We start from the raw sequence: 142,324 nt of genomic DNA, 5'->3' as shown, positions 1-142,324 counted from the left end.
ACTATTATCTCTCATTTCTGCTCCACGTAATTTGCCACCTTACCTGGGGTGGCCATCAAGGCCATTAGAAAAACAGCAAACACAACATAGATGATCCTCATGACTGGATATCCACCTGGATCACAGCAGGTCTGGGATGCAGCCTTGCAGAGAGATCTTGAATCAGTTGCTAGGAAAAAGGCTGGAGATCCTGATATTTATAGACATTTCTTGACAGAGAGGACAGTGTTAAGGAGGAGCGTGACTTCACTGTTGTCCAAGGACGCATTGTTTGCTACTTAGCGGGATATTATGTCACTCCAACCCAGTGGCCATCTGACAATGAGACGTCCACTCTGTGCCCATTTGTCACTGGCACTTTGAAGGCATCTCATGTGGCCTGTGCAGGCGTCTCTCCCTTGGGAGCTGGACTCCTCTCAATCTGGCTGCCAAAGCTTTTAGCACAGACAATTGGGACTATCGGTCTCTGGTCAGGGGACTTGGTGTTGACTTGTCGGAATGGTTGTGGTGGACGGTGTTACAGCAACAAGTTTGAGACCCCTTCTTCTTCCCTTCCAAAACAGAGACCTCAGAGGACTGGTACTACACTGGCCAATGCCACTGTATGCATTCCCAACTGTATGTCAAGACCTAGACCCTCTACTAGAATCTGAAGTGCTGTGGCAATGGACATGCAAGTTGTTATAAAGTTGAAATGTCTTTCCCGCAAAAAACCTCTGGCTATCTGAAGGTGAGGTCTAAGCTAATCATCTGGGGCTCAATTCAGTTGCCTGAACACAGACAACGACATTTGAGACCTCCTAAAATTTCCCAAGTTTCTCCTACTGTCCTACATCAACCATGTCCAAGAGATTTGGAAGCCCCTTTCTGCAGACAGGATAAATAGCAACTCAGTTCTAGTCTCTGAGTGTTGGACTTTGTAAACATAAATGAATAGAATATAGCAAAGCACTAAGTGCAGAGGTGACCAAAGAAGAGTGGCAAGTAGCTTATGCCTCTATTGCCCACCTAAAGTCTCCTTCACCACAAGCTAGGAAGAAGCCCTAGCATTTACATCAGCTTGTGACTGATGTGTTTCTTCCCTCATTTCCTTCTCCCTTGAGGAGAAGCAAAGACATAGCTACCACAGCACCTCCAGTCCAAGAAGAAACTGAACCCAAGCAGAGATACTGTAGGTTGTGTGCCCTGGCAATGAGTGAACGTTTCAGACTGAACAATATTGGCACTGCGTTACACCATTCCCTCCAGAACTGCCTGAGAACAGGCTGGGGCTATCTGCCCTGGAGAGCAAAAATTGCAGCAGCACTCGCTCCAAGTCTATTCACTCTGAGTGGGATTAATTCAGAGATGACTACACCTATCTTTTGATTTCTCATGTGGGTGTCTCCTTTTGTTCTGGATGTCTACACTCCTTTGATAGTCCATGGAGATCTAGTCAATATAATCCATGGAACTGGGAGAGTCACTCGGCTTACTGGCCTGGAAGTTTTTATTTAGGGTGAGTTGAACCATGCTCTAAACAAGCTCAACGCTGTTGACTGGACTGACGGTTCCCAGTGACTCAGACATCATAGGTGCATATCTGAGATGTCCCGCCTGGTCTCCAGCTGTGTCTCTAGAGGGTAATGGTCTCCCATAGCTCCCATATCATACCTGCCAGCCACATATAAATGTCCCAGGCACTCACTGGTGCCTCAGATGGCACTAGACATCTTCATTTAGGCAACTCAATCAGCCACTAGCATGGCTGTAGGTCCTTCTATGTAAACACCTCGTCTAGCTCTCCCTAATTTCCATTTCAGTCTCACCCAGAGAGTGCCAAGTGGACAAAGGCATGAAAGGACTGGGACCAAGGAGGATACTCTGACCTCTCCACTCTCTCCTCCACATCCAACTTGGGCGGCACAGCTCTAAGATGCTGAGCAGATCCCAGTCACTCTGGTCCACTTGCAGTTGTTCTCCTTTCTGCACCGAGTATGTCCATTGCCTTGCAAGGCAAGAAAGCAGAAGAGAAGCAGAGGAGAAGATAAGGCAGAAGAAGGATTAAACTGCCCCAAATTTTCCCAGTGCATCCCTCTAGCTGGCCTCTCTCTCAAAGGGAAATGATCACTACAGCTCTTCTGGTCCTTGAGTCCTCTACTAATAACAACCACCACTGTATCCATTAGATAGTTCAGTGATGCCTACCATTCACTCAGAACAATCTCCTCCGGGAAAAATACCATCCGGCAAACCCCCAAACGACCACTGCTGGTGGGTAATGTCATATAGACCCCTCCTCAGACAACGGAGAGCAGAGCTGGCGGTAACAGCTTTTCCTGGCAGAAGCTGTTTACCTGTTGGAGTCTGTATTGGGTTTGCATGGCAAGGTTTTGGTAGCAGGGGGGCTACCGGGGTGGCTTCTGTGAGAAGATGCCGGAAGCTTCCCCCATGTCTGATAGAGCCAATGCCAGCCGGCTCCAAGACGGACCCGCCGCTGGCCAAGGCCGAGCCCATCAGCGACGGTGGTAGCGCCTCTGGGATAACAGATTTAAGACGGGGGGAAAACACTGCACAAGGGCAACTGCAGCTGGAGAGAGGAGTGAGAATGTGTGAGAGGAACAACTCTGCGGACACCAAGGTCAGGGAAGAAGGAGGGGAGGAGGTGCTCCAGGCGCCGGAGCAGAGATTCCCCTGCAGCCCGTGGGGAAGACCATGGTGAGGCAGGCTGTCCCCCGGCAGCCCAGGGAGGTCCACGGTGGAGCAGATCTCCACCTGCAGCCCGTGGAGGACCCCACGCCGGAGCAGGGGGATGCCCAAAGGAGGCTGGGACCCCGTGGGAAGCCCGCGCTGGAGCAGGCTCCTGGCAGGAGCTGTGGCCCCGTGGAGAGAGGAGCCCAGGCTGGAGCAGGTTTGCTGGCAGGGCTTGTGACCCCACGGGGGACCCACGCTGGAGCAGTCTGCTCCTGAGGGACTGCACCCCGTGGAAGGGACCCACGCTGGAGCAGTTCGTGAAGAACTGCAGCCCATGGGAAGGACTCACGCTGGAGAAGTTTGTGGAGGACTGTCTCCTGTGGGAGGGACCCCACGCTGGAGCAGGGGAAGAGTGTGAGGAGTCCTCCCCCTGAGGGGGAAGGAGCGGCAGAGACAGCGTGTGATGAACTGACCGCAACCCCCATTCCCCGTCCCCCTGCGCCGCTGAGGGGGAGGAGGTGGAGAATTCAGGAGTGAAGTTAATCCTGGGAAGAAGGGAGGGGTGGGGGAAGGTGTTTTTAAGATTTAGTTTTATTTCTCATTATCCTACTCTGATTTGATTGGTAATAAATTAAATTAATTTCCCCAAGTTGAGTTTGTTTTGCCCATGATGGTAATTGCTGAGTGATCTCCCTGTCCTTATGTCAACCCACGAGCCTTTCATCATATTTTCTCCCCTGTCCAGCTGAGGAGGGGGAGTGATGGAGCGGCTTTGGTGGGCACCTGGCCTCCAGCCAGGGTCAGCCCACCACAGTTTCTTATTCCCTGCTTACATCCATAATATAGCTGTACCTTCACACCTAAAGCTGTGTTGTAGAAAAAATTAGATTTCTTACTGAGAAGCCTAAAAATCGTGTTGTCTCTCCCAGACTGGTGTAAAAGTAGAAGACTGCCAATCCAGTGGTGAGAGTTTCTAAACAGCTTGTCTATGCAGAGGTGCATGACTGCTCCTGCTACAGAGGTTTCACACACCTTTGATCACTTTCTTGGCTCTTCTCCGTACCTTTTTCTGCCCCAATACACCCAGTTCAAGCTAGGGAGAGCAGAAACCGAACCCTAAGTACGGTATTGATCTGCAAATAAGAGAGAAGCACTGACTGAGCAGTCTTGGGACTTCGGCACAAAGAGGACATCAAATCCATTGCACAAGGTCTGTGAAGGGCTTATTTGCTTCTCTGTTGCCTACCTCTCTGGATTTGCTGAAATTTTCATGGAAAGAGGGCTGTGCTATGCTTAGAGGAGACATTGCTGAACTACCCACATTTTTTAAGACATCTGCAGATAACCTGTAGCCTGAAAAAGCAGTAAGGAATTGAAAGATTTCCTCTTGTCTCCAGAGGGTTGTGTTCAGGGCCATAGAGAAGGCAGGAGGGCAAATGATGCCCTTTCTTCCTAAATCACTACCCCATAAGACCACTGGCAGCTCTGCAGCTCGTTGTCACTGGAAGTTCAGGCTTTTTTGGTGCTGATGAGCCTTTTGGGCTGGGATTGGAGAGTCGGTTTTAACGTGGGATCATGGGGACACAAGTAACCACACCGCACGCACCGGAGTTACAGCTCCTTTTTTTCTCTTTTTAATTATTGAGAGGAGGGGGACGACGATTGGGTTAGACAGTGAAGAAGCTGCTCCCAAAGCCACCGCGGTGCCTCCTCTTCCCCAGGTGCTTCCTCTTCGGCTCCTATTTCCCCTTCCAGCCGGGCGGGATGCAGCAGTAGTACTTGCAGTCGGAGGAGAAGGACCACACGTCCGCCTTGGCGCACTTGCTGGAGCAGTACCCCACCTTGGGGCAGTGCTTCCTTATCTGCCCGTAGCCTGCAAGGGGGGGACAGAAGGGAGAGTGGCTGGGTCAGGATAGGTGCCCCTGTGCCCCACGGCCGTGCCCTCCCATCACCTCCAGCTATAAGTGTGGCAGTGGTCAGAAGGATGAGACCCTGCCCCTAGGGAGGTCCTGCTCCATTCTCCCACAGGTCCGCGCTCCTGCCCAAGCCCAGCCCCAAAGCAGGAAGGGACCTTGAAGAGCACAAGCCTGAGAAGCTCCTTGTGCGTCCCTATCCCCGCAGCTGATGACAACAGGACCAGCAGATGACACAGGTGCAGTTTAGGAAAGAGATGCTCCCAAGAAGAGCAGATTCCTTGCCCGCATTGAGAGACAGCCCAAAAGCAAAGTTCATGAAGATGCTCATCTGTGCGCATGTGCATTTCCTTGTCTTGTACCTCTCCTTAAGGGATAGGATCAGTGTTCTCAGAGCAACACAGCAAAAGCCACATCAAGCTTATTTCAAAAACTTAGCTGTCCACTCAGGTCCCTGTACTTATATCATGCTTTTAAAAATTGCCCCCTTACCCAGAAAAGGCTGAAAGGATGCTGCAAAGGTCTTGAAATTGGCTCCACAGCAGCCTTGCACCAAATATTCACTGTGGTGGTTAGATGTGGGCCAACTGAAAGACTTGGCCCAGGTGAATGAGAATTGATACCTGAAGGGAGTTTCTAATGCCTGTCTGGGAGATCTCAGCCCAGAATCCCCTTTCAACTCTTGTAAAGGGACCAGAAAGCCTCGAAGTCTCAGAAACAGACATTAGCAGCAATAGCTGTGTCACATCAGTAAATCAAATGGGCCCAGGACTGTTCCTTGACACAGAAATCAAGTTGCACAGAAGAGTCCCCTCTGGTACTATGAAACTCTCTGAGTCCCCAAGAGAAGTGGCCACATCCAGACTCTTGTTTGGCAATTGTCTGGCCTGGGCTCACTCCCAAACTGGATACTGAAGTTTTATCCTCAGTTATTCCTACACATATCTCTCTGAGGTAGTCCTTATTTCCTTGTCCCTTGAAAGAGGTCATTAAAGTACCTGGCCAGGTTATAGCAGTCACCTCAGATGGTAATAACTATATTTTCAAGAGCTAAAGTTACTTTAAAAGAATTCCAGCTAGTATCAGCTCATCTCGCCCTATTTGCCATCTTACCTGGAGCAGCCAGGGAGACCAGTAGGAAGACAGCGAAGACAAGGTAGAGGAACCTCATGGCTGGAGTTGAGCTGGGATCTCAGCAAGGCTGGAGAGAGGAGTCTCGGAGAGAGCTTGAAGGGAGGAGGTGGTATACAGGGAGGCCACATCTGCCGGTTTTTATAGAGCGTTTCCCTGCAGAGCGGAGGATGCTGGGGAGACACGGGAATTCATCCAAGTCGTGCTTTTGTGGCTGGTCATGGCGGTCGTGGCACGAGCACCAGAATTTCCTGCGTGCACCCAAGTGCGCTGGCAGCCACCTCCTTCCCCCAGACCTGGTTACCCAATATCAGATACGATTTCAGCACGCTGGCTTTGATGGGAGCACAAACGAATAGGGGCTGTCAACAGCAGAGTTGTTAGGACTGGGCTGATGGGTCAGAGGGACCTGATGGAGATCTGCAGGTATAATGGTGAGGGGAGAACAAGATCAGTATCACAGGGTTTCAGGCCTTTCTCAACCTCTGGCAGAGATGCAACTGCATGCAATAGGGCCGAGTTGTGGCCACGATGCACTGATAAGTCTCCCTCCATTGTCCAGACTGGTCACCATGTGGGGCTGTTGGCTTGGAAAGGACCCATGTTCCCATCTCCACTTGTGAAGGGAACCGTGTCTGCAAAATCTCTCTGATAAATTTAGCAAACATCACGTTCAATGCAGTCTCTTTTGTCGTCCCCTCTCACCCCTGTGACGGATGGGCAGGAGCGCTGGGGCTGAGAGCTCCCAGGAGCCTGGATGAGCCGACCACTTGCAGACACTTTGATCATCACCTCTTCCTCACAAACCCTCCAGACAGATCTGGGGTTTCAAACATGAGCAGAGCTCTGCAAAGGAGCTTTTCCAACCCCAGTTCACTGGGCTGTTTAATAGCTTTATAAACAGCCAGAAAAAAGAGGCGACTAGTGAAAGGACAGAAGTTGCTGCTGATGCAAAATTGCTGAATACCATCAAACCTAAATCTGCAAAGGGCAGCAGACAGATCTTTTACAACACTGAGTAACAGGGCAGCAAAATGTCAAATGCTGAATCAGTGTCAGTCAGTTTAAGGTTGTAAATTTGGAAAAATATATAATCTTTGTCCAAATGATGGGTCTGAATTACCTAAAGCCAGTTAGGAAGGAGGTTTAGGATCCTTGAAGAGAGTGCTCTGAAAATAGCAGATAAGAACTAAATAATGGAAAATTGTATATTAAGAAATCTTAAGAAAGTTACTAAGCCAAAAGAAAACATTGCATCACTGCATGAATCTGTGGGGTGTCACACCGTATTGTGTGCACTACTTGTCTCCCCATCCCTGATGGCCTACAGTAGGGCAAGAAGAGGTTAGAAGAAAGGTGGCAGAGCCAGGGGCTGATTTTCATAAAATTAAATATACTGGCACTCGTCAGCCCAGGGAAGAAACACATTGGAGGTGTATCACAAGGCTGTAAAAATTTGAGAGGCCTAAGGAAGAGACAACTATGGTTGTCGAATTTTCATAACCCAAGAAATAGGTGAGATGCAATGGTAAATCAGGCATTTATCAAAAAAAGTAACCAAAAAAAAGTCCTCTCACACTGAGCATAGCTGAAACATGGAACTTGTTCAAGAAGTTCAAGAAGTCAAAATGTATTGAAAGGACAAATGTATTGAAAAAGCAGTTTATAAATTAACGAAGCAGGTACAAATTAAAAAATCAGATATAAAACCTTCTTGAGGAAGTCGCCAGACTTCATGTCACTGGAGGGTGGGGAGTTTTACAGAGTGAAAACACATGTGCTTGGACTCCTTCCCAGGCACTCGATTCTGCCCGAACCAGGCTCTGCCCTCTGACTTGGCTCAGCCTTACGTTCCTCTCTGTGATCTTATTTGAGTACGGAAAGCGAGTAAAAATAAGGGTGAGGGGACTGTGCGCTTTGTCTGCTTTATCACCACTATTTCTAACTGTCGTTCGCAGGAGTTTGTCCATTTTTTCTTTAAGACCTTCCGCCATGGTGTTTCCACACTCCCCTTACTCAATCCTTTCTGCAGCTGTACAGCCCTGTCATTACAAAGGTTCTCCTATATCTGAAGTGAGGACCTCTTGCTGTGAGTCACTGACTTCTCATCCTGGCCACCAAGAAGAGACCATACCTTTCCAATGTATTGCCTTTTGTGGATTTCAGGACTTTCATGTTTTCCATGTCTTCTCTTTCCTGATCATCATTATTCCACTTGCTTCAGTCTTTTCTTACAGGTCACGTCTTCTTGACCTCCTGTCATTTTCTGAGCTCCCTTCAGCCCTTTCACTGCTTTCTTGAAGCACGATGTACAAAACTGGATGGATGCACTTTTAAGGGGTGCACCGTGCAGTGGGTACGTCCTGTGTTTTACGAACTCAGCTTTTGTTTATACGTGTAGGACAATTAGTGCTGGTTTCCCAACACCATGGCATTGCTCATTTATGCCTACCTATGATCCATTGCAACCCAAATTTTCCCTGCAGAACTGCCATATAGCCAGAAACTCCTTGTTCTGTATTCTCCAGCTAATTTTTCTTGTCTGTATAGACAAGGTAGCTTTCCCTATTACTTAATTATATTTTTTTCATTATCTCTTTAGCATGAGAAGATCCACTGGAATGCTAATCCTGTCCTCTAATGCTTTGCAGTCCCTTTCAACTTCTTATTTGTGATCAGAGGGCTGGAGCACCTCTCCTGTGAAGACAGGCTGAGAGAGTTGGGGTTGTTCAGCCCGGAGAAGAGAAGGCTCCGGGGAGACCTTATAGCAGCCTGCCAGTACCTAAAGGGGCCTACAAGAAAGCCGGAGAGGGACTTTTTACAAGGGCATGTGGTGATAGGACAAGGGGTAATGGCTTTGAACTGAAAGAGGGGAGATTTAGATGAGATATTAGGAAGAAGTTCTTTATTATGAGGGTGGTGAGGCACTGGCACAGGTTGCCCAGAGAGGCTGTGGATGCCCCATCCCTGGAAGTGTTCAAGGCCGGGTTGGATGGGGCTTTGAGCAAGCTGGTCCAGTGGAAGGTGTCCCTGCCCATGGCAGGGGGGTTGGAACTAGATGATCTTTAAGTTCCCTTCCAACCCAAACTGTTCTATGATTCTATGATTCCATGAATTTAGTAAGCACACTCCCTAGACAACCATGAAAATTATTAGGCAGGATAGTATTGGACTCACAACAGATCAGATGTTGTGTGGCAATTCATTACCTTAGCTTCATTTACATATGTGCCTACATCCCCTTTACTTAGCATCACAGTCCTTTTTGAAAGATTTCAGGCAAAATACCCAAATACATCTCAGGCCAAATGAATGTGATGAAAATCAGGCCAAGTGCAAGGTCCTGCACCCAGGTTGGGGTGACTCCCGGTATCAATACAGGCTGGAGGATGAAGGGATGGAGAGCAGCACTGAGGAGAAAGACTTGGGGGCACTGGTGGATTAAAAACTGGACATGAGCTGACAATGTGCGCTCGCAGCCCAGAAAGCCAACCTTATCCTGGGCCACATCAAAAGCAGTGTGGCCAGCAGGTCGAGGGAGGTGATTCTCCCCCTCTGCTCTGCTCTGGTGAGACCCCACCTGCAGTACTGCGTCCAGCTGTGGGGCCCCCAACATAAGAAGAACATGGACCTGTTGGAGCGGGTCCAGAGGAGGGCCATGAAGATGATCAGAGGGCTGGAGCACCTCTCCTATGAGGAAAGGCTGAGAGAGTTGGGGTTGTTCAGCCTGGAGAAGAGAAGGCTCCGGGGAGACCTTATAGCAGCCTGCCAGTACCTAAAGGGGGCTTATAAGAAAGATGAGGACAGACTTTTTAGTAGGGCCTGTAGCGATACGACAAGGGGTAATGGTTTTAAACTAAAGGAGGGGAGATTCAGACTAGATATAAGGAAGACATTGTTTATGATGAGAGTGGTGAAACACTGGCACAGGTTGCCCAGAAAGGTGGGAGATGCCCCATCCCTGGAAACATTCCAGGTCAGTTTGGACGGGGCTCTGAGCAACCTGATCTTGTTGAAGATGTCCCTGCTCATGGTAGGGGGGTTGGACTAGAAGACCTTCAGAAGTCCCTTCCAACCCAAACCATTCTATGATCCTATGATTCTATGAAAATGTTGCAGAGCATCACATTTGGGGAGACCCTTGAGGAACCTCACTGCCAGTGCACCGGTTGGTGATGAATGCACCCCGAAAACTATTCCCCATAATGGATCTGATGCCCCGGTATTGTCCATTGTGTCTGTGTCTTGCAGACAGTGTCCAGAGCTTATCAGAAGGGTGCCCAGACTTAATTCACGCACCTCCGGGGAGCAGCTCTGCTGTCGGCAGCCCCGGCTGGCGCTGGGTTGAGCAGAGCTGTGCCCGGCGGCTCCACGCGTGCTGGCGGCGGAGTCCCGGCAGCCGGATCTGGAGGAGGGGGAATTGCCCCGGCGTGTCCGGGTTGGTGAAAGCGGCCGGCGAGCGGCGAGGAGAAGCCCACTGGAGCATGGACCTGGCTGCCAGGTGCCTTTGTGAGTGGGACCAGCGGGTCGGGGTGACATTGCACACGCCGGCAAGCAAACAACGCCTCTTTGGAGATGGGTTTGCTCAAGTTTCTCCTCCCGCCGCTCTGCTCGTGGCAGGAGTCCCTCTATAAAACCCAGGGCCTCCAAGGTCCCCCACCATGGCCATCGCAGACCTACTTTGCTCCCGGTACACCGAGATCTCCGCTGGCCTCCAAGCATGAGGGTGCTCTGCGCAGTCTTTGCTGTGCTCCTGCTTTTCTCCTTGGCCACCCCAGGTAAGATGGCAACACACGGGGTGGAGAAAGTGGGGCTGACCCTGGATGCTGGGGGTACGGGTGCCTGTCCCCTCTCCAGCCTTTGTGTCTTGGGGCAGAGGGAGATGGTTCACCTCACCCAGCTTTGGCAGTGGAGATCAGCTACCTGCAGCTGGCTCTGGCTGATGATTTACCCAGCCTAGCTCGCAGAACCGATTTGGGATGAGATGAATGCCACACTGCAAATGCCTCTCTCTCATGCTCATGCAAAGGGATCTTGCCAGCAGGCTGCAGTACTGACATGTGTAGAGAGATGACTTTTAAGAGTCCAGTGGTCCCCCAGCTCAATGGGGACAGAAAGCATGGGTCCTATCCCTATGTGGGTGTAAACCCAAAGGTACCCTGTGCATCAGTACCACCCTGGAGCCAGCAAGGAGATAACTTTTGGGGCTCTGCCCTCCTACAGTGTCTGACATTTTCTCTTATAACCCATCTCTCTCTCCCTCCCATCACAGGGTACGGGCAGTCTAAGGGCACTTGTGGTGGGTACTGTTCCTACATGTGTGCCAAAAGGGACGAGTGGACTTTCAGCCAGCCCTGCGGGAAGATGTACTGCTGCATCCCCCCACCCAAAAAGGGAAAATGATTGCGAAAGAGTTCAGCCGCGGAGGAAGAGCAGCACTCGCGGTGGGGCTCCCAGCGCTGTATTCACGGTGTGACCGAGCCGGTGTTCACTGCTTTGAAGTAAAGATGGGCAGATATGATTTCCGTGTGCTGTGTGGTTCATTCACCTCCCGGGAGGGGAGCGCCAGGAGAGGTTGTGCAGCCGCACCTCCCTGGACCGTGATCAGGACACACCTCTGACAGCCCCGGACATTTCTGACAGCCCCAGACCCGTGACACAAAAATGACACACTGGAAGAGAAAAGGCTTTGGGATTTTCCCATTGCTTCAAAGCAGGGTGGTGGCAAAGGCTGGGAGAGGACTGGTTGCCTTATATTGTGTCTCCTTCCTCCACAAGTTGAATCCCAGTTTAGTTTTAGGGGACACAACAGCCCCCAGTGCCCCATCAGTTGCATTCAGCCTCTGCACTGGGGACCTCAGTCCCATTGGGGGGTAGAGACTGGAGGCAGTCACCGCCTTCTGCTTGCACCCCCAAAATCCCACTCCGAGGGTGCCTGTAGAGCATCCTCATCCCAGTGCCGCCACTCAGGTTTCATGGTCCCATGGCTGTCCTGGACACCCTCGCGTAAAGCAAGTGACTTCTTAACATAGCCTGTGAGCAGATTATTCCATTGAGGGTCACCGAAAATGGAAGAACAGACAAGGTGGATTTCTTCAGTGTCCCCTTCCCTACCCCCTCCACTGCGTGATAAACCATTCCCTCCAGGCTCTCTGCAGGGGGACAGGGAGCGATCTGGTGTTGGGTGGCTCGGAGCATCCTGGCAAAGGGCAGCCAGACAAGCCTCAGGAGCATTATTAGAGGGTGAGATGTTTGTGTCAAAAAGGGTCAACTCCCTGACTGGCTCATGGGACAGAAAACAGCCCTGTTTCTCCAGGAAATAGAATAAGTTTTCAGCCACGCAGCCTTTCAAACCCAGAAAAAGGCTACTGCACTGGTATTCGTTGGACTGAAGGATGCTGCAAGAGGAGATACAGACCTCTCCCTCTTGCAGGAAGATTGCTTCATTTCTGCAGGGAGAAGGTCTGTGTCTCCTCTCTTCTGCAGCATCCTCTGTGGTCAGCGGAGATCTTGGCACTACAGCCAGTATGCGGAGTTGGGGGGAAAAGTCATTTCTTCCTAAGGCTAATTTCTGTATTTGTTCAAAACTCAGAGTTTGAACACACAGTGCCTGCAGGCATGTCTGCTGCCAACCGGAGAGGTGAATCGACCCTTTGTTTCTGTACGTGCAACATAAGGTCCTCCAAGACGCTCGCTACCAACCACCGTGGTCCAAATGACTGTGTACCAGGCAATTTTGGGGCAAACATATAGATAACCTAGTGAGCAGCCTTATGATCCTTTATTTTATCCTTAGGACACAGGATAAATGTGAAACCTGGTAACTTTAAAAGCTTATTCAGTTTAAAGACTAACCAAGGATACAGGAATCCTGATAAAGCTGCGGCAACGGTGGGATTTCTTATGATATTTTTTGTAATAAGAGGAATAAGTCTCTTTCCAAACTAGATGCGTACTGTAAGATACTGAGTGTGAGGGGGTTAACATCTAGTCCATGGGGGCTGAGATCAGGCAGGGATAGGCAGCAGGTAAATGTTGCGCTCAATACAGGATGGCCCATCAAGAGCCACAGACTGTCTTCTTCAAAGCAGTAATTTGTCAAGCTTCACCTGGCCCCAGACAACAGGATATGAAAGAAGGGAAATTCACCTAAAACAACCATGTGTGTCACAGACACCTGACGTTGGAAGTTTGATAAAATAATAAAAATTGCACAAGGAAACACTGAACAACAAAAAAAACCCCTTTTGCTGTTTTTTTCCCATTTTTCCCCAAGAAAAAAAAAGAGAATTGTGTGAGGAGAGTGAAAAGAAAAGCCATGTGAAAGTGAATGAACTGCAAAATGGGTTTTTGAAGTGGTGTCTCTCGCTCTGCTGCATCTCCAGCCTTCAAAATGTTTCTGCAGCTAAAGAAAGTTTCCGACACCAGTAGTTTATTTCGAATTTCTGTTGTTAGGAGGATGACTGTTGCCCCCTGTTACTGCCCCTATCATCTGCAGCTCTGTGACCTCCCGGGGCACCTTGTTGCAGCCTCTTGGGGAGCAGAGGGACCCTCCAACTACAATAAACAACAGGAGGGAAGGCATGGCTCCTGTTTTGGGGGTTTCAGCCTGGAATTTGACATGGGTGTAATGCAAGGAGAGAGGGAGACAGGCTTCCTTCATCTTCAGATCCCACCTCTTCTGTCAGCAGCAGATTGGACCTGGGATGCCCCATAGGAACCCAGTACTCCCTGCAGTAGAGAAGCTCTCAAAGACAGGGCATGTGTTTTTGCTCCAAAAAAAAAAAAGGCAGAGGGAAATTGCCTGGCTTCTTCTACCCAGGTGCCCTGAACGCTAACCCTGCATTTCCCAGCCACGGGAGTTGCACATGTCTCAGTTGGAGGGTTCATCCCCTGCAACTGGCTCTTACCTCCACTGCCCGCAGAAGCAGGGAAGGCAGGCGGGATGCAGCTCTGCGGCACAAAACAGTTAACATTTCATATACGTGCACTTTGTGCTAACGTTAAACATGTTTTTTGCTTTTTCACCTCTTTCAGAACAGCAGTGCAGCCATCTAACATTTCCACGGTGAAAGGCACTTGAAGGCAAAAAGAAGCTGTGTTTGCCCCGTCCTGACAGCCAGGAAATGTATGTCCAAAACCTCGCTGGGCCACTCATCTCTTCTTGCAATGGTCGAGCATCCTGCAGACGCTATGCATTCGTCTTCAGAAGAAGCGAGTGAGGAGCAGGGAACGAGGGACACTGGCTGCTTACGGCAAATGTTTCGGCTGCAAAAGTGTGGACGTGCTGTTTGTCCAAGCTGTCTCCACCAAAAGAAAGCAAAAGGCCGCTCTGTGAATGGCATCCAAGAGATTTTCAATGGCTGCCTTTGGAGGCAAGACAGGAGCTGATGAGAACAAAAATTTGACTGGTCTCTTGTAAGGATGGTCAGTAATGGTAGGAGACTTTTTGATCACAAAGGCTGTTATTCCAGGACTACATAGGAATCATAAGCTTGCAGAGAGCACTTCAACCAGTCTTATTTACACACACACTGAAAGCAGGGAGGAGAGACGTACTGGTGATGACATGTACGAAAGAAAAAAGTAAAAATGGCAGGGATTGTGCTCTGGTGTCTCAGAAATCAATGATAACAGACTGGCATTATGAGAGAGAAATATTCAGCTATTACACCAACAAGAAGTGCTTTCCAGGGCTAAACCTTCCTCTTGGCATCATGAAGCCGAGCATCCAAAAAAGACACGCAATCAAATGATATTGCATACGTGGAAGGTGCTTTGTGGCAGTTTCGAGCTTTCAGAAGAAGAATGAGCAAAAGCAGAGTCTGAAACAGTAACCCCCAACATCACATATTTTACAGCATCACACTGAAAGTGTGCTACTTGTTGCATGTTGGATGGTGCTTTGGGTATGACGGTGCAAGATAGGGTTGGAAGACACAGCCCTGTCTTCCCAGAGTAGAGCTCTGGTACAGAGGATCTCAGAAACTGTGCCCAGACCTCGTCTTGGAGCGGATTAGTTGCCCAGAAGTGAATTTCTTGAACAAAGGTATCCAGGTGTGCACAGATATCGAAGCAAAAGAGAAAACATTCCTTCCCTGGCGTGGTCAGTCACCATTACTGCTAAAAATATGGTCTCTCTCTAATTTCAATCTGTTCACATTATAAATTCTAGCTATGCCAAGAAGCAGATTTATGTCCTGGAAAGCACCTTTTATAGGAGAAATAGTCGAATATTTATACCTTACGAAGCCAGTACTGATAAATTACTGGATTACAGGGTTTTCGTATGTTTACAGGGAGAAAACACCAGCTACAAGCTCACTGACCTAGCAGTAGGAGACAAAGACACAACAAGTGATTTCTCAGCACTGCCTTTGGTATGCTAAATAACAGAGAAACAACACTCGGTTCTGACTAACATGCTGGGCTTGGTTCAAAGTTTTAGCGTGGGAGAGCTGCTCTGCAGCGCAGATCATACCGTACTTACTCTCCACATCTTTGCAGGAGCAACAAGGGATGAAAAGGCCACTACTTTTGTGCTTAATTTCAATAAGGAAGCTACATAAAAATGGGGAAACTGTTAAAAAGAAGACAAAAGGGACAGCTAAAAGAGTTAAATTCTTGCAAATAGGTTCTTTGCAAGCACTGTGGGAGCTATTTAAGGCCCCTATATTGGAGACTCAGAGAAAATGTATGGCACCTATTAAAAAAAGCCTTGAGAAAGAGCAAAAGGAAAAGGTCATAGCAGAACAGTGGGATGAGGGAAGTAGTTAGAAAGAAGCTGAAATTGTGTCCAAACACAGAAAGCAGAAAAGATAATAAACTGTGCCTGACAAAGTGTAAAACACAATAAGGCAACTCAGCAGAGAATTGCAGGAAGAACTTGCAAAAGGCAAAAAAACTTCTTAAAAGAAGTCTTTTTTTCCCCAACACATCAGGAACAGGAAGCCTGATGAAGAGCGTGTAAGGCAGGAGATGGTCAGAGCAGTAAAGCTAATAAAAGCTAAGGCCACTGCATGGGAGCTAAATGAAATATTTGCAGCTGCGTTCACCTTGCAAGAAAGAAGGGAGGTCTTCATGCTGAACTCTCCTTTGTGGGGACTCATCAAAGGACTTGTCTTAAATGTAAAGGAGGTGGAAGAGAGGAAATAAGCAGCAACAAATCACCAGCACCCAGATCTTTTTTTCCCCCCAAAGTCCTAAGGAATTCAAGGATGAAACAGCTGCCCTCTTGACTGCAGCATGTGATCTATTGCTTAACAAAGATTTACTGTGCAAAGACGGGGAGATGCTAATATTATGGAAAAAAACCCCAAACTACTTAAAAGGTCCTACAGGATTGCAAGCCAGGATTGCACCAGTTATAAATATAATAACATGGGAAAAAACAGAGGAAAATCCTGTCCTAAAAACCTGCTAGAGCTCCTGGAAGGAGGCAGCAGACTTGAGGACTAGAGAGATCGGGATGCAAGAGGCAGAGACCAGCACTATGGGACCGAATTGCAGGAGAGGGAGGTCATGGGGAGCACTGGGGGGGGGTCACTGTTGGGGCTACAGTAGTAAATTTGATCATAAAAGAGCTGGAAAAGGGGTTGGATGGAAAGGTGACAAAATTTGCTACTGGTGCTGCGTTGTTCAGGGTAATGAAGGTGATGGCTGTGGAAAGATCTCGCTGTTTTGAGTGGCTGGCTCGTAAACTGGCTGATGAAATTCAGTGCAGATCGATGTAGAGTGATGCACATAGGAAAAATCAAACTAATTTTATATGTCAAATGGATGGTTATTTCATTGCCAAGTAGAGACTGGGAATGCAAATAATTAGGAGAGGAAGAGAGAACAGTGAACAGCATCATTACACTGTATTGCTTGATAGATCTTGGGAATTTCAGCCAGACATTTTGGGACCCTTTATTTGCTCTTTTTTGATTTTCCCGTTTCAGGGAGAAAGTGTTTACCTCCTTTTAATGACAGCTAATATCCCTGTGCAAGAAAAGGGAAGAGTTAGAGGCAGCGAGACTCGTATGTGCCATTCGGAGAGTGAAATCTGAGATCTGGTGAGCCTTCAGCCTCCCTCTTATCGGGGAAGCATCAACTAGAAAAAGCCCTGACGAGTCCTCGCTTTGCTATTTATACAAACTGCCCTCAACCAGAAAGGTCCACGTCCTGATGCAAAAAAGCCAGTGCAGACTCTGCCCCGATTGCTGTCTGCGATTATACGTAGGTACGAGTGACAGAGAGGCAGATGGGCATATTACCACGAATCGTTGGACCAGACGTTTTCATTATGCCTGGCATTCCTCTTTCTTCCAGGGCAGATGTACTGACTGTCACTACAAGAAAAGACAGATCTTTAAAATGTATAGCACCAGACAATATGGTAGCTCCAGATTTGTGTGGAAAGTGTTTTTTGCTGCTGTATGCAGCTTGTTTCCTTTAAAATGTTTCTGCAGAAGTCATTATATTTCACTGAAAATAAGACACAAAGGAAAGCAGTGGGGAAAAAAAAAAGAATCTTACAACCAGGATTCAATCTATTATCACCCTGCAGCTTCCAGAAGCAGGGCTCAGAAAAACACCCTTTCTTTTGGAGCTGCAATTTATAGTGCTGTTTTAATTGGTACTTAGCATAATTTCTCGAGTTACTCTAGCTGCCAGATAGGAAAGACAAAGAGTTTTTTCCCCGAATACCTGTCCTTTCAAGATGTGGAACACCATGAAGGCTTCATGTGAGAGGGGTGAATAAATGACTGCATTAAAGTGACGTGGTTTTAGATGAAAACCAACAGCAATTCATGATCACTTCATTATTCCACTCCTGCACATGCTCTATAGCACTCTACAAATATGAGGGCATCTCTGCTTTGTCATTGAAAAATACGGTTTCTTTTCCAGATTTGTCTGGACCCCTGTGGACTCCAAGTCTTAAGGCCCCTTATCTTTTTTGCTTTTCTTACTAAACTCACTGGTCAAAGAAAATGTATTAGAAGGGAAATACAGATGATGACTGAGGAAGGATCCTCTGTTGAAATAGTGAGAATTTCCGCAATGACTTCAGGATACCAAGACACATGGGTGATTCAAGACTTGTAAAATACTTGGGCTCACGTACACCAAAGCAAGTCCTGGATCAGTGGCACAGAGAACATCCTACAAGAGATTATTAACAGTGGCCTATTTTACAACACAGAGAACTACCGTTTCTCCAGAGTTGGTGAGAAGGCATTTTGACAACCCCAAAGTTCACTGGGAGGTCAGAGCTGATGCTGTCAGAGATGTGTTAGGTTCCCCAAATTGTTCCTCTTCTAGGAACGACCAAGTGGGAAAACAAAACAGGCAGTTTGCAGCCCCTTTTCTAACCTGCGGCAGAGATTTGGGTTATCTGTTTCTCTTCACCTTTCCGTTTATCCATTCCCCATCCAAGGTCCACAGAGGTCATCAGAAACGGTATTGGCTTATTCAAGCTGGCTATGTATTTACTGGAAGAGGAGGAGGTGGAAGCTTGCCATGGACCGATGTGGGTTTATCATGGTTGCAGGTAGCTCCTTGAACACCTTCAGCAACTGCTGGTCATTACTGGGTGATCTCTCAGTGCTCCCTTGTAGGTCCCTCTATCTACATTTTTCACTTTCAGCAATCCCTGTTTTGTTTCATTGTGTTCCCTTACAATTCTTGGGTTTCTCCAACTCTGTGGCTTTTTCTCCCCACAACCTTCCAATGCTACAAGACTTCACTACACCTGATCATTACCAGCGCTCACAAAACCATAGCTAGGACACAGGAACATGAAACAGGACATAATTTAAAAGATGATGACCCAGTTTTCTATATGGAAGGTACCTGCGGTGACTCCACAGGCTGGGACAGATGAGGATGAACATAATCATCATAGCAGAAAAGGCTGCTGCAAATAGCCCCTTTACAGACCCTGCTAGGGCTGCTGTATGCCCACAGCAGGCACCTGTGAATGACTCCGATAGATGATCTCGTAGGTGGTCTCAGCAGAGAAGCCTTTGGGAACTAGAGAGCAGGAACGACGCTCTCCCAAAGATCCTTCTAGAGAAGGTCTCTGGAAGATGCTGAAGGGAGTGTGAAATACTGCACCCATCCATTCCTGCTGGTTATCCAGTCATGGTAACAACAGTCTTGCCAGGATCTCAGAGGGATACCGATTTTTTGAACCCCAGGACTGAACCAGGCTTCCTCTCACACGAGACCCATGGGTTTTGTTATGAGGCTCAGTGGGGAAAGGGACACCCAGGAGGGTGTTATTCCAACCAGACCTTTTTCACCCACCATTGACTGAATTCACTGTGGGAAAGAGAGAGGAAAACTCCATACGTTTAGCACTTTTGTTATGAATCTTGAGCAAAAAGAACAACGAGACGTGCTGCTAATGGGCCTTCTGGGCTGGGCTTGGAGAACCTGTCCTAATGCTTTGTGTGGGATCATGGGGACACAAGTAACCACACCGCACGCACCGGAGTTACAGCTCCTTTTTTTCTCTTTTTAATTATTGAGGGAATGACGATTGGGTTAGACAGTGGAGAAGCTGCTCCCAAAGCCACCGCGGTGCCTCCTCTTCCCCAGGTGCTTCCTCTTCGGCTCCTATTTCCCCTTCCAGCCGGGCGGGATGCAGCAGTAGTACTTGCAGTCGGAGGAGAAGGACCACACGTCCGCCTTGGCGCACTTGCTGGAGCAGTACCCCACCTTGGGGCAGTGCTTCCTTATCTGCCCGTAGCCTGCAAGGGGGGGACAGAAGGGAGAGTGGCTGGGTCAGGGTAGGTGCCCCTGTGCCCCACGGCCGTGCCCTCCCATCACCTCCAGCTATAAGTGTGGCAGTGGTCAGAAGGATGAGACCCTGCCCCTAGGGAGGTCCTGCTCCATTCTCCCACAGGTCCGCGCTCCCGCCCAAGCCCAGCCCCAAAGCAGGACGGGACCTTGAAGAGCACAAGCCTGAGAAGCTCCTTGTGCATCCCTGTCCCCCCAGCTGATGACAACAGGACCAGCTGATGACAGAGGTGCAGTTTAGGAAAGAGATGCTCCCAAGGAGAGCAGATTCCTTGCCCGCATTGAGAGACAACCCGAAAGCAAAGTTCATAAAGATGCTCATCTGTGCAGTCTCGTACCTCTCTTTAAGAGAGAGGATCAGTGTTCTCAGAGCGAAACAGCACAAGCAACACCAAAGTAGTTCCAAAAAATTGGGTTGGTGTTCCAAAAAAATATGGAGGTGGCACACAGGTGGCAGTTCCTGTGGTAACCAGAAATCTGACCTGCATGTGTTAAAAGAGATTCAAGTGCCAAACACTAGGCACCAGGGTGGGAGACTGTTGGCCTAAAATAGCTGGGAAATGATGTCCAGAGTGAATGGATATTGGACGGGGACCCCTTTTGAGCCCCAAATCTCCCTTTCATTCACTGAAGAGGGAGGCGAGAACCAGAACTGGAGGGATATGTGTCAGCGCTGCACATTAAAAATGCGAGGGGACTGGACCCTGAAGATATATTCAGAACTGGTTTGACACAAAAGGTGGCATCATCTGAGCAGGAAACATCCAGGAGGCTGGTGTCTCTGAAAAAGACATCCAGCACTCACTTGGTACTCCATGGCTAAAATAATTACACCAGGGCCCAGCTCACCTTGACCTAGAAGGTGTCAAAAATGTCTAAAACATCCTAAATGTGCATCTTTCACAGTACTTTAAAGTGAGTTTTTCTTTAAAGACTCATTTGTCTGCAAATGAACATAGAGCCCCATTTTAAGACAACCTGGGGTAACCAAGTCACCTGTGCATTTGCAGGAGACCAGCACGCATCTGCGTACCCAACGGACTGGACACCTTTATGCGGGCAACAAAATCACAGCCTTTAAAGCCAATAGAGACCACATTTGCTCAAGCTGCCTATCAAGCACGGTCCACTCTGACCCTCATCACTCTGGTTCTCCCACCGTTGTCCAGCTCACCTTCCAAACCAATTCACCCTCTTACCTGGGACAGCCAAGGAGACCAGCAGGAAGACAGCGAAGACAAGGTAGAGGAACCTCATGGCTGGGGCTCAGCGAGGATCTCAGCAAGGCTGGAGAGAGGAGGGTTGGAGAGAGCCTGAGCTGGACGCTGCTGAGTGGCAAGGCTGGGGATCCTCATATTTATAGTGCGTTTCTGAGCAGAGAGGAGGGTTCTGGGGGAGGTCCTGTCGCTCACGGGACCTCTCATGGTTCACCGCACAGCACAACCGCCAGCCCCTCCACCCTGCACCTGGGTGTGTTGGCAAAACTCTGCTCTCCCCAGATCTGGTATCAATATCCAGTTCAAATGAAAACCATTGGGTGTGACAGGAGCGAACGGTGAGTAGATAGAAGAGATCTGCTGGAGCAGAGGGACCTGATAAGAAACAAGATCAATATCAATGGGCTTCAGGCCTTTCCCAACCTTTGGCAGGGATGCAACTGCATGCAATAGGGCTGAGCTGTGGCTATGATGCACCGATAACTCTCCTTCCATTGTCTAGACGGGCTGGACACCATGTGGGGCTGGACAAGCTGAGAGGGGCCCTGGTGTGAGCAGCCCTGGCTTGGGAAGGACCCAATGTCCATGTATCACCGTTTTGGGAACCAAGACTGCAAAATCCCTCTGATATTGCTAAATTTAGGAAACACCATGTTCAATGTAGCCTGTTTGTTGTCCTCTCTCACCCCACTGATGGGCAGGAGCACTGGAGCTGAGAGCCTTTTCCCAGGAGCCTGGATGAGCCGACCACTTGCAGACACTTTGATCATCACCTCTTCCTCACAAACCCCCCAGGCAGCTCCGGGGTCTCAAGTGTGCTTAATTTCTGGGATGGAGATAGCCTGATCCCTGCTGTCGGAGGAGCTCTGATGACGACAGAAGGGTATTCAGTGAAACGAAAGCTGACTGCAAGGAGCCTGCAAGGCAGAAGGATCTCAGCACTGACTGGCAGCGTAAGCAGATGGCAAATGAGAGTCCATGATGGCAAACCTACTTTCACCTTCCAGGAAAGGGGTGCTTCCAAAGAGCACTTCAGAAAAAAAGTCACCTCAGTGTCCAGAGGCAGTCAGAAATGAAAACTGAGTGTTAGGATTTACTAGAATGGGCACTGATAAAAATCAGTGTGTCACTAACAGTTTCGAGGGTACTTCATGCTGCATACTGTGCACACTGCTGGTGTCTCTGCAAACCTAGAGTAGGACAAGAAGAGGTACAAAGGATGGTAGCAAGGATGGTGAAAGCTGGGGACTTATTTTCAGACAGTGAGATAGTAATTATACCAGGACTCTTCCACTCCAGGAGGAGACAAATAGGTGGGGATATGTGACAGCAGTGTAAAAACTGTACGTGTCCTAACAAGGAGAGAACTATGGTTTTCCATTTCTCATAACCAAAGAAAGTCTTCTTTCACACTGCACACAACGGCATGGTGCGCCTCATTGCCGTGGATGTTGTAGAGGAAGAAACTGTAAATGTCTTCAGAAAGCAAGTAGGGCAGTCAATCTAACTCTGAAGTTTGCTCTGCTCTGAGCAGCTGGCTGGACCAGATGACCTCCAGAGCTCCCTTCCACCCTGCATTATTCCATACTTCCATGAAATCCGTAAAATCCATTGAGGGGCATTCAGCACAATGATATGGATTTACATCCAATTCAACAACCCCCCCAAACCTCAGACTGCTGGAATCGGAGGGGTTTCCAAACACATGCTACTGTATGTTTGCCATGTTCTTCCACTCTTCTAAGCATCAGCTATTTGCCCCCGTCAGACTGAAGACACTTGGCTAGACGGGTCCCTGCTATAGCCTGGTTTGCTCTTTTGCAGCTGACTTTCCCAAATACATTTCTCACCACACTTCACGGTTGGACTTGATCATCTTAAAGGTCTTTTCCAACCTAAACGATTCTATGATTCATGAGTCTGCATGGGACAGGTATGATTTCCAACACAGCTGGGATGTGGTCATCCTGCTTTGAGTGGAATTGAGTTTAATACGATGGATGTGGGGAGGGTATGCCCACTGGCCTCAGGACCATAGGGTGGGCCCTGGCACTGTTCCGTTTACCAACAAAGACGCAACCATAATGATTTCATGTGTTTTGTTACTGAAAATGCATGGAACCGTAGATGTCCTCAGAGTCACTGCTCCACATCCCCCAGGCAGAGTTCCTTACAATGCTAAATCATCCCTAGCTGTCAAGCCTCTTTGGGAATACCACCAATAACTGGCCTCCCCCACATCATTTCCCCTCCTTCAGGACACCATTCTCCATCCCACTAGAAATGCTATCCTATATACAACACTGAACTGTCATCGCCGCAGTTTCAGCCCACTGTTTCTCATCTGGACCACCCTAGTCACGGGGAACATATTATTCCCGTCCTATGTACTCTTTATTCCAGATTTGTGCGGCATCATGGCTCCTACATTTTTTCCCCCCATCATCATGATCTCAGTTCTTCCAGATTTTTGCTATAGACTGCATTTTCTTGGTCCCTTAACCATCTCAGCTCTAGGCTCTCTCCAACTATTCCACCTCATCTTGAAGTATGATGCTCTAAGCAGTAAACAGCACACTACCTGGAAGTCTAGCAGTTTGGAGTAATAAATGGATTAATTTAAGAGCCTGACAAGTGATAACCCTGTTGTTTTTTTGTAGAAAGAATGATTTCTGCCTTTTCCATAACAGGATGACATTGTACCATTATGTGCACCTTGTTGCCCACTGCAGCCCCACACCTCTCCTGCAGAATGGCTGCATTGCCAGATATCGCTCATTCCACCTTCTCCACCAATCGTTCCTGCCTTTTGCAAAAAAAAGTCAATCTCCAGTGTCCTCCAACATGCTGCAGTCCCTTTCAGCCTGCTATTTGCAAATTCAGTAAGCACAATCTTTATTCCATTATGCAATTTGTTAATGAAGACCCTGGATAGTTCAGGACTCAGAACAGCCTTCTGAGACATCCTTCTACCATCACCATGGTAACTGGAAATTTATTAACTCCTGTTCATAAACCATTTTTCCTTCATTTCCTTTAGGCCATGATCAATACTGAAAAAAAACCCAAAACTGAGCCAAAATATCCAGCCAAATGATTATGATGAAAATGTTGCAGAGCATCACGTTTGGGGGAAGACCCTTGAGGAACCTCACTGCCAGTGCACTGGGTGGGGATGAACGCACCCCGAAAACTATTCCCCATAATGGATCTGATGCCCTGGTATTGTCCATTGTGTCCATGCCTTGCAGACAGTGTCCAGAGCTTATCAGAAAGGTGCCCAGACTTAATTCACGCACCTCCGGGGAGCAGCTCTGCTGTCGGCAGCCCCGGCTGGCGCTGGGTCGAGCAGAGCTGTGCCCGGCGGCTCCACGCGTGCTGGCGGCGGAGTCCCGGCAGCCGGATCTGGAGGAGGGGGAATTGCCCAGGCGTGTCCGGGTTGGTGAAAGCGGCCGGCGAGCGGCGAGGAGAAGCCCACTGGAGCATGGACCTGGCTGCCAGGTGCCTTTGTGAGTGGGACCAGCGGGTCGGGGTGACATTGCACACGCCGGCAAGCAAACAACGCCTCTTTGGAGATGGGTTTGCTCAAGTTTCTCCTTCTGCCGCGCCGCTCGTGGCAGGAGTCCATCTCTAAGCACCAATATCTCTGTCTTTGTTTTTGATGAGTATTGTTCTTTGCTCCCGGCACACCAAGATCTCCCCTGGCCTCCAGGCGTGAGCGTTTTCTACCCTGTTTTGCTTTTCTCTTGTTTTTCTCCATGCCCACCCAGGTAACGCAGCAGCTAGGAAGCTAGAGAGGACAGAGAGAGCTGGAAGGTCAAAATTAGGAATTACCTCCTTCAGAGTCTTCTTGTCCGGGCAACCTGCAGTGGGACAATTTTGAATACAGTCTCCAATGGCCATAAATTTTGTATGTTCAGATTGCTGAAGAGTAAACTGGAGAAAGACTCTTCCCAGTCTCTCATTTGTCAGTTGTTTATCCCCTTTCCAGGTTTCTCCATTCCTTCTCTCTTTTTTATGCCTCCTCCCAACTATTTGCCACTACATGTTCATACCCTCCTCGCCCCCTCCTTCATTCTTTGCTTTTTCCCTTTGCTCTTCACTCTTTTTTTTGTTTCCTGTGACCACTACAGGGCAATAACTCTGCTCATTTCTGCAACTGACGATTCATAACCTTTTAAAATGAATAATTCCATTTACTGGAATTTTGAAGGAAAAGAAATCATTACTTTTCTACTAAGCAGCTTCTTTTTTTCTTGACAAGCAGCTGGGTTTTTTTCAGATGCAGAGTTTATTTTATAGATGTGGAATGTGTATGTTCCTATAAATGTTCAACAGGGAATCCCTCATTCAAGCTATTCACATTTGAATTCAAACAAACACCACCACTCATTGCTAATGTTGGCTCAGCACGAAGAGCTGCAGTGTTTGTGTGGATTCATCGCTTCTGGATGCAAAACCAACAGCTATAATTTCCTCCTTTGAGTTAAGGCACAAGGACCAGAAAGGATGAGTCTGGATGAGTCTACAGACACATGAAAGAAACCACTGCTGGGAGATGCTGAAGCACTCTGCACCACAGGAGAAACAGCAGAGCTGGAGAAAAGCCAGCAGAGGAGAGGAAGGATCCTTTATGTGTCTTCACAAAACATATTTTTCACTGTATTTTTGAATTGGATATGATCTAGCCTTGATGTAATTAATTTTTTTTCCCAGAAATTCGAGAACTATTTGTCCCCAGGCAGATCTGTCACCTTGCACTGATGTTTTCGTGGGTCTTATTTCTTTCCAGGTTTTTCCTGGTAAGCGTAGTGACCTCTGTGATCCTTGCATTGTTTACACAGGCTGCCTCTGTACCGGTAAATTAAATATTTTCAAGAGTGGTAATAAGAAATGTATAGTCCCTAGTCATGATATAAATCTGGGCTTATTTTCCCTTGTTCGTTACCCTGCAATTACCAGTTTTTGCAAATCTTTCCCAAAATGCTTAGCAGTGAACATAGACTTGGTCTAGCCTACTTCAGAGTATTAAGTATGGAGGATTTCTACTGTGCAGCAATGGTAATTGCCAGATTAATTAGACTCATATGATACTGTTAATGAGGTGCTCCAGGAAAGGCAGATGCAATGGATGCAGTTGTAGAAAGCGGGTACCTTGACAGCTCTTTAAAACTAGAGATAAATTATCCAGCAAATTAAATAATTACGGTCTTTGCTGGTTTTAAGCTAGACCCCTTGTTTTTCTCCTGTATTAAATTACGTTGGGCACATTTTCAAGGGGGAAGGAGGGCAGTAAGAAAACTGTCCTGCCCTGTCCCTTCCCACCCCATCGTATCCTATCGCCTTTCAAGGGTATCAAATACCTACGAGCTATCTGTGAAACCCTTCCCTTGTAAATTTTCATACAAGCAGATAAAAGTCCTCACCTAGCGCTTCCAACAAGATGTGATTTGTTTCTGTGGCTCGTGGTGCCCAGAGGACCTCCCTTTGCCACTGCTCTTGGTTCATTTAATCCAGAAGAGGGAAAGACAAGGGGGTGAATGGCTCAGTGAGACAGCAAAGGGAACTGGGATCTCTTGACTCCTCTCCTCTGGCTCTTTGCAGTGGAAAATTTGAAGCCAAGTCCTTGGCATGTCTAAGTCAGCTGAACCTTATGCTGTGCAGCAAGGAGATGTCAAAAGGATAACTTAGCTCAGCTGCAGAGGCAAGGGTGTTTGCAGCCTTGGTTCATCTTGCTGTCCGCTTTTCTGCTGAGCTGCTCAAACGTTTTCATTTCCTACGAACTAAACAGCATCAGGGCCCATCTCCTGGTCCATAGACCAGCTGGCCTGGTTTGGCCATCACCATGATGCTAAACTCTGTCAGCTTCCAAAACAGCGTGGTTCTATCCAAAATGCCTATTGGGCATGGTCCTTGGTCCATGGTAACTCCTGAACTTGCACTTGGGATTTGGTGAAACTGGGGCTAGTTGTCCTGGGACACATCAGCTCCTGAGACTGTGCCAACTATTTCAGAGTACAGCACTGCTTAAATTAGAGTATGGGGCACCCTAGGGTAGCTCAAGATCACAACGTCTCTAGGTATTAAAGAAAGAAAGAGGAGTAAATATAATCAGATCTTCTGGACTTCACAAGCCATGGAGTTGCACTCTTGGTGAAAATTTTCCCTGGTGAAGAGTATCCAGTCATCAGTTGAAGATCTCCAGGAAATGAAGACATCACCACTTCTATTATTAATTACTCTCACTCTTAAGAACTAAGCTTTCTTTCTAAGTTTAGTCTGTTTAAATAAGAAGAAGCATCAGGAGGTTATGCCTTCCTCTGTTCAGTTAAACAGCTGTATTTATTTTTTGGTATATTCTCCCTGTGAAGATACTTGTACCCTGAACTGAATCACTCCCCAGCGCAAAGCTTTGATAAGCCACACTGCTTTGGCTCCTTATCTTCCCTCAAGGTGACATTTCCTCCATTTCACTACATAAATCCACATTGTTTTTCCAAAACATGTTCTTTCCAGTAGCATCACCAACCACAAACATTCAGGTCAATGTGAGTCAGCAGGGTATCATTGCGGCAGTGAAGGCCAACTGTGGACTGGACTGTGTCAGTAAAAGCATGGACAGCAGGTCAAGGGAAGTGATTATTTCCCTCTACTTGGCACTTATGGGACTGCATCTGGAGTCCTGTGTCCAGTTTTGGGCTCCTGAGTACAAGAAAGATATCAGTAAAGGCATGAATGGGTTCTGCTCTGTTTCTATCCAGGGTTTGGTGCCTCTGTTGCATCTGCCTTCTCCACAGCTACATCAAATTATCGGCCCAGATCTCTGCTGTGATCAGACTAATACAGCTCTTCTTTTTACCTGTGACAAGGTATTTGCAAGAGCAGCATCTTGGTTTTAGTCTTCCGGCACATGAGCAACAATTTCACCCCGTGAACAACTTTACACTGTGAATCTCATGATTTTTTACACTATGAATCTCATTTCTATAACTCCAGTCCTTATGACGACCCAGGTCTTTCTGTGTGTTACCTTAATCTTTTCCTGTATCAATGGCACATGCTAGCTTAGGGTGCAGTGTGTCACTTTTTCACACTTGAATTTTTGTTCTAAGAACAAAATTTCTTGACAAAATTTCTCAGTAACCTCCCTCCTGCCTGACACTTTCCCTTTCAAGGTTATGCTTCAGCCAATTTACAGTGCCTTTATTAATCCCCTCCACTTCATCTAAAGTAGTTTTTCGTGAACATTTTACTAATGCTCTTCACTAAAGTGCATTTGATGAGATCTGATGCCTTCTCTTTACTAAGAGACCCTATTTCATCAGGTCAGTCTGTTGAAATCTATTCAGCAGAGAACTCATGATGCATTTTCTTTTGTATTCTTGCTCGCCTGTTTGTTCTCAAAGCCTTGCATAATACTGAGATCAGATCATACTCACCTGGATGATTTTTTTTTTTCCCCTTCTCGCTCTGAACTGTAATACTGTGCTTGCTGTTCTCAAATTTTCCAGTGGAGTGGCAGACTGAAAAGACTCCTGAGAAGTTCTTGTTATTTCACCCCGGTTTTACGTGCCACTTCTCTGAATTTGGGGAAGGATGGTATTGAATAAGGCTCTCCCCTTCTGTGGGACTGGCTTCCACTGAGGCCATTCCCAGTTATTTTCCATTTTCTGACCCTACTTCTTCCTGAACACCACAGCAAAATATTCGTCTGTCGGCTGTGCCGATGCTCTCCGCAAAACCATCGTACTACAATAGCAGCTCTGCTTTGTCTCTGATCTTACGGCTAAAGAGACTTTTACTCCGCTTCAGCACTGTTGGCGAGTTATAGCACAGCTTGACTGTTTTCCCGTGCTCACTTTCGCTGTGTCCTCTTTGATTTCCGAAATGACAAGTCATTGCTCTAAATTTATCCCACTCCCTACAACAGCGAGTGGAACAAAACGCATTTCAGCTTGTCGGAGCATGTCTGACCCTACTGGGCTACCCTATCTCTAATCTCTTTGTCACATATAAGCATGGGTACTCTGGCCATTTGTTCTTTATTAACTGGAGCCATTAATTGGGTTCTGAAGGAAAAGATTTTCACTTCTGAACATCCAACAGAGAGAACATTTACTCCCACACTGAGCACCCTTTTTTCCCTGACAAGCAATGCTTCAGACATAGCCTCAAGCTACTCTAGACACTCAGCCTAGCAAACCCTAATTCAGCCTATGCATAGCTGATCTTAAATACTCAGCACAACCGAAGCAGTCACTGCTGAACTGACAGCACCGGCATGCGGTTCCAGCTCCTGACATTTAAAACCATTTCCCCTGGTTGTGAAGCTCATAGGACCTGCAGACACACGGTGAAATGTGCAGAGGTGCCTACTGTGACCCAATGTGCACAATTCTAAGGATATTTGTGGGGAAATGCACCTGTGGGAAGTATGGCTGATGCACAGAGATGTTGCCTCAGGCTGACTTGGTGGCCAAGGAGGGTCCATAGAGGAAGAAGGCGGTCGGCTGCTGCTGCCGCTCCTCTCCTGTTTTCCAAAACAGGTTGTTCACTGCTTTTTCTGAATTAGTCATGAGCTGGCTTTGCTGTCTCTGTCCCCTCTCTTTGGGGAGGCTCATACTGGGTCTATGAAACCTGTAGCTCCTCAAGTCCCCCTGCCTACTCAAGCAAAACTTTCTAAGCCTTTGTCAGACTTCCACGCTGGTGGGTTGGAGCATCAAAAGGGCATCCTGGAGTTGATTAAATGGTTCCTCAGGTCCTGTTGGTGTTGCCTGTTTAACCCACTGTGAAATGTGGTCTTCAGTTGAAGACTTTCCTCCCTGTCCGTCAGGGCTGGGATGAAGGACCACAGCTATATCAGATGTATTTGCGGCATAACCACGGCGTATGGATACACAGAGAATATAAAGGGGGAAGAAATGAATTCTTAAGTCCCTTAACATAACCGTGACAAGCCTGTTCACTTCGTAGGGATGAACTAATAGTTAAACAGGCTGCAATGTCTTATGGGGCAACTTGCCATGTTTCACCAGTTCTGATCTTCCTGCATAAAACCTCTTGCTTTTTTTAAGCAGAAGGCCTCATCAAGTCTCCATCAAGTCCAGGAGGGTTTGGTTTTGAAGATATATTAATTTATACTCCTCAAGAGGCAATTAACGATGCAGCTTTCTCAGGAATGATCTGGTAATTTCCTAAATTCAGTCAGACCCCAAGAACCCAGCTTTGAAGTAACGAAGAATTACCCCAACATATGCACCTCCTAGGACACAGAGACCCTGACCCATATCCTACGGAAAAGCACCCAGAACTATGTTTTCAAAGCACCACAGCTTTTAAATAGTAATAATAAAGAATCAGTTCATAAACAATTTGTTTTATCACCTCACGTTATCCTCATTTGCCCTTTCAGAAACAGATGGAAGAAGAGCCCTGTTCACTTGAATAACGTAATGCTTTCCAGAGAAATCTTAGTTGTCTGTGTTGCAAACTGTAGTCACTGTATAAATATCTGTTTAATTATCTTTCCATTTAAAACCATGTGCAGGTCAAGATCATTTCATTAATGCCCCTTTTTTCACGCTGCTGTCTAATGGAAAGCCTTTATAACAGCAGGGGTTTCTCTTCTCTGCCACCAAATTCGCTTTCGCTCTATTTTTCTCCCTCCACACGGAGAGATCTTGCGGCCCCCCCCAAATGTTAAATCGCATCCAGAACTAAACTCTCAAAAACATCCACCTAATAAATCAGGTCATGGCACATCAACACATGAAATATTTACCAGACCCCTGTGCAGTGGCCTAAGTTGATGTTTTCTTCAGAATTCAATATTTTTTGAGTCTATGAAAAAGGTTGGGGTTTTCCCCCTAACAATTTCTGAAAAAGCCAAATGCAGATGATATCAGATATCCTACCCTTCCCACACGGGTAGTCATGGGTGCTGGGGAAAGTTTTGGGGACAATTTGTACCCAAGCAATTGTTCTCACTCACTCAGAACAATTGCATACAACTTTGGCATCAAGCTGTCCGTGTGTTTCGGATGGCCAGGCCTAAAGATACTCCGAGAGCGCAGAGACCTGCAGGTTTGTCCTTGGTGAGTGCCTGGCTAATTCCACGACAAGAAAGGATTTTCCCAAAGTGAGGAGAAAACAAACCCAGAGCTCCCTTTTCATTGCTCAGACATTTCCCAGGTTGACAAACGATAACCAAAAAAACCTTGAGATAGAAAAGACAAAAAGCTTTGCAAAAAATTTCTGGATGTTATGCAGTGTCCCATGATTCTTTATGACAAAATGGAAAAGCTTCACCAGTAACTAGCTATTTCCTGGGAAAAAAAAAAAAAAAAAAATATATATTCTGCTAAAAATGATTTATTATGGAAACGTAGACCCGAGGAACACTTGCGTCTGCGGTGCCGGGTACATATGTCTGCTCTATCACATCCTGCCAGCCTCCTTCCTCCTGCGGTCTGACTTCAGACTTGCCCACTCACTCTCCGGTTGCCAAATCCCCAGTTTGACGTTGCTGTGGTTTCAGGAGAGCTAACTGGGAAGCTCTCCCACACCTGCAGGCTCCGTCCTCCCAGCTGTCAAGAGGATGAAGCCGGTTTGTGGGAAACCATATCTTTCAGATAGGGTTTAGTGAAGAAGTGTGGATGGTAGCACTTAGGAAGTGCTGTGTGCTCAGACATCCTGACGGATATTAAGTGGAAAACAACATATAAATCAGCTTCAGCCGACTCTCCCACTATTGTAGCAAATTTTGTATAAATAGAATAATTTATCTGCTTCTTTATGGGAGGGTTTTGCTCTCCACCTCTTTCTTTTCCAGACCCCCTGGCTACATCCACACCAGTAAATGAAGCAGTGCCAGGACCAGGCTAAGACATAAAATTCAGCGCAGCCCCTAGCACACTTTTGGTCTGCGCGAACTGCCTCCAAAGCAGAGCTCAAGAGTTAGCACAGGGACTAACACCCAGCAAGCTGCCCACTGTGGATCCCTTTTTGGGAAGCAAGGAGACCTTAATAGCCTGTACATGGCTTGGCCATGCCAGCTGGCCTCATGGCTGCCTTGGATTTGCCACTACGGATGTGGTCACTGCAATCACAGATGATTTTCAGCCACAAAACATCCTTTACCTTGCGCTTGCTGCTCTTTCACTCCCCTTCCTAGGAAAATATCAGAGGGTAAAGCGGCTGGGTGTTTGGATAATAAGATCACAACCCATTTCAGGAATGAAAACAAGCAAATAGAGAGCCCTAAAAAATACAGTGCTCATCCAAGAGGCAAATGGTCACGGGACTGCAGCATATGGAGGGTGATTCTCCGCTATTCTGCAGCCAATTACTTCTTGGATTTCACAGGCAAAACCCTGCTGGTGTGAGTGCACGTAGTGGAGGAGAGCTTGCTCGCTGAAAAGCCTAAAATCATGATAATCGCTTCTGATTTGGGCAATGTGGTCTCACCGGCGAATCCAAACCAACTACGTGCAACCAAGGAGAGGAACCTCTGCTCCCCAGGGTCTGCCCCGTGCCCTGGCATCCTTCGGGGAGATGCGGGAAGAGTGGCCAGAGACCCGGACGGTTCCTGATCCTGCTCTCCAGCCGGGAAAGGAAGACGTGGGAAGAGCCCCTTCTCCTGCCAAGGCCAGACAAGCCTCTTGGCGAACCTCTTCAGGACATGTTATGGGGCAGAGGGAAGCAGATGGCCAGGCATTTAGGGGTCTGGCAGGAGGAATCTCTGGGCATTTGGCAAAGAGTCCTGATTTAGCTGCATTTCCTTCTGCTTGGACACTTTCTAGATGTGCACGCTACTCCTCCTTGATAGGGATGTTGTTTCTTAAGAGACTTTATCAGAGCAAGTAAGCGCTTATGGTGCATGGCAGCTGGTGAGCCCTGATTAACCCATTATTTGTTATTATGAACCAAATGCATCCTCGTAAATACCTGTACAACTTTCCTCCCTCATGCAGGGAAGTCTGTACCCCCTCGCCGTGAGGTTATATTAAAAATGTTGGTGTGGACAGCCCAGCCTGTGGGTTGGGCTCTTTCTCCTCGAGCGGGGAGCGGCAGCGGTGTGTTTGGGAATGCAGGACAGGATGATTTGTGCAGGACCAATAGAAAAAGTTGTCAGGCCACTGGGGTTTTATTGCACAAGAGACATGTTGTACTCCTCATGATGTCTTGTACATCTTCTGTTCTTCAGAAGATTGTAGTAACGTTTACTGACTGATATCAGGGCTGTATTGCGCCAGGCAGTGTTGAAATACAGGAAGGGAAGGAGCCTGCTTCAAATGTTAGTGATGCTTATTTTACAGGAGGAAAAATGAGTCCAAAAGAGCAGGATGACTCTCCCTGCAATATTCAGAGGTTCCTCTGGAAGCGATGAGATTTGAGCCAAATCTTTTTGAGTACAAGTCTTTCGGCTTTGCCACACAGCAGTTCATTTCCCCTAAAGCACATGGCAAAAGGACAGAAAAAGGCAGACAGTGAAACCCATCTGAGTGCCAGTCGCTCCTCGTCTTAGGCACATTTCTAAAGCACCTCTTACTCCTTTTTCTCAGTGCAATATCTGATATGTCCTCGATTTGAGGACTGTATCTAATGCTTTTTTTTTTCCTCTGAGCTGGGAGAGAGACGATCTACTTCCACACATCGCCTGGGGACTGCAGAGTCGTCAGGACTGACATGGGGGAAGCACTGTGTTTATAATTAGTCCCGCGGTGCGCAGCCACTGCCCAAATTTTCCTTTTCCCTCCTTCGCGGAGGCAACAGTGCTGTTTCCCCACTGCCCGTGGGGCTGAAGCTTTTGCTTTCCTTTGTGGCCACTCTTCAGCTGAGCGTGCCCCATCCCTGGAAACATTCCAGGCCAGGTTGGACGGGGCTCTGAGCAACCTGATCGAGTTGAAGATGTCCCTGCTCATGGCAGGGGGGTTGGACTAGATGGCCTTTAAAGGTCCCTTCCAACCCAAACCATTCTATGATTCTATGATTCTGTTGAGGATGCTCTTCATAAATATAACTCCCCACAGCACCTTCAGCGAGATGGAGGCCACCCCACCGAGAAAGCAGCTGTCACTCAGTCTGTGGGGTCTGGTGGTGCTTCGTGAGGATGGGGGCTGCAGAGGCCATGGGGACGGATGGGGTGTACATGTGAGAGCCCAGGCAGTGTCTCTGAGGATGGTTAATACCCATAAGTTGATTGCAAGGCAGAGGGAGATGCATGGAGACCCCAGGCTCCTCTCCTGAAGCTGAGGATACCCCCAGAGCACTGGCCCTCCCTATGCAATCGCAGAGGGATCTCCAGCACCACCGTGCATAGTGGAGGACAGTGAAACGGCTTTTCTTCTTGAGCCAGGATAAACTGCACAGGTCAGCAGCACTTTAACAGTCCTGCTCATGTCCTGAAGACAGGAGTTTGTGTTTAGCTCTGGATTCATACCAAAGGCTTCCAGTAAAATGCAGAGGTTTAGTCCTGTGCTGCTTCCAGGTCATCTCAGCACTGGAGTGAAAGCAGCAGTGTAGACATGTTTTTGTTTTAAGTTACATGTGGGACTCCCATGCCTTGGTAGCTCCAGACCTAGGAGAGACCCCTCTTCTCTTTTGGAGGGGTTGATGATGTGGATCAGTGCAAACCACTGTAAGGGGAGAATTAATCTTCCTTAATACCTTTGCATACATCTATGAGAAGAAAATGTCATTCATTAGACTTTCAAATCATTCTCAGATACTGAAATCACCTAAACTGCCAGCATCAATGAGACATGCAAGTAACAGCCTGGACAAACTCAGAACGAATTCACCACCAGAGGTGAGTATAAAAATTCAGGTCACTGTATCTAAACACCCATGCAATCCTTCTCGTGTGCAATTGCCTAGAACAGGCTGTCATCAAAAGCTGCCTGTTTGCATCTGCACAGATAGTTCCAGGCTGTTTCCATCAAGCAGGGACTGAACAACCTTGAACTTGTACCACCAAAGTAATCACGGGCAGGACGGTACCAACCAGCTATTCATCTCCTGCAAAGAGAGCCCTACAAATGTCTGATGACCTGATTTTCACGCTTTGTTCTTCTTCAGAGATAACGCAGATGGAGGCCAAGGAATCGGGGTTTCTCCCGGTGAGCGAGACCTGTGGTTCTGCATCAGAGCCCGCATCCACCCACCCGGTCCAGAGTCCCCTTTTGGGGAGCGGCCGTGGCCAATGCAGCCAGCAGAGCCCCTCTTCAGGAGATGTCTGGTACTTGCTGTCAGCGTGAAGAGTCCTTCATCTTCTTACCACGGCTTAGAAGTTCGCTTTTGCTTGGAAGCACAGGGGTTTGTAGACAGCCCGTCTCAGTCTGACAAATACTCTCAGGGTAAATGCTGGATTTCAGCGTTACCAACCTTGAATTCGGTTTTTAATCTTGCTAACTTACTGGTTTTGGTGAAACCCCCCTGCTAGTGAACCACTCCGTGCCAGGACCTCTCCTCTGGACCTCAGGCTTAGTCTGGCCACGTCAATGTTAAGACCTTCTTGGCTTCCAAAATGGAGTTTGCTCGACCCCTGAGCTGGCATTGCCTGGGTCAGCGCTAGCTGCTGCAGACCACATCCCTGCCCTCACCTCTGCCAACAAATTCAGTGTGGACGTTTGAGTTTCAGCTGTGCCCAAGCTCTCTGAATTTCCTAACAGGGATGTACTTCACAGTAATAACCCAGGGAAAAGCACTTGAGCTTCTACACACGTGACTCTCTGCATCCTCACCACCAGCTGTAGGATGCTGGCAGTGTCACAGGATGTACCGTGCTATAAAGGAGCAGCTACAGACCACAGCTGTCCCCCTTGACAAGGGAAAAGTGTCGGGTGATGCACAGGATGGTATAACCGGAGGGGTCCGCCCTGTCCGAAGAGTGTAGGCATAAGGACACGAGCCAGCAATGTGCTTTCGCAGCCCAGAAAGCCAACCCTATCCTGGGCCGCATCAAAAGCAACGTGGCCAGCAGGTCGAGGGAGGTGATTCTCCCCCTCTACTCCGCTCTGGTGAGACCCCAGCTGGACTACTGCATTCAGCTCTGGGGCCTCCAACATAAGAAGGACATGGACCTGTTGGAGCGGGTCCAGAGGAGGGCCATGAAGACGATCAGAGGGCTGGAGCACCTCTCCTATGAGGAAAGGCTGAGAGAGTTGGGGTTGTTCAGCCTGGAGAAGAGAAGGCTCCGGGGAGACCTTATAGCAGCCTGCCAGTACCTAAGGGGGCTTATAAGAAAGATGAGGACAGACTTTTTAGTAGGGCTTGTTGCGATAGGACAAGGGGTAATGGTTTTAAACTAAAAGAGGGGAGATTCAGACTAGATATAAGGAAGACATTGTTTATGATGAGAGTGGTGAGACACTGGCACAGGTTGCCCAGAGAGGTGGGAGATGCCCCATCCCTGGAAACATTCCAGGTCAGGTTGGACGGGGCTCTGAGCAACCTGATCTTGTTGAAGATGTCCTTGCTCATTGCAGGGCGGTTGGACTAGATGGCCTTTGGAGGTCCCTTCCCACCCAAACCATTCTATGATCCTAAGGAAAGCTCAGATCGCAGCACAGGTTGGGATTCATGCTTGGAAGAAAAAATGGATATAGCCCAGAAGAGGGGGGTGCATTGGCATGTTTGCTTCTGCCTTGTCCTCCGTTCAGGCAGTAGAGCCTGGAAATCAGGAGCCCTAATTATCACAGAGGTGCAGCCAAAGCACTGGGGGACCGGAGAGCGGGAATAATAAAGCAGGAGATGAAAGACGATGAGTCAGCTCTGCGGGGGCTGTCGAAGGGCCAGAGGGGGCTACGAAAGCTCCTTCCCGGGCTGCGTAACAGGGATGTGCAGGAAACATCCAAACCCGGCACAGAACGGTGTATAACATAGCCAAACATTGATGCCACTAGAGATGGGGATTTGAGCATGTGGGGGCGAAGGGGTTGAAGTGTTTCTGAGAGGTGTGTGGGGAAGATGCTGACCTCAAGACCGGACCTTACGCAATGCACATGGAGCTGCTCCGGTGGAGAGAAAGAGAAATGGTAACTTGGGTCCTTGGCGTGCCGCTGAGCCTCCTCCGGGGAGCGGAGCTGCCTCCCTTCACCCGCTGCTCTACCCAAAACCAAAAATACTGGGCGATGACCCAGCATGGAGGGGGGCTTTGCTGGGGGGGGCGGTCCCTGCAGAGCGGGGAGCGGGCAGCTCGGGGGGAACCGTGCTGCCTGGCGGTACCTCTGCCGGGGCCGGGTGGCCTTGGAGAAGAGCTGCGTGAGCGTCCGAGGGGTATTTCAGAAAATGCAAGCGTGGGGGGGGGGGGTAGGTCTGAATTTTTGGCCTTTTCTGCGAGCAAGAGCGGGGCTGCGCGGGGCTGAGGCCTGAAGGGAGCCCCGCAAAGTCAGTGCTTTATCCCAGGCAGCTTCTGCACCCGAGCTGCGGCTGCTGGCTGCCTTCACGGGCAGCAACTGCTACCAAATGGCTTCAGCAAGGAAAACACCTTAGCTCTGCCCCCTGCCTGCTCCCTGCCCGCCCCAGGGCTCTACCCTGCTGCCCGCTTCAGCCTGGGGCTCTGAGCTCCTGCCTGCTCCCTGCCCGCCCCGGAGCTCCGCCCCCCCTGCCTGCTCCCTGCCCGCCCCAGGGCTCTACCCTGCTGCCTGCTTCACCCTGGGGCTCTGAGCTCCTGCCTGCTCCCTGCCCGCCCCGGACCTCCGCCCCCCTGCCCGCTCCCTGCCCGCCCCAGGGCTCCGCCCCCCTGCCCGCTCCACGCCCGCCCCTGGGGCTCCCCCATCGCCCCGCCCCTTCCCCAAGCTCCGCCCTCCCCGCCCCCGCGCCGTTTCCCTTCCCCGTTGGCTCCCCTCCGGCGAGGCCCCGCCCCTTTCGGCCCAGCCCCCTCTTCCGACCCCGCCCGCCTCCCTTAAATTCCCCGTCAGGCTGCGGAACGGTTGTCGTGGGGCCGTTGGGGGCGCGCCGGGCCCCTTTGCGGCAGTACCATTTCCGGTAAGGGCGGGCGCGGGCGGGGATTGGGCCTGGCGGGTCACGTGAGCGCCCCACATCCGGGGAAGGCCCCGCGAGCTTCCGGCCGGTACCGCTCCGCCGGGCGCCTCCTGGGAGCGGCGGGGCCCGGGGGTCCTGGGGCGGCTCGGCGCCGCCGCTGCCCCCCCCCCCCCTCCTCCGCCGCCCGGGGCTCCCCTCCCGCCTCATCCGGTGCTCGCCCCCCCCCCCCCCCGGGCCCTCTCCGCCGGGCCTCCGCGCTACCCGGCCTCTCCCTTTGTCAAGCACCGAGGGTCTTCCCGCGCCGCCTTCCCCCCCCATCATCCGCTGAGCCGCCCCCGGGACCCCCCTCGGTCAGGCACTGGGCGTCCCCCTGGGCAAAGGGGCCCTGGGAGGGCGTCGGCCTTCTCAGAGCGGGGGTTGTGGTGTCCCCCCGCTCCTCCCTTCCTTCTCCCCGCATCATCCTTCCACCCCCCCACCCCTCCCCGGGATCGGGCCCGCTTTCTCCAGCGTGCCAGGAGACAGGATCGCCCCTCGGGTTATGCCCCTGCCTGCGTGCCTTCGGTGGCACCGTAGAGAGCTGCCTGCCAGTTGTATACCATCCCCAGGTTCTCCGTCCCATCCCTGCTGGTGTTGCTGAGGTTTCCTCAGCAAGTTTTTTGTGGTGAAGGCCTCCCCTGGCTCGTTCCCTTCACTAACGAGCATGGAGTTTGCGGAGCTGATCAAGACCCCTCGAGCGGACAACGTCATCCTGCACCGCCCTTTCTACCTGGCTGTGGAGGGGACTCTCTGTTTGACTGGCCATCATCTCATTTTTTCTTCGCGGCGTCAAGATAACGCTGAGGAGCTGTGGCTGCTGCACTCCAACATTGATTCTATTGAAAAAAGGTATGCCTCCTAATTTCCCTGCCTACCCATGCCTAAGTGTTCGTGTCTCATTATGGGTTGAAAAGTGGTTTTTCAAGACTGGCTCGCACCTCGGCTGTCTCAAATCCAGGTCTGGAGAGGAGAAAGGACAGTCAGTCAGAGCACAGGGCGGAATGTTGGCACGGGCAGGTTGATTCTCATTCAGTTTGGATGTTGATACTTGACTGGTACATCTTAAAGGGTTTTTTTTGTCATATATAGAGCTGGAATTTTTATGTTTAAACGCCTTTGTCAACAGTACTCTGTGTTAATTGTTCAGTGGATTTCAGCAGTAGCTCTTGAAGCACTTTATAAAGGGTGCATCTTTACCACCGTTCAATGGAGATGGAAGCCAAGGCGCTGATGAAGTGATTTGCCTTGGGTCACCCAGCGAAACTGATGGCAGAAGTGGACTCCGGACTTTCTCAGCCTCAGATCAGTCTCCTACTGCTCGACAGCATCATCCCCTTACTCCTCCAACCGCTTACAGAAATCAATAACACTTTAACAGCATACTCCTTGTGGGAGCGACGTGGTAAAGCTGAGTTGTAGCTGCAGCGCTCCCATGTTTTTTCTTGCCCATCTGCTTTTGTTACAGGGACTTCAGAGATTAATCTTCTCGCCGTCATTTCTGTCTGCTTTACATGTACTGTTGCCCCATCACGCTTCCCTCGTTGAGTGGCAGTCCCGTCTCACCTGGGCATCGTCTTCTGCTTCCTCACCTTGGTCCTTTTTTCAGTTTGCTCATAATATTTTATTTTTTTGTTAATTGCAAAGTCTTTAATTAAACAGACCCTGTTTTCCTTGCCTTTTAAGGAAATCTGGAAGAACAGATTTCCTTTCTGCCAGCAAGACTGGAAAAAAATCAAGCAGCAGCAATTAAAAACACCAGGTTACCTCAGAATCTGAGAATGGCTGAAGTAGAGGGCACCGATTAAGTTTTGTTCCCGTGTTCCTGATTTCTCTGAGTGTTTTCTGAGAAATGCTGAATCTTGGCCTGAGGGCGGAGAGGAACAGAGTGGTGGAAACCTCAGGAAATCTGTTCCCATCTAGTACTGCTCAGTCATCAGGGTGGTTTGGCCTCATCCTCCTTACTGCTTGTACTAAACCAGCCGTAGCTCCATTTTGAAAATTATTGTGGGCAAGCTTTTCTTTCTTTTTTTTTATTTTTTTTATGAGCTTAGTTGCAGTTACAACATAAGTTAAATCATTCCTTGCTTATTTGGTATTAAGTTATGGCGAGGGAGTAGTGCGTTGCTAGCTCAGTACATGATTTATAACAGAGTTAGCTACGTCTGCAGATACTCGCAGCCCTTATTGCCAGCCCTAGTTTCTAGAAGGTCTCTGGAGTAGACATCTCCCTCCCTGAGGATCCCTGTGTGAATGTAACTGCAATGAAACTCTGCCATATAAAAGGATAAGAGTATATTCTTCTCAGTGCTGGAGAGAATGCAGTAACAAGGCTCTTAAACCAGTAAAGGTTGTAGAAAGGCCCGGTTTGGCACGCCTTCAGGTTATTAGTGCATGACAACTGTGACATTGTGCCAGGTTCATGAAATCTGTTCTCCCACTTTCATGACATGAACGTCTTTTGTACAAAGCAGTGTTTTCCCTAATTATCAAAGCGTCGTCAAACTGCTTCTTAAGTTTTTGTAGCTTTTTAAGCCATTTAAATATGAGCTGTGGGGTTTGCTGAGAAGTGGAACAGTCTCTAGTGATCTCCTATGGTCTTTTTGCTTAAAGAAAACACAGCCCTGGTGATGTGTTGTAGCTGCACTATGTTAATACCTTGGAGATCTGTGAAATAGCGCTGCAACGAGGGCAAACGAGGCACAGGCTGGCTCTGCTGGAGTTGCAGAACTTTTCTGTCAAAATGCCTGTAGTCCTTCCTTCAGCACTGCCCAAATTGTAATTGCTTCTGCATGCGAACCTTTGTCTGCGCAGAAGAAATAGATAATGACCTTTCAGCTGTAATAATAATCCTAAAAATAAATTATAGGCACCTTTTGTAGCACAGTTGAAGCAACCTAAAGCTTAGCAACAGGTCTCTTGGAGCGTGTACAGCTCTGCCCTTCCTCGTGCATGCATGGTCTGAGGGTTAGGCCACAGGGGGCTGAAACTTGCTCCTTCAGGTCTTGCCTGCTTCTGCTCCTTGCATCGCCCTTGGCTGCTGCAGGCACTGCTGTGGGGTGTGAGGAGGCTCAGCTGCTTTTCCTTAGTTCGCTGCTTTGTGAACCAAAACCTACATCATTCCTGTGAACACTGGTGGCTAGTTAACGTAAAGAAAACACTCGGTTTCTGTTCAGGCAGCATCTTTCAGGTACGTAAGGAAGGCTGGAGAGGGCGTCTGTGAGCTGTGTTTGTTTTCTAACGTAGAGCTTTTTCTGGGTTGACTTGCATTGTAAGCAGCGGTGATGAGACCTTAACTTCTCTGAGGTCTGCAGAGCAAATAGCTCTGTGGCGCTGCAGGTATCAGAAACCAAACTTTCTTGTTAAAGACAAGGGAGTGTCATGTAGCCAGACTGAAATGTTATTTTAAAAATGAAATTAAACTCAAACGCTTTTAGCAATCCTCAAAGTTTCAATGCATTACTTTAATGAAACTGGAAACTTCCAGCTGAAGCTTCCAGTACTCTCAGAAAATACCTGAACACACCTTTTTCTCTTTCATGTTTTAAAGAAAAGCTGAGAGGAAAACCTTCTCTTTATCTCGTAATACTTATACTTCCACTCACTGCTGTATCATAAGGCTGGAATTAAAAAAAAAAAAGAAAAAGCAGACCACAACTTGCAAATACCAAATAAAGAGGTGGTTTTGTTTGTTTATTTTTTAAAGGTGATATTGCAGACAAATTACTAGTAATGGAATTTTGTCTTGTAGGCATGTGTTGTGGGAAGAGCTATAATACTTCATCATACCTTAGAAGATCCTGTTCTTAAAAGACTCTTTCTTCATGTCTTGCTGTAGGTTTGTGGGCTCATTGGGTACCATCATTATAAAATGCAAGGATCTGCGAATTATTCAGCTGGATATACCTGGAATGGAGGAGTGTTTGAACATTGCTAGTTCTATTGAGGTAAGAATTCATAATGGTAAATAATACCTATGTTCTCAGATCTTGATCTGACCTCAACCTTAACAGCTTTTTTTTCCAGTTAGGAAGGTTTTCATTGATGTTCTGGAAGGCAAATGAGAATTGTGGGATATTTCCTTTCAATTGTTAAAATACTGTTTGTTGCTTGTAGGTGTTTTTTAAAAAAAAAACAAAAAACACAACCCTGCTTTTCTTGATCAAATATCTTGCCATAGCATTTGGGAAAACGAAGCTCGGCTTCATTATGCTGGCGCATGAGGAGGTAAAACCAAATCAGACTGGTTGATTTTTCACGTGTCTCAAACAACATTAAGTGACTTCTTGAGTTTAAGCTCTGTTGTTAGTAATCAAGTAGATGCCATGTAGGATGTATCCTGTTAGTTATACCTGTTCGGTGTGCATCTTTCTCATCCTTTGGTGTGCTGTTACATAGTGTAGCCTGCAGAAATGATACTCTGTGTACAAACCCCCAGTTGCAGTTAAAAGCAGATGATAACAGACAATCTTTGTGCTACTGTTTTTTTATGTATGTTAAACTACCCTGCAGGTAACTTAGTATTTCAAGCTTAACGGCTGTATACTTTTGGGTGGCTTAAGTTTGCATCACCAATATTAGAGGGAAAACACTATTTGCTGTATGTTTTTTGGAATAAAATAGCAGTTTGAATTAATTAAGTAGCTGTTTTTCTCGCTCACACAGGCGCTTTCCACCCTGGATTCTGTCACTCTCATGTATCCCTTCTTCTACCGGCCCATGTTTGAAATCGTTGAAGATGGCTGGCGCTCTTTTCTGCCTGACCAAGAATTTGAGCTCCTCACTTCAGTGGTAAGTTGGATCTTAAGGATTTGCCCAGGCACTCAGATATGCTTGTGCAAGTCGTTTGTGAAGTATTTCACCCAGTAGTGTCTGGACTGGAAATCCTGGATGGTAAAAATAGCTCTCCGGTGCCTGGGTGAAAAGTGAGTGTTGTTCAAATGTTCACTCTGTAAACGTCAGGCACTTCTGTTTCTGTGCTAAATACTCCTATTTAGTGCTTGTGTTTCACCTTGTACAAATGGAATTTTGGAGCCCATTTAAAAGTTACCTGGGAGGACGTGAAGGTAGGAAATGTTTTTGTCCTTTGGGGATGGCCCTCCTTATTGTAAGAACAAATTTAAGACCTTTGGCCTGGGTTTGTTGTACTTAACTTTGCATCTGAAGTGGAGCGGGATGGATCTTTGTCAACCCCGTAATTGAAACAAAGCTGTTTTTTAAAAATTGCCAAGGATTTCTTAGCTCTCTAGGAAGATGCCAGTAGATAAAAATGCCTGATTGAAACACTCTTAGCTCTAGTTCATGCTGGGGAAATATTGGGAGGGTTTAGAGAGCAGGAAATTTCCAGTCCTATTCTTCCAGGTGCTGTGAGCACATGTTGATGTTATTTTGGTACCTATAGCGTAGGAATTGTTCTTATGGCATTGCCTGTTGTATCTGTTCTTCAAACTTCATTTTAGGATGCTGAATTTGATATAGTGGGAACTGGCTCAGTTGCAGGAGCCTACCTGTTTTAATAGTGCCTTAGGTTAGCATCTCTGTGTTCCAAGTCTTTGTTTCACATTAAATATGTGCACTTGCTGCATCATCTTAGGTTTCTGAGACCGAATCCATTAGTACAGCATCAAAGAACATTGATTTTTTTTTCTTTCATCTGCAACCCAGCTTGTCTGCAGCATTTATCACTTCTTGTTTATGACTAATAGCTGAATAATATGATTAGCTTGATCAGATTCATATGATGAAATCACTAGAAAATTAAAGGAGTTCAGAGTTCTTTCTATTTTTGTCTCATAATTACTCTCACATGTCCTATCTTCATCTGCTGTCAAAAGACATACAAACTGACCTGTTCTAATAACTAGCACCACAGTTTGGGTCTGAATTTCAGCTGGGGAAGTCAAACAAGTCATCAGAGTGTTCTGCTGTTTGGAGGCGAAGCAGCAGATGCTTTCCCAGCTCAGCAGAGGAAGCTTGCAGGCATTTCAATGAGAATCAAAAGGCCAGAAGCTGAAGTACTATCTGGTGAGAAGGGAGGAGTGCGAGAACAGGATTGAAGGCAGCAGAAGGAAACACTTCTGAGCTCAATGAAAGATTGCAGGAGATGGTTCTGCTTCTGTTCATGTTTTGCTTTCTATGTGTAGCTGAAATCCTTTTTTAGGTTTCAGGGATCAAATCACTTCTGATGGTTGTATTTACCAGCATGATACAGGTGCTAACATGGATCCATTGATACGCTTTTTTTCTTTCAGAGGTTTAAAAATGCATTGATAGCTTATTTGTGAATCTCTTGGCTTTCTGAACATATGCTCCTTGGAAGGCTTACATTTAAAAACCTGATTAGTTTATAGCACTATGTTTCAAGGGCAATAGTTCGTTTCTTTAAAATATGCATGTCTAACAGCTGTTGATTATTTCTTGGCTTTTAACCCAAAACTTCAGATGTAACTCCTTTTTAACAAAATGGTGACAAAAGCCATGTTGAAATGATTTACATTCCTGAACAACAGATAAATACATTGTTGACCAATTATTTCTTGTTCTGTAGTTAAACTGTCTTATATGACAGGCTAGAACAAGTAAATGGCTGATTTAATTTTTTTCTCCCATGAGTCAAATGAGTAGAATTCAGAAGGTTACCTCCCTCTCTGTTAAATCATCTGTCTGGATCTGTTATGCCTTACCTTCCCCAATATGGTAACAACTTGTCAAAAACTGCATTTCACCCACGCTGCAGCTCTAGTCATGTATTAATTCCACATTTGTCTGCTACAGGAGAGTTGTTTTAAAACTCTGACACATTCTGTAATGGCAAAGTAAAACTATAAAAGTTAAGATTAAAAAAAAATTTAGGTAATACATTGAAAACTTAGATAATATATTATGGTATTATACCGTATAATAATAATTTATCTGTTTATCTTGGCATATGTTGTGCCAAATGTGTTTTTCTCCCAACACACATACCCCCTGCATGATTTTACTCCATTGCATTGATCTGACAAAGTGTCATCTAGCATTGCCCCTAGAATTTGATAGCAAGCACTTAAGCGCTTTGCCCCTGCAGCTCGATTCCAGGATTAGCAAGGCTGCTATACTATCACAACATTCTTGCATTTAGTCCATGAAGGAGTTAAGGGAAGAACTGTTAAGGCAAATGATTTCGTTTGATCTAAAGAAAATAGAGCCCTTAACGAGTTTCAGTGGGCTGTCATTTGCTGATGGCTGTTCCTGTGTGTGCTACCTGTTTATTTTCTTGGGACAGGTCAGCAGGGCTTTTGTCAAACATCTATTTCATGAACTGCTGTTGTGATAAATCCGACATATCAACAGAGCAGCTCAGCTGAGAATTAAGTCACGTGAAGAAATCACTCAGTGTTTCACTAAATGTCAAAACTCCACGGTGCCTGCAGGCTCCGAATTATTGTACTGTGAGATGAGACTTTACAGATACTATAGACAAATATATGAATGGAGTAAAAGATGCACAGGATAGTTAATGTTTGCTCATCCAGCTTTTGGTTGTGTGTGTTGTGTTTTTGCTTGAAGCACTGGGTAGTACATGAGATCTGGATTGGTTATAGGTATGTGAGGTGAAATGTGTGTAAAAACTTGTATTCTTCACTGTACTACCACATGAGTAGTGAGTGGCTGAATGGAATTAGAGTATACACAAGGGTTTTCATATTTTTCTGAGGAGTCAGAGAAGAGCTAATACGTCAGGGTGGAACGATTTCTCTTCTGCCAGCTTCTACAACTGCAGGATACTGCAAACTGTAACTTGGGAAAATCAGTTTCTTCTTAAAGTTAAGTGAAGAGAAGTTTGTACAATAACAGTATAATTAACATGTAGGTATTTCATTGCCACCAAATTCACTTTCTTCATTCCCTCTCTTTTTTTTTTTTCCTTTCCATTGTGTTGTAGGAAAGAGCTCAGGGTTCTAGACAGTTCAGCTAGCTGTGCTTTATCTACTGTCCAGGAGCTGTTTAAAAAAACCCCTGAATTTTCTGGGTTTGGGTTCAGTTTGCAATGGCGTGGATAGCCCATATTTTGCTCTTATCAGACAAGCATCAATCTTTGCTTGCATCTGTTGTTATGCTTCTTGTCCACACACGTTCTGTTACTAACAGGGCTTGTTGCCTTCTGCCTGTTCCTTGGGAACGGCCTCTGTCGTTGCTGCTTTGCAGGATCCTTCAACGTCCCTGCTGGTTTCTCGACTTTCCTTTTAAGGCTTATTAGTAAAGCTTGAATTGTTTCACACTGTTTTGTGGAAAACAACCTCTCTTAGAAATTATAAGCTTTGGGAGGAAGGATAACTGTTGTTTTAGCCTTTCAGTAACACTTGAAAATCAGTATCTCTAAACAAGTACTAGGACAAGAAAAGTAGAAATGTAAGAGTTAATCCTGCGCTGTGTTTAAGAAAATACTACTGACTACTTTCTTTCTTTGGAGTCCTCTCCTCCCCTTTCTGCTCATCCCCCAGTCCTTTGCCGCTTCCAGCCTTAACTGGAATTAACTTTTTTTTCTGATGCCCTAAAGTACAGATCTCTTGCTGGGAGAAGTAAATGTTAACTTTGTACTTTCTCTGAGTTTCATGCAGCATACTTACCTGGTGGTGTCTGAAGATGAGGTCCCACCTCTTCTCTTTCACTGCAGTCCTTACTGCTTCCTCTATCTGCATCTACTGCTGCGCATAGTTGAATTGCTATTACCTCGCTCTTCCAGGTAGTAGTGGCAATTCTTTCTTCCAAACTGCAGACATACCCCAAGCAAAAGCCGAGAAGAGACTTGCACTGTTGGGTTTTACTGTCGTCTGATCCATGTTGAGGTATATTTTAGCAGTCTGAAGCTGGCATTGCAGAGGTTAACTGGATCTCTGCAGAAGTAGCTATGCTACAGAAGACAAATGGTGCTAATTGCTGCCGCTCTCTTCCTCCTTCCCATGTAACAGTAAATTATAGCTGGATGACATAACAGTATCATCTGTCTCGGGTTATAAATGGTGAGGAGAAGAGGTTATGGGCAGAGTTAAATTACCAAAGTGGAAGATAAATCAGGTCGATACTCTTCCATTCCTTTTCGTACTGGTGATATCAGTGACAGCCAGTCTCTCAAAAAGCATACCACAGAGTTTTGATTTTGCCTTCCGTACATCCTACGTTCTATATCCATGCATATTTTTTTTATTGCAAACAAATTACACACCATCATACGAAATCTGCTGTAATTTAACATAGACACCCCAAAAAGCTATAACAAATATCACTGTTGGCGCATTAAAAGCATGAGCTGTGACCAGCCAGCCTCCCTTATGTGATCCAGAACTTTTCACCTCCACCTATGACGTGATTGCCGGAGGCAATTTAACTTTGCATCTGGGAGAACCTCTGCTTTTTATAAAATGTGGATGTTCAGAGAAGCTGTTTTGAGGCTAATGAATAACGAAATAAGCTTACAACAGGGACGGTGCAAAACTGTTTGGATAGGCTACTGAATGGAGGTAGCAATTGCTGTTCTTGATGATGATAATGCACACAATGTGTACCTTTCCCAGCATCTTTTTCTTGGGCTGCCACCAAAAGGGACAATTTTGCTGTCTGCTATGCCGCGCATCCTGTGCCTTGGATCTGCTGCTGATGAAATAGTGTTGTGAATCAGATCAGCTTGTTCATCTGACGGAAAGACTTCATTGCCAGAAAACGTTTCTAAATCGATCCTAGTTTTCCATTGGAGCAGTGAGCCAGTCAGATTGATTTATATAACCAGGTACCAGTCAGGAGGTGTAAGGCAAGAGGTAGTAAGCCTCTGGAAGCAAGGAAAGAGGAAAAGAGACCTACTTCTGATCAGAGCTGTGTAACTAATGCATGCTAAACCAACCTTACTGGATTGACACGGGTTTTTGTGTGTTCTGTTACCACATTATTTAACTGTCATGCTTTTCTCTGACTTTCTGTGATACCTGCTTTATCCCCCTACCTTTTTGTCTAGCTGAAACTTTCTTTGAACACAAATGAGCAGAGTTTTTTATGGCATCTGTGTGAGGTCTCTGCCTGCTGCAGTGGCAGGCAAATCCTTCCCAGTCTGTACCGAAAACACCTCAGCTGAGGAGTTACTTAAGGTCTTGTTTGCTTTCTCACACTTGTGTCATGTCAGTGCATTGGAACTAAAAAAAAAAAAAAAAAATCCACCTTGAAAGCAGCTGCCTGTTCCTCTTCGAAAGGTTTTTATATTTCATTTTAACTTCTTTATGTCTGGAGCTTTTACAGGCAAATTTGACTGCTGTTCTGCTGCTGCTTTTAAGAATTTAATGCTGTCGTTAAAATCAAAACGTGTTGTAGGGGCTTCTGGGTCACTTTCCCCACCAAGGCTTCTGCCAGCAGCTTTTGTTGGCCATAAGGAATACAGGATAAGGATGCACTGACTGAAGATGCAGCCCAGCCAAGCCACCATCCTGCTGTCGACCACGAGCTCAGTTCCCTGCCAAACTTTAGGCAAGGTTCTGCTATGTGCCCCTGGGGAAAATATGTGCCTCGTGGCCATTTGACGTACCTGGATGGTGTCCTTAATGCAGGAGGCAGTGGTGTGGTACCAGCTCAGAAGCAGCAAGCCCTCCATGAAGGCTGGGCTTGTCTGAGGCTGCAGTTAGGGCAGTGTCAGCTCTTCCAGCCTGGACTTCAGTAAGTGAGGACTCCTCGTCAGTGAGACCGCTCGTTGACCTTTGGTTTTGCCTTAGATGGAGCCAAGTCCTGTGTCTGACCCTGGATATCAGGTAGTCTGAGTTCTCAAGCCAAGTGCCTGCGAGGGTGCCAATATTCAGCACTTCTTTCACAAGCGTTTGGCTGTTGGAAGCTGAAAAACTATATAACAGGAGTTCACGATGAGGCCTTTGTGCTGGTTCCAGGAGGTGCTTTTGGAGGAAGAGCTGTAGTGCTTTACGTGAAGCAGAGCCCATAGAAAAGAACCAAGCTGGAAATGTTAAATTGCAATTTTAACCTCAAAGCAGCCTGATTGTCTGGAGTTGGTGGACATTCTTGCCTTTCTTGGCCACCTTTGTCTTGTGGACAGTGTTACTAACTCTGCGCTCAGCACAGATGGAGGTTTGAGCCCGTGTTACCTGCATCTAAATCAATCTTTTTTTCTTCTAAATCTGCTGATGTAGGAATACGTTTCTGGTTTGGGGTCTCCCTGAGAGAGATATACCATGCTCTTACTTCCTATGAGATTGAAGCTATCTGCAAATGCAGTAAGTTATGTTGTAGTGTGTACTGCAGACATGCTGTCTGCTGTGTCTGTGAAATAATTAAAAGCCACAGTCACCCATTTCTGACCACATGAGCTTATTTTGTGCTGTTTGTTGAGGATGTGGATAAACCAGACGGGGAACCGTTGTTCAACAAGTCCTGCACCTCAAGAACCAGAGTTACCTGATAATTTCTTCCGTTGCTTACGAGCTTTATCTGCACGCTGGGTAATGAGCTCCTGGGAGCTGCTGCAACAAGATATTATGATTGCAGGCATCATCAAGAGGTGTGGGGGGGAAAAAAATAATCAGTCAACAGACCTATAAATGGATACTAAAAGGACTAGGCAGGGATATACCTTCTAATATCTCTTATACAACATCAGAGAGGTAGGGGATGAGGAGTGCGCTGCAGAGAGTGGCCAGGCTTGTTTGTTCTTGAATAGCATCTCTTCTGCCATGTTTTTGTTGGAAGCAAGATACGCTGCTGGATTTGATCTGACCAATTAGTGTCGTTACGCTGTTGCAGGGGGTCCGCATTCCTGGATGAACAAAGGTGATTATGCCAATAGCGACAACTGAGCTTTCATCTGTGGGGCAAATGGAATAGATCCCAATATGTGATCTGTGCGGGCTTTATCCTGAACATGGAAGTTCCTCTTCCCTAGTATGTTATGCTGTAACAGTAGTAATCTGTTGCCTGACACAAAGCCTATACGTTCTGATCTTTTTCAGACAGATGAATGGCGTCTAAGCTGCATCAATAAGGAATTCTCTGTCTGTCCCTCCTACCCTCCGGTTGTCATTGTCCCCAAATCCATCGATGATGAAGCGCTTCGGAAAGTTGCCATGTTTCGCCATGGCAGTCGCTTCCCAGTCCTCAGCTATTATCATAAGAAGAACGGGATGGTAAGCTGCATTTCAGTAATGGTTGTACCTGAAGGAAGTGTGTGAATCTGTTTAATGAAAAAAGAACTTGTGCTCTAGACTTAATACAGTTCATGAGACGTTTGCTTGTTTCATTTTCCAACTTACTAAGTGTATGCAATGAAACTGGTTCTGGATGATGGAATGAGTCATCTCCATCCTAGAAATAGCTATTAATCCGCTTGTTTGGAGCGTTTGTGGCATGAGCTTGCTCGCAGCAGTAAGAGCAAGATGAGACTTGTAAAGCCACTGCTGGCACCCTGACTTGCTTTGTCTGCCAAGAGGTTTCATGCTGAAAGGATGGCAGAAACCACATTGTCCTGTCTCTGGGTGGTGGGCCGTCTCCTTTGTAATGGAGGCATGATGACAGCAAGCGTACCCAGAGCCAGCACCGCTTCTGCTGTGTAACTGTCGAAGGAGCGATCAGAACAATCTGTTCTCCAAGCCTGTCAGTATAACATGTTGCAGGAGTAGCAAATTCTTGGTGTTGCGCAGACTTTACCACCTCTCGACAAGCCAGAATCTAATTGAGGGACTGATACGCTATAATTAAGAAATGCACTTTATGAAATTGTTGAGTAATTCTTCGTACTTCTTGCTGATGTAACCAGTTCTGAGGATGTTGGGGTGTCCAACCTGCGGCTTGTAAACTTGATCCAGGCTTCTGAGTCAAATGCTCTAATGTGTTCTCACCTCCTGTTGCCAAGATTTGTAAGCCCTGAATTAGAGGACGTCTAGTCTGACTTAGTAGTACCTTTGGGGTTTTTTTGCTTTGCTTTAAAATCAGCCATCCACCGACTTCATAAGTCGTGCTTTCTGCTTTTTCTCAGCTTGACTGAAAACTGTTGAAGGAAGATTTGTTCAATTATCTCTCTGAATGGTGCATGTTTCAAGTGTGAGGAATATAATAGCGTTTGACTCGGAGTGCTTGAACTTGTGACAGTAATGCTGTCTGTCACGTCGCTCTCCTGACTCTGAGTTCTCGAGCGTAGCTGGGGTTGCTGACTGGCTGCCCTCACATTTTAGTTATCATTTGAGCTGCTGGGATGCTTTCTGAATTGAAAGGCATTTACTAAAGAGAAATCTCAGCTCATAAATCTGTGGACCTAAGGTTTATTAGTCTAGCCACTGGGTAAAACTGTACCTAAGAGGCATCTTTAACACATGTATGACTTGAGTTTTAAAAATAGAGTTGGGAAGAGACCTGAAAGATGACAGTCCTGAAAATGTTGGCTTATAAAAGAGCCATCAGCAGGAAGCCAGTTCAATGGCTCACAAAGATGGTACTACAGGAATGATTAAAGGGATAGAGCCTCTAAGAAGACGTCTGTAATTTAGAAAGTGGCCTGCCAAATGATTGCTCAATTCAAGGATGTCTAGTTTATTTTTTTAAATAAATTCAGTCCCTGCAAGGGATTGCACTTAAAAGAACCGAAGGATTCGGGGCAAGGGAGAACAGCAGCTGTAGGAAGAACTAGAGGGACGTTTCTGTGCATCAGGCAGTGCAGATCAGGGCGTTTGCTTGTCTGTGTCCAGGCATGGTGGATCAAACTTGAAGCAGGTGGAAGTAGGAAGTGCGGTGGGGTGAGAGCCGCGCTTGCTGGTGCAACTCCACAGAGAAGAGCTGGAGATCCAGGAGGGCCCCACTTGAATTTTACCCCTGAACTCATGGAGGAAGCTTTTTAAGGTTGAGCTATCTCACTCCTGTAAGCATTCTTACAGTGACCTGAGTTTTTATGGAAAATAGGCGTATCCTGTGTGAACTTCAGCGGCACGCTGCTCTAGAGAGCCATTCACCATACCTGGCATTGAGACCCAGTGACCTAATGCATCAGTTTGCAGTCTGAATTTAAGAAATTCTAAGAAATCCTCCAGTGGAGGGATGTCCTTTGTATAGTGAGTTTAAACCTCCAATTCTTATATTGGAGCTCAAGTGATCAGTGACTTTCAATCTTAAGTCTCTACATTTTCCAGTGCCTAATTCATGGTTATTTGTCCCCGCAGGTCATGATGCGAAGTAGCCAGCCTCTTACAGGTACGAATGGGAGACGGTGTAAAGAAGACGAGAAGCTTATTAACGCCACGCTACGGCCTGGCAAGCGTGGCTACATCATTGATACAAGGTCCTTGAATGTTGCCCAGCAGGCCAGGGCCAAAGGAGGGGGCTTTGAACAAGAAGCGCACTATCCCCAGTGGAGGAGGATTCACAAATGTATTGAGAGGTGGGTGAAATCACACAGGCTCTCCTCTGTGCTTGGCTTTGTCGGGTTGCATTGGCAGAGCCATGCTAGCTCCATAAAGTATTTGCTTCTGTAAGAAGTGGCCGTGTATCCTGGTTGCTGTCAACAGGGTCACGTGCCGTTTTTGGCGAAATCGGGGTATGTGGATGATAAAGGTATTTGGCTTTGGAAAGCTGTGTTTTGGTTCCTTGTTCTGAACAACCTGCTGCAGCTTTCAGACACTGGGCAATCTCCCTGTGCCATCTCTTTCTCTGGCCATCTATAGCTGCACTCTGGCCTTCCTGTGTTCCCCTTTGCAGTAGTGCACAGGAATGAGCAAGTCCCTTGCCAGAAAATTTCTGCAGGTGAGGATTTGTTCTGTGGCAGTCACACTCCTCTTATCCAGTACTTTTCTCTGGACATCTAATATTGTTTGGTCATTTGGAGACAAGTTACTAAGTTAAATAGACTTTTAGTCTGACCTTGTTCAGCTGCTCTTGAGCCTTAGTTTTGGGGAATCCTTCTACACAGACACGCAGTAATGTTACTGGAGCTATTGGAAAGCAGTCGCTCCACTCATCACTGGATAGGCCAGCTCTTGAGGAGTTAATATAAGGAATTTCCTGACCGTTGCTTTGAAGTATTTGGTTTTGCTTCTAAAAATTTTATGTGAACTTAAATTTGTTGATTATTTTACAGGTGGACATAAGCATCAGATAGAGAGGAATGAATAAACCACAATATATGAAGACTAAATATCTCATGCTATTATTATTTGGCTTTGTCAGCTTTTCTGAGATCTAGTCTGCTAGCTGCTACCTCTATTAGACCCGAGCATACACTGGAATCAGCATTAAGTGGCGTTTGATCCATCAGTAGTTTGATGCCCCTGTAAGGCACAGTGTGAAACAAGACCAGAGAAGCATCTGGTTTTATCAGCTGCATGCTGAATACCGGCTTTCCGGGGCTTGAGGACACAATGCAACAAATGCAGAAGTGATACAAAATGTGTTCCCTCCCCCAGTTTTTCTTACATTCGTAAGAAATTAGCCGAACTAATCTTAGTGTGGTTCTACGTTGAGAAGTTGAGTCTAGTTTAAAATTTTCTGTGTTACAGTGGAGTTGTGGCCTTGTGATGGATGGCTTTCAGATTACTGTTGCAGCTCTGCAGGTTAAAACTCCCCCAAAACTTCTGGTGTAGTACAGAGAACAAAGTTGCAGCACTTGAAGCTTGGCTGACACTTGCCAATGTCCATGCCAGGTTGCAGTCACACTTGTATTTGGTAATGGGAGTGAGATTACTGAAACACATTTTACATGGAAAGCATTAAGATATGGCTGAACACACACAGAGTTCAGGTAAGATAAGGAAAAGGCCTTACTGTTGTAATGCCTTATGAAGCAATTTGTTCTGAAAGCTAAGAGACTATTTATGTCCAAAGAGTGGTATTCTGCTGGCAGTTAGCCATGGCTTGGCATTACCGGTGAAAGCAGGTTTGCTGAATGAGGAGACATGACTTCTACAGGGTCATACTTTTTGAAATAACTGCATATAAATCGTAGTGCTTTATTTTGAGATCAGTGTATTTCTCTAAGCGTGTTGTCCTGGTTGCTATGTTAATGCTTATGTTTTCAATAATATTTTGCTTTTCCCAAAGGTTTAATATTCTGCAGGAAAGCCTCATCAAACTTGTGGAAGCTTGTAACGACCAGTCACACAATATGGACCGCTGGCTCAGTAAACTGGAAGCTTCCAACTGGCTGACTCACATCAAGGAGATACTGACTGCAGCTTGTCTAGCTGCTCAGTGTATTGATAGGTAAATCTTTTTCAGAAAGCCTTGAGTTTCTCATTCACTCGTTACAGATTGCTTGTTAAATACCTCTGTTTCCACTTTAAGTATTAGTAACTGGCCACCATGAACTAGCTTGCTTGTACACATGCAAGATACTGCTTCATCGTGGTTAAGGAATGTTCCTCCAGTAAATGATGCTTGCATTTTTAGAAGTACAAGCCTGAGGGAGGAAATCTTGACTAAGAATAGGTATTAGGTCATCCAGTTAAAGTATATTCCTATGTCTGATGCAACCAATCTAATTTAGTTAGTTTTATTGAAGGTTTAGGTTAGAATCGTCATAGAATGGTTTGGGTTGGAAGGGACCTTGAAGATCATCTAGTTCCAGCCCCCCTGCCATGGGCAGGGACACCTTCCACTGGACCAGCTTGCTCAGAGCCCAGTCCAACCCGGCCTTGAACACTTCCAGGGATGGGGCATCCACAACCTCTCTGGGCAACCTGTGCCAGTGCCTCACCACCCTCACAGTGAAAAGCTTCTTCCTAATATCTCATCTAAATCTCCCCTCTTTCAGTTTAAAGCCATTACCCCTTGTCCTATCACTACATGCCCTTCTAAAAAGCCCCTCTCCAGCTTTCTTGTAGGCCCCCTTAGGTACTGGCAGGCTGCTATAAGGTCTCCCCGGAGCCTGCTCTTCTCCAGGCTGAACAACCCCAACTCTCTCAGCCTGTCTTCACAGGAGAGGTGCTCCAGCCCCCTGATCATCTTTGTGGCCCTCCTCTGGACTCGCTCCAACAGGTCCATGTCCTTCTTATGTTGGGGGCCCAAGAGCTGGATGCAGTACTCCAGGTGGGGTCTCAAGAGAGCGGAGTAGAGGGGGAGAATCATCTCCCTCGACCTGCTGGTCGTGCTGCTTCTGATGCAGCCCAGGATAGGGTTGGCTTTCTGGGCTGCAGGCACACATTGCTGGGTCATGTTGAGCTTCTCATCAACCAACACCCCCAAGTCCTTCTCCTCAGGGCTGCTCTAAATCCATTCTCTACCCAGCCTGTATTTGTGCCCATCTGAAATGCTGTTTGGTAGCCTAGTAAAGTGAGAACACAGAGTCTTTTAAAGAAAGTCCTTTTTTTCAGCTGAAAGTTTACAATACCCCACCTCACTTCTAGAGATTAAAACAACGGCATTTCCTTGTTTTCCCCAGGAATTGGTCCAGTGCTTTTTCCTCTTGAAATTTTTATCCCCATAGTCCTATCTAAGCAATCCTGTTCATCCCTTATAAGTGCTTGTGACCTCGTTTAACCTGACATTTCTTTAATAAATACTGCTGACTTGGTTAGCTTGTCCTCAAAATGTCTTCAGACCTCAGGCTGGAGAGCAAAAGCTAGCTGTCAGGTGCCAGGGTTTGTAAGACCAAACGCAGGGGTCTAAATGTGATTTCTTTGTGGCTCTGAGGGCGGAAAGCCGTTCTCAAAACTCAGGGAAAACCTAGCTTTTCATAGCAGCTAGGCAATGTGTTATACAGATACACAAGTAGGCTGAAGTGCAATCTCATTGGTAAAACAGCATTACTGCATTAAAACATGAGCTGCTGTGCTTTTTAAAAGCACTGACGGTGCCTGTTTAGTTATTGACTCTGCCAGAAAAGGATTGCTCTTGATCAATAGTTTTATCTGTAATTCTGTTCCGCATGTGTATAATGAGGAAGATCGGTGACGAAACTCTTCTGGCTTGTTGGGACAGTGGACAATTTCATCATTTTTAACCTCAGCTTTGCTTTTTCTGTTTACCTGGAGCTATGGCAGGCCAGCTCGGCATTGGTGCCTGGCCCACCTCGTTCAGAGCCTGGAGATCGTAGCTGAGCTGACAAGGATGGTTCAGTTATGTTCGCTGCGGGGAGGGAATGGCTGGGACAGGTCTTGCAGCATCTTAAAGGTGGGGGGCCTGAAAGATGAAAGGGGAGAACAGCGTTATCCTGGTGTGCCCCGCTTCGAGGAGTGCATAGGCTTGCAGTGAGCCTTTGCAATTGTGCTTGGCTGTTACGCAGCCTCTTTATCTGCCTCTGCCTGGGGGGAGGGAGAGAGTGTCTGAAGATTATCTGTACTGTAGAGGGACTGCGTTTGTTTTAGACATAGGACTATAGACAAAGATGTTGCAGTGTTCAAGGTATAGATTTTTATGCTTTTCACTTCAAAAAAGCAAGTAACGTGTGCAGGGTTACTTGCTTGGTAGATTGATCTTTCTTACCCACGCTTTGCTGCTTAGGTTGGGTGTCTGCACAGAAAGAAATACAACCTGCAGTTCATTTCCTTTCTGGGTGTAAGGATGTTGGCAGAAGTGAGACGTTGGGTCAAGGTTTGGGAAGAATAAGGGGAACAAATGCCATTTAATATCATCCGGCCCTTCCCTCAGGGGCACATGGATGAGATTCTGATACTGTATCCAAACACAGCCTGCGCTGGAGGAAGAGGGGAGGGAATCGGCTGTCCTGGACAGTCCCCACTGGAGTGTGGGGAGTGACAGCACATCAGCCCCTAGCACTGTGCAAAACCTTCCTGCCCCAAACTCTCCGAGCTCCCTCTGCTCCTCGCACTGTTCTGCAGATTCACTTGTGCTGGCTGGTGAGTGAGGAGCCTTTGTGCTTGCCTCTTTGACAAGCTTCCTTCCTCAGTGCACTAACTCTGCTGCCTTTGTGGAGGCCAAGCTCTGCCACTTCTTTCTTTCTTCTGAACTGGCTTACTGGCTTGCTTTTCTTGCAGTAAACCCCAGCTGAGGCCCAAATGCAATTAAGCCCAGGTTTGAGCAAGAATCTCATAGTATTGTTTTGCAGAGCATCTGAGGGCATGATATGTCTTCATTGCAGTGCTTATGGGAAGATTTCGGAGTACTTAGCAAAACAATAAATGACACAAGCAAATTTTGAGATGCATTTCCATGCTATAACTCAAAAGGGTTCCAATTCAATATAGTGAGAACCACAAAAGAGATCTTGCTGTGCATCTTCTGTCAACGTGGCAAAGGGTCTGAATTTCCAGAATGCTTAGCAAGAAACTAAACCTTAAGTGATGCAGAGCTCTGGTTAGTGTTGGTGAGGATCCAGGTCGAGAAGGTGGTACGTTTCCATGTGGGGTGGGGAGGGAAGAAGGGGTCAAGAGCCAGCAAAACTTCAGCATTGTCAGGGTAGTGACACTGGTGTCCATGGGATGTAATGGCGTCCATGGGATGCATATGTCCTTGGGATGCGTTCTGCTCATTCATGCTCTTATTCCTTTCCACCTTTTTCTTTCACAGGGAAGGTGCATCAGTGTTAGTCCACGGGACTGAAGGAACTGATTCGACACTCCAGGTAACTTCTCTGGCGCAGATTATCTTGGATCCAAGGTGCAGGACCATACGTGGCTTTGAATCTCTTGTTGTGAGGGAGTGGCTGCAGGTAAGAAATGCCTATGGACAAAACGGCAATCTATTCCAGTGACAGTTGTATTGAGAAATAGCCTGAGAGGCAGCAAACAGGTTGGGCCTTGTTGCGGCCCTGCTTAGTGTGAATGGCCTCTGTCCTAGGAGCAACATCATTAACTGAGTCGTTTGCACCTCTGGCACTCCGTGGGGCCTCTGCCTCTCGTGGTAGTTTTCTGGTTTTGGGGAACTGCCTGTTTTGTGTGCTCAGGGTGAACATCTCTTTAGAGAACGCTGTTCAGACTAAAGCACAAAACCTTAGTTCTGCTCTTTGTACTTTTGCAGCTAATGTTCTCAGCCGGGTCCTTTGGTGCACCTACACCAGTTTGTTCTTGGTAAAATTCTCTGATCGAATACAGGGCTATTTACATAGCCTGAAAAAGGCAGCAGAGTTGGTCATGGTTGCTAGCAGTTTGTTACTGGATGCTTGATGAAGTTACAGTTGTGGAAAAGAGTAGTAGTAGCATAGTTGCATGGACAGAACTAGCTCTAAAGTCTTTTTGCTACATGTACTCACATCCCATTACTTTGTGTGTGATGCTTTCTCTGATTCTTATGTATAGGCTGGTCACCCTTTTCAGCAGCGCTGTGCCCAATCAGCCTATTCAAATAGCAAGCAGAAATGGGAGGCCCCAGTGTTTCTCCTCTTTTTGGACTGTGTGTGGCAAATCCTTCGTCAGTTCCCTTGCTCTTTTGAATTCAACGAACAGTTCCTCATTATGCTCTTTGAACATGCTTACGCTTCACAGTTTGGGACTTTCCTGGGAAACAACGAAAATGAAAGGTTGGTGAGGATGCTTGCTTTAAACCCTTTAAATATCGGGCTGTATCTGACAAAAAAAAAATCTCTTGGTTTGAAAAAGGGTGAGGGTGCTTGTGCGGTCTCCCTTAGCACAGGTGAGCTTCTCTTGTTGCAGTTACGTACGCTGATGCAATGTTAGGAAGCTTGTCCCTCTTACAAGTGGGACAGGGTGACTAAAGAAATTTGTGGCATGGTCAGGGAGTTGAATTAGTCTTCTCCAAGTCCAAGCTAATGCCTTAGACTGTCTTTTCTGTTTCCCTGTGCGGCCTTGGCAAATCTCCACCCATCACCAGTTTTATATAGTCTCTTATGCAGAAACTCTTTCCATAAAAGAATAAACAGCTAGAATTCAACAATGATGTGAGTCATAGCTGTGGGAAGCAAACTTGTCCATGCAGGCCTGGAGGAGAAGGTCAAGGCAGTCAGAGGCCAAAGCTGGAAAGTCTGGTTCTTACCTTAACTGCCAGGGAGTAACATGACTCTGTAACCTGGTTGTCCCGACGCCCCCAGGAAGGGAAGGCTTTGGTTTTTACATCATCCATGAACTGTTGAAAGTGGACACCGTGGAAGATGTTCTGTCAGAAGGATCTGCCTCACAGTTACACCTTGGCAAGAGCTTTACTTGTTTAGCTCTGAGCGCCACGATTAGGTTTGAGGTCTTTGTGGCCTACTGCATGGCCAAAACTTCAACAGAAGGACCAAAAATCCCTCCAGCCGTAACCTGTGACTTGGGGAAATGTGAATTGGCAATCTGCACTGGCTGAGCGAATGCTACGAGCTCTCGGATGCTTGTGCGACTTTGAAAGGAAGCAGCCAGGACTGCATTCTGCTGGAAGCTACCTTGTCAGGTAATGATAGGCCTGCGCTGAGCTTGCTTACAGGCTCGTGGAGTTTAAGGCACTTGAGCAGACCAGCACCTAGCTTCTGAATCCTAGCCTGGGTGAGATGCTGTGCTGTACCAGTGGGGCAGCTCTAGGCATGCCCTGAGTAGGGCTGCTGGGAGTAGTAAACAGGGTGAAGCCCTGGAGGACTGGAGCCTCCCATGGCAGATGGCAGCTGCCAGAGAGGTTTGGATTCCTGTTTTGAACTTGGCAGTTCGGTTCTCAGGACTCCTGACTCCAGTAAGACCATGTCTGATGGTCTCCTGCTTAACTGAAGACCACTGAATGAGTAGAAGGGAAAAATAGAACTGATATTACAGATAAGGCAATTTAAAGGTTCCTATAAACCGCTCTGCCCTTAAAGTAATCTTTGCTTAGAAGAGCCTCTTCTGTCTTCTGCAGGGCTGCTGAACTGGTCACCTGCAAAACCAATGTAGGCTTGAAACCGATAGGACGAAATTTGAAAGAGTATCGAATGTTACACGTAATAACCTGCCTGTCACACCTGAACATGTCAGCCTGTGAGCACAGAAACTATTTGAAGTCTGATGTTAAGCTTGTGCTGTCTGAAGCATTCACGGAGATGGTGTGTCTCCTGCCTGGGTGGCAGTTCAATTTGCTAGTGCATGCAGAATGAGGTCTGCCAGAATCTAAGGAATAGAGACCCCCGTGTAACTCCTGGAGGTGGGTTTGACCCAGGAAAACAGCACTGATTTCTCTGTGTTCCGATGCTTCCTGCCACCAGAGGGACCTAATCAGACGTGCCCATCGCACAATTCCAGCGATAACGCTGCTTTAATGTACTCCTGAGAACTGCACTATGATCCTTCCTTGAGGCAGACCTACCACACCTCCCAGCTCCATCTTAACGCAGCAGTTCAAACCCTTTTCAAAAGCTGGCCGTCAAACCACTTTGGGGAGGTGACCAATTCTTCGTCTGGACAGAAGACAGCTAACTTCCACCCAACTTATAAATGTTATTTCCCCATCTTTTCTTCAAAACTAATTGTAATCGGCTGGGTTGAGTAAATTGCTTTAGGTTTACACCATGTGCCCTGTTGGTGAGAGGTATTGAAGGGATTAGCCTGAATTGTCTGGGCTCGTAGCACATGGAAGAGCTTGTGGCCTTCTAGTCTGCGGGGTTCTGACAGAATGAGTCTTTACAGTATAAAAGTGAAAGCTAACTTGTTCCTGTGGGTTTGTTAGGTCTAAACTGAAGCTGCCGCAGAAGACTATGTCCCTGTGGTCCTGGGTGAACAGGTCTGAAGAGCTGAACAAATTCCAGAATCCTCTTTTTGAGGCCAACAGCCTTGTCATATGGCCCTCCGTTGCCCCACAGAGCCTGCAGCTCTGGGAAGGTAAGCCAGGCTTGCTTTTTTTCCATTACAGGCAATATATATTTTGGGCTACTTGTAAAGCTTCTGAAGTGTTCGCTCCTGTTGTCTCTGCTCTGTGCTTAGTCTGTCTCAGCTGATGGTGATCTCACTCCCTTTGAAATCTGTTCCAAAATGTTTTTGGCATGTGCCATCCCCAGAGGCACAATGCTTTCTCCTTCTAAGGTTTGGTCACATGCTACTCTTTGCCAGCGAGCCTTACTAATACCATTTAACTTCTTAGCACAGTATTTCTGCAGTGATATAGCCTAATCTATAGATGTTCTGCAGGCCTCAGGCTTTTGTTCTATATCAACCAAGACCTCCCTTTCTTCATTACTGACCATGTTGGCCAGGATAATCTGTGTGCAGTAGGTTCCCTGCTGCAGAAACTTTTTTCTGTCCCATGTACGCTGAAGAGTTACAGCGAGGCAAGCAGGCTGTCGTGGCTGGGTGGAGACTGAATATGGATTGGTCTGATCAGTATATGGGGGAAAAAAAGGCATGAAACCCCCTCATTTTTTCTTTCTTAATCTTGTTGAATAGAATGGTGAACTTGAAGAGGAGGGTCAGTATTTCTAAATGCTATTTGGGGGCAAGGGTATGGAAAAAACACGTAAACTGTATGCACGTTACTTGAGAGCTGATGGAATATGAATAACGTTTCCTCCTTGTAACAAGAAACCCTTCTGACTTGTGCTGTCTCTGGGCTTGCAGGTGTCTTTCTTCGGTGGAACAGGCCTTCCAAATTCCTAGATGAAGCCCATGAAGAAATGATCAACATCATAAAATATAACAAGGAACTTCAGGCAAAGGTTAATGCATTGAGGAGGCAGCTAGCAGAGATGGAAACAGATGATAGGATGTAGGAGAACCTGTGAGCTGGCAGGGCTTTGCCTCGGGTCTCTCCAGTCACCTTTACGTTAAAGACTAAACATGGAAAGTGCATGTATTGCAGAGCCCTCTGGGTACAGTTGACCCTCAGTCCTCCCACTGCTGAAACCTTCACTTCACACTATGTACCTCCCTGCTTTTTGGGAGGGATTTCTGTTTTGTTTACAGAAGACATACACAACTGGGCATAGTGTCCTCTCTTGGCAGCTTTTCTGTCTCGAAATTGTGTACAGTGTCAGCAGAAGCTGGAACTCTTACCTCCACCCAACTGTATGGATGACCAGGATGGGCCAAGAGACAGGATGTTTCACATTTATTTTGGACTTTTTCTGGTTTTGCTGAACTCTCTAAACACTCGGCAGGATTAAAATACAAAGTTATGTACAGATAGGTAAAGGCATTTTGTCTTGAAAGCACCTTTTCTCTCCAAAAGTAAGTAAGGCAGCTTAGTTCTTTAGTTTCCTAGAAAAAAAATCTAACTACAGGTTCTACCAGTCTATATGATACTCTCAGTAGCCTTCACATCGAACACTTGAGTTTTTTGTGTTAAGCATTGGCTTGGGAGCAGTAAGTTGAATACCAAACCAGAGCAAGAAATTTCAGTGCAATACAGAACTGAAGTAGGGATTCTGCTGCTAATCTTTAAGCCATGACCTTCAGGTAGAATTGTCCTTCATTGACAAATATCTCCTAAGGAACAACAAACTTTTTTTTTTTATTCTACCTGAAAAACAGAAAGGTGAAGTAGTTGGTGGAGGTGTTCACTTGCAAAACAGTGGCTCAGAGCTGTCCTTTTAACTATAGCCGAGCTGCCCTCTAGAAACTTCGGGCTGCACTGGCTGGTTTTGTACACTTGAACAGGTTCACAGCATTGCTAGGGTGCAAGAGCAGCACTTAATCTACAGCTCGACAAAACCCTTTTGCTCCACTTGGTACGCTTTTTTCCTCTCACGCTCTTACTATAAGTTTTGTGAAACATCAAAAGCAGAAGTTGGGAGTTGAGGTGATCGAACATACCAGGTAGCTGCTGCAGATTAAGAGGCCGTCACACTACAAAAATGCTAATAGTTTAGATCACTTGTAGCTGCTAGAACTGCTTAAAGACTTTAGGGATAAGCTTTTTTCCAAATAACTTTGTATTTTGTAGCTGATCTTTGTGGTTTTTGTGACTGCAATCTGCTTTTATAAAATCAGAGTTTTCGCTAGAGATTTTTTTCTCCTTTAAAAAAGACAGATAAGAGTGGGTCTGCAATATTAACTCACCTAGGCGATTGTTCAGCTTGATTCCATCGGTAGCTGTACATGACTGAGAAGACTTGAATTAACAACAGTGCATGTGGCTGGGATTATCTTAAAAGGCGCTTGCTGTTAGCCTGTTTCTACTGAAATGAATGGAGCTGCGTTAGGTCAGTGTTGATCTCTCTGGAAATTGTTGAGCTTCCGTGACACTTTACGATGTTTTGGAATGAAGCTGCCTTTGTTTAAAAGCCACTTCACAAAAAGATAGATATATGTCAAAATGCAGGATCTTTAGTTGTCATAGAAGCATCTGGAGAGTAATCTTCTGCAAAAATCATGTAACCACTAAATATATCCTAAGAAAAGTTCTATAACCAAGGAAGCTATATAAAATTATGTGATTAGTGATTAAGTGCTACCTTAATGCCTTTTGCTTCAGTCCTTATTTCCTTAATTATTTTCATCTTGACTAAGCTAAACTTAGACCTAAAGTCATCTGGCTTAAAAAATAAAAAGATCCCTTTTAAACCGTTATTCACTTAAGGCAGAAGAATAATTCCCCCTACTCGTAATACCAGTTTCTTTTTAGGTTTGGAGAGTGACAGTCTTGTTCACTTAAATCAAGTCTGACGTAGGAAATGCTTCTCAGGGTGGCTGGTGATCTGTACTGCGTAACAGGGGAGGCACAAGTTGGCTGTGCCTTCCTCCTGCCTCCAAACACTGGCTTCTGGAGCTGCCTTCTGGGTATACTGCGAATGTAAGCCCTGAAAATTATTGCTCGCCCTTTAAAATTATGTCTATGGGATCTGCACCTGCCTGGATGTTGTATCCCTATCCAATTCAGAATATCTACTGTTCCTGTACATCTGAAATACATTATCGCTAGCCAGATGGGAAGGATTCAGAAGGCGCCATTTTCTCCATAATAGACTATACATAAAACACACTTAAAGGTTATGCAATTTCCTAACATAGTAATTATATATTGAGCTAAATAATAGAGAAGCAAAGAGGGGTGTTTTTTTTTTTTTATCTAATTGCCTGGCTGCTCTAGTCTCTCATGCAAACTGCAGGCATCTGAGGAAATTGGGTAACCAGCTGTGACAGCTAACAAAAGGCAGAAAATTCTCTCTGAGCTGGCATTTCATCCTCAATCCACACCCAAGTGCTCTGTGTTTGCCTTGGCTTAGTGGTAGTGTGGATCACAGCCTTCATGTGCAAATGCTAGTGTCGTTCTGAGCAGCCACAGCGGTTTCTTCCCCCGATTCCTCTGCCGTGCATCACCTTGTATTCGCAGCAAACAGCAGGAGCTGGAGGTTTAAGTTAACCTGCAAATAATCACCTTCATGAGACGTTACCTGGAGCAGTCCTGCAAGGTATTGGCCATGATGGAGTTGAGACAAGATGTGCGGACCCTTGCAGGTCCTCCTGGGGCAAGACAGTTCACAGACCTCTTGTGTCAGGCTACTCGTACATTCTCTTTTAACCTTTTCATTCCCAGTGCTTCCCAGGCTCCCGTCTGGTGGCTACTGGTATAATACACAGCGGAGCACTCCAGTTCTTTGCTTACCTGCATGTCCACCATATTTATTCACATATTTAATATTGATGATCAACTTGCTTCCTCTTAGAGGGGGATGCCTGCGGGACTCTGCCGCCTGAAGTCAGTGACACCCTGTTTGCAGGTTCCTTGCGTCTTCCTGAGCTGTAAGCACTGTGGCAGTGCCCAGCTCTGGCTCTTCGGTCTAACACTGCCTTACGCTCTTGCTGACACCCCTGCTTCTGCTCTTTTGCACATAGCTATCTGTGTAATAAGCTGGACACTGAGGGCCGCCTCCCCCAAACTCAGGGGGCAATCAGTGTGGACACTCTGCCATTTACCAAAAAAAAAAAAAAAAAGGGAAAAGGAATTAACTTGCACAGTTTTCATAAGGGAATATGTACCTTCAATATTTTGATTGTATTGATCTAACTCTTGAATGTGGCGACTGGTTTAAGTGCACTATTGTCCATGTTGCATATGATATAACTTAAATTGCACTGTACAGCATATTGGCGTCTAATGTATGCTTTGCTAAAGCCTCGGAAAGTGCTCTCGCGTACAGGTTCCTGTATGAGGGGAAAACGTCTATACTAGCACTCCCTTTTTTTGTAACTGTGTGACATTGAATAGCACTGTGTGATGTGTGCTATGTATCTGTTAACTATACAAATTTAAGTGGTGAGTGCACTTCTGTCCAAACATCTGGAATTGCTAATTGGACTTGGCTGCTGCATCAGTCTTTTTCTTTTTTTTTTTTTTAAATGAAATACGTAACAGGGCTGGGAGTCATGTGCTATTGTTAGATGTATGCTGTATGTGTACAGAATCCCAGCCGCTGTGGTGTTGAATATATTCTAAAAAAAAAAAAAGTAACAAATCTGAGGAAAAAAAACTATCATGGCTCAAATTGCTTAGCCATTTGGGGGGAGAAAAACAGATACAAAGTGGCTGTAAACTTTGCTGTAGATATGTTGAGAACATAGTAGAAATGTCTGTTCAAATTAAAACCTTGAAGACTCTAAAAAGTTCTTTAATTACGGTGCTGAATCTTCTTTATTAGTACTGCCTTCACCTTCCATTGGAGGGATGTGTATGTGTGACTTGGATGTAAGCTCTTGCCTGAAACTGTGGTTCTTTTCAGCTCAAGCGTGTGTTCTTTTACAGCTGAACAGGCGCTGTGATGGTAGAAGAGGGGTTTGTGCTGCAGGGCTGCATGGAAGGAAGAAGGCTGAGACCTTGAGTCTGCACGGCTTGCGGAGCTCTGCTCCCATGGTTTTGGTCCTTTGACAGCAGCTCTGCACGTGATGGATAAACAATTCGGTTAGCTAAGATTTTATGCTTGTATTGAACTCCCTGAAGGAAGGCAGGCAGATGTCTTCAAAGGGAGAGTGGTTCGGACTGAAGCGAAACCTCGCAAGAAGTCCATCAGTAGACCTGGGGTCATGGTTATGTATTGGTTTTTTTTTTTTTTTAAGGGAGGTGGGGTACTTCAGTGTACTTGCCAGGGGAACGAGCAAAAAAAAAGGGGCAAACAGCTCCTGGGAAATAGAAGCTGTGAAGCATGGAAATGCCTGGATCTCTCCTGGCTGGTGGGTCAGTGGGCTGTGAACCACTGGGCTGTCCGTCTCCCTGCGGCATCGTTCGTGGTCTCTGCAACTCCTCTGGAAGGTGAAGAATTTTTGTGGCTTTTGGCATTTCAGCAGATGGAGCCTCTGGGGGCGTGTGCTGCCCTGCAGCTTGCGCAGTCCTGTGTGATAACACAGTGAAGGGTGCTGAAGGTTTTGATGTGAAAAGATTGACATTCGGTCCCTCTTTGTGCAAAAGGTTTGCAGAAGTCCCAGCTGAAACAGAGTGGGTCTATTTTAAATTATTTTTAGCTGTAATCAGGCAGCCTGATTTGGTTTAAGCTTGACTTTTTGGAGGGAAGGGGAGCAAATAATTCTCTCATCAAGTGTTGAAATTTCTTTTTATTTAACTTTCCTTCTTACGTTTTTGAGCGTGGGTAAGAGGGCATCATTAGTCCAACAGTTTAAAACCAAATACATAAAGGCTCTGGAGTGTTTAAAAGGATATAAAGCCATGCGTTGGATTCAAACTACAATTGAGATGCCACTCATCAAAACACAATGCCTTTAAAGAGCTTGTGCTGTGCAAACAGGCTGTTCAGGGCAGCTGTGATGGATTTCTTTAGCCCGTATTATCTGCGTGTAAAACACGATGTTTGATTCAGTGCGTAGAAACACCTGACGGGAGGGAGTGGAGAAGACAGGAGCAGACTCTGCTTGGTGCCCCGGTCTGTGACTCACTTGAACTCAGCCTGGCTTTCCAAGCCTCCCTCTCTTAAGTCATCTGGCATCGGATCCGTCCCATCGCGCCCCTTTCTAACCTGCTCACCAAATACGACGAGGCTTTGCGGGGTAGGGAATAGGAAGGCGATTACGTTCCTACAAGCATCGTGAGAAGCGGCAGCCTGGCAGGGAAACCAGTTAACCCCTGCAGGTGGAATGTCCAATATTTAATGAGTTCGCCTCACTAGATATTGGGTTCCTCTGGCTGGTGGTGACTGCAGCATCCAAATCCCAGCATCTTGTACACGCTGTGGCACGAACAGATCTTAAGGAAGCTAAAACTCAGCAGGCTGAGGCTGTTGGCATTTCTTTTTTGAAAACCCAAGTGTTTTTGTTTAGTGCCATTGTAGGGCTCTCTTCCATGCTGCCAGTTTTTCCCCCGAGCAGGGAAAGAAGACAATGAGGAGGAACTACTATTGTGCATTAAATGTAACTCAGGGATGCTGGGCTGTGTTGGGTTGCTCACAGTTTCTCCTGCTGTGTAAATGTCAAGACAAGCCTGTAGCATTTGTCTTTCAGAGCCGGAGATGATGATCCTTTGATGTTCTGTTGCAAGAGCGTTGCTGATGGCTTTAGATTACTTTATCTGATGTTGAAGGTCACACGAATGGAGGGTTTACTCTTAAAGCTCAAAATCTGCTCCCTCAGTATCTTAAACTACTGGCAGACAAGCCGGCCACTACACAGAAGAGAAGAAAACCTGTTTGTCATATAAATATTGGGGGTTTGGACAATTTTTGGTTGCTAATCTAGTGAGCAAAACTTTTGCTTGGGATAAAATAATCAGGGGAAAAAAAGACACAAAGTTGCTGTCAAATTCCTATGGGAATTCACCAGGTTGGTCGCATAAATTCAGTGTTTGGTCCTGCTGCTTTTTAGGGAAAATGTACTTCAGTGCTTGTTTACACAAAATGAGTTGAAGCTCGCTCTTCTTTGTACTGCCGTTTACCTTTTAGCCAGCCTTAAGCATCGTGGGTCATGGCTGTGGAGGTAAGGCACTCTGCTGTAAATTCTGAAGGCTTTCATGTTGCTGTGCAGTGCACGGGAGGGCTGTAGCTCGGCAAATGAGGGATGCCATAAGAACAAAATGTCCATTAAATGGACTATTTGACTTACTGTGGTAAAATACACCTTATATCAGTCTTAAAGACACTGGGTGTAGTTACTAAAATCAGCTTTGGTACGGTTAGGTTGTAACAGTTTACAGGAACTGTTACTGTATATAGAGGATCCATTTGGTTCATACAGTGCCAACGGCAATATTCCCTTTGAACTACAGGATGAAAAATATAGACCATGTTGCGTATTTGTTTGAGGGGGCTGATTACTGCGCCCCAACTCTGTGTAATTTCGACTACTTAATCCGAGGAGCTAAAAGCTGATTCATTACTTGCCAAAGCGTAAAGCAGAAGCGAGTGGACTGGATCATTCATGCTGATTTAAAGAGTAGGCGTAATTACAGCCCCTAGTCTTCGAGCTTGCCAGAGGCTATCTCCCCAGCCGCCTTCAGCTCCAGGAGTTTCTAGCACGTACTTTGTCAGGCAGCGCTTCACGTACCTGGGATGGCCTTTTTTTGAAATGGTTCTGATAGTCTGAGCTTGGCATGTGCATCTAGGACGTAAATCTTCATGCAAGGAATATATGTGGGAGGAGGAGAGCCTTCTGCGAGGAGGTGGATAGTCAGGTGTCCGGGGGACACGTCTTGGGAAGATGCAGATCCAGAGTTTGCACTGTACCGGCTGCGCTAGGCACGTCCCAGTCGGTAGTGGTACTACACAGCGTAATGGTTTTGGGGTTGAAGGGTGTAGCCTGTGATCGCTGTGTGGAGGAAAAAAGGTTGTCGGCCTTTTGGCAAGTGGATAATTCAAAAGTACGAGAGATACAGGAAATTTGCTTCCTGGTGTCTCTTTACTGACATGAAATAAATTGTTGAGATGCCCTAGCAAGGTAAGAGCAACATTTCTACAGGATATTTTCCGTTTTAGCCATTTCCTTTTGGCCTGTAATTCCTTGATGGTATGAAATAAAAACTTTCTTGTCAAAAACGTTCTGGCAGTTATAAGGGTTGTTTCAGAGTTAAGGGTTTTTTTGGAGCAGAGAACTGCTTGTCTTTTGTGTGCTTCATCTCATCAGCTGCCATTTTTTGTGGTGTTTGGAGCATCTAAGCTACCGTGGCCATATCCTCTGCGGTCGTGGAGTCTTGAAGCCTGCATTAACCAGAGGATTAGATGTGGTGTAGGAACGGCTTGAGTAAGCGCAGCGCTTGATGCACTAGACTGAGACCTACGCTTGACCTGAACCTCTTTTCCCTGAAGACTTGATGACATTGCTGCTAGAGTGAAGAGGATTCTCTCCATTTCTTATTTAATCGGTTGTTTCAGGGAGGGAAAAAAGACATTTGGACTACAGTGGGGTAAGTACAGGGCTCTGGTTTCTACATTTCCCTAGGGTTGGGGCGGGGAGGGGGGGGGAAAGGGCTGTGCCTTGCTGGGGAAAAGGGTTTTCTTCCACAGATCCTTAAGGGACACTTGCACAACACCAAATACATAAAGTATTTTGGCTGCGTTGCCAGCAGTTGGCGAGGCTGTCATTTCACCATGGGGAAGGCTTTGGCAATGCTGAATTAAAATGCTGCTGTTCTCCTCCACCTCTTTTTTTTTTTTTTTTTTTTTTTTTTTTTTTTGCTCCTCGCTTGTGCTGGTCCAGCTGTTTGTGATTCCACGTGGCACATTGGATTGGAGAAACTGGTAAGGGTAAGTAACCCTGCCAAAAGGGAAAAGCCCTGCAGCCTGAGTCAGTATCTGTGGCGTTAAACATTGCAATGATGCTTTTAGTAATTAAGTCACAGGGAAGATTTGTAAGGTGGAAACTCATGTGGCTTAATGAGCTGTCATCTAAGGCTCTGTCACTGCAACTGGATCCTCATCTAGACTGGAAGGATAATTGATTTGTTTTGTGGGTTGGTTTTTTTTCCGGCACTGGACTGGGGTTTGGGAGACTGAAGTCCTGGTCCTGCCACTGCCGCAGATTGCTGCTGTCATCTCAAGTGAGTTACTTCATCTGCATCAGTCTTGGCCGAAGAAGTGCACTTTCTGAGTGAGTCCAGGCAAAATTCCCTGTTCTCGTGTGCCTCTTGTGTGTTTATTGTTTGGGACAGAGACTGCTTGGCTATTGTACAGCTTTGATCAAAACTCTAGGCACTAACCCCAGTCTGAGCTATCAAGCATGTAGTGAAGCCCAGGTGGAGCTAAAAGGGGAGAAGAGAGGGTAGACCTCAATCCTTGCCCACTGCTAACATTACAGAAAGCCACACACTTAACATCTGCACGATTGTCAACAGGACTGAAAATAACCGGTCTACAGAAATACAAGGCTCACGCCCACAGAGTACGGTACCGTGCAGAGCAGCAAACCCAAGGGATAGCATGTCTCTGTGGCAAGAGCTCTGTTGTGTCTCCGGGTGTGCTGAAAGGCCGGGAAGAGCTCCTTTCGCTCAGCTATCCAAGCGCAGCGGGTTGCGAGGAAGATGTGCAAACTCAGCAAGTGGGCAGAGGGGGAGCAGGGGTGAGATCGCGAAAACCCTGTGAGTAGGAGGGGGTGGGAGGGAGATTAAGCCTGAGGCTCTGGGAGAGGCTGTTGCAGAAAGCTTTGAACAAGAGGAGAACTTCTGGATGCTACACGGAAAAGGGGAGGAAGAAGGCAGCTGGACGAAGCAGAGTGGGGAGAGTAACAAGGGCGCTCTTGGAGCCATCAGCTCCATGGCACCGTGCTGCCTATGAGAGGATGGACGGCTCTTTGCTGCTGGAGGCTTCCAACAGCAGAAGTCATTCCCAGCAACCCCGGTCCCTGCCTTGGCCCTTTTGGCAGCGCTAGGCACAAGTCCCAGCTCGGAGGAGTGCCTCACCACAGGCTGTGCGAAAGATGCTCTGGAGTTTGCCAGCTTACTGTGTTTTAATAATCTGCCCCTCCTAGGAGAATGGAATGGTCTGTACGCTGCCATTGCTTGGGCTTGCGTTGTACCTGAATGACACCATGTTAAAATTGTTGCTATTTTGGAGCTGTTTGAGGGGGGGAAGAAAAGAAATAGGATTAACTACTGAAGAATCAGAGCCCTTAGGGGCTGGCTGCATATATTGCTCTCCAAATTAGGAGTATCCTTAAATCTGTAACTCAGCTGCTGTTACAGGATGGCACCTCCTGTATGAGTGAGGAAGACAGGGTGCTGTGCTATGAGGATCATGCTGTCCCCCTTCCCGAGTTAAAATCAACCTTTTGCTGTCCTCTTCCCCTTTTTTTAGCTCCCTGGATTTCTTTCTGATGAGAATGTTGCCTCAACACCTGGCCTAGATCTGACTTTCCCTTCCCTGTCATCACGGCCTTGAGAGGCAGAGCAGCTTGTTGGAACATGTCCTATTCTCTTCCCCTTGGCTCATTTAGTTTGCATTTCCAATACTCCTCCGTTAGCGTGTTTCTGAACTTCAGACTGGCTTTTCTTGTTTGCAGTCTCTCAGACATAGATTTAAAAAAAACAAAAAAACCAAAAAAAAAAAACCCCAAAAAACCAAACCCACAAAACCTTAAAATCCAGATACCATGAAAAATATAAAGCATACGTATTTCTCAGTAGTTTGCAACCTTCCCTCTCTCCCTGGAGCACTTTTTGGGGCACCTTTTGTCATGCACAGAGACTCTGCAAGCAGGATACGCACAAATGAGGACTAGTGAGCTACAAGGCTATGCTGACTGCCGAGAAAGACACCCAAAGTGTCTTTGCTGCCCAGACAGGCACCCCTCGGGTGGGAGGGTTGGCCTCGGCTCCTTCCTGGAATGGAACATCCACGCTGCTGAGATGCCATCATCCATCTGGGGTTGGGTTTTCTCCCCTTTAGGATTTTCTGCCTTCCCAGGTTGAGGTTTCTCCTCTTGCACCTTTGAGCTGCTACCTATCACATCTCGACAAACCTACCTCTGTCCTCAGTTTTACCTTTCTTATCTTGCAGGGCCCTGTGCTCTTTCTCACCATTTGGCAATCTCCTCTGCTCTCCGAGGCAGGGTTATCCAGCTGGGCCGTATCAGGGAGGCCTTGGATCGCAGCTGAACCTGGAGGACGGGGCGGTTTCAGGGCCAGCTTGCTGCAAGCTCCGTCTAACTTGTGTTCATGCCAGTTTAACGCTCCAGATGGTTGCCTCGGTGCCGCAGGAGGCAACTGGGTTATTAAATCCCTCCTGCTTCTTTGTCAGTCTGGGGGATCTGCCATCCTGGCATGATCCTGCTCTAGAAGAGAACTTTGTATTGAGTCAGGCTAGCAGATAAGAGTAAAACCACCAGTGAGCAACTTCAGGTGCTCCATGCAGCGTACTTCCCAAGCAGAAAAAGCCCTTTTGCTCAGCTGCATGTGTATATCAGGGCCCTGGAGACAACAGGATCTTTTTTTTTTTTTTTTTTTTTTTTACCTCTGCAGCATGCCAGGTGAGGTCTGTTTGCCCTCACTGTAAGGCTGGATCCATGGTGCCCTTCCTGAGAGCAGCCACGGAGTCATGCTAGAGGCTCTGCTATTCCCTTACTTTTCGTTCATCTGGTGGCAGACTCCTCAGCCTGGAAAAGTGATTGCTGAGGTGATGATACGATGGAGGTCTAAGATCCATTGGCATGGAGAAGGTAAGGAACAACAATTTGCTCTGCTTCATACAAGAATTAAGGTGCACCAGATGAAATTATCAGGTGGCACTTGAAACCAAAGGAGGTGCTGCTTGGCAGGGTGTGTGGTTCAGCTGGGGAGCTCATGGCCATGGGACATCGTAGATGCCAAACATGATATGGGTTCAAAAAGCAGCTAAACGTGGGAAAGAAAAATCCATCAAGGTTTATTTAACACAAGGACATCAGCCGTGACTCAAAGTCCCTGAGCAATATGGCATCGGGATGCCACGGAAGCATAGCTGTTAGATTTTCCTCCATGTACTGTGCCCTGGCTGGCTGCTGGTGGCCTTTGAGACAGCACACAGGATTCAGATGACCCTTTAGTTTGATTCAGTTTGCTGAAGATACTGCACAATCTACAGCAGATGGAGTGATACTGCTGATACTCCTACAGCTTTGCTTCCCCAGGGGCTTTAAGTGCATTTTTCAAGGCTCTGCAGTCGAGCAAGAGAGTTCTTTGTGTTTATTTTCCCACTGTAGCTTTCCCTCTTTTAAGGAGAGACAGCTGGTTTTGTGAATGGTACTTAACAGTTCTTTCAAACTCAGTTAGGCACTTGGGAGGCAGGAGTTGCGAGCACTCAGCTTCTGTAGCGAGAGAAGGATTTTCCCCCCTGCAGCTTCTGTTATACCATGATTTTCCAAGATGTCCACACTTTGTGAGCTGAGGTTTTAAAAACTGGCCATTTGTTAGTGCCTGAAAGCCTTGGAAATAGTGGCCAGTCCTGCTTCGTTTGCTCTCCTAACTTTGAAATGCTCTGAAACAATTTCATTCATCACTTCCTTTTTAAGGGGGGGGTTAAAAAAAAATCAGGCTCTGTCCCAACCCTGAACTGACTTGAATCTTGTATCTACAACAAATGCCAGGGATTTTTTTTGGCAGGCTTGACAATGAACCGTTCTTGCATTTGAAATGGCTGGACAGTGAAACTGAAGTGCTTTTTCCTTTTGTTATAAGTGCATATCAGGGCGCAGTGTTTTGTGTAGGGTCTTCCGCTCACGCCCTGTAGCTGTGCCCACGTACTGCCCAGCCAGGCATTAAGTGATGTGACTAATAGCTGTCACATCTGGTTGACTCTGCCTCTGATCTCTAGGCTGGGGAGATCTGTGTGTGTGCAGTGGAGGGTTTTATTTTGCTAGCAGAGCTCCGTGAAAGGTTTCCCTCTCAGGAAATTGTTTGTGATACTTTAATGTTGGTCTTTGTCCTGACTGAAAATTAAGACCTCAAAAAAAAAAATATATATATACACACACATATTTTTGTACGACACTTTTTTCCTTTATTTAGTTAAGCTTGCCAGAGTATTTCCTTTAGGTACCTTTAGCAAAAGCATTTTAATATTTCAGGATTCCTTTTAGGGCTGCTGAGCTAAAGGTTCCAGCTCACTGAGCTGTACGCTCAGAGGGGCCTGGGATACTTTATATGTCATATTTTCATGCTCTGGACTCCTGCCTAGACAATGTCTCCCAAGAGCAGGACGCTGCCATGAGAAACAGAGCTGAGCTGGCTTAATGCAAGCATGTAAGAATGACCACGCTGGTCAGAGCGAAGGTACAAGCATCTCCATGCTTGGTCTCCAGCAACCATCGTCAGTGGATATTTAAGGAGAGAATATAGGGAATGGGATCAGACTCCAGTCACAAGCGGTTCAATGAGCTCTTGAGGCAGAAGTTATATCTGGATTGTCATGTATAATACTCACTACAGAGCTATCCTCTGCAAATTGCCTCTTGAATCCGTGTTCCCTTTGGGACTTGGTGATCAAGCACTTGGCTCTCCCGTTTATTTTGGAAAGGCTACGAACGTATGGCACCCAAAGCTGCAGTCCCAGCAGGCAAACAGTGGCCCGAAGTCATGCAACTTAACGCTGACGTGACTTGAAACGCTTTGGATTTAGTTCAAGAAAATGCTGACTCTTGATTTAAGGGGAATGAAAAGAAAATTGAATGATTTAGGCAAAATCCCCTTTTTGCCCCCAAGGACAATTTTTTTTTTTTTTTTTTTTTTTTGCTGAGATTGCTCTTTCTGTGGATGGAAAATTCCCAACCTGCTTGAGTTGGCAAGCCCTTCTTTTTAGCTAAAGCATATGCTGATGTATGTTTGTATCTTGCTCCAACAAAAAGCTGTGGATAAATAAAGAGCTGAAGGCAGCATACAGTTGCCTTCCCCATTCCAACAGTACTCATATTGCCAGTGGCGGGGGATGGAAAAATGTCAAATTACAGTTCAGTCTGCAGGAATGACAGCAAAATTATACTAATTAAAAAAAAATATATAATTCCAACTCTATCACCTGTCCTACAGGGGACTTCACTGTACATGCAGAAACATCCTGAAAAGTTGATCTGCAGCACCCATTGCCTGAGGCACATCAAATAAGAAGAAGGGATAAACTGCCTTTATTATAAGAGGACTATTAAATTTCAAGAGCAAAGTTTTTAGACTTGTCATGCTAGATTATAAAGATTATCTAATAAATCTGTATGGAAAATGGAATTCTTAAATGCTTTTGCCTCTCCCTAGCTCGTAACGCGATGCCTTATTACCCTCAAGCAAAGACAAGAAATTCTTAAGCCGATTTTTCACTGACACTCTGCGTGCTACTGCTGGCTGCTCTGCTCAATCTTAACAGCTGTGAGAGGCTGGTGAGCCTGTGGGAAAGGTGTCTGCCTGTTCTCGGATGCATCAAGCATGCTCCTAGCACTTGATAAATGATTTTGCAGCTGTGGTGACGGCTCTGTTTCGCAAAGATGGCCATTTTAGATTTCATTTTAAATGCATTTTAACTCTTCTGTCCTGAAGCTTCCCTCCAAAGTCTTCTGCCAAAAGTCAGCTTTATTTTAAAGTTCTGAGGTTAATTGAACAGGGCACTTCAGAGAGGAGGGATTTTAGTCCATGAGACCTTGCAGATTTCATGAAATGCACTGATACGTTTTTAGCAGGCGCTTCTCAGGTCAATTCATGGAGGTTACACTCTTAAAGACCAATGAAACCCAGTGGTTCTCTGGACCATAATGAGCTACACTGAGCAGTTGTGCATGTACTCCCAGGTCTGGCAAGCTGTAGATCTTACAGGGTTTGAGCCCCTGACAGGGAAGCTTTACGTTACATTATCAGATGAAACCCGAGTCCTTTTCATAAACCCACTATTTATTCTCCAAAGTCTATTTAACAAATATGCTCAGTAAATAGAGTTGGGAAAGCGGCTTTAACTTGATTACAGGGTTTTCCTCCTCTGCTTTTGTTCCCTTGCTGAAAAGGACCCTGATGAATGGCACATCCTCTCCGGCTGTAACTGGCCTCAGCCAGCTCTCCCTGAGGCTTCTCAGCCAGCTGTGACAGTGGGAAGAGAAGAGGAAGAAACAATGATGTAGGACTCGTGAACATCTGAATATTTCACAGCAAACTGTTTTCTGAGTATTCAGTGCTTCAAGGCTGCTATTTGGTGTTCAACAAGTTTCCATCTCTTGGGCAGATGGAGGTGATCTTCCACCCTTCTTGTCCCAGGGTGCCCCGCTTGGTCAGTGCTGTGATTTCTTCCCCTGTAGTTCAACACTTGCTCCTGCCACGCTGCTGAACCCAACCTCCTCTTACCACAAGAGCGCAGGAGGTGGGTTCTTCTCTGTGTGGCAATACTCTGTGTTTCTGCTCATTACAGAGGCTGTTTTGCACCGACTAGTGAAATAGTCCAGAGAGACCATGTCTGCAGGGGGCCTGTGATGTCATCCTTGCACTAAGATGGCATCATCAGCTCTGCTGCTGTAAAGTAGAGGATGCCCTCGTCACTCCTGTCCAGCTGTCTGAGGAAGGGACTGGGGTGATGCAGAACCTTTCCTACTCAATAAATGTAGATTGTAATTACAAAAGAGTGTATTCATTCCCCTCTTCATCTGACAGCTGTGTGTTTACCAGGTAAAAAGACTGTATATGCTGATGCATTTATCAAGAAACTCTAATCCACCAGCACTCCAAGGAGAATAAACCACCACATAGACCACAGTAGACCACTCCTTTTGGATCAGATGGTCACTTCCCACTTTCTTGGTTTCTGACCTTCTTAGGAAGATGCATCGTTGCATTGACAGTGGACCTGAGTTACAAAAACTGTGGCACAAAGATGTTTTTCCAAAACCTTCTGGTTTGTATTCTGTGGTTTCCAAACCTTCTCCTCCCCAGCATCAAGGGATCCATCCATACACAAAGGCTGCTGGAGTGGCCTGCTTCCACTTAGCTGAGTGTCCCAACAACTGCAATGGTTGCCTCAGAGTGGTGCAGCAGATGCCGCCAGCCTCAGATGGACGCTGTTTGGATTGGAAAGTCCTTTCCATTGAAGTCTCCTCTTTCTCATGGGGCTTGAAACCTCATTGTGTTTTCGGGTATGCACTGAACAGCCCAGCTATTACCCTGGAAGGCCAGATCCAGATGAACCTTGATAGAGGAGGACAATTAAATTCATTGCATTAATGACCATTGTTCTTTGTGGTGTGTGATAAACTTGGTGTGAGGCTTTGTCTGAATTTTTAATATAATCTGGTTTTCATGTCTCACAGGGTACACTCCTTAACCCTCACTATATTGCAACATCTGCTCACCTCAAAGACCTGCATGAGCTTGTTTTCATACCAGGTTGTGTGTCGTTTAGAAGGATACAGACCTTTAGGAAAGCTGGCCATGATTTACTGGACAGAGATGACTTACTGTGAACAAACTCTCTTCTACTGGCCTCAGAGCCGTTTGATATGCTGCTCCTGCTTAGACTGGAAACTCGTCCTTGTCATTAGCTGCACTAATTATACATCTTGTTTCCACAGCCTCGTTGAAATTAACCCCTGTGGAAACCTGCACTGTCAAGGCCAGTAAGGAAGGAAGAAAAATGGATGCTGTGTGCACCCCAGACGCCATTAGTGGATCTAGTTCTGCAAAAACAACTGCTGAGGGTATATAACTTTTCCCTTCTGCCTTTGTTTTTGGCTGTGGTTACTCATGTTTGTTACAGGATGAATGTATTTGGCCTTTACAGAAGCTGTGAAGGGTAGGGAGATTGGTTGGGACTTACTGTTTCTGTTCTGAGCCTTCCATGTGACGTTCTCAGTGTGCTACAGGAGCTGTGCCGGAAAACTGGGGAAGTCAGCAAAAGAGAAGCGAGAGTCACTTTGAATTAGAGCACCTGCCTGCCCCTTGCGAGCTCTGTGTATCCACTCTGAGGTGTGAAAACCCTGCTTAAGGGCAAGCGTCAGCTTGCTGTGGGTTTTTTAGCAACATCATGGCCTCTGTACAGGCAAGTGTTCATCAAGGGTATGACTTAGGGCCTGATTTTTCCCTGCCTGGCTTGTTACCTATACGTGCAAATATATCTCAAATCATTGTTCTTATATTTGGGATGTATCCTTCATCCATTTTGTTTGCTTAGATGTAAAGCTGCAAGGCAGTGGGTAAATGGGTATGTACAGGAAAGTCTTCAGGGAACAAATGAAGCTGTTTCCTTCCCCAAAATAACAAATGCATCTCTTTCTGAGATCTAGGAATTTCTACTAGCTGGTTGCAGTGCAGGTCAGGGCTTCTTGAGGATTGTGTAACCTTCAAAACTTGAATCAGTGGCCTTTTTGGTACGTTCTCAGGATAAACAACTGTTCCCTCGTTATTTTATATGTTTCTTGGATAGTAAATAAATCACAAACTATGTCTGGTGTCTATGGGTGACACCAGAACTGGAGGATCGCTCTATACGCCCACAGAGCTAAACTGCAGAGCCTTCAGAGTTGCAGAAATAGCAAGCAATGGAGAGAGATTCAGATGCTAAATCTGAAGAGAGCTGGTCGTTAAGCCTCTCTCTTTGCCCTGAGACAGAATCCACTAAATGTACATCTTTGCTGATGGGGCTTACCTAACCTGCTCTTAAATCTCTTTGCAACAGAAACTCTGCTCCCTCCCCAAGTGATCTTTTCCAGGACTTTCTTACAGCTAAAAGTTTGTCCTGATGAATAATCTTGCTATTATTTGAGTACGTTGCTTCAAAATCAATATACTTTGGGTTTTTTTTGTGGTGGTGGTGCATTGCACTGTAAGATTGGCCCCTTGTCGTCTCCAGCCACCTCTGCTCTTCACAGAACTGTCTCTGTTCCCTTCCCCTTTTCCCAGTTTTTTGATAATTCTTGTTGCTCTGGACTGTCACGAATTGTGTCTCATCTCTCTTGTAAAACCCCTCACCAGGAGGGTGGAAATTAGCATCGTGGATATAAAAGAAACCACATAAAGTATCTGCCATCAGTGCATTAGCAGTATTCATGTGTCCTACGTTGCGGTGGAGAAATGTCTGTCCCTAAGGGGAGCTGCCCTTGCAGGATTGCTATCCTGTGTTCACAAAAAGATGCTGATTATAACAAGGCGGTAACACAAAAGCATCTGGGAAGCACCGAAGGCTTTATCCTGGTACTTTACGGTGCAAGATGCCGTACCGCTCCCCTTACGCAGAGAAATGTGACTGCAGCCACCGCAGTCCCTAAGATGCGTGCACCCAGCGCTGGAGTAAAACCTGCCGCAGAAACTCCTGCTTTCTCTGACCAGCCTGCCCAAAGAAAACGTTACCTTTCAGACAGTGATCTTTCTTATGCAGAGTGTTGAACAGCCAGGCTGAAAGATGCTATCAGCAGAAGCATTCCTCCTTCTCAGCCTACCTGAAGGGCTAACACCTGTGTGTTCACTTTGCAGGAGCTCACAAGAACTGGAATGAGGCCAGGTGAATGATCTTAAAAACAAGGCATCCATGGTTGACACAGTGCTTCACCTCTCATTTAAAAAAAAAAAAAAAAAGACAAGGCAAATCTAATTGAACCAAAGGACATCAAGCTTATTCTTTTAATTAAAAACAATGACTTCTAAATATAATCTTCCCCATCTATTCCCGTCCAAGGAAATGGCAATCCAGTGTGACACACATGTTTGGGTGCAAAAGCAATGCCAGTCACTCACAGAGGGAAGATTACAACTGACTTTGATCAGTGTGATGTTCTCCTTTGCCTGCCAACACAATGTGACACCTTCTTGTGCACAAGCACAGCCTGCGTCAGATCTGTTGGAGATGATGAACATCAGGGTTAAACCAGTTCAGCACCACAGGGAGAAGACATTTCTTCTTTTCACGTTCTGTGTTGCTGAGCTGTCATCAAAGTGAAGTTCAGTCTCCCTCCTCGGTGCCTCTTTGTGGCTACCGTGGCACGTTTGGACACAACAGGAACTTGTATCTAGAACTGACAATTTACTCATTAGGGCTGGCTGCTATGGTCTGAGGGACATAAGACCATATAAAGTCAAGGCAAAAGTCCACTTCCTTATTAACTTGTCCCTTGACAGTGGGCAGTGGCAAAAGCCTGTAGAAAAAACCATAAGAATACAATCTGGCATACAGTGATCTTACAGTACTACGTGCCTCTGTCCTCTAGTGATCATATCATGTCTTGCTATGTTCTCCAGTTCATGTGGGTCCTCGGAGCCAGCCTCTCAGCACTACTTTCAGATCAATATGATCCCATGCAGTGATATCCCCAGCCACATATTTTCTATGAAAATTTGTAGGAGAAATAAAATTAATCAGGCTGTACCACTTTTTCCCTGTGTGGAGACTCTGTAACTTCCTTCCCCTGATATCTGAGCTGTTTTGGTTTTTTTTTGTCCCAAAGATACATGTTACAGTCCTAAACTGCTGCGTACACTGCCTCTTATGGGAATTAAAAATACTTGTCTCAGGGCAGAAATGGGGTCCAAATCAGTATTCATCAATAAATATGGTAGAACACCTGCCATTCTCATTGAGCGTAGATCAGTATGGCTCTGTTGGTTTACCCAAGTGAGTGATCTGGTCCTGGAAGGATCTGCTAGCATCTCAGTTGTGTGACCTGGATCCAGTTTCTTGCCAAAAAGCTACAGCTTGTTCTCTCTGCTTCCTATGGTTCAGTCTATGTGCTCAAGGGCTGTTCTGCACCATCCACACTCCTGGTCAGGACTGCAGCTCATTACAGATACGAGTGGCTCTCCGAGGCTGTATCACCTTGACTGCCCAGACATCGGAGAGGGCTGTAGTACCTAACGGATCTTTCAGTTGCTAATCATCACCTTGGCATTTCAAACTTCCTCTGCTGCCTTTCCCGACTTTGCATCCTTCCATTGCTACGAGTTATTCTCCCTTCGTTTGACTGTGGTTTCTAGTGTTCCCACTCTTACTGAGGTCACCAGCCCAGTGGCAGGGTAGGACCTGTTAGGTTCTACAGTGTTTCTGAGCAAGGTTGTGCTTCCTAAAAGAACAACACAAGGAGATGGCTCCCCCCCGTCCCCATCAAGGCCAGCGTCTCATGTATATGCAAAGTCCTAATTGGCTTCGCTAACTGAGGCCTCAGCCCAGCAGGATGAGTCACCTGGTTGGTCTTAGGTGCAGAAACCAATGTAGGAGGGGGACTTTGTTCAGTCAAGAGGATCTTCGCTGGAACAGGGACTGTAGGAATCCTTGTGTTTGTGCTATCTGCACAGCCTGACAGTTACGACACCACGCTTCAAAACTGATACACCCTATCAGTACACACACACACACACATTTACAGCCCCGGCTGGCAGCTGTTCAGCAAACTCCTGTGCAGCTTCGAGCATATCATGAGAGAGAGTCTGCTGCTGGCTGATTTTGTGCAGGCGATGGGCATAGCTCTTCCAAGAAGAGAACTCATCATATCAACATACTTGCTCTTCTAAGCAGGAGGCCATGTAGAGAATAAAGTTAGCGGAGCTGCATGTCCACAGCAAGGATCCCACTGAGTGTTAGACTCTGGGGTAAGGCTAACACTCAAGATAGTGTTAGACTCTACAAGTGAAAACTAAAATAGTCTTAGAAAGGGAATTCACTTGATATCAGGTATATTGAGCTGGGATAGGATGGCACTTTCCACTGGAAACATTTCTTTTTATGCTGTTTTGGAACACGACTGCTAAATTTCTATACAGGACAAGAGTGCAAGACCGAATGCTTCATGGGTTATTAACCTAGGTTCAACGTTTTTGGATCTCAACCACAGGAATGTGTCCTGTGAGCTGACAAGCCTTCTGAAGAAAATGCAGTCCTACGCCTTCCCTTCCCATGTCCTCCAAACCTCTTTGTGCTGAGGTTTTGGAGCTGTGCTTCTTGCTTACAAATTCTGCCTCTTCATTTTCCTTTCCAGGGAAATCATCTTCATTTGAAGCACCTGCCTAGGTGTCTCACATCAGCAACAGAGAAAGCAACTTCTACAAATCCTTTTCTTACCCCCAAATGCATCACTGTAAAATGGGCTCTGGGGTGCCAGATGCCTTCCAAGTCGGTCCCACATAGATAGCCATCTGTGTGCAAGGCCTCTGGACTGTCCCCCTTGTCTCAGGTTACAGTTTGCATCATGCAATGCTGATCTCCTTCGCACTTTTGCACCGGTGTTTCTGCTTTCCACGTGACTGGAAGGTGCACAGCTAGCTGGAGCAAAGGGCTCCCTTGGGGGTAATACGAGGGCCCAGAAGGCTCCCCTGTCAGTGCCCGCTGGCCTGGGATTGCACAAAGGAGGTGCGTTACCTGAGACACCAGGATCCCTGCTGGTGCCTCTCCGACTGGTAGCCTAACAGGAAAGCCGTGGAGTGAAGCCCGCAATGAACTCTCCTGGAAAGGCTGCTAAGTCTCTAGTGAGAAGTGACTGCACACAGCAGCCAGCTCATAGAGTCATCTGGGACCTCTGTACGCTAGTTCTGCCCGTCTTCTCCAACGCTCTCCTTCACTCAGTCTCTTCATAGCTTCTCTGCACTCCCTTGCCTGCCTCAGGGCTGTGAGTCGCCTCCTCTTCTGTTTCTCAGCCCATCACGTGCTATTTGTTACCCCCATCTGTTGTACTTCTCCTCCCCAGCCCGCCTCTGCCTGGTTTACTTAGAGCAAACGTCCTGAACTGTCTGTTCTTGTTTGCAGACAGCCCACTGAAGGGCAATCCCATCTGTTGGGGCTGACACGCAGACACTCCCCAAATTGATGTGATAATACCGTAACACTGTATGGAGGCAGCGAGGACAATGTTGAGCGTTTCTTGAGGGGTACTGGCTGAACATCCTTCTAGAGAGGGGCCTTCCTTCGCCAAAACGGCAGAAGCCCAGTAACATGACATGGTTCGATGCAGTCCAGGCACTCCCGATTTCCTAGACAACTGGTAAAGCTGTATGTAGCAGGAAGTTCTTAACGAGCAACCAGGAGGGATTAGAGAGCCTGGAGCAGTTTGTGCAAAGTATTTGGACTTAAATCTGATCCTGTGTCACGCTTTCTAAAACTCCGAGCAGCGTCCTAGGTTTTTGCAGCCTAGGAAGCAGGGCTCGATAAGGGAATCCCACTCCTAAATCAAGGTTCTCCTGCTATTTGTGGCTGAGGGAGTAGGTGACTTCTGACAGCATAAGGTCCTGCCAGCAGAGGAAGCTGGCGTGTTCTTCGCCTTCTCAGGGGAACACTGTGAGTATGTGGATCAGCAGGATGTCCTCTGAAGGACAAAGGAGACAACTGCTGGCAAACAGGACACCGTGTTTGATGGGTCATTGATTTGATGTTCCACGGCAAGTCCTAAACAGGGGATGCAGTCAGCAATGCCTTCTTTCAGACAGAAGCTGACTGAATCCTCCTTTTCCTGAGCCAATCCTCACCGGCTTCTCATTGCCAGCAGCAGCCATACAAAGAGCTTCCACAGCTCCAGACCTTTCTCCGCCTTTCCTCTGCTGAACTGTACTTCTAGCAAACAACGCTACTACTTTTTTTTCCCCTTATTCCAAACGCTTCTATCTTTCACAACCGTAAACAACATTAACTCCCCAAGCAATCTTGAAGAACAAAGGCTTTGAGATAAGATTAGCTTGCCACAGAGATGTTTATAAGACTTTTTTTTTTTCCCCTTCCCTCCTGCTTATGAATTTCACACCTTGGCAGGCAGGTTGGGGATTGTTATGTAACAGCTTGGCTACATATAATTAGAGGGCACAAAATTATATATGAAGCAGGCATATTATCCAGTGTGGATACTACAAGCTTACCTGAGTTGGAAAAGTACATGGGCGAGTTTGTGGAGGAGAAAAACATTAATGACGAGTGACTGTAAACATACGGAATGTGAAGATACCATGTCTGGTTCAGAAGGGCCTTCAGCTGTAGATCACAGAGGTCTGTGAGAGTATTGTGGGGAAAGAGCTGCTGTTAGAGACAAAAAAAAAGTGGACGAGGATGATCTTTGCTTGATTTGCTGTGGTTGCTTTTATGTTCTTAGTTCAGTTCACCGAGTGATGAGCAATACATGCCTAACCACAGCAAGGAGCAGATGAGGACCTCACAGAGCTTTTCAAACTAACCACTCTCTATAAAAATGCTTTTCAAGACCATTTATTATAAGCAGAACATTGAGGCATAAGGAAGCTAAGTGCAGTAATTACATTTGTATGGGTCCTTCCTGTTGGCTGGACCCACTTGATTGTTATTCATACAATGGAGTCATTTTTGTGTGGTGTTGAGCTTATCAGTTTCTGTTTTAAAAATGGTTAGCGCTTGAGTCATGTTTACGCTCAAACAATCTTAGCAGTACTTGCTTTCTGTGTTTGAAGGTGCTCCTGAAGGCAAACCAACCTCCTCCTTTGACCTGGATTTCACATTTAAATGTATCTTTTTGAAACGTTACCTATCTTTTCTGAAGTTTGTTGTATTTCACAGTGTTCTGCAGATTATAGTCTTTCCATCTTGCCTAATTTCTGCCCATAAACAGGTCTTAAACTGTTCACAGTGGGGAAGAGGGGAGAAAAAACACCCTCCAGCTTTTGCTTTTTCTTCTTCCTCCATGTAGAAAGGCAAATGTCTAATACTTTATTTATTCCTGAAGTCTTGCCATCAGTGTTCTGCCATTAATTACCACAGAAGAGCTACCATGGTCTTAGAGGACTTTCCCCTTCTATCTTCTTCATGATGGAGCTCCTGGTTTTGTTTTTTTTTTTTTTTTTTAAACACTCAAAAGCCTTTCTGGCGTTTTAACTCTGATAAATGAACCTGCTCTTGAACCTCTGTATGAATTCCTACTTGGAGGTAGAAGAATTTTCCATCATCCGTATGCTGATCATCGAACAGTCTTATTCCCAAGCACACAAATCCTGCAGAACTCACCGATTTGCCACACCCTCCTCAACAGTTGCTTAATCGACAGGTTTTCATTGGCAAAATATGCAGGCTGCTGGTCCTTTCTCTCACCCAGAGCGATCATCAACAGCAGCACTCATCCTGCTCAAAGGGCTGAGCAACAGGTCACCCAATCCCCAAGAGAAGTTTCTTCACCGTATCTTCAATTAGCCCTACCCTTTTCGCAGCGGACAGGCTTCGCGACATTCTTACCTTGCAGCCCAATATGGAGGATGCTTTCCAGTTAGAAATATTCTTTTCGCGGCATTTGCAAAGGGGCCGCCGTGGCTCCCCTTGCCTTGGACCTTCGTACTGGTGCACGTCCTGAATTTCTCTTTGCAAACCTGGCCTCAGCCAGCGCCATGTTGTCATACCGTAGCTTGGCCAGTGACTGCCGACCTCACGTCTTGGGGACCTCGTGTATTTGCGCGTCCCTGGTGTCCCCTTGGTGCCACCGAGGCCAAGGAGGCTCCGTCCACTGTGCCCTGCTGGACCCAGGCCTGCGGGAGGGCCGCCCCCCTCACCGGAAGCGATACGTCTCACAGCGCATGACATCACGTCGCTCTGACGTCACATCACATCACTTCCCCCCCCCGCACTCCCCAATCTCCTCCCCCGGCAGGCGGTGACGTCTGGCTTCAGCCCCGCCTCCCCCATCACCCCTGGGCCTCTGGGGGCGCGGCGCCGGGCGAACGGCACCCGGAGCCGGCGGCGGGGAACGGAGGAGACGGCGGCGGCGGCGGCGGCGGCGGCGGCGGGGAGCTCGGCGGGATCCGCGGGTGAGCGTGGGGCCGGGCCGTGGGGCCGTGGGGCGCGGGGCCGCCCCGCTCCCCGGCCCGTGACGGAATGAATGAGGTGGGGGAGGGGGGCGGCCGGCCGCTGCTCCGTAACGGCCGCTCGCCTGAGGGGCGGCGGGCGCCGTTTCCCGCCCTGCATCGCCTCATCTCCGGGGGCGGGGACCGGGCCCTGCCCGGGCAGGGAGCCGGCTTTCCCCCCTCCCCTTCCCGCCACCCCTCCGTCTCTGCCCGGGGCAGCGGCGTGAGGAGGTGCCGCCGCCCGTTGGGGGCCGGGGACGGGAGCGGCGCTTTGGTCTTCAGGGCCTTTCGCTTCTCACCAGAGACCTGACGTGGGCTTACGGGTTTTCTTCGCGCGCGTACCTCGCACCAGCCTCTTCACTTCACCTGTGGAGGCCCGGCGTGAAGTAGATCTTGCCTTATCCGCTCCGAGAGCGTCACGCTGTTCAGTAGCTGGTATAATCTGACCTTTTTTTTTTTTTTTTTTCCTCCCCTTCTTCTGGTTGCTGAGGTCAGATTTCTAGTTGGCGTTTCAGGCTGACGTCGTTTCTTGGCGGGCTTCGCGAGGGGTACGGCGTCGTCCCGCGGTCGTGCGTCACCTCTGTAAAACGAGCCGGGGAGATTGCGCGTGTGTGTCAAGGTTATTTTAACTGAGGTTAGCCAACAGCTGCCTGCCAGAGAGAACAGCACGAGCCTGGCCACCCCTCTGCCCTGCCCTGGCACATCCACCATGCCAGGGGACACAGGGAGGGACGCAGGGTCCCCTTACCCCAGTTTGGGGCTCTCCGAACCAGAGGAAATGCCAACAGGGGATGTGTGATGGCTTCGGTCTGTCCAGCTATCCAGGCCGCGTTAATTGTCGGTTGAGCTGAGGGTATCCCCTAGTTGTTGCAGCTTGAGCGCTCCCAAAAGCGGTGATCCGATGGTCTTTCCAGTTGGCAGCACTTGGGCGCCAGGGAGTAAGGCTTTCCCGTGGGACGGGCAAGGTGGCATGTGCTTCGTCTTCTGGATGCCCAAGGCGAGCAGTATCTTTCCCCTCGAGCTCTTCTTGATACAGTTGGAAAAAGTAGAGGAGCTTTCCCGTGCGTAAGCCTTTCTTCAAGTGTGAAGCAGAAACTGCGTGGTTTTGGAGACAAACGTGAGTGGAGAACGATAGCTTGGAGTTTAGCGCGTTGGTGTGGACCATGTGCCCGAGGATATTGGCCGTTTTGAACGTACCAGTGGTTGGGAATCTGCGAGTTCCTGTGCCCTAGAAAGTGTCTTAACTTTCTTTGAAAGAAGCAAGTTTTGGACTTCTTTGGTTAGCTGTGTGGAGGAGCATCCCGTGGCATCTCAGCAGCTGTGCAGCCCCCAGAAATGCTGTGGGAGATGCAGGGTTTGCTTCTGACCTCTGTCTCCTCCCGCTTTCCCATTTTCTTTGAAGCTTACTGTTGTGGGATTTTCCAGACCAAACCCATGAGTTTCTTATCTTTCTTATCACCGTAATGTACTATTAATAACTAATACATAAGAAACTACTAGCTTCTATGAACACGTTTTTGTCTTTTATATGAGCAACAGGTGCTTGCTGCTTATGTAACACTTTAGAAGCCTTGCAAAGGAGCAGCAGCTGGCAGTTAACTTGCTAAATGTCATTTTATGAACCTGTTTCTTTTTTTCCCCTCTTTTCCCTCTCCCTGTGCGTTAATCTTCTTACAAAACTCAGAAATTTCCTGCTATCCAAGGCAGATTATTGCTTTACATTTGACCACGTGTTTGCTTTCTACTAATCCTTTGCACCGCAGCCAGTTAGTTTAAAACCTGTCCTTCAGAGATGACCCTAGGTTGTATGGTTCTGTTAGTTAAAGGAGCTGGTTGCGTAGCTTCAGAGTCCTCTGCCTATCACAAAGTTACAGGCATTTCAAAATCAAGCAAATGTGAACGAAGTGATATCCCTGGCTGCTGCTGCTCTCACGCGCACTTTTTTTTTTTTTTTTTTTTTAAGGTGTGGGACAACTCCTACTTTCTGTCAGGTTTTGATTGGCTTTCAAAAGAGGCAGTGTCCTATAAATTGCCGTCTCCGCTCTGCTTCGGCTCTATCACCGGCTGAGGGATAGGTGAGTACCGAAGAGGGAAAATTCCAGTGTGTATTGCTTAATCCTTGAAATTAGCATTGGTTGTTAATTTAAATTGGGGGGGGGAATAACTTCCATGTTTCAGGATAAAACTTCCTCATGTTATTTGATCTAGAAAACAAAAGAGCTAGTTTCTAATATCAGTTTGGGTCAATGAGTAAAACCAGTGACTGAGAAACTAGCCAGAAGGTAATATGGGGGGGGGGGTGTTGCAAATATATATAGGGGTTTGTTTCTCGCCAGTTCCTAACGGTACAGAAGTATTCCTCTTTGGGATAGTAAGAAAGAGAAACCTATCAAAAACTTTAAGGTTTTTTACATCAGTTAAATGACTACTTTTTATATTTAGAGCTGTTAATAACTCCCTGAAGTTATTTAAAATGGGAAACTCTGATCTAGCAGAATCGGCTTTTCTGTCCAAGTTGCTTTTGCGAGTTAACCACTGTGTTGGGGCTACCTTTATCTCATGGTTGATCTGGGGAGGTGTTTTTAAGGCATACTATTAATTTCTTTATATATCTGTGCATTTGTTGGCAACTTTAGAATTTAATAGCTAGTTACACCATTTTTTTTCCCCCCCCTTCATACTTGAAATAAATGCGCGTCATAGGTGGGATTTTTGCATACAGCTGTGCTGCTTGGTGACCCAGGGGTTTTTCAGTGTCTGGTATGAAACGTGTTTACTGTTCTTTTGAGTCAGCCTAGACTTGCAAGTAAATTCTCAGCTTAAGCCTGTGTGGTTTCACTCCAGGTGCGTTTGGAGAAACCAGTCCAGTAGGTGGGAAACCAATTTGATCCTAGCGTGGCATTTTTAGTAGCAACTAACTTGAGTTTGTACTTTGTTTATAGAGCTCAAAATGCAAAATGCCTTTTCAGGTACTTTAAAGGGAAATTTTCTGCAACAGAGACCAGTGAGTCTCTCTTAGTGCTATAAGAGTTCTTTATTATCCCATTCTGAAACAAGAAGGGATTATCACGGCTCTTTAAAGGGCTGACACTGCCCTTTAACACTCTTAACATTGGTTTCCTAGGGAGCAACATGTCTTATGAGATTGAATTGTCTGGATATGTCTGCCTGCTGCCTTCTTCCCCTGCACACCTCGCTATTTTTGCACCTATTGGCTAATTTCAAGTAAGCTTGACAGGGGCTGAGTCTCAAAGGTAGCAAGAACATGTCTGTTTTGTGAAGGTGGGCTTGCAGGGGAGGGAAATCTCATCAGTGCCTTGCCTGAGTGTCAGAGAATGGTTGTGGTTGGAGGGGACCTCTGGAGGTCATCTGGTCCAACCCCCTGCTCAAGCAGGGCTGCCCAGGACCGTGTCCAGGTGGCTGTTGAAGATCTCCAAGGCTGGAGACTCCATCACTTTTATGGGCGACTGTGCCAGTGCTTGGGCACCCTCACAGTAAAAAAGTGTTTCCTGATGTTCAGAGGGAAGTTCCTGTGTTTCCGTGTGTGCCCATGACCTCTGGTGCTGGCACTGGGCACCACTGAAAAGAGCCTGGCTCCGTCCTCTTTGCACCTTCCCTTCAGGTATTTATACACATTGATGAGATCCCTCCTGAGCCTTCCCTTCTCCAGGCTGAACAGTCCCAGCTCTCTCAGCCTTTCCTCATAGGAGAGAAGCTCCAGTCCCTTCATCATCTTCATGGCCCATCAGCAATATAAGCTGAATATTAGCTGAATTGTACTAATCAATGCTGGAGAATCAAGACAGGAGAAAGATGTCATAACCTCTTAGATAGCAATTAGTTACCTCTGAGATTGAGTCCTCGGGAAATGGGGCTTCTTTGCTTTCAGTGCTCAAGGAATAGCTTGTTTGCTCTAGTTTTGTAGGTGGAGTTAGATGTAGGTACATAGGGTTGGTGTGTAACAAGGAATTGCAAGAGACTTGTGCAAAGCCTAGAGAAGACGGAGCGATTGCTTCTGTAGCACTGTGACAGGAGAGATACAGCTTTAATAGATCAAGCCTATAATCAGGGAGACTGATCCCTCTAATGGGCTTGTGGCTGTGAGATGCAGCAGAGGCTTGGCTAATTCATCAGGATACTAATTGACCACGCTTCTCAAGGCAATCAACAAGTGAGCAAACGAGTCTAAGGTGGGGGAAAGATGCATCTCAGAATAAGTCTCTTTGATCAGTTTAAATATGCAAATGTGCTTTTTAATAATGCACTTTTTTGGGGAGGTATCTTATTAGGCATGCGATAGGTAGTTTAGCAAGCCTTCTGTATTTAAACAGCAGGACTCCCTGAAGTATCAGAAAATTCTCAGCCTTCTGTGTTGCCGTGAGTGAAAGGAACACCCAGGTTAATTACTTGTTTGCTTTTCTATGTGTACTAGAATTGGTAGTGCTGGAATTCATCTGCAGCAATTAGCTGCTGTAATTTCTTGTTGTGGCCTTCCTTCTCCCCGACTCTCCTTTTTATAATATATGCCACAAGAACACATATGAGAAAGGAATTGACAGGGTAATCTCAAGCAAGCTAGTTTGACATATGTTTTCATCTGGGAATTTACTTATTCTAGCACTTTGGGAAACAGAGTTAAGTTGTTCGAAGGAGGATAAGGAAGAATTTAAGTGATTATGCCTTAAGAATTGTATTTGAAAGAAGTAAACTGGAACCTCAGAAAAGACCAGTTGCGGATGCATGTGCAATTTATTTGGGGTACATTCTTCTCCATTTCCTTCCCCAATATGAAAGATTTGGAGAAAGAAAACTGAACTTGCATGTAGCTCAGGGTAACTTAGGGATATTTTTGCAATGTGTTATTATGAGCGAATCATGTCTTTTTTTTTTTTTGTGTGTGTGTGTGAAATAATTAGGACATTTTCACGAGTCCTGGGTAAATACTGCTTCTCCTTTCTTTGCTTCCTGGGTACCGTCCATCATGCGTATTAAGTTTGAGCAAAGCAGTGCTCTTTAAAGAGATTTACTGCTGCCTCTGCTGGCTTAGCTGAATCTTGCTGATGCAATACTAAGAAGGTTTGCTTATTCATGGCAGTCTACAAAACTTTCACTCAGAAGTACCTACAGTGAAGCTGTGTAATCATAGCAGCTGAGCTTGTTGAATTCTGTATTTGTTGTCTTTTGTGCTTGAAATCATGGTTTCTAATGACTGTTTTAAAAAGGCTTAAACTTGAACTATATTCTCCCTGTTCATTGTACTGGACTCCGTGCTGGGGCTGTGGATATTTTCTTGAGCTCACTCTGGTGAATACATTACCTCTAGTCATGTTACTTGACAGGCTGCTTCTGGTAGACGTGGCTCTCAGTTGGCATGTCAGCTAGGACTTGGATTGCATCAAATTTCTGTGAAACCCTTCGGAGCGTTTAAAATGTTTAATATGCTTGAGTCGTTTGTGACTAATCTTTTCTCTTGTTTTCCCAGCATATTTAAAGGAGGAAGATGCCAATTGTCAAAAACGTGAGCAGAGCTGTCAGCCAGCTGCTACAGAGCTCCGGTTGTGGATGTGGGATTTCCATCGTGCCTGTTCGATGCATTGGAGTCTCACCCCGCCAGGTGGCCTCCGATGCTAGCTTTCACTCGGTTTCTTTTTCCGAGTCCGATCATCCTCGGGTGCTAATTACAGGTCAGCATTCCTGTCATAACTGTATTCCTGCTCCAGCTTCTCAGCTGAGTCCCCTACTCCCCTCCTCCCTCCCTGGTGAGCAGAATACTGGAAGCAAAAATACTCCAAATATTCTGGAATTGTGATGATCTTTCCTGTATGGTGATAAGATCAGAGTCTGGTGTGAACTTCTCTACTATTTTTATTCCAGAAAGCTACTAAAACCAGTTCATTGGGTTTTCCTTGAGAAAAATATAAAAGCTTTCTGACTCGCTGAGAAAAATAGTACTCATTTCTGATGTGATACATATAATAATGGAACTCTGTATTTTGATATCACTTTTTCTCTGATTTTTGTCTCGTTTGTTGCCTCTTAGGTGGTCTTGGCCAGCTTGGAGTGGGACTTGCTAAGCTTCTGAGGTATGTCATCATTCTCTGACTTGCTGTTAAGGAGGAATTCAAGCTTTAGCCATCACTTCTAGAAGCAATTATTTTCTGGAAAGTTGTTTGTAAAAGAATCCTAGTGACGATTGCAGATTCTTTTTTTGCCTCTTAGTTTCATAAATAACTTTAAATTTTCACCATCTTTTTATTTTTTTACTCCTGTGCTTGGTTTAGGTTCACTGACGTACTTTCTGTGTGTACGTTGGCCACGATTCCCAAAATAACATAATTTTGTCTAAGAGACTAGCCGCTGAGTTCAGTTTGCTTCCAGTTAAATGGAAGCATTCAGAATCTGAATCCTCAAAGAGTGGACAGTTTTCCTTTTCTCTTTTTTGGTCTAGACAAATAAGGCTGGATTTGAGTGCTCAATAGAGAGACAAAGGCTGTGATTTTATGCAGGTACTACAGGAGAGAAAAAAGTACAAACATCGACTTGAAAAAATACATAGTCCTTTGCTAACTACCCAGCTGTTGGGCTTTGCAACTGCTGACTTGTATCTCTCTGAGAGTTTCAGTTAAGTAACTTCAGGAATAAGGTGCCCTATTTAGTAAAGTACAAACAAAAATAAAGATTAGGATACAAAATGTTGAAGTTTTTATGATTTGGTGAAAGATGAACTGATGCAGCAAAAGGAGTAAATCGAAAATACATTTCTTCTGGCTCTTTCTGTTCCCCCGCCTCACATACACAGTTACCTTATTTTTTCCATGGTATCTTTTCAAGAAATGTAAAATGCTCTGAGAGCTCTCCCTCCTCCATACCGTTGTCCATATCCACACCTACTCAGCTCCAGACTATCGTTTGCATGTGGACAGTGTTTGTTGCAGATGATTTGGACTATGACCAAAAGTGAGCAAACTCACTGCATTCAACAGTGTGGTGCAGTTTGAATGTTTTCTGCCTTTTCTACGATATATTTAAAAATCATCCAAATAATGGAAGGCTGGCATGTACTCCAATGCCATCAGACTTGCTCTCTGCGATAGCCTTCTGCTGATTAGAAAAGCACAAGGCAGAGATTACTCAGTTGTATTTACTTTGTTGGTATAAAAGTAGCTGCAGTTACAGCATGCCCAGTGGCTTTTTGTTGTCTGCAGGGGAGTAGATTATCTCTGGGTAAAATTTTCAGCGAGAAGAGGGTAGGAAGGTCTGTCTTCTCAACATGTTTTCATTTTCTAAAAGATTTCTCTATCCTTATGCAGTCTTTCACTGCTACTAGAAGTAGTTTACTAATTTTCTAAGATGCTATATTGACATTGAAAGGATTGGTGGGCGTTTTTTAGTGCAATAACTGATTTCATTGTGGAAATTATTGTTCTTCTGATGCTGCTCCTGCAAAACAAAATAGCAGCATAGCAACTTATGAATTATCTCAAAGACTGTGGACTCACTGTACCATGTGGGTATTTTTATGCAGGAAACGCTTTGGAAAGAACAACGTGATCTTGTCTGACATTAGAAAGCCTGCAGATAATGTTTTTTATAGTGGTAAGTGACTGGGGAAGCATATGGAAAGAAAAAAATCTTGACTTTACCTCTGATGTTGATAGACTAATTACCAAAGCCTAAATGATAAGTGGATTAAACTGAACAAGTTGCTGTTTGAAACTTCTGGGTAATGCCTTCCTGCTTTGAAATCTTGCCAAGACATTGATTTCTTCTGTCTGTTATTCCCTTTTTCTAAATATTTTTCTTTGCATGTTTTCACTGTTGCTTTGCCACTTTGTTGACCAGAATAACTACTTGAGTCAAGCTGAGCTTGGCTGTTGTGCTCCTGCTGTAAAAAGAGATGCATTTATTCTTTTGGAGGGAACAAGTTGGAATTTGAATTTGTGCTTTGTTTTTCCGTGCTCAGGCAATTTTTATGATAAGATGGGTATAGAGTAGGATTTTTGGATTCTTTTATTTTCATTAGAAACTTCCGTAAGTTTTTCTTTGTCGTTACTGTTTAATGATGTATTTAGGTATTTGAGTAGTGTACACTAGATGTTCCCTGTTTTCCTGCTGTTAACTGGATAAAACAGGAGTTCTTGCATCAGTCTGTTGTTGAGGTAAAGGTAGCAGTTTCCCTTCATTTCTCCTGCTTATTTACAAATTTATTGACCACTGCTGTTAGGCGTGCATTCTGCTGTGCAGTCAAATCCTGAATGTAGGTATGGTCATGAAGCAGCAATTTGAGTGTCATGTAGAACTTTTCTTTACATCCATTCCTCTTGGCATTCAATTTCCTACTGGTTCCATTTCTTCTAGGTCCTTTTATCTACGCGGATATCTTGGACTACAAGAATTTACGTGAGATAGTGGTGAATAATCGGATAACGTGGCTGTTCCACTATAGCGCTTTGCTCAGTGCTGTTGGAGAAGCAAACGTCCCTTTGGCCAGAGCTGTAAATATTACCGGTGTGTGACAAGGGTTTCAAGTTCATTCATGACTCCTACAGAGGCTTGAGGAAGTTCGGTGTATGTTCTGATAAATCTTGTTGTCTGTTCCAGGTTTACACAATGTTCTGGATATTGCAGCTGAGCATAACTTGAGACTCTTTGTTCCAAGCACTATTGGAGCCTTTGGACCCACCTCTCCTCGAGATCCAACTCCTGATCTCTGCATTCAGAGACCAAGGACAATCTATGGAGTCTCCAAGGTTCACGCTGAGCTCATGGGAGAAGTGAGAATTTTTTATTTTATTTGTTTCATGAAAGTTCACCCCACTGGGAGCGGGGAGGGGGAAGCGGCTGCGTGGTGCTTAGGTGCTGACTGGGGTTAAACCACGACAGAGAACTTCATTGCTTTTGTAAGATTCCTCATTGCAGTGTTCTTTTTCCCCATTCTTTCCTTCCTTCAGGCGTTAGTACTCAATAGTAGTCTGAGGCAGCTCTTAAGGGCAAATATCTTTTGAGTTTTCTTGGAAAAAGTACAAAGAATTGCAAGCTGGCAAATGTCTAACTTTCAATATAATTTCTTTCCCCGGTTCTTTTGACTTTGGCCTCTGCCTCATCTGCCAATGTGAATGGCATTGCATAAATGACAGTGTACAAAGCCTCGCAAAAGCATGCTAGACCATGATGACTTTTGCCGCCCCCCCCCCCCCCCAAAAGACTCTAAAGTCAAAGCCGTGGGAGTCTGTACGTGCACAACTTCTCTTTTGGCTTTGTAGTTTTTTATAAACGTAACATTGTTAAAGCTGATATTTTTGCATACGGTTTGCTCACACTTGAAATTTATGCAGGACAGTGGCAGGTCTGAAGACTGTATTAACATGAAATGTCTCACAAACTTACTAATCTTCTGTTTCTGAGCAGTAGATCTAGACCCTACATTAGAAGCCAATCCATATCACGAATCCATATCTACTGAGGTGGATGTAAACTAGAAAAGGGCAAGCAGGGAGATCAGCTACCTGGCAGGGAATGGAGGCTGTTCAGTAGTTCCTTTTCTGTCATCCCTGTCATGGGATGGCTACAGCATGAAGGTTCATCCTGTGGCAGATTTTTCCTGTGAAATCAATGAGTTGTGTGGCCTAATCTTGATGCATAAAGCTGTGTTTCTCTCCTCCCTCCATAGTACTACCATTACCGGTATGGCCTAGACTTCCGTTGCCTGAGGTATCCAGGAATTATATCCGCTGACTCTCAGCCTGGTGGGGGAACAACTGGTAAGTGACTTGTGCGTAGTTCTCAGTATTGCAGGCAAGAAGAGCAAAAACATAAGCCAATACAGTAATTTTTAATGTGTTTGTAGAAATTTAATCTATGACAGTATGGGGCGTCAGTGTAGAGATGCTGTTTCAACAGTGTTAGAACAATACTTTTGTCCTCTCTAGCCTAGGGCATAATTTCATAGCCTTTACATTTAAACAGTATGTGAGAGATTTTAGATTAATTACACTCATTGAGACCATTTCCTTTAAAAATATTTTAAACTCTGCTGTCTTGCTGCAGTGTGCAAATGCTAGAATAGCATCGGGATATTTTGAGATGACTTCTACGCTCCTGCTGTACAGCGTAAATCATACATGGTTCTGCTGCTAGAGTTTAAACAGGAGACTTTGAGGGTGGTCTGAGGATTGTTGACCGTCATGAAGTGAACAACAGATTGAGGCAGATGAGTACACACATCCATTGTTCTTTTCTGTAGATTATGCTGTCCAGATTTTCCATGATGCCATAAAGACCGGCAAATTTCAATGCAACCTAAAGGCAGACACTCGTCTCCCTATGATGTATATTGATGACTGTCTGAAAGCGACTCTAGAGGTCATGGAGGCCCCTGCAGAGGCACTGAGCATGAGGACATACAACATCAGTGCCATGAGCTTCACTCCTGAAGAGCTGGCGCAAGAGGTGCAGAAGCATGTTCCTGAGCTCCAAGTGACCTACAACGTGGATGAAGTCAGGCAGGCCATAGGTTAGTATCGGCTTCTTTGGCAGTGGGTAAGAAAAAACGTTAAGGGCAAAACGGAGTTTCTTTTCTTTTTAGGCACTTGCAAATTGTTCCTGTACAATTCAAGTCTTACAGTTTGAAATTCAGCTTTAGTAGTTCAAATGGTTGGTGATGATACCTCTTGAAGTTTAAAGAAATTTTTCTTAAACCTTGTTTCTTCTCTTTTTTTCACTGCAGCTGACAGCTGGCCGATGAACTTTGATGACAGGAACGCCCGGAGGGATTGGGGTTGGAAACATGATTATGATCTCCCTGAGTTGGTGACTACGATGTTTAGCTTCCTTGGGTCCGACTCCAGGATTGCTCAAGCCAACTGAAATACTTTGTAAGGTGTTTCCAGATTTCCACAGAGGACCAGGAAGAAATGGCTAAATGAGTTTATAATTTTCTGAGTCTTAGAGCATGTCAATTATTAATTTTCATAAGTAGCAATAGAGTTGGGCAGAAACATACTGTAGCTGGAATGTACTATTAGATAAACAACATCATTTGGTACTGTCTCCAAGCACAGCACTGATGACAAACACAGAATTCTTGCATTTTCACACTTAAGCAGCTAGAAGGAAGGAAAAAAAAAAAAGAAAAAAAAGCAAAAAAGCACTTACTCCTGGCTGATGACTCTCCGATCATTCCTGCTGCCTGCCTCTTTGGCAAACAACATGAGGCAATATTGTCAAACCTGGTGTTTCGGGCATATCCTGCAAAGTTAACAATAGATTTTTCATTTTCCTGGTGGAGGCTGTTAGATCGTAGTAAGATATGATCCTTTCTACTCTTTGCTTACAAAAGAGAGATCAGAAGAGCTATGTCATGTTTCCAAATTGCAGGGGTTGTTGCAATTCTAGTTTGAAATCGAACTTTGGTCGATAGTTCCTATTTATATATATATATAGTGCTGTATAAACATACACTTTTCTATACATAGGGCATACAAAGTAGCATTATTCTTATAATGCTTGTAAATGTGAAGGGGAATAGGACTTGAATTCTCATTATGCTTTAAAAAAACAAGGTTTACAAGCTAAGATTTGTCCTGTTCTTTGAAAGTGCTGCTGCCTTCAGTTTAACCTCGGAGGTAGATCTGAAATTGGGAGAGCTGTTATGTGTATGTGAATCTGGGGTGTATTTCAAGAAGGCAATGTGCAGGTATGGGTTATTGATAATTAGCACTACTTTTGGTTATCCTGGTTGTTGGCCGTGCTAGCATGATGACGTACTGCCTGGAGCAAGTTTTAAAGGTGAGCTGATGATGGAGCCTTACGGTAGAGTCAAGTCAGCCTTTGAAATCTGTTCATGTTCACTACATTTTCCGCGTGCGCTGTAAGTGTATTTGTAGATGCTATTTATGTGTAACTGTCATACACTTTTATTCTTTAGAGAGGGATCCAGAAGCTGGAACCATCTTCTAGCTACAGTTAAGGGCTGTTCTGCTCATTGAGTTTCATGCACAGGAGATTCTGGGATTAACCAGGGAGTCTTAGTAGACGCATGCAAGGGAGATATTCAAAAGCTACTGAGGAGACACTGAGAAATGACAAGCTGGAGAGACAGGAAAGCCATTTTAGGTAAAATATCAGTTTCCGTGGATGTGAATCTGAGCCATCGGCTACTGTAGCTATAGCATGCCTTGAGAAACAGCATCTGGGAACTTTGGATTTTATTTTTTTTCAAAGAAAAAATATCTTTCATTTTCAAAATGACTGGAAATTCCCTATACAGAGCTCTCCATCTTTTTTGTCTTGTATACTCCAATAGCATGTGTGGGTAAACACGTTCAAGTATTTTTTTGCCTACAACTTGTTTGCTATGTTTTCTGTGATGATGCTTTGGTAGTTGCGAGTCTGTTATGCCCTCCGTAACCCTGCGGTGTTTCCTCAGTGAGTGGATAACTGACATGACCAGATTTCTGTCTCTTTGTGAAGGAGTCTACGTGCTGCAGGGAATATGTTTTCTCGTGAAAGTAACCTTCAAATGAAGATTCGGTGGTGAAACCCAGTTATTTTAAACATTTGTTAAACTTTTATCTCTTGGTTTTGTATGTATCTTATTGTTTCATCTGTTGGCAAAGTATGCGTTTCCCAGGTATTTAAGCTCAAAAACCTCTAAGGTTGTGGCCTGTTATTGAAACTTTTTTTTTATATTGTTTACGTTTCTGAAAAGACAAGTTTTAAAACTTTGGCCGCTGTTGTAACTATCACATTGTTCAAGTGTAATATTTGGCCCAATGGGCCAGCAAAGTTGGCCCTCCATTCGTACCCGACAAGGAAAGACTGGCTCAGGTTTTGTCCTCTGCCCTGCCAGAACAGGATTATTTCCTAGTGAACCATTACGCTGAGCCGTCAGATGAAGGGCTTTAATATGAGCTGAAGTGTCTTGTGCGTTCCAGTCTCTCATAATTCAGACCCTGGGGACTCCTCATTGCCTCCATTCCACGAGATGTGTAAAATAAAGAGTTGTTGACGGGTCTCACTCCATTTCTTTACTTCACTCAAAGTCACGGGGCCTACTCCCCTCACCCTCGTTCAGAGCTGCAGTTAAAACTAACGAGAGTGAAGACCAAGAATGTTTGTTCTTTTGAAACACACTGTCCTTGGCTGTGGCATCGCACAAAAGCTTTGGATAAGGTGTTGCAGTGAAAGTGAAAATCAAACCTATGGCATTTTGAACAAAATTTTCTTTTTTTTTTTTTTATTTTCCCCTGCCAAAAGTTGCTGACTTCATTTAGGAGCAGCCGTTTAAGAAACTTCTATTTCGCAAAATCTGAAATAAACCGTATTGCAACAGAGAGTTGTTTGGAGGTAACAAGGTGATGATAATCAGGGAATGTGATTAGAGATGTCTGCGTGGTCTGAGTTCTGTTTGAAATTCTGGTTTTCAACCTGTGACCAATGATGCATGTATCTTTTTTTTTCCTGTATCTTCCCCACTAACTTCTGTTGTAACTATGTTACAGCATTTTCTGTACTAAACCAATGTGATGTGGTACAAAATGTCTAACTTTTGCTGCCAGTTTGAAGTTTGACTTCTGGGCAGAGACTTCTCTCATGACATTTGAGCATTGTAGCTGTTAAATTACCTATTCAGGAAAAAAAAAAAGTTAAGAATATTTTTTCAAATGTTGTAAGTTGTGGATGATGCCTACTTTAATAAAATCCTATGCAGATGTATCCTTGTTTTGTCATCCTTGTTTAGAGCCTGGAAGAGCAGTGATGAAGGATGCCGGTTCGTGCTGAAGCCTTTTCTTCAGCCGCAGAAGCGATGCTTGGTTTGAGAGCAAGGTACCACCAGTCTGTGCGGTGGCTCTCAAACCTTCATCTGTAGGTTTATCTTTCTGCTGACTGTTCCACTTGCTCTGTGTAGCAGACGGTTGCTCACAGGCGGATACAGCGTGGTGACCTCTCAATCTTCGGTGAGCCCCTAGGCAGGTGTAGGGGCTGTGCTTGTCGATGGCAGCCGCCCAAAGAGCGCTGGGTTTCAAATATTCCTCTGTCACTTGTGGATTTCTTAGCCCTTTCTCGTGTTGAGAAGCCCGTTGGTCTGTCTTCAGCCATGTTTCTGTCTCTCTCTGCGTCCGTGCGGCTTTGAAATGGCAAGAAAAGAGGGATGGGGTTCTGAGGGAGGAGCTCTTAAAAAACACATGCCGAGAATTTAAGATTGTAGGGTCCTCGTTTCTGCTTCTGTGCAGGTCTTGACTCCAGCTGTTGCACAACCAGTGACGCTGGTCGTCGGGGGAAGTTTGTGCAGGCATGAGTGAGAATGAGTGCGCTCCTAATAACTTACTGTGGACCCGCCCTGCCTCGTTAATTGACGAATAAACACTCCCTTCAGGTTAAACAAGGCCTTCCCCTCCTCCTACACCTCAGCTTTCCAATGATGGGAACTTCTTGTGGAGGAAGCATTCCACTTGACCGCGATTTAATGACTAATGCAACCATTATGTTTCTTGCAGGACAGGTGAGGGTGTTACAGCACCGCGCTCTTTCCAGCTACTTCACTTTGATAATTAGTTTGACTCTTGTTTACACATGCTCCGTCTGGCTTCTGTCAGTGCTATAGGTGACGGTGCTTCATCCAAAGCTGCTGTAGCTGGGGAGAGGATCACCATTACCTTTCAGATCCTTCAGGCCCTGCAAAAACAACTATTCCACTTTTCCCATTTTCTCTCCGGCCTGTTCTTCAGAGATTTAAGAATATTTGACCCTGTCATCGCATTCATGCAGCAAAACCAACAGCCTCCTAACCTTTTGGCTTTTAATTCTCAGATTTACTTCTTGCTGCCTTGCCTTGGAGTCAGCGATTGGCTTCGTTGTCCTCGCTTCGCTGTTCCCGTGTAAGGGGGAACGCGCAGAGCTGCAGCAATGCTGACGCTATGGTTATCGGTAGGCGCACGCTAAAAAGCTTTAAAGGAAGGAGCTCTGCTCCTTCTCAAGGCGTAAGTGCTGACGGAGTGTGCTTGTTCAGCTTCCCCTAGGTTTTGAAGTGGGTACTGAATTACGTGCCTCTGTGGCAACGCGCTGTTAATACCCAGACTGCTGAATTTGAAACAGGGCCTGGGGAAAGGGTCTTTCTGTCACGCTGAAAGTCACTGCCCAAGCCTGGGATAGAAATGCAAATCCTGCCTGGGTCTGGGACCTGTTGCAATGATTAGTTCCCAAAATGTTAAACTAAATTCCTTTTTTTTAAGCCCAGATAGATGCAGCTGCTTTCCGCTCTTGGCTGCTTAACACATCAGAGAGAGGTGCAGAAGAGGAGGAGCCTTCTTCGCTCAGTGAAACAGCGCGAGGGCTGCGGGTGATTAACCTCTGTGCTTTTGGAAAACCCTTCCTTTTGCTCCTCAGGACAAAGTCAGGCTCTAACATACCGTTTGCAGGGAGCTCTGCGTGCCTCCAGGGAAGAGAAGTCAGTCCCGGGGAGGTGGAGAGAGGAGAGCACCAGGGTTAGCCGGGGGGCTGGGATGCCCGCCTTGCAGCTCCCCTCATGACACCCCATCTTTCGGGCAGGGTTGGGGGGGGGGGGCTTTCCTGACACCCTCGAGGCAGGTTGTTTCTATTTTAGGCAAACATTAGCTGGCATTGCGAAACCTTTGCCCTTCTGCTGGAGGCTCTGGGCTAGACGAGCGCTCTTCAGGCTATTTTCGGCTTCATACCATAATTGTATGTGATCCTAAATTCGCCGCGGGTCTCGGTGCCTGTGGCACGCTGGGGCTGAGGGGGTGTGCGGGGGGTGGGCTCGCATGTACCCACTGGGTAGCAGTGTCACAAGAACTGTTGCTGTCCTTCCTGGGTGCTTCATTTAGATCACACGGGGATGGCTGCGATGACGCCTACCTCTTCAAGCCAGGCCCAGCTTCTGGAATAAAACCGGGTTTTTAAAGATGACCGTAACTCCATACAGCAGCTAAAAGAGTTGGCACGCGCGGCTGGCTTTTGCCAGCCGAGACAGGATTCAAAAGGCATTTGTGCTTCAGCAGCGCCGCTGTGGAACTCAAATCTGGAGTGGGCGCTGCTCAGCCAGAAAAGAAATGCGCTTCCCACACCTGATACTGCGATTGGGAGCAATTTAGGATGTTTTCCTTCAAGCTGGCAGTGATTATCTGTGTATTTTTGAGGAATCAAGCCAACAGTTCGATAAAATTGAGATCCAGTTCAGCGCTGGAGTTGTTGTCCAGTACAACCATCATCCGTCCTGACCCAGGGGTTGCTTCTATGCATTTAGTATCTTTCAGCAGATGTATTTTCTATAGTCCTCTGAGGAGCAAACCGCAGCTCCCGAGGAGGTGCAGCGCACAGGTTAGCGTTCAGCTTTGAGGGGATTTAATCTTTTTGTCAAAAAACCAGAAACGGCTGAGTGCCAATTGCACACTGTGCTGCCCTCTCCCCCGCTCTCAGATGGCTCCCCACAGCAGAAAAGATCTGAAGTGCAGGATAATATTTCTTCTGACCTCAAGCAGAGCTCTGATATCCTGCGAAGCAAAGTCCTACAAACCATTCGGTATTTCCATTCTGCTTCCCTCTCCCTCTGGCCATCCTGTAAAGTGCAGTCCCACCTCATTTGCCTCTCATCTTCCCGACGGAGGCGTGAGGTTCTCCAGCCGGTCTGGGGGCCCACCAAGATCTTCCTGGGAGCTGCTGCAGGCACTCACTGCTAAGTGTTTTTCTAGCTGGAAGTGCCAACCTTAAAAAAAAAAAAAAAAATGGAAAAGCGCTGGTTTCGATAACATTTCATGTGGAAAATATATGGATTTCCTACAAATGACGTATTTTTGAGCGAAGTCAGAAACTTCCCATATAGAACAGGATGTTCCGTTTTATTTTTTTCCAGAGCAGCCTTTTTATCTTGAAATGTGTTTCACCTCAGAGGATTTCAGACAGTAAGAAATTCCACTCCTTTCCTAATCCAGAAGGCATTTCCCCAGCACAGAAATGCTGATTTCTCTAGCTGCCATGTCTTCCCAGGCTTCCTCGAGCACCAGGAAAAGCAGAAACCCCTTACAGCTGTCAGTGCTTGAAGGTCTTCTTATTTTTTGTATTATTGTAGTCACTTTAGTCTTTAAATACAGAGTGATCCCCACGCCACTGTGCAGATACAGGCTGGAAAGGTCTTCCCAGCCCTAGAGTTTTGAAGTCTTACGGCATGACATGAGGTGGATATGGACAGATGGAAGAAGAAAAGAAAATGGGTTTGGAGTCATGGTTGGAGGCGGATAGACCTGCATGGTTTGAAGACATCTCTGTACATCTCCTCAGCTCTTCTGAAGAAAGAGCTGAATGGAAAACGGCCGCAGGAGGGGTTATTTCTCAGCACAGACATAACCCCAGGTTTCTCAGCCAAACTTTCCCAGAGGAGCAAATGAGACCTTCATGCAAGTTAGCTCCCAGCCTGTGCACTGGTTGTGGATGTCCTTGGATCCATGGCTTTGACTGACACCATCCGCCACTGTCCTGAGGAGGAAAGCAGCTGAGGGTCCAAATCCCTGTCAGTTTGTGAGTGAGGTTTGGGGCAGGAAGGGATTTGGGGCTGGGGGGGGGAACAGCACAGCTTTACCCAGATTACAGTTGATGCCTCTTCTCCTTATGTTACCTGCCAACCCTGTCCCTGGGAACAGGTCAGGGATTAGTCCAGAGCAAGAACCATACCCAGCAGGCAATTTTGATGCAGTGACCCTGTTTTGGAGGGCAAACAAATCCAATATATGGCTACAGCAAGACTGTGCCAGCCAGATGGGGCCCAGGCTCTGCTCAGGTTAGTCATGCGGTGCCTCGTAGGGATGTCTCAGTGTCTGGTACGGGGAACCAAGAAGCGGGAGAAAGGGGATGTGGCACAGCAGTGTGGATTAGGATGCGTCCCTCCTTGGGGCCTCACACCAACAGGCTTGGCCGTCTCCAGCCTGCCCTTTTGTGCTGGGATGGAGTTAATTTTCGTCATAGTAGCTAGTATGGGGCTACGTTTTGGATTTCTGCTGGAAACAGTGTCGATAATACAGGGATGTTCTCGTTATTGCGGAGCAGTGCTTACACAGTGTCAAGGCCTTTTCTGCTTCTCACCCCAGCCCACCAGCGAGCAGGCTGGGGGTGCACAAGAAGTTGGGAGGGGACACAGCCGGGACAGCCGACCCCAACTGACCCAAGGGATATTCCATACCATAGGACGTCATGCTCAGCATATAAAAAGCTGGGGGAAGAAGAAGGAAGGGGGGGACGTTGGGAGTGATGGTGTTTGTCTTCCCAAGTCACCATTACACGTGATGGAGCCCTGCTTCCCTGGAGATGGCTGAACACCTGCCTGCTGATGGGAAGTGGTGAATGAATTCCTTCTTTTGCTTTGCTTGTGTGCGTGGCTTTTGCCTTACCTCTTAAACTGTCTTTATCTCAGCCCACGAGTTTTCTCACTTTTACTCTTCTGATTCTCTCCCCCATCCCACTGAGGAGGGAGTGAGCGAGCGGCTGTGTGGGGCTTAGTTGCCGGCTGGGGTTAAACCACAACACCTTTCCACCAAGGTCCTGGGACTTGGCCATCCAGCCACGCTTGGGAAGAAGCATGAGGAGGCTCTTGAATATCTTCCTGTAATCAAATTATATGTCCCCTGGCCCTCTTAAGTTCAACAGATGTGTCCTCCACCTTGCTGCTGGTTGCTCAGCATGTCCCTGCCTTTGTTCCTGGTCTTGTGGGCCTCCTCAGCCCCCTCTTTGTCCAGGGGAAAGGGCTGGGACCATGCTCCTGGCAGGATACACACATGTCCAGGAATTTCCCTCCCGCAGTGAGGTCACAGCGTGTTGCTGGATGGGTGGGATGACCTTTAGACCAATCCTCAATAGAGGAGGTTCTTGGCAGAGGACGTCAGAGTGCAGCTCCAAGGACACCAGCGAGCCGATCATTTTTTGGCTAGAAAGGAGCATTGCTGCAAGGATGATCTCTCCTTACCCGTCTGGTGCAATAGGTCCTTAATCTCTCCAGCCTTTCTGTAATGCCAGGGTAAAGACCCGTCGTCAGCAAAGCTGTTGTGAAAGCAATATGTCAGAGGAGAGAAAGCAAAGTTCAGAGTTCGTCCACCGACCATCCGCTTCCCCTTCAACCGACGCTGCTGGTTCTTTGCATCGGAAGCCCAAGATTCAGGAGATTTGGTGCATTTTTTAAAGCCCTGCCTCCTGGAGTCTTGTGATTCTGAGACACTCTTTTATGAGGTTTAGAAACAATCCCTACCTTTCTAATCCTTATAATTTTAAGGAAAAAATAATCTTCTGAAAATGAATATGAACTGTATGAGCTCAAAAATCTGTAATTAATTTTAAAAAGTGCAGGGTTTTAATATTTTGTTGCTATTTTATTTCTAATCATTGTTTATGTTTTTATTTTCCTGCTTCATTTAGTGGACTCACAGTTTTTCACTATATGGCCACAGCAATATTCATACATTCCTTTGGTAAATACAGGAATTACACTGTTATCGCTCAGATATTGCTTGCCAACATTTCCTAAATTGCGATAAACTGTGCAAATGACATTTTCTGTAGAGTGTCTTAGAGGGAGCTCATCACAGAGTGTCTGAGTGTGTTCAGTTACACAGAAACACCACTCCAAGGATGCCGTTTCATGGAGTAAGTGGTTTATTGAGCTCCAGCATTAGGGAAACTTGGTTTGGTACGGATTTGTGTCTTGCAGCTGATTGATGTGGGTGTCTAATAATGAAATAAAAAACGTTCCTTTTGCAAATAGACGCCCCCTCCCTCTGCCTGAGCGCAGCCCCCTCATGTCCAGACACACGTGTCCCTCCACGCTCTTCCCCATTGCACTTGCCTTTGGGGAACGCAAAGGGGGGGAAGGTCAATAAATGAGCAATTTCCCTTTGTATTACTCCTTTTTCTTGTCATCTCTCCTCCTTCCACATCTGCTTGGGTTCTTTTTCCATGGTTATGTGTGGGTTAAGCAGGTTTGAAGTTGTGCCAGGGTCCAATAGGTGTCACAGCTGGCCCTGTGGAAGTCAAACGTGCTTTGGAAACTGGGAATAATGCCAATTCCTCCTGCAATCTCTTCCCCACTTGAAGGTGGCATGAAACCTGACATATATAACAACAACAACAACAAAATCCCCAGTCAGGTAACAGCCATCTTTAACGGTACTGAGGGCAGGAGGAGGAGGAGTCAATGAGGTGCAGATCCTGCTCGTCCAAGCCCAGGACAGGTGATCTTCTGGTTTCCCTACCAGACCATGCAGCAGCTTCCCTGGAGGAGCTGCTGCTGCTCGAATGTGCTGATGGGGGACCAGAGGGATTAGTATCCAGCATGTGGGTAGAAAGTGGACTCTGGCAAAATCTGAGCTCTCACCAGGAGGAACAGGACCCCAGTGCTCACTAGGGACACAGCGTGGCCCGTGTCCCCATCACTCCACTGTACTGCATGCTCAAACTTCCCTGTGGACATCAGCTCCGCATGCCCAATGGCCAAGGTTCAGCCCTTGGTTTGCACTGTGGCACCACCTCTTTCAGCACTTGTCCATGAATATTACCTCCTCCATTAATAGCAGAGGACTTGCAAAGCCTCGTGATGACACCAAGCAGAGGACAGGGTCTGCCCAGAGGTTTGCTCAGCTGCTTTCTCTGCTGGCTAGCTGATGAGCTGCCAAGAAAACAGCAACACCTTTATTTCTTCATCCGGCTGACCCTCAGCCTTGCTGTCTTCTTGCCGGGTGGAAAAACTGCCCCATCCATCGCACAAGAGCAGCAGGGTCTCACTCGAAACAAGCCGTAGACGACAGAGCGGATGTTTGAGCTGCCGATGACCCGTGGCTGCCCGGAGGCATTTGCTCTGTTGGCAGCGTGTCCCAGGATCAGTGCCAGGAGCAGATTTTCCACCTCCAGCCTCCCCGCCTGGCAACAGCAGCCGGGCCGTTTGCCTAAGATAACGCTGAGCCTTTGGGAGAGAGAGGGGGGACATTTCCCACCCGTTCCCAGGCACGTATGCCTGCCAGTGACCCCTGCAGGTCCTCAGCTGGCCGGAGACTGGGGCCAGCAAGATCCGCATTGGATGGGAATGGTTGTACCTTGGTCCCTGGGGGACACACCATGGCCCTGTCCAGACAGTGTGTCTGTGCAAGGGTCCAGGGCAGTTTGGAGGGGTTTTGACTCTCCAGAGATTGCAACAGAGCTACAGCCACCGTGGTGAAGGGGGTTGTGATGGGGAAGGGCAGTTGCACTGGGCACAGGAGGAAAAAGGCGTCATTGGGCTGGGAATCCAAGGAGGATGAGGGACCCCGGTCCACAGCCCCTAAGCTGTTTGCTGGAGGCTGCGAGCCACCACCATTGGATCTCCCTTGGCTGGCCCTTTTGGGGCTCGGATGTGACCCTGGTGTGCATCCACCTGCCAGCTCCTTTGGCAGAAACACAGGAACCAAAGTCAGACTCCGCATTCCTTGTCCCTGCATGGATCTTCTTCCATCCCACCTGTGTACCTCTCGCTAAATCGTTCAATACTCAGTGGACCACCTAAAGAGGCCAAGTGGAGAAGGTGTGAAGGCCCCATGTAGTCTGGACACTGGGGAGTCCTGGAGTTGACCACAGCTGCAACGGGTGTCCAGTGCAGAGCCCAGAAGGGAAGGCAAAGAGGTGGGAGGAAGACATGAAATCTGGCTGTTGGCCCCTGCCCTGGCATTTCGGACTTCCCTAGGAATGCTGTCTAGACAGAACATGAGGATTTGACACCTTCCCAGGGGGTTTCTGGGACTTGGGGTGACCAGTGGGACAGGGTGATCAGAGCTCTCTGACAGATGTCTTTCCCAAAAAACCAACCACAGGCAGTGCCCCAGCTCCACCGCACATACCTTTTGGGGCACTGGTGGTGCCCTCCACCCTCTGTCCTTTGCAAGGATTGCAAAGCAAAGTCAACACGGTTGGATTCAGCTTTAGTTGGGAAGATTTTTCCAAACTTCTTCCCACTCCCGGCACTCTCCATCATCAAAGGAGCGAAAAAAATTGTTTATGATGTTGACGTTGGGTTGTTTCTTTTTTCTCTTCAATTTTCTGGTGTTATATATTTACTTTAAAAATTGTAATTTAAATTAAAAAAAAACAAGTTCTTTCTTATTTACCAAAATGCAGGGGTTTAGTAAGTAAAAATTCTCAGGGATCATTTTCTTTCTTAAAAGTACTCCCTCTCAATTCAGGGCCAGGCAGCGTTTTTGAAAGAAAAGCTCTATTTAAACCCTTTGAATGCAGTGACAGAAACGCAGCGAGAGGAGTGTCACTCACACTGTTGGCGACGCTGCCGGCAGCTCCACTTGAGGAACCCAAAGCCTGGATGCTCTTCCAACACCTTGCAGTTATTGCCAAGAAGTTTCTGCTCATTGCAGTGGCCGACGTTTCTTCATGACGGCTTTTTTCCCGGGGATGGTGATTAGATATTTACTGAGCTTGAGGCATGAGGTTGCTTGCATGCTAGTTTCCAAATCCCTTCCCATCGTAGCCACGTGCCGTGCCACAAGAAGCGGCGTCTCCATCTCTTCCGAGACACGTGGAGCCTGTCGCAGGTTTTTTTGTTGTCTGGCTAGGGCAGGGGTCTCCATCCCTGCTGAGATGCCTGTTGAAGTGGAAAGTTTAATTTAAGGCTTGACTTGTCCTCTCCCAGGAGGCCGTTAATTAATTAGCACTGGTTTTGGCCAGGAGGCAGAAGCGGAGGTGGTGAGTGCTGCTGCTCCTCTGGGCATGGGAGACACTTGGGTGTGCAGCGATTGCCCCGATTTGGGCTGTGTGGGGGGCAAGCGACACTGCCAGAGCAGAAGTCTTTGGAGATGATTTTTCCATGGCCGAGGTTGGTGTCAGAGGTACATCTGGCTTAGGTTTCTTCTGTGACCCCGGAGAAGTTGCTCAAGGAGCGATTTTGGAGAAGTGGGGAAGCAGGGGATCCTCCATCCTCAGACAGGGAGCCCAGGCCAAAAAAGCTGCTTTGCATTGCCCCGTCCTCTCCTCTCTCCTCCCTGGATTTTGAAGGCCTTATGTGTGAAGTACTGCAGGGGCTGATGATGCAAAACTTCCCAAATACTGGGTTTTGTTTGTTTGGTTTGGTTTTTTAAGGGAAAATGATGGTTGTGCACAACTGGGATACACATGTTTACATGATATCAACTCTCCCCTTCCCAAGAACCTTTTTAAGCAAACGTTACCACTATTTTCACCGCCTTTTTTCCGTGTCCAGCTGTAGATCGGCATTTCAGGCTGAATCCAGCATTAGTCTATAAGATGAGCAGTGTAGTTACTCCGCATCACCATGCATTTTGCTTTAAACTTTCTTTTTCACCTGTATCTCTTCCACGCGGTGGTGAGGTTAAACCTGGGTGTCTGATAAGGTCCACATGCACAGTGATAACTCGGGGACCCCCGGTCACACTGTGGCTCTTGCAACCCCCAAAGTGACTCCAGGCACTGTTAGGGGATAGCAAGTGCCACGCTGCTGCCAAGCCTGTGCCAGCAGCCGGGACAGGTTAGCGGCATGGTCCCTGGCGCCGGGGGAAGATTTCCTGCCCTAAGCCATGCATGATGCCTCGAAAACCCACATGGCCCCGTAAGCAGGAGGGCAGGATGGGAAGCTTATGGAGAGAGAGGAAAATGGTCTCTGGAATAAATCCCAAGGGTATTAAAAATGGGAACTGGGGATGTGTGAACCAAATCTCTCCCGAGAAGGCCAGATTCAGGCAGGGGACACAACCAGGTGATCTGCAAGGGGGTGTGCACCAGGCCAGCGTTGTTTTTTCACTTATTTTCTAAAGGACTTGAAAGCTGGCCATTCCCCCTTGCTCTTCCCCAAGCTCTGGTGCTGCAGGCATTTTTTAGCCTACTTCCTAAGGAAACGAAGCATTATGTGCCTGACTGTCTGTCTGTCTGCCCGCCAGCACTCCCCAGCAATAATTGCATCCCATGATTGATTTCAGCTAGGCGGCACTGAGGGCTAGAGAGACAAAAAATGCCAAGTCTGTAGAAATTCTGGGGCATGGGCAGCTGGAAGGAGCACAAGAGAGAGGCCCCAGGGTGAGCTGAACCCCACGTTAGACACCAGAGAAGCCCCTCCCTGGCACAGGTCTCTCTTCCTGAGGCTCAGAGCTGCTCTCACCCCAAAATGTGGGCTTGTCTTGCCATCTACTGGTAGGAGCCCGTCAGAGACTCCGGAGCAGGGGCAGAGGACAGCCAGGAGAAGGAGGTTGGGGGGCTGAGCCCCACACCAAGTCCCTGTGCTGCTGCTGGCACCCCCGTGGGGGACCAGCCTGATCAGGAGGGAACCAAGCACAGCTTTGCAAGTGGCATTATCCATGCTTTCCAGAAGGCTTTCCTTGTTCCTGTGGTCTACTAACACCCACTTAAATTTATTCTTCTCCGTGATAGCATCACCTCTCTTCTAAACCTCCCTCAGGGGTACCAAGGCCACCTCCCCACTTGGTCCCTGGGTTTGGCTCAGGGATGCTTCCTTCTCCAGCTTGTCCCTGCTGCTGCTTTCCTGGTTTCACCTTCCTTGACACAGAGGTCCCAAGGATGAGCCACAGGTGGCCTGGCCCTCAGCGTGGATATTGGTGGGGTCAGTGGGCTGTAAAACCCACCCTGGGAGAGACCTCTGGCCAGCGGGGCTTAGAGAAGCAAGAGGGGCTCTCCCATGTGCAAACCCTGACGTACTGGAAAGAGACGGACGTGGGGGAAAGCTCGCTGTAGGTCTGGGGGAAAAAGATGTGTATCCTATATGCATCTGCCAGTGGTCACGCTTGGCACGGCGCTGGGAATTGCTTTGGTTTGGTTCAGCACAATTAATATGGTTTTCTGGAAGAAGCTTTGCTGACGCACATTGCACCTGATTATTCCTTCAAAGGTTTCTGTGCCTGAACCACCACCAAAACTGGATTTTGAGGGAAACTTGAGCCGCTCTGTGGTTTGGTTCGTGCCTGCGGCCAACATGTGATGGGCAATGAGCAACCTGTGTCTTCCCCACCAGCTTTTGGGAGGACGTTTTGGACCAGGAAAAGGTGTCAGGAGAGGGAGCCAGAGCCTCAGCAGAGAGCTGTGAGAGCTGCCGGGAAGGGCTGCTCACCGCTATAGGGGCATCCTAGACTACACCACCACCCCTGCTTTAGAGTTAGTCCCAGCCACCTTTGAGGATGCTCAGAGCAAGTCCAGCAAGTCAGGTCCTTCAGGGCTCTAATTTTTGGAGACACATGTTGGTGTAGTCAGCACAAGGGACCAGTGCCAACGGGTTTTTTAAACGCTGTTGGAGTTTTGCCCTCAATTTTAATTGCATTGAGTGCTACGTGCTTTGGGTGGGATTTCTCCTTGCCTCCTCTTCTGCGGTGCTAGGAACCTGCATTCAGCCGCCCGTAAATACCTTCTGCATATTTGAACACGTTGGTGTACGCCTGTGTGTGTCGGCGCATGGTGGTGTGTCCGTGGGGCCAGGCTGTGCCCGCACTGGTACGTATGTGTGGCCGTGGGGCCACGTGTAGGCAGGCACTAACCGGGGCGTGACTGAGAGCTCATCCAGGTCTGCACACGTGATGTGTGCGTGAGACAGGCGGGAGACACTTGGGCTGTATTTTCAGGGTGTGCTGACATTAAAATTGCTTGGATTCGTCTACCTTAGCAAATGCAGTCCCTCTGTTTTGCTGAAGCTAAGACGGGGTGGGCACGTGTCCTTCCAGAAGCTCAGCTGATGAGAAATGCATCCAAGGATGGGCTGAATTCCCAATTTAGCAAAAGATGCCCCCTGTGCTCTTGTGTTAACTTCAGCTTCAGGCTTTTACCTTCCAGGTTTCCTTCTCCCTACTCTCTCTGAATTTAAGGGATGCTCAGAAAGATGTGACAGCCCTATCCCAACGTCTCAAGGATGGTAAGAGTGGAGCACTTTTACAGTGCCAGAAAATGCACAGTGCTGTACGGATACCCTAACCCCAACCTTACAAATAAAATCCGGTTCTAGCAAGCTCAAAACCTTACTCAGGGTAGAGAAAAGCACAGAGCTGAGTGTGGGAAGAGGTGATAAATGAGGCTTGTGTCTTTCTTGGGAGGGAGAGCCTAGCAGCAAGCTGGAGCCTGGTGACTTGAAGCCTGGAGAGAAGCAGGATCCTACCATCTTCATTTGTCGGTGAAGCAGGAGAAAGGATGGGGAGCCTGAATTTAATCTCTGCCCCTTGAAATGCACAGGTGATAACGCTGCATCCCACGTGTTCACCCACGGCTTCACCACCCTTGGACCCGGGGGGGCAGAGTGGCATTGGGTGCTTCAGGGGCTGAGCAAGCACTGTCCTGCATCTCTTCTCCAGCTCAGTTTCAGAGCTTCCTGAATTATTGATGGCTCTGATGCATTAGTCTATAATTAGCTCCCCAGACCTTTTCCCCGTGGGCTGGAGATGGGAACATATTTTGTTTCTCTTTCTGTGGTTTTGCTCTGACTTGAGCAGACTGGGGAGGGACAAGGGGAGCAAAGGATGGCCGGGGACCTTGGGGAACATCAAGGGAGGACCAGGATGGCTTCCAATGCATGGGGTGGTTTAACAGAGTGGCCACCCTCATTACAGTCCATCAGGGAAAGGGGTCTGGGGAGAGCCCGGTCTGTCTGAGGGGTCTTAAACCCAGCTTGTACAGGGTGGAGGCCATGCCAGGAGCCAAGAGGTGAGGTGTCTTCTTCATGTCACCCTTTGAGGCCTCCTCAGCCACAGTGCTGGTGGGTCTACAGATCAGAGGGAGAAAAACACTGAGCCCTGGCTGCCAAGAGAAAGCCAGACTTCATCTCAAGGGGACAAAGGGCTGTGTTTGTATGCGCTTGGATATAGAATACGATGGGTTAGAGGCACGGAGAGGCAGCAAAGGGGCTCTTCTGCTAGCAGAGAGCAGTTCGGTGTCGGGGTGGGCTCCGCTTTAAGAGCTATTCATAGTCTAAAAATGGCTTCAGTGATTTCCAGGAGGTCCGGGTGCATTAATGCTCATTCCTCGAAACTGTAAGTCCCAATCAAAACAGGAGCACAAATCCTCTATGGTTTTGAGGTCAGAGGCACTAGCCCTCAAGTTTAACTCTATGCATTGCTTTGAGGCAATGCAGTTTGAGGCATGCAGTTTCAGGCAGTTTGAGCTGCAGCAAACAGTGGTACCTGCAAACTGTCTTGGCCCCCACAACCTTCATTCAGGGGCTCCGTAGTTATGCTGGAGATGTTTTGCTTATAAAGAGAGGCAGAGCAGGAGGGAGGACAGCTCCGCTGCTCTCCCCTGCTTTGCTCTCCCTTTTGAGCTATGGAGGGAGCCCTTCGTGTGAGTGCCACTGACCCAGTGCCCAGTGCCGTCAGCTGGGTGGGCAGGAGATGCGAGTCTCTGCGTGGAGGGCAAGGGGACCCCCACCGTGGGATGCAAACCAGAAGTAGGGGTGCTGTTAAATAAGCCATTTCACATGTGCAGCTCATGGCTGGGTTCATGGGAAGGGGTTGCTGCAGTAGTTTGGCCAGGGACTGCTCGGGGCCAAAGGTCCTGTCCAGCCTGAGGTCTCCCTTTTTCAGCTGGTGGAAATCCCACTCCACGGTGTCAGTGGGAAGGACGGGCAGGTAAACGAGGGCAGGATGGTTTTGGTTGCAAGATGAACTGTGAGATTGTGTCCAAGGACACCAATCTCCGCTTCTAGCCCCAGAGCTTGTGATCACCCCAGCTGAGCATGGCACAGACCTTCCTGCAAGCCCTTCCTGCAAAAACCTCATGCATGGGGCAGAGATTAAGGCCAAGGCCAGCAGCAGGAAGGACTCACAGTAAGATTGGTGCCATTGCTGCCAGTGCTGTTTTGGGTCTGGGGATGATCACAGCATCAAAGACTTGGCAGGAGAGCTCCCGTTCCCACGCCTTTGCTCCAAGGTAGGATCATGCCACCTAAACTCATCCTGGCAAGTATTTCTCTGGGCTACTTTAAAAAATGGATGGAGGTCAAGGAGTTTCCCTTCTTGAATGAGCCCTCTGGTGAGAAACCCTTTCCCAGTCTCTGATCCTGCTGCAAGGGCCTTGCCATTTCAACCGGACTCACCTCCCAGGGAGATGCAGCAGGTCAAAGGGAGGCATGGCAAGGAACTGGCTCATCAACAAGGAGGAGGTGAGTTGTCTTCAACCCCGGAAGGTCTTGGGCACCCACTTCCCGGGCCACAGCGTGGTGATAAGGGCTCTGCCTCAGAGAAAAGCTGGTGCTGGGGTCAGCCTGGGCAACACTGTACCGAGGACCGCTCTTGTCTGCAACAGCACATCCTCCGCTCTTCTCGGCTTCATGGGGACTTCAGCATCAAGACCTGTCTCAGGTCCTTAAAACAGCAACAAACAGGCTCCAGCAGGAAACTGCATCTATTTATAGCGTATTCGCATAGTTTACGGCAGGGCCTGACCCATGGCTGTGCCTTGTATCCCTTTCACGGGGCAGGCTGAACAAGGGGGCAGATCGCCTTTCCCCCAGCACCACCGAGGACCCACCCTGCCCCGGTCCCATCCCCTTGGAGATCCCTCGCTCAGTGCTGGGAGGTCTCGCTGTCCCCGCCACACAGCCTGCCTTGCTCTAAGTGCTTGCTTCAAGATGTACATTAAACATATATTTAAGCACATTCCCTAGAAAATTGTCCCTTTTTTCAGAAACCTGGCATAATTACAGAGTTGACTTTTAGTTGCAGCTGCATGGGAAGGGCTGCAGGCGGGCTCAGAGCTGTACTCCTGCTCTGCACCCACTCACCCGTTTGGCTGTGGGCATAGGTTTGGCCAGGATGAGTCCCACTGACCCAAACATCCACTGTACCTGTGCATGTGGGGGGGGTGGACTAAAAAAATGGGCTTTTTGGAGAAAGGAGGATTTTCCAGAAGACACCACCAGGTCTTAGATGGAGATGAAGAACTCTGCTACGATACTCTCTACATCGTGAGCATCATCCTGGGGTGGAAAGGCAAAGCTAAGGGATGGAGCGGAGTCACTGGGCTATGCAGAGCCATGGGACCAAGCAGGAGCAAAGGGGATCATTCAGTCTACGGCAGAGAAAACCCAGGGCAGATGGGACACAAGCTGATGTACACGATCTAGGTGTGATGCTTAATGAGACCATCAGATAGATGCCACCAGCACTGATTTATGTGTAGTTTCTCCTCACACGGGACAGGCAAATGATATGAACAACCTCTCAAGGCATTTTGCAGATCTATTCATCTGCATTTCCTAAGGACAAAACGAGCTTGCTAACCAACAGACTGACCTTCACTTTCACCCAGCGATGCAAAAACCCAGAGATGAGTGGATAAGAGAGCAAAGAGGGAGGTTTAAGTTCAGGGCACAGGTCATGGGAGCCAGTTATAAGTAAATAGGACTTGTTTAAAAGATGATATATGCTGCACTAATATTGTTTCCAGTCTCCCACTCATCACTGCAAGCTAATTACACTTCCTGGAGCCATCAAACTTTCCTTCACATCTTGTATGCACTGTGCAAGGACATGGATATGACCTAGTAGCTTGGGGCTCGGGCCGGCCCTTCTGTTTAGGTTTCTTTTAGCTTTTCTGTTGTAATTGCTCATGCAATTACACATGAATGAACTGTGTCCTGGCCTCTGAGGAACTCTGGGTCCCTGCCACGTTTTCTTGAAAGAACATGGGGTTAATATGAGGTGAAGCCCCACATAAATCTCATATAAGGCTTTGTGCAAATGGATGCAGACCGAAATAGGTTTCCTTAGCTGCATTTGTGCCAGCAAACAGGGTCCCTGCAGGCCGGGAGATGGATCTGCTCGCTGGACCATGGCCATCTCCACTGGATTGTCATACTCGCTCACATGGTTTTGGCCCACTGCTTACAAAAAGAAGGATTTCTACCTCAACTCTGGAAGAGAAAGGGTTAGTGGTAGGATGGTGAAGAGACTGGGAACAGTGACTTCTTCCCCGCTGTTTGTCTGTATGATCTCTGAGAGATGGAGGTCCTTCTGCCAGGGGTCTGCGTGCTCGTCAAGCTGGGACCTCATAGAATCATAGAATAGTTTGGCTTGGAAGGGACCTTTAAAGGTCATCTAGTCCAACCCCCCTGCAATGAGCAGGGACATCTTCAACTAGATCAGGACCTCATCTAGGACACATCTCGCAATGGAGAACGGCAATCCTTGCTCTTTGCTTTCTTTACCATTTAACTTGGTCGAAGTCCAAGGCTTCTTGGGACCACCTTTGCCATGTGGGGTCATGGTGGGGAAGGTGTGTTCCAGAGTAGGTAAGTATCTGCTTCATGCCAGAGTTACATCAGACTGGGATCAATGGGCCAAACTCCCTGCCAAAATCAGTCCCACTGGAAGAGGTGCCCTCTTCTGACCTTAACACCATCCCATAGCTCCTGAGAGGTGGCTTTCAAACACATCCTTGAGGACTGCAGGTCCTCGAGGCCAGTTCAGAGGACCCTTGGCTTTGGGTGGTGGGTGCTGTGAAGTGCCCCTTGGCCCTCACCCAGGGTTCAGGACAGCTGCTGGGATGTGTGTAGTCTTTAGGATGCTGCATGCATCCCTTAGCTTCAGCGGTACCCTACAAAACGCCGAGTAGGTGCCCAGCAAAGTAGGGGGTGGCTAAATTAGGGGTAACTCCTTCTCTGAGAGGAGTGGAAGGTGCTGTCAACTAATTTACCAAAGGACAAGCCCCAAGCCAGGGCTGGCCCCAAGGGTGCCCCTGCCCGGAGCAGGTTGCCTATGTGATGTTGGGGCTCAGCCCACCCTGCTGCTCTACATCTCCTTGTGAAATGCCCGAGTGGCTCATGCTGCAAACTCCACAGGTCTTTTTTCCTCCTCCTTCTCCATCTGGCTTGCATAATTGATCAGCAATGCTAATTCTGTCACCCTGAAACTGTCTCCAGGCAAAGTGAGCTGGGGGGCAGGTAATAAATCTGCTGTTGCTTCGATCCACAGCATCAATGATGTTTTGGAAACTAACTTGCTGTGTAGTAAGTAGGATGCAGGAGCTGGGTGCAGATGGCTTAATTTCCACCTAACCCCCCTGCACACCTTCATGCTTCCACTGCCAAAGACTCCTGAAAGCCCGTAGGAAACACTCGATGCAAAGATTTTTGGGTGTTTACATCTGAAAGGGATGCCCAGGGCTGCTTTGCCGGGCACTGGAGGCTGAGCAGCAGCCCTGACCCACATCACTGACTTTGCTACAAGGTCTGACTGGAGAAGAGGCAGTCTGTGCCCGCCTGAGTGCAGACAGCATCCTTATTAGTCACAGGGATTTAGCCACCGGTAGAGGACATTTTGGGGGTGTAAATATAATCCCAATCTCAGTTTAGCTCCAGTGCAAACATCTACTTAGAGCAGAATATAGACATATGGAAATCAGGTGGATGGAGGGATGGATGGGGCTGGTTTCCTTTGTGGTGGGCAACCAGGAGCTGACCTGGGAGTCTCTGGAGCTGCATGCACTGACCCCACCACTCCCATCTTTTCTTGGGAGAAATAACCCCTCTAAAGCCAAACTTCAAGCCCTGTTAATAAGAACAGACCAGACAAAGCACAGAGCTGGAGTCTGAATTGCATGAGTTCAGAGACCAAAGAGGCAAACATCTTCGTAGGGCTGGGGCATACAAAACCAGGTGGGTCAGACATGCAAAACAACTGTTTTGTCAAACATCAGCCCTCATGGGTTAGGTGTATCTTCCCAGCATCTCTGCTACAGTGTCCAGAAGCCGATGCCTAGAGAATACCCTAAGGATAAGGCAAGCCTAAAATATCCTTCCCCAAGGTACTCTTTCAAATTCAGCTGTGCCTCAAGATATTCCTGAATTTGTCTGTGGTTTCTGTCTGCTCATTTACCAACACTGAATTTCACTGTCACAAAATAATCTGGTCTCCCATCAACTTCACGTCAACTTTTAGCACCAACAGCTCTTGCAGCAAAGAGTTCCACAGTTCTGGTAACCAAAACTGTTTTTAAGGACTTTCCAAAATGAATTGAGCCTGGGTGGAAAACAGGGTAACAGTCTGAGAAATACAGACACCTCCTCCAGCTTCTAGACACAGGCATTGGTTTCTGCCCCTTGAAAATGCTGCTGCCTTTGAAGCAAAGATGGGGACAACAGATCCTTTCATACCTCAGCGGAGAAAGGAGCAGGGCCACAAAGCAAAACACCCAGATTTTCCACGTTTCTGGGCCAGACAGGTGGAAAACAAGACTGCCAGCAAAGCAAAGAGGGAAACCCAAACACCTTACGTGCAGTGTTTTATGGTGCTCCAGCCAAATTTGAAATCCTTCCCCTTGAAGGTTTTAAAATTGCTCTTCCTGAGGCTGAAGATCGATGGGTTCATTCCTTCCTTTCCCAAGTGTCATTTCTTTTATTCTGACCTTATTCTAAGAGCTCTAAGTGTTTAATGTCTGGGATATTTTCCAGATAGTTTAAACACCAGCTTCAAGGGCTGACTTGATGGTTTCCTGCTTTAGTATATGCTGCAGTTGGATGTCGTACTGGATGCAGGTGATTTCTGGCCGACTTTCTCCGTAGACCAGCAGCTTTCCATGGGACGATGCCGATTTGCCCCTCCTCAGAGTCTGGCTTACCCTTTCCCTACGTAACACCTGCTTTGCTTTTTGAAAATCGCTCCAATATGCTGAATCTGAATAGCCCCCAAGAGTTCCCCGTTGCCACCTTTGAAAAGGCTCCTGCAAGGCTCTGCCATGATGTTTCTGGATGAGTGGTTCACATCTATTTCAGGTATTGGTGTTACCAATGTTCAAAAACGATCTGGAAAAGTTCATTTAAAAAAAAAACCCAAACCACCAGATGTAGCTCCCAGGGGTGAAACTTATTCCTGGCCTAGTGACTAGTAGTAGTTAGTTTATTAGTACAGACCACAGCAGCAATTTAAAATCATGGAATAATTCAGGGTGGAAGGGACTTCTGGAGCTCATCCCATCCTACGTCCTGCTCAGTGCAGGTCTAATTAAATCAGGTCACTCAGGGCCACGTCCAGTTGAGTCTTTAATACCTCCAGGGATGAAGATCCCATGCCCTCTCTGGGACACCACCAGGGAACTTGTTTCTACTCCTTTTCCAGAAGCTCCTGCCCTGTAGCAAAGCCACTACAGTTTCCTTTCACAGGCTGGCATAGCAGCACCAACCTGCCTACCTGCCAGCCTGGGGCAGGGGTTGCCAGAGGTGTGCACTTGTGTCCTCTGCTTTGGGAGGGGTTTTGTTAGTGGTGTCCACACTGTGGCTGTTTCAGCTTAGCAACTTACCCTGGGTGGGTGGGCATGATGTGAGATGACTGCCCCGGAGCTGTGAGTGTTATTTACACCATGCTCAGCCCCTTAGCGGGACTGCAAAGGCCTGGAGAGACCTTCAAGGAGCGACCCTTTGCCACTTCCCAGTCTTACCAACACCGAACATGAAAACAACAACCTGTTGTAACGTTTGCCTTCCCTTTTTGGTCTAGGCACGGTGTTTGTTGGCTTAAGCTGTAATCCTTGCATGGGGTACTAAGCAGGTAGCAATGTATGGTTATAAGTAATCAAAGCCCATGTGAGGTGCCGTGCTTTGGTGCTTGGAGGCCGAGAAGGGCCTGTCCGTGCCATGTAAATCTTTGAGGCAGGATGAGAGCCCTTTTCCCTTGTCTGACATAGTGTCCCTGGTCTAACATAGCTCTGTGGAGACAGGCAGGGGGAGGTGATGAATGCATGCAGCTCTGCAGCCACGGTACACCTAGACTGGCGTGGGGAAATGGCCTTTGCCATGGCTTTCACAGGCCTAGGCTTTGGAGGCTCGTGCCCTCCTCAGTCCAAACCACAGGGAGGGCTCATTTGGCATTGCAACAGACTTCTGCAATCACTTCATCTCCCAGAGATGCATCAGGCACCATGACCTGGTGTGAGTCTGCCTCCAGGAACCACCATGGCCATGGCTGGAACCATAGGTGTTGAGTGCCTTGAAACTTAGCAGGATTTGGAAATGAGTTAAACGAATCAGGAGTCTGCACAGGGGTGCTGGAAGGATAAAACAGAGCCTTGCACTCACACCCATCCTGGTTTTGCAGTAGCCACCCAAAGTGGTCCGGCACTGGCTGGAAACCTGGCAGCAGAGCAGGACAGAGCACTTCCAGTCTCTGGGACATCTCATGTTGGAGTCAGACCCCAAGGTGCTTATATTCTCCATGAAAAGGGAAATATCCCCTAGTGTTTAGCCAGCCAGGAACCCTGGGGCTGGACAACCTGGCCCAGAGCTCTCTCCCAACAAGAGAGATTTCCAAGGGCTATAGGAGAGGAAGGGGTGTGAGTTGCATGTGTTGGATGGGAGCCACCGACCTCCAGCCAAAGGACACTTTCTGCTCTACCGATCTGTTCCCTTTTTTTCCTCATTAATGCTACTTCCATGCTCAACAGTTGTGATTTGAATAATTTGGACTGATTAGTGTTTACATAGCAACATTTGGAGGAAATGAAACCACACTACAGCCAACAGCCAACTCAAGGCTCTGAAAAGCTGTTTTGTTGGATTTCCTAAAGAAAGGGGCTTACATGACCATGCAGATCTGTGCCTTTTGCTTGTCTGCAAGGTTAGTCATCTTGGAATACATGACAAATCACAGCCATGTCTGATTTAGGGGTGCAAGTCTCAAAGATATTTGGTTCTTGCAGGTTTTTAATAAAACTGGCTGCTGGCTGGAGGACAGGAGATGCATTACTGTTGGAACTGAAGGGAGGGCAGGGGTGGCAGTGCCTCAGACTGTTCTATATCCGCTAGAGCAGAGACACAGCAGGCAGGCAGTGCCTCTGCCCTCTTGCTCAGCATCTGCATAGCTCCAAACAATGCCAAAACATGGTGTATCCATGGCCAGAGAGCCAAGGATGGATAGGAGACAGGGGGACGGAGGAGAGAAGGGAGTGGAAGTATTGCACCTGGGAGATCAAGGGGACTTAGGAAGGAGAAATGAAGGTTATGGGATTATCTGGGAGTCTTGTGTGAGTGGGTAAAAGAAGCCTAGGAGTTGTGGGACACAAACCTGTACGCTGTAAAGATTCATCCATTACATGAAGCTTCTTTGCCTTTTTTCCTGATCAAAGACCATTTTTCAAAGGTTACTGGGGATGCAGAAACCCTTTTTAGTGAATCCTCTGCCTTTCTTCATCTCTGTAGGCAGAGAGGCCTTATCTGATCTTTTTCTGGGAATGGGTGTCCTGCTCCCTTCTTCAAAGGTGCTGGTGGGAACTGTGATCCTTGAAAAGCCAGGAAGGTTCCTCCTCCCCAGTCTACTTCACTGGCCACCTCTGTTTTTTACTCGTCTCCTTGGGGCTCAGCAGTTTGCCTGAGCTGGCTCAGATGACCCCGGGAGTGTCCTGGTACCTCCAAATTGTCTGGAGGAACAGTTGCAGGGGGAGGTCTGAATGCAGGGGGAGATCTGAACGACTTCAATGGAGCTTTTGAGCTCTCCCAGTTAGCAGTGGAGCTCTGAGTGCAGCAGCACTGGTGAGACACAGGATTCTTCAGCACAGAGGGACAGGGATGGGACTAACATGAAGCTTCAGGGATCCTTTCATGCTTTGGTCCCTGTAGTACTTGCCCCTCTCTTCCAAATCCAGCCTGCAACTCCCCATCTGGCATTCACCCAACGGGAACATTTCCCACCACCCTCCCTCTCCCATAAGCACCAAGCAACCAGGACAAGAAGGAGAGGATTTAACAGAAACTGAACTAATCAAATCCCAAAGCCCTCCTCCAAAGCTGATCTTTTATCTGAGGAAGGGAGCAACTCCCGAGCCCCCTTGATGCCTGTCAGGAGTTTGAGCCGAGTACTGATATTATTCAGGAGATGCTCTGATCTCCAGCAGCAAGCTGAGGGTAAAACCCTAGGAGAACTAAAGCAACCTTCCTGTATGTATTTATTTATTTGACACGGTGTGCGTGGGCATGTTTGTTTGTACGTATAGGGATTTCTAAATGAACACAAGCTTGGATTTCCTTCCTGGTTGGGTTCATTTTTCCCCTGAAAAGGCTAAAATGCATCCATCTAATTCAGGTAGGTCTGAGTGTTGGCAGTGACCGCACACACCCCAGGTGCTTTCTCAGTGTCTCTGTGGACGGTTGAGAAGAGCCTGGCTCTGGCTGGGTGTCCGTGTGCTCTCTAAATGCGGGAAGAGCCAACATTTCTGCCTTTTCGTTTCCTGCCAGCACAGGATACTGCCAAGGAAACGCGAATGCATCCCCTCCTGGCTGCACGAATTAATAACCAGTTTACTGACACAAATGCCCACAAGCATCTCCGTGTTCACGGCTCAGCAAGCACCGACGCTCGGCTCTCAGGCACTCCCAGCTCTGCTCTGCACGTAACGCAGACAGAGATGAAGAGCTGCTCCTGGGGGAAAATTATCTCCCCTTGAGACCCCGGTTTTCCTCTGTTTTCCAAGGTCTCTGTCCTTGCAGGACTTCTGAGCACTGTGACGCTTGTCTCTGCCTTCCCCCGTCTGCCGCCCTGCTTCCCAGCCAGACTGGGGGCTCCCTTGGGATGTGTTTGCACAGCCCTTTGGGTGGAGGAGCATCAGTCCTAAGAGGAACTGTGAGGATCCGGGTGGTACAAGCAGGAGTGGACATAGGAAATATCTCCAGGGGTCACAGCATGGTCCCTTGAGCCCATCCTGGCCAAAGAGATGCTTTTTAGGGAGTGCTCGCGAACCCAGCACTTCTCTGTGGGCCAGTCCTCAAGTGCTTCCTCAGCATCCTCAGCCTTGGGGTTAGGGACACTAGGGAGGACATCCCAGCCTAGTCTTTAACATCCATTTATAGCCCTGCTGCCTGCAACTATTTCTCACTCTTTTCCCAGCATCCTTACGTTTTCTGATGCCCACCGTGCCAAGAGATAATTTGGGCTATCTGTTTTAAACAGATTCCCTGATGGTTTCATCACTTACTCCCTAGGACTTGGTGAAAGGCGGGTCTGCAGTTATCATATTCACCTCCTTCATGGCCACTTGATACGGCCAGGGGCACCTCAGGACAGAAGACAAGTCCAGGCACTCGTTAGTTCACTGGTATGGATGTAGTTAGTCTCAAGCATGTCCTCTGCCGGATAAATACACTGATGAAAAAACACTTGAGAAACATTTGTGGGAATGTGACATCCCTGAGGTTCACTGCTCTGTCAAATCTGGCAGGGATCAGGAGATTCCAAAGTTGTTTGGAGGGAAGAGGGGGTGGACGACAAACAGAGGGGGTGGACGACAAACAGAGGGATACACAATCGGCATCATTCATAAGTATCGCAGGGAAAAAAACTACTCCAAAACCAGCTTGTGCATCAACAATCAGAACTGATACCAAGAGAAAGAAGATCAGGATAAACGGGGAAATTTTACAAGGCATAATTAATCAGATCCACCAAATAAATCACAGCTCTGCCTCTGAGGAAGCCAGAGAGGCAGAAAACGAGGCTGAGCCTCTCTCTCTCCCCACACCCAACATGCAAATCCATCCTGAGCAATTTCTGGAGCAGCAGAAGGTCAGTAATTGATTTGGAGACCTGAGTTTCTGACTACATCACGATGCAGATGTGCTTCCCGGCCCCGCTGGCGGCCGCGCAGCTCCCACTGCAGCAAATGAGCTTGGAATACAAATAGAGAAGGGAAGGGGAAGGAGCACACTCTTCCCTTGACAAGCGAGCAATGGGGAGACAAAAAACCCTTCCACGCCGAATTAACCCAGTTTTGTCTTGAGTTGCAATCCCCTCCCTGCCTCCCTTTGCTCCCCAGAGCAAAAAGCTTGGTTGAGGTTGCCTTGCTGGGGTGAAAGGAGGCTGGAGGAGGAGGAGGGAATTTGCCTGGGGTTGTTTTTCGCTTGAGCTGGAAGCTGCTTGCTTTGGGAATGATGTTGCAGTTTCAATAGCCAGAGCGGCTCTGGTCCTCCCCACATCTCATCCTCCCAGCTCAAGCATCTTTTGGGAAGGACTGAGAGTGCGACGAACCTCATCCCAGGGCTGAAACCATGACGGTGCAGTGGGGAATGGCTGCTCCTGGCCATAGTGGTGGCTGAGCGCTGGCCCAAGCATGTGCAACAGAGACATCTCCCAGCCTGGACTCGAGCATAAGCCTGGGGGAGCCCCCAAAAACCTCCTGACTCCTGAGCTACTGCTTCCTCCCCTGTGGAGCCCAGGGGGGTATGGAGATTCAAGGAGGGGATAAGAGATATTCATGGAGGGTTGGTCTATCCGCAGCAATCGAACACAGTCTTGCTCAGGAAAACCTTACACTGAAGGCAGAAGCTTAGAAGTGGGGCCCAGGATGAAGATGCACCCTCAAAATGAGATCCTGAGGAGGGCAGGGTGCCTTCATCCTTTCCCAATGAAATCCTGTACCCACTTGGCCCTTGCTGTGATAAGGATAGCCACTGCTGTTGCTCGGACTCATGAGCCAGTAAAGACTCTTGGGGTGATGACACCTATCCTTCAGGACTCGGACGGAGAACCATGGCTTTTTGTAGGGGATCTTGCAGATCCAAACCAGCTACACCTCTGGTTTATGGGCTTTGGTACCTGAACACTACAGCCTCGGAGAATTAAGCAGCTGCCCACAGAAGTGACTGTGTTGGGAGCTTTTGCTCTGATTTTAAAAAGGTCGGAGGTCCTCTAAGCTCAGGTTTGTAGGCTTTGGGCCCAGCCTGCATGCTTACCAGCTCTGGATTTTGCAGCAGTGGAGTTGGATGAGTATCATCTGAAGAGTCGCTATAAAAAAAACAGGCAAAAAAAGGAAGGTAGTGCCCAGAAGATCATGCGTGCATGCGTGGGTGCAGCCCCAGCCCGGCAAACCTCCTGAGGCAGGTGGATGTGGTGAACCAGAACCAGCTCCATCCAGAAAGGGACATGCCACCAAAAGGGCAGCTTGGGGCTCCATCCCTCGGCATCCTTGAGGAGCAGTGCAAAGACCACCTCCTACCTGCTGCAGACTTGAAGTTTGCTTGTATATAGTGCTCCAAACCCCACAGCAGTCCAGAGGAGGGATCCCCTTGGATACAGCCAGTGCAGGAAGAGCACTAACAACTGAGCAGAGAACTATCTGGGAACATGACTAAACAGTAAAGCAGGACCAGTACAGTTTTTATTTATTTCTTCTTTAATTATGTTCTCTCTTTTAATGAGATCTACACTGATACAGAGGACAGATGGGCTGGGTGAGCTGAGACCATTTTCTCCCCCCTCCCCCCCCCCCCCTTATTTCTACAAAGAGATGCTACAAGGAAAGGCAAATATTTGACCATTTGGGATGCGGAAGGAGGAGAAACTGAAACGTGAGTCAGCGAGCAGCTCCTCACTGAAGCAGGGCTTTCTGTGGCAACGGCACTATCTTCTGTCTGTCAGAGGGGCTGGAGTAGGAGTTTCTGGCAGCCAGCGGAAGGGCAAGACTGAATGAAGAACGTCTGTATCCTTTTCAAGCACGTGTCCTTACCTCAGTCCTGCAGCTGAGGGCATTTCAGAGAAAAAAGGGTGTTGGAGGGGATGCTGGGGAGAGGAGAGCAGCTAGAGTGATGCAAGGAGCAGGCTTGGAAGATTGGTGTAGAGGAGGAGAGGGGGATTTGGGAATGAAATGTGCCATGAGGATCCATCCTCTGACAGTGGCTCTCGTTCGGGGAGGTGTTACTTTGGTACCAAAGAGATGCACTTCACCTCTGGTCCCCAAGGACAGCCAGCACAGCTCTTCTCCATCCTCCAGCCTGCCTGTGCTGGCAAGGGTTACTGGGAGCAGCGGGGTTGTCCCCTGTCCCCGTGCATCTGCTGTGGTCACAGGAGCACCACACAGGCAGGGACAAGGTGGCTGGTGGTCACGGACACCCCTGGCCCATCTGACAGCCCACAAGGTGACACATCCCCAGGGCTGGTTTGCAACCCCACCCCGGAGCATCAGCACGTTCGGCTCTGGATCCCGGCTCGGCTGCTCATCGCTCTTCAAGGAAACATCCTGCAAATGAAGATTAAAACGAGTGTTGCAGTGAGCCACACGCACAGTACAAGCCCTACACACCCGCGCACGTTGCGCTTACACAGGTGCACGAGGCACACACACACACACATTTGCACACTGATGTGCACACATACCCAAATGCATGCACACATACAGTGGTACACACACACGTGCATGTAAAGGTTGTGCACGTGCTTTGTGGTCTATGCTTATCACACGTAAACAGTTTTCACACGTACACTGCTGTGTTCAACACACACACAGTGATACACATCTGCGCAAGCATTATGGTACACACACACGCTGTTTATCACCACTTTATTATGTTTTGAACATGTTACCTGTATACACACACATACAAAGCCTGTGTTACACACGTGAGCATGTTCAGTGTAGTCTATGGGCACACACATGCCTGTGGTACACAGATGTGTGCCAACACATACATGCACGGAGCACGCATGCACCCATCCACACGCCATGGCACACGCAGACACAAGCACCGTGGTTCACATTGCGGTGTGCACACACACTCATGCCCAGCGGATACATCATGCTCCTGGAAGCTGATCCCCAGCCAGAGATCTCTTTACATGTCTGAGGCCAATTAATGGGTTTTGGCAGCCGTGTTAATAAACTATAATCCCTTTATAACAGTGCATGGAGCCCTCAAAACCCCAGGCTCTTTGACATGTGATTGCCTTTCTGAATGCTTGATGCCAGCTCCGACTCCTTGTACTTCACTGCGAGCATCCTCGCTTGGGTTGGCAAAGGCAGCCGTGCTCTCAGGGAAGCCAGCATTGCATTTGGCTTTACCGGGGTGGCTTTCCTGATGCTCTCAAAACCAGGGCTTAATAAAAAGCAATCACTCGGAGGAAGGGAGGTTTAGCACAGACATGACCCCATCCTCCCTGGTCCAGGTAAACAACAGCATCCTGGACGTGTCAAGGTGAGAAATGTGCTCATGAACATATACCCTGGGACTTGGAAACAGATGAAATCTGAGGATGGACATTTTCATGTAGGGAGGACTGTAAATGTCTGCATTGCAGGGGAACAGGAGGGCTTTGGAGGTTTGTCTGGGGTCTGGAGATGTCCTGCAGCTCACACGAGCGCCCGACAATCCTGACCCCACTGTCTACTCCTGAGAATCTCCCCATCACCCACACTGCAAATGCGGCATGATCCGGAGCACACGGGCAGCCCTGCAGGAGAGCATGGCTGGGTCCGAGCTGCAGCCAGGAGCACAGCAGCGTGCCGTGGAGCAGGCGTCCCTGGCGCAGGGACATCGCCTCCTTATTTCTCAAAATATCCTATACCAGCAAATCTTGGCCCTTCAGTCTGGCGCAGCCACCGGACAGATGGTCACAGGAGACAGCTCAGGTATGGAGGCAGCTCCTCCATGCTCAAACCCCTCCCTTTTCCCTCTGCTTCCAGGCAAGGAAGGGGCCGATTAGCACAAAAATCCATGGCAACCCGGCCTGCAGCCTTGGAGGCAGCTCCTCGCTCCCTCCCCTCCTCGGCATGCTTTTGTCTGCCGCTGGCACATCCCTCAAGCCCTCACTTTTTGCTCTCCTCCTGGATTTCACAGCGAGTAGCTTTGCTCTTCTCTTCCCCTCCGGGCAGTGCTGGCTGGGGACAGAAAACGCAGGTTTCCCCCTCCTGCAAAAGACTTACCTGTAAGAGACACCTTTGCTCCTTTTCCTACACTGCCAGCATTACAAAACCCACCGGCGATGTGCACAGACACTCGCTGGGAGCAAGCAGCGAGCTGGCATGGGCAAGCAAGAGCTGGTGTGCACGCAAGCCTGAAAAAATGAGCCTGCAAAACCAAGCCAGCAAAACTCCTGGGGAACCTCTCTCTAAGAAGCCAGACAAGGGCTTATGCTATCAAGATTCAAGGCTTGTTCTGGAGGTGGGTAAATAACCTGGACTGCCACCCCAAGCTGATGATTTCCACCTACCAACAGCCCAGCGGAAAAAAATCAGGCTGTGACTGCAAAAATCTTCTCAACAGCAACCTGGCAATTACAAATCAGGGTGGTCCCCTTAGAACAGACCCTACAATAACACACAGGTGGGGTCTCCTTTGAGGTTAAGGGCACTCCTGCATCAGTGGAGCAGCGTGTTTTCCCCTCCGGGACCCACAGAGGGGAGCAGTAAGAGTCCACGCTCAGCTTGCTGCTTGTGAGCAACCCTGCTAAAACAAGCCTGGAGTCCGTGACTTGCACACAAGGCTAGAGGTCTGCAAGTGCAGCCTGCTGAAGACAAACCAGTAGGAACAGAGGAATTGGCCACCTTTCCAAGCAAAAACAGGCCAGAGGGAATGCCCCCAAACCCCTCTCTGAAATCCCTCTTACTGAGCCCACTCCAGATATGAAAACCATTTTGCCTCTTTTAAGAGCAGCCCTTGAATCCACCCATCTCATTCTCCGCTCAGACAGCTTCCTCCAGGGCAACAGCCTCCTCTGCAATGTATAAAAACCCTCCAGGTACCTGGACATGACGAATTGAATCTTTGCATCCCAGGAGGAGTGTTGGCACTGTGCTGTTGCCACAGACTCCTGCCGTTCCCCCTGCCCCCTTAGCGATCACCCCGGGAGACCGGGGTGAGCCCCCGAGGAATCCTGTGCTGGCAAGAGCCCCCCAAAGCCTGGCCAAGCAGCCCAGCGTCCCTCTGGCTGGTGCCAGTAAATGATGGCAGACAACCACGGCAGCGGGAGCACCATCCCCTCTGCATCGCCTCGCCTGGAGCCTTCACGTTCACCACCCCAAGTGCAGCCCTGGGGGAAGGCATGGAAAAGGGGCGACTTTGCAGCGTGGGTTGGGGCAGGGCATTTCTCGAGTGCCCGCAGGAGGAGCTCAGACGCCTGGCACGAAGCACTCGTCGTCTCAGCATGCGAGCGCTCTTGCTGAAACCGGTAATGCCGCTTCCGCTTAAAGATAAGCATGTGCTTGCAGCCTGGGCTGGCTGGAGCCCAGCGCCGGCACAAAGAGGGCTTTGTACGAGCGGGATGCACAAGGGGATGGGGCAGAGCTGCTCTCCGAGGATATTGGAGGCCTGTAGACAAAACGGGTCCCCGGGGAGAAGCTAAAAGGGGACCTTTCTTTCTTTGCTTTTCACAGAGACGGAGGAGAGCTGCACATCGTAATTAATAAGCCGCAGGTGATCAAACCCCTGCAGCCGCTGAGCAGTGAAAGGAAAACAAAGAGGCACGGAGGGGGGAGCGGGGAGGCAGGAGTAAACACTCTCTGCAGGGCACTGCTAGGAAAGAAAGGTGAGCTAAGCTTGAAGGGGTGGGAAGCTGAGCCACGATGGCATCTCGCAGATCTGCCGGGCTTGAACTCATCAAAAGCCTTATTTCCTATGGCCCGTGATGCTTACGAGCAGGCTTGAGATGATAGACTCTCCCACCGGTTAGAGCAAGGGGAGAGGAAGGCAGCGTGATACCAGGGGAAAAGCATGCCCCCGTGCTCTTTACAGGACTTCAGTCCTTGGGCAGGCTGGGCTGGATGTCTGGCCAAGCCGAGGAAACACAGGCTGGTCTGGTGCTTGTGGAGGGGGCATCTGCAAATCCCACTTGCCACAAGCATTGGCTGAAGCATTGCAGCTGAACCTTTGGCGAATGCAAGCCCTTGGATTCAGGCTCTGTAGCTACGTCTGTGCTAGTAAGTAAAACAGGTCAGGAGCTACTCTCTGGTCCCAAGAACCAAGTGTCATGATATAAGTGACGTCATCCTTATGATGACATCCATACCTGTAGCTAAACATCCTTCCTGCCCCAGCAGGGCAGCTGTATCAGACTGCTGCTGGAGACCAGCCCGTGCTACCATCAGTTCCCAGGCGTGGTTTGGGAAAGAGCTGCTGGTACGTGCCGGGGCGCACGGGGCTGGTTGTGGGGCTCGCCCTTGGCTGTGTTTTCTTTGCTAGATAGACACAATGTGTAGCTCCACTAGCAGCACAAGCTGCTGCTGAGGAGTTGAGGGCTGCTGTCCCTGTCCCCTCCTTCCTACCCCTCTCCCGTGCATTGGCACACACATTTGTGCAGCCATGTGAGGAGCCGGAGTGATGAACCCATCTAGGTTTTAACTAATGTGGCTAAACGATGAAAAAAACCCGAGGCATAACGTCAATCCAGGGTACCCTGCCACGCTTGGGTCATTTTATGGGAGAGAAGGAAATAAGGGTGGAGAGTAGTTAGCAAGCACCTGGAAGAGATCCAGGCCAGTTCCAGCGAGAGCAGGACTGGCCCTGTTTCTAACCCAGTTTTCTAGGAAAGACAAACTTGCACCATCAGGGTCTGTCATCTGTCTTTAACTAGCTAGCCTTTAAAAGTTAGCCTTCCTCTCGCTAAGTTTTAAACCTATCAGCTGTCCTTGATCAACGTCTGTCCACATCCACCAATGTGCTTGACCTCCTGCTCATAAAAGTGGAGGAGCAGAGGGCAACCGTGGTCAGGAGTGGCAGCTTGTTCTCTTGTAGCTGTGAAAAGACCGGGCTTGCATCTGGAGAGAGGCTTGAGAAGACAAGCTGTAGACCGAGGACTCTGGACCTCCGGAGAGCTGACTTCAGCTTATTTGGGGAGCTGGGAGGTTGCTATGAGGGGAGAAGGTGTCCAAGACAGCTGGTTGATTTTTTTTTAAAGAAAACGTATTCAGAGCTTGGGAACAAGCCCTGCCTTTGCACATGAAAATCAGGAATTTCAGCACAAAGCCCGCTCGGCTAATTAAGACACTTCTTAGTGAACTGAGCTGCTAAAAGGGAGCATACAAGAAATGGAAATAAGGAGAGAAAATGAAAGAAGAGTGCAAATGCATTGCTGGGGTACTTAGGGATAAAAGCAGAAGGGCTAAAGACCAGCTGGAGCAAAGACTGGCCAGGGATGCTAAGAGTAACAAAAACGGGGTTTGCAAGTATTTTAACAGCGTACTTCAGGGAAAATGTGGGTTGATTGTTGGATGGGGGGATAGCCTAACAATGGATGATTATGGAAAAGGTCGAATGCCTTTTTTGCCTCAGTTTATGTAGGTCAGACTTGCTCCAAGCTTCTGCACATAGCAACAGCATTTGGGAAGGAGAAGAGCCAGCAATGGGGGAAGAAAATGTTAGGGAGCATTTAGTGAAATTAAATGTATTTACATCCATGAAACTGGATGAGATTCATTCTAGTGCTCTGATAGAGCTCTCTGATGCAATTGTGAGGCTGCTGCCTGTCATCTACAAGATAAATCCTCCAAGAAAGCCGGAGAGGGACTTTTTACAAGGGCATGTAGTGATAGGACAAGGGGTAATGGCTTTAAACTGAAAGAGGGGAGATTTAGATGAGACGTAAGGAAGAAGCTCTTCACTGTGAGGGTGGTGAGGCACTGGCACAGGTTGCCCAGAGAGGTTGTGGATGCCCCATCCCTGGAAGCGTTCAAGGCCAGGTTGGCTGGGGCTCTGAGCAAGCTGGTCTAGTGGAAGGTGTCCCTGCCCATGGCAGGGGGGTTGGAACTAGATGATCTTTAAGGTCCCTTCCAACCCAAACCATTCTATGATTCTGTGATTCTATGATCTACAAAAAAACCATGGTATCTGGCCTCTGTCCACGCATCAGGTGTCTCCAAGCATTATACACATCTTAAGAAAGGGAAAAAGGAGGATGTGGAGAGCTATAGAGGTCAGCCTCACCTTGGGCCCTAGAAAGATCATGGAGCATGTCCTGTGGGAATTAATTTCTGGGTATACGTAGGGCAAGAAGACAGGGACCCAAGGACTCCAAGCTACACAGCATGGTTCTGTGGAGGCTGGTGTACAAGCTGCTCTGCAGAAACAGATGTGGAACTTCAGGGGGAGAGAAAGCATACAAAGGAATCTGCTGTTCTTCTTTGGTAGCAATGACTTTAAATTGGGGCCAGGAAGAAGGCTTGCATTTCGGTCATATGAAGAAACCTCTTAGTACTGAAGTCCTAGTACTAAATCCTTTCCTTCTCTGCCAGAACCCTGAAACAGGGAAGAAACCACAAACGATAGGGCAAATTTCACCTTGCACTGTGATACATGACAAATCTCAAGGCTTGCATGCACCGCGATCAGTCCTCGCCCTTCCTCATCCCAAAGCAATAGCTGGACAGCCATGAGGAAGACAAAGAGACCCTGCAGGAACCTGGTTTTGTTGTGGCTGGTTCAAGCTGAGCAAGCCCAGCTAGATGGCTCCCAGTCTTTCTGTATATTTTGCGTTAAGCGGTCACTGGTGAAGGCACAGAAACGGAGAGAGAAACCCAGAGTTTCCACTCTCCTGCAGACTGCCCTGGCCACTGAACCATCGCGTGCCCCTTCTGGCCTGGTTACTCTCAAACAAAGCTCAACTCAGGGAAGCCTTCCTCCCTCTGGATAAGAAAATGGAAAAAATAATAGATAAGAAAATGGCGAAAAACCCAAAGAATGGCTTTTCCCAGGCAGCGTGGCTGCCTATATATAGCCAGCCTGTTGCTTGAAGCTTTCCCCTTTGCCCAGGGCAGGGGCTCAGCTTGGCTGTTGTATGGCATCATGGCTTATCCCACCCAGGGGATGCAGTGGGAGATCTTTTGGTGGTTGGTTTTTGCGTGCAGGAGGGATTTCCAGGAACACCGCAATGCACCATCCTTCAGAGAGGTGCTGGAGGCTGCCGCTCCTCCCCGTAGGGCCCTGGAGCATCCTCCCTCCACCGTCCTCTCCTCCTACATGACAAGGAACCGTCTGATAAATAGTCCCCTTTTATTTTGCTGATTGCCTCTTCTTGCCAAGATGTCTAGGGAACGTCCTGGCATCCCTCGGACCACTGCTTACAGCAGACTGGCAGCTAACAAAGATAATTAAGATTTTATAGTCACCTTTCTTAATGAGCTGGCCAACCCTCCCCATGGGGATCTGAGGACTGGGGTCCTCTGTCTATGCTGGGTGGGCTTAGAAGAGACCCAAGCAGGGAAGAACAACTTCTTCAGGACTTTGCTAGTTTTTGTGCTGTGGCTATATTTGTGCTAGCACACCAAACGGCTGAGGAGCATTTCCAAGTGCTGGATTTCAACTGCTCCGTGGTCATCACAGTCCCTGGCATGGTTTAGGCATGGCACAACAGTCCGCAGGCAAGGTTTGGGAGCTTGCACGGGCCAGGGACCATTCCTAAGACGTAGTTTGGCTGTGGCTGCCCTGTTTTTTAGTTGATAATACGGACTTGGCCAGATTGGTCACTTGGCCTTAGGTCAGAGAATGGGTCCTGGTTGCTGGTGAAGAAGTAGCTCTTGGTGTTCCCCTCCAAATGAGTAATCCTACCTCTGGGTGGAAGGTTTGTATGTCATAAATCAAGAAAACTTCGTCTCTACAGCCTTGGCTTAAAAGTACACTAGGGAACTGTCCCTTCACAAGACTTCCAAGTCATCAGTGATTGCTGCTTTATAAGAAAGGCTTATTGCACACTGTCGTGACTGCATTTCTTCATGCAGTTGTTGCGACTCTATTGGTGAACTGAACAGCACCAGGGTCCCTCCTCTGTCCGTGAGACCAACTGATACGGCCCAGACAGGTTCATATGGTTAAACCCTCATGCCCCAAAAGAGGCAGCTGCACCCAGATTACCTGTTCGGGATGGTCCCTGGCTTACACTGACTCCTGAGCCATACCTGCTGGTTGTTTGAGTCGGTACTAGCTGGACTGGACCAACACCATGCCAGGACCCAGGCTGACAATCGAGCAGGCAGAGCTAATCCTTGGCAAGCCACATGCCAAAGCCACCGAAGCTTTGGCTGGAATTGGCAGCATGGGAAGGGGGACAGGGCAGTCTAACAAGCTGCTGGTTTCACAAGATGAGTTTAATAGCATTAAGAACTTGATCCCTCTGATTTGATTAGAAGCCTTGCAACAGGCTTCCAATTTTAATTCACCTGCAGGACAGGCTTTCATCTAAAAGCCCAGTCCCAGCAGCTTCCAGAGTAGCAAAGGACATGCTGAGCATGCCAAGGTGTTCACATCTGAAAGTCCAGAATGTCCTTGGCTGTATCTCAGACTGAGCAGCCACAGCATGGGGCATCCCACGTCTCATTTTCCACTTTATAATCAGAGGATAATTGTTCTAACTACCTTTCTGGGGTGGTAGGAAGGAGCTGACCTTTGCAGATCTCCGCAGAGCACTGTCAGCAGCATTCCTGCTTCCCATTGAGTTGCCTCCTTAGCTACCCAGGCTGCAAGCTAAAGCGGTTGGGGGAAACTCCCTCTGCCTCCCTGAGCAATCCCCATCCTAAAGAACATTCCTTGTAGCACATGGCATTTTTGGAGCAGCTCCTTACTACCCTCATTGTTCCCGGAGAGGAGAGACAATGATCTAAGAATGCAAAGCTCCTGAAACCCCTCCAGAAATCTGCAATTTATGAGCAGCCTGTTCCAACTGGCAGAGGGAAATCGTCAGTGGAAAAAAAAACATTGTGTAACAACCCCCCTCCTCCTCCTCCTCCCCCTGTGAGAGGCAGGCGGGGGTGTGGGGGGGATGCTGAGACAGCCACCAGGGAGAGGGGATGTCGGGGAAGGGGCAGCAGTGAAGCACTGGGCATCTTCCACCAACATCTCGGGGCTTGGCCATTGCAGACTTCTCGCGGTAGCTGACCCAGAGCATTTAGAAGCACATTGAGATGCTGAAGGCAACAGTGACCAGGATGGTTTGGCTGCCCCAAGGGTCAGACCAGAGGGACTCTGCACCATCCGCCTTTTGCAAGGATGGGGCAAGTCCAGGTCTCAGCTGGTCTGAATGATGGATGCATGGAGCCGGTCTCTTGGTCCTTTTTCATAAAATAGATTGAAAGGATGAGAGATGAAAGCCCGAAATCAGGAGTTTGCCCCAAATCTGATCATTGCTTACCTTAAAATCCACATCCAACCTTTGCAGCTTGGGGCTCAGCTTCACATGAGTGAGTGCGGTCATCCGAGGCTCAGGGGTGTCCCCTGGTCCAAGAAGGGAGGGAGATGCTGGTGTTATTCAGCTTTCCAGATTTCCCGGGTAGCACGGAGACCGGTGAGGGTTTCAGGAGCGGTTTGCACATCTTTCAGTGCCGTTCCTCCTTTGGGCTGCTGCATGGGTCCTCTGGACACCGGCTGGGTCATAAGCAATGCCTGAGGGATGATTTCTCCCTGAGGTTTTGGGATGCCTCGCTCCCTTGTGCGTACGTCCTCAGACATAGCACTCTGTTGTAAAACGTGCAGCAAGGGAAGCGAGTCTGATTCTGGTTTTGGTGTGTAGCCTGCCACCTCCCTCTTGCAATTCTTTTTTTTCTCCCCCTCCTTCTGTCTTCCTTGATCTAAAATAAAACCCACTTAGCAGACAGCGTCAGTCTGTGAAAAAAAACACAAGGTGCTGGGAATACTCCAGCTGGCATTTTTTTCCATACGTATATATATATAAAAAAGAGGTTAGACTGTGATAGTTGAAATACTGTGTAGCAGAGGCAGTCTGAAAATTCAGTCTTTAAGTCCTTAAACGTGTCATTCCCTGGCTTTCCCGGTGTAAGTGGGACCTGTTGGGGCATTTCTGTGATGCCATCTCTATTGAATTTCATTAAGGGCTATATGGAGGCAATGGTGGGAGACGTCAAAATACAAATCACTCGCTGATTATACGACAACACTTCCCAGTGCTGAAAGAGTTGAGGAATGAGACACTATCCTAGGAACAATGACCCTTTTCATCGTTGCTGCATTGGGGCTGTGACAGATGAGCAAGGTCTTGTCCATTAGTACGTTGTGGCAGACCATGGCAGGGAGAGTGGCCAGCTGACCGTAAGTTAAAATGTGTAAAATTGCTTTGTGCTTCCTCTTAATTGACCCAAAGGAAGTCAGAAATCAAGCTGGGCCAATTTATTTTTAACTGATTTCTTCAAGCTGAAAAATATAGAGAGCTTTTTGTTGACTAAAACTTCAGGGATTGGGTCTAGGTGGGTGAATAGCTGATACCCACTGAAAAAGAGAAAGTGGAAAAGTTTCATTAAGGCTATTTCAGGGAAAATATTTTGTGATGTTCATCACAAAACAATGTTTGAATGAAAATGAGGTGCTATTGTTTTCAGTTTTAATTTAAAATTTTTAGAACCGTTTTAAGTAAAAAGAAAATGTAACCATTTAAAATGCTAGACTGACTCCCCCCATCCAAAATTTACATTGAGCTTTTTGGGGCAAGAAAAAATAATCTGAAATTTGGTCGTCTAGTTAGCCTGGAGAAATCTGCAGTCTTCCAGTCTGGCCATCTAAGTTAAAAATGCAGTTAATTATTCGCATGGACTAGTCTCAAACTTGCTCTTTAATTTCAGTAAGGAACATGTCTCACGGCTGGGTGGCTGTGGACAACACTTCAATCAACATCCAGTAGATCCCTGCTTCAAATAGATGGAGCAGCAGCCACTGGTGCTCCAGATGGAAATACCACGACCTTGATTCGGTGGTCCACACATGTGGTCACATTAAAGGGTATTTTCGGGATGGACCCCAGAAGCATCAACCTTGATTGCCACCAGCCTTTCTTTGCAGGGATCACAGGTCATCTAGGAAAGAGGATGTGGCTCTAAGCCACTTTTACACAAGGAGAGGAACCGGCACTCGACAGCACGAATCATCTCATTGCAGACAGCTGAGACCTGGAGGCTCCTTTCTGGGAATTTTGTGGTGGGAGCAGTGACCCATACTCATGTTTCTCAAGGCCCACCCAATCTTTGGATAACTCATTTTTTTCAAACAACGTTCAGCAAAAATCAGTCATACTTCTATTTATTTTTCTTCCCTAGCCTGATATATTTTTAAGCGCCTGGACCCACTCTTGACTCAGTGGTTGACTAACAAAAGAGCACCTAACATAAAAGAGTGATTTTTTTTTTTTTTTGGCTTTCTTTCCCATACATTTTTGTCCACATATGTAATAAGTGCTCCCACCTTAATTTCTTCCCATTTCCTCCAGACTGCAAGGCAGAGCAATTGGTGATGGAGCCGTAGGGGTGTCCCAGTGATGTGCATAGATAGAAAAACCTGACTGGAAACCTCGCACACCTGTAAACCTTGAACACACCAGACTGGTGCTTCCCCGACTGCTCTCCAGGCAGAGCTGGAGCCACTGAACACAGTGAGAGACCAGAGGCAGAAATCAATACAGACATAATTTTATAATTAAAAAATTGTGCATTTCGACAAACAGCTGGCAGTTACAACCATCCCCCATTCCACTTAATGCAGAAAATACATGTCTGGAACCCAGACGTCTGATATTTCTAATGCCACATATAATGACCTCCTAAGACTGTGCTTGTACTAACCTCCTGCATTTGGCTACCAGACAAGAGTCCAGAGGCAGGTCCACCCTGTAGTTGACTCTAGCTGATCCTAGAGAGAACCAGTCCCCCTCTTCCAAGGCATTGTTTTCACTGAAAAGTCATCATTGCTATCTTTTGATCGAAAATGCCTCTGCAAACCAACGTGTGGGACATGAATTGACTTTTTTTTATTAAAAAAGTAAACAAAGAAGAATTTTAATGAGGTTTTTTTTTTTCTTTTTGAAGATGTGCATGGGGAAATAAGGCTATTTCTCTACCGGTAAACTAAACGGCATCGTGGCTGGTTGTCTTGTCCAGAGGCCAACTGACAGTCTGGCCACAACCGAATTAAACCTTCACCACCTGGGCAGCACAAGATTCAGCACCCAGGCATGGCACTGATTAACTTACCGGTATAGATAGAGCTCCAGTGCCCAAAATACCTCCTTCCTTAGCAGAAAGAAATGATACTCAGTGAGCTTTGAAGTGGAGGGGGAGGCATCACCGAGGGGTTACATACTATGGGAGATAGAGGACTGAACTCAGCTCCACAGTCCCCTGCCAGTCCCCAGCCCCATGTGGCTATGAACCCCTTTGTGATGTTAATTTTTTCCTCCCACAGAGACATGTGGAGGCAGACGAATTATTTGTCTTCTCTGCCATCGACCTAAGCTCTCTGTGGAAACCCCAAGTCTTGAAGCCTCATTGCATCTTCCCAGGCACAGCAGAGTCTCATCGGATTCTGGTTCACGTCACGTTTGGGGACAAAGACACGGGTCCACCACTCAGCCTCCTGACAGAGGCATCCTGCGAGCTCACATGCACACACACAACAACTTATGCACACACACAGCTTACAGACACAGTCAGGTACAGGCACGTCAACACAGCCACACAGCTTTCAGCTCAGCGCTGGCTTGCATCTCCCACTCATCCCCAGGGCTTGGGCTGGTGCTGCGTGGACACAGTCACGTTCACTCAGCCGCAGAGCTCTCCGCTCGGGCACGTGGCGGAGAGCAGAGCTGGGCTGGGGCGATGGGTTGAGAGATTGTACCACTCTGACAGAGTCAGGAGTGGTGTTGGCACAGGAGGGAGAGCCTAGAGGCACCCACGCTCCCTCTAGACAGACTGCCTTGGGTGCCAGGTGTCCCAAGATGGCCATGGCTAGACCTCTTGAGTCCCTGCCCTTGCTGGGCTACACCACGGGTGTCTCTGCCCTCCGTGCCACGTACAGGCAGGTGTGCAGCTGTGTGCACTGAAAGGCAAGAAAATACAGCATCCATCTTACATACTGCCAAGCAGGGAAAGAATCCCATGTGTTTGCTGCAGGTCCAAAGCTCATCGCAGCAATGTTTCTCCCTTTAATTTTATAGTCACACTTTATGTTCATTACACAAAAGTCCCTTTTCTTCTCTTGAAGTTCTTTTCTCTGATGGATGTGTGTTGCTACAGAGGATCCAGGATTTGCTGGTGCTGCTGTTGGGGGAATGTCAGCCTGGAGTGATTTCTCTGGTATGAGATGTCTTGGGTGTAAGTTACCTCCTTTGCCTTACTGCTTGCGGCCGTAACCACAGGGTGTCCTGTGGCCACTACTGACAACAAGATCAGAAACACGTATTGCTCTGGGTATAACTTCTAGGGCACACAGGCAACTTCTGGCTGGCTGGAGTCTCTATATAAATGTGTCCATGATCTGTCCATAATCTATACCACAGGCAAAATTAAGCTAGAGTATACTGGACTCAACAGAGCAAGTCGACAAACACATCTTCTCACCACTTCTTGGGGCTGCATACCATTTAACCCATGGTCCCTCACCTGCTGAGAGGGTTCCTTTCCACTGGAAATCAGCTTCCCACCTGAAACAGCCCCACGGACCCTGTGCTTGGGCCAGCAGAGGCTGAGGATTGATGCCCAAGGAGACATCCATTGCGGGGAGTGACTTATTTTCTGAAGAGACGGTTCTAGCCTGGGAGGAGGTAAAGGGGAAGGGAAAAGGGATTTTGCTTTGCTTTGTGGCTGATCTTTGAACCCCTCCTTTGATTTTTGAGTACAACCAACCACACTGGAGCTGCGTCCTCTTAGTTACTGTGGGGGGAAGAGAAGGAGAAGGGACTTTGCAAAGGAGCAGGCTAAGTGCACATGTTGGGTTCAGATGCTCTCCACGCTTCCTCCATGCAGGTCCTGTCTTCTCGATGAGCATCTCTGGGCCGTCTCAGTGCCCAGCTCTGCTTGCTCTACCCTGCCACCGAGACCAGCTGTTGCTCCTGTTCCCTCTGCTCCTCTTTGGCTTCTTATCACCCAGCCGTCAGGTGGAGAGAGCTCTGGCGCTGCCCAGTCCTCTCTCTCTTTCTCCCCCATCCTTCCCTCTTCTTCCCCCCTTCAACACAGCGAGAACCGGCGGGAGTTGATGTTCATCTTGGTGACCCCAATGAGCTTGAGTGGCGTGGAGAGGCTGAAGGAGCTCACGAGGGGGAAGTCGCAGAAGAGGTCGGAGAGCTCATCCCTCTCCTCCAGCTCGTACGTAGCGTCGTTGAGCATGCGCTGGTGCAGGTGGCAGGTCTGCTCGATCTTCAGCTTGTTGATGTCGCTGCGAAGGCGCATGAGCTGCCTCGCCAGCTGCTGGTCCTGCAGGCGCATTTCTGCCTGAAACACAAGACGGAGGGTGGGGAGGGAAGAAGGTGTTGGCAAGGGCACAGCAAATCTGCTCATCATGCTGCTCCCTGCTAGAAGCTGCACCAAATCACTGGAAATGTAATTCATCTAGAGATGCTACGCCATCGCAAAGAACTGGGAGGGAGACAGGGATCTTCCAAGCCAGCAATGCAGCCCAGTCAAATACCAGCTCAGGATAGTGAATTTTTAGAGTTCAGGAAGTCTGTGCCTGCTCAGGTTTTCAGGAGCACCAGGAAACTGGAATTAAAGGCAGCCATGTCAAGGCTATTGGCTTGGGTATCTGTCAGGGCAGGCTTCAGAGCCTCCATCTCAACCTTAAGCAGAGCCCAAATTAATTTTGCTCATAAGGGAGCAGCCACAGTGAGAAGGAACAATTAGAGGTGGAAAGGACCAATTAAAAGAACCCCAGAGAACTAATCTCCAAATACTTGGCCCGGGTTTCCAGCCTGCATAAATCAGAGCTGGTTCACGACAGCCGGGAATGCGCCCCTCCACATCCCCCGTGGCTTATCTTGCTGATTTGAAGTGGGTCTCAGGATGGGACCTCCACGGTTTCCCACAGCAGAGAGAACAACTATCCCACAGGCTAACGAGCTAAGTGTTTTGGAGGTTTTTTCCCTCCCCTGGCACCTAACTTTGGAAGGTGAAAGATTCAGAAGTGATGAAAGAAAAGAGGTTTTTGGTTTTTTTAATTCCAACTTATAATTAAGCAGAAAATTTATTGCCACAGGATATTGGGAGTGATGAAGGAAGGAGGTGAACACTTGGTGCAAGAATCAGCCTTTGTCTGGGGAACAGAAGCAGGCAGAGCTAGAACAGCAGATGCCGAGAAGACAATCCCACTTCTCACCCCACATCCCTCTTCACAGAAAACCAACAAACCGCAAAAGCTGCAGAGAAAAGAAGGTGGTGGGAGAGAAGCCGAACAGCTCTTAGCAAACCTTGTGGCTTAAATCTCTCTGTAACTGCTGGAAACAAGGAGGGAGCAAAACTGGAAAACAGTCCTACATGTGCCCCAATGCAATGTCCTGCCTCTTTCCCTGGTGTTGCCTCCATCACAGGACACGAACTGGTGATGGAAGGAGCCCCTTGGCACCAAGGCTCCTGATTTTGTTTTGTTTGGGTTTTTTTTCCTTCCAGTGGCTTTCCGGGTAAGTCCTGTCCTCACTGACTTCTCAGTGCATGAGATGATGCCCTGAGTTCATCTCCAGCTGCACCATGCAGCTGCCCTGATCCCAAATGTATCCTTTACCTTCCTCCTTTGACTTGCATCACTGGTTTCTTTGCTCCCTGTGATTTGAACAAGAAGCTCAGGAACAGACCCAGGCTACATCTATAGCAATACATTAAATAAATATTGCATTGCAACAAAGTCTTCCTCTCCGCTCAGTTGTGAGCAAGGTGCTGGCATCCATTGAGCTGAGGCCAGCTCTCACAGTCCCAAGCAATTCCTCACAGGCACTCTTCAGGAGTTAACACAGAAGGATTCATCCTCAGCAGGCATTTGGGATACAGCCCCCTTGTCTGGATTTTAACAGCATGGACGTGGTCAGACCGTACCAGTTTGCCTCCAGGCCTGAAAATGAGCTGTTTAGTTTACAAGCTACAGATGTAGCTCTAGGGGTAGGGGGTAAATTTATTCCTGGTCTGGTGGCTTGTACATGAAGCTGCAGAAGGGAAGGGAGGAGGGAAAATTCCCCTCGAGAGGCTCCACGGGTGGCCCTGGTATTTCTACATGAGACCTTTCCGATGCCTGATGCATGGGCTGCTACAACAAGGATGTGAACCAGAGCAGCCTCAGGGTTGCTCTAGCTTGTGGCATAATCCCTCCTCCTCCAGGCAATGCCTCCAAAGATGTTGGGATTGCCCCTGGCAGCATTGCCAGTCTCACAGCAAGGCGAAGCACCCACCTTAGGAGGTTGAAGGGCTTGGAGGGAAGCCTGGCTCTGCTCCAGCTGTTTTCTGCAGCTGTCGGGAAGCCCTTTGCAATGCTGTGCTCAGAGCCTAAGCTGAGAGCTGACATGAGTATAATGAAAGTTAATCCAAACCAAGCAAGGCTTTTGTCACTCCTGCACCATGGAGGCACCCTGGAGGACCTTGCCTGGTGCTCTCAGCCAGCAACTGGACTCCAGCTCGGTTGCCTGGAAGAGGATTAAGTCACCTTTGTACAAATCTCAGAGTGAATCTCTCTCTCTCTCTCATGAAATCTCTCTCGAATTGTTGGCAGGGTTGTGGCCATTTACCTTCTTCAAAAAAACCCTCTTTCCTTGCAGACCTCGTAGCCTGTGCCCCCAGCAGAGTAATGCCACTTGGCAGGTTTTCCTTCTCCCACGTGAGTTGCAAGGAAAAAAAAGTCATGTTGTCGATATTTTTCCCTGTTTCACAATGAATGCTGCAACTTGACATCTTATCAGGAAGGCGATCGTGGGCGTTATTGAACTGACCCTTGGTCATTCTTTCTTGTCAGTTTATCAAGCTACATCAGAAACGTCAACAAATGCTTTCATTAAATGCTTTGAGGAATGTGGGATAAAAAAAAAACCACAACACCAAAAAGGTTTTAAAAATTAATTATGAGGCCATTGTGGAGAGGGATGTAAGTTGGAGGTTGCTATTCTTCCCTTGCAAGCCAGCTTTCCACTTTTTGACTAGTTCTTGCTTTCCCTGTCTTTTGAGGAAGCTGTCTTGATCTCGTGCAAGCTAGAAGACAAAGCCCTCGAAGGCATGTCCTTCAGGTGCTCAATCTCCAGTCACTCTTCCTTACTCCCATCGGACCTGCTGACCCTGGTGCTTGCCAAACCAGCCTCTTCCGCAGCCACGTGGCCTGTAGGGTGGAGGCAAGGTGGCATGGGGCAAAGCCACCACCCATCTACATTGATCACCCAGGCTGTGACACTGTCTTAGACACAGCCCTGCCTGGCTGTGCTCTGGGGCTGAACAGGGAAGCAAGGGTGACCTGTCAGATGTGCACCATCAGCCAAGGCTTTCCCAGGGAGATAAAGCTCTCTTCTGCCCCCCAGGAAAGAAAGGTAAATGGGTGAGGAACAAAGCCTGGCAACAGTTGACTAAAGGATGACGTGCGCAATGAGGAGATGGCACAGGAGATGGGGGCTGTCACCGCTTGCGCCTCTTGGGAGGCCCCCTCAGCTTCTTGAGGGCTCAGGAGTGCCTTGCACGGTGATAGGTCCCATGGAGGCAGGTCCATGGGATGATGGCTGG

The 142,324-nt window shown here is 47.5% G+C and overlaps 3 protein-coding genes across 3 annotated transcripts in view; 2 read left to right on the top strand and 1 right to left on the bottom strand.

Moving 5' to 3' along the window:
* Nucleotides 1-38,108: 38,108 nt before the first annotated feature.
* MTMR9 (myotubularin related protein 9) lies at nt 38,109-65,122 on the top strand. The gene is made up of 10 exons (XM_050893709.1): nt 38,109-38,596; nt 41,583-41,691; nt 42,410-42,535; nt 49,720-49,893; nt 51,916-52,133; nt 53,789-53,950; nt 57,215-57,356; nt 57,943-58,163; nt 60,269-60,420; nt 61,153-65,122. Exons 1-10 carry the CDS (start codon nt 38,412-38,414, stop codon nt 61,302-61,304), a joined length of 1,641 nt encoding a protein of 546 aa, XP_050749666.1. The 5' UTR covers nt 38,109-38,411; the 3' UTR covers nt 61,305-65,122.
* A 20,456-nt stretch (nt 65,123-85,578) lies between these two features.
* Nucleotides 85,579-98,875, top strand: LOC127014325 (L-threonine 3-dehydrogenase, mitochondrial). The gene is made up of 10 exons (XM_050893637.1): nt 85,579-85,594; nt 87,123-87,234; nt 90,642-90,843; nt 91,200-91,242; nt 92,685-92,755; nt 93,518-93,667; nt 93,761-93,933; nt 94,830-94,920; nt 95,403-95,672; nt 95,886-98,875. Exons 3-10 carry the CDS (start codon nt 90,660-90,662, stop codon nt 96,023-96,025), a joined length of 1,122 nt encoding a protein of 373 aa, XP_050749594.1. The 5' UTR covers nt 85,579-85,594; nt 87,123-87,234; nt 90,642-90,659; the 3' UTR covers nt 96,026-98,875.
* Nucleotides 98,876-138,811: 39,936 nt separating this feature from the next.
* FAM167A (family with sequence similarity 167 member A) overlaps nt 138,812-142,324 on the bottom strand; it is a 10,488-nt gene continuing 6,975 nt past the window's right edge. The window contains exon 2 of the mRNA XM_050895000.1: nt 138,812-139,075. Coding sequence (XP_050750957.1) covers nt 138,812-139,075 — 264 coding nt within the window. The remainder of the gene's footprint in view (nt 139,076-142,324) is intronic.

Source organism: Gymnogyps californianus, chromosome 3 (genome assembly GCF_018139145.2).
Source record: "Gymnogyps californianus isolate 813 chromosome 3, ASM1813914v2, whole genome shotgun sequence".
In the NCBI taxonomy this organism is placed as follows: Eukaryota; Metazoa; Chordata; class Aves; order Accipitriformes; family Cathartidae; genus Gymnogyps; species Gymnogyps californianus.
The sequence above is the reverse complement of the archived record's forward strand: the minus strand, read 5'-3'. Positions and strand labels throughout refer to the sequence as shown.

What these genes read in the sequence shown, in the direction of transcription:
- MTMR9 (XM_050893709.1), top strand. Translation starts at nt 38,412, where the DNA reads ATGGAGTTTGCGGAGCTGATCAAGACCCCTCGAGCGGACAACGTCATC. An exon ending in ATTGATTCTATTGAAAAAAG is followed by an intron (nt 38,597 to 41,582) that starts GTATGCCTCCTA and finishes GTCTTGCTGTAG; the next exon opens with GTTTGTGGGCTCATTGGGTA. An exon ending in TTGTGAGGGAGTGGCTGCAG is followed by an intron (nt 57,357 to 57,942) that starts GTAAGAAATGCC and finishes TCTTATGTATAG; the next exon opens with GCTGGTCACCCTTTTCAGCA.
- LOC127014325 (XM_050893637.1), top strand. Translation starts at nt 90,660, where the DNA reads ATGCCAATTGTCAAAAACGTGAGCAGAGCTGTCAGCCAGCTGCTACAG. An exon ending in TCCTCGGGTGCTAATTACAG is followed by an intron (nt 90,844 to 91,199) that starts GTCAGCATTCCT and finishes GTTGCCTCTTAG; the next exon opens with GTGGTCTTGGCCAGCTTGGA. An exon ending in ACGCTGAGCTCATGGGAGAA is followed by an intron (nt 93,934 to 94,829) that starts GTGAGAATTTTT and finishes CTCCCTCCATAG; the next exon opens with TACTACCATTACCGGTATGG.